At 40.1% G+C, this 144179-nt stretch overlaps 4 protein-coding genes across 11 annotated transcripts; 2 read left to right on the forward strand and 2 right to left on the reverse strand.

The window, feature by feature from the left end:
• Positions 1–60843: 60843 nt before the first annotated feature.
• Positions 60844–71240, reverse strand: lrrc8db (leucine rich repeat containing 8 VRAC subunit Db). Its single transcript, XM_034701764.1, has 2 exons — positions 70841–71240; positions 60844–67894 (listed from the first exon to the last, which is right to left on the reverse strand). The coding sequence occupies exon 2, from the start codon at positions 67890–67892 to the stop codon at positions 65337–65339; it is 2556 nt and encodes an 851-aa protein (XP_034557655.1). The 5' UTR covers positions 67893–67894; positions 70841–71240; the 3' UTR covers positions 60844–65336.
• A 4585-nt stretch (positions 71241–75825) lies between these two features.
• lrrc8c (leucine rich repeat containing 8 VRAC subunit C) lies at positions 75826–85567 on the reverse strand. 2 transcript variants are annotated; one of them, XM_034701465.1, is made up of 3 exons: positions 85388–85567; positions 80479–80621; positions 75826–78289 (listed from the first exon to the last, which is right to left on the reverse strand). In XM_034701465.1, exons 2-3 carry the CDS (start codon positions 80614–80616, stop codon positions 76046–76048), a joined length of 2382 nt encoding a protein of 793 aa, XP_034557356.1. In that variant the 5' UTR covers positions 80617–80621; positions 85388–85567; the 3' UTR covers positions 75826–76045. The 2 variants fall into 2 exon arrangements, with proteins under 2 accessions (XP_034557356.1, XP_034557364.1); XM_034701473.1 differs by lacking the exons at positions 80479–80621; positions 85388–85567 and adding an exon at positions 78444–78534.
• Positions 85568–90822: 5255 nt separating this feature from the next.
• On the forward strand, positions 90823–117568 carry LOC117805003 (kynurenine--oxoglutarate transaminase 3-like). Of its 5 annotated transcripts, none has more exons than XM_034673522.1 (14): positions 90823–90954; positions 102022–102112; positions 108088–108149; positions 108372–108516; positions 110584–110733; positions 110847–110933; positions 111056–111181; positions 111283–111403; positions 112766–112842; positions 112919–113008; positions 113100–113286; positions 116780–116853; positions 116966–117052; positions 117143–117568. In XM_034673522.1, exons 2-14 carry the CDS (start codon positions 102023–102025, stop codon positions 117197–117199), a joined length of 1353 nt encoding a protein of 450 aa, XP_034529413.1. In that variant the 5' UTR covers positions 90823–90954; position 102022; the 3' UTR covers positions 117200–117568. The 5 variants fall into 5 exon arrangements, with proteins under 5 accessions (XP_034529413.1, XP_034529421.1, XP_034529438.1 ...); XM_034673530.1 differs by having other exon boundaries at positions 90832–91003; XM_034673547.1 differs by lacking the exons at positions 90823–90954; positions 102022–102112 and adding an exon at positions 104449–104562.
• Positions 92671–96111, forward strand: LOC117804989. 3 transcript variants are annotated; one of them, XR_004629315.1, is made up of 2 exons: positions 92671–95356; positions 95969–96111. XR_004629315.1 is itself a non-coding variant. In XM_034673502.1 (2 exons), exon 2 carries the CDS (start codon positions 93413–93415, stop codon positions 94910–94912), a length of 1500 nt encoding a protein of 499 aa, XP_034529393.1. In that variant the 5' UTR covers positions 92671–92990; positions 93205–93412; the 3' UTR covers positions 94913–96029. The 3 variants fall into 3 exon arrangements, 1 of the variants encoding a protein (XP_034529393.1); XR_004629314.1 differs by having other exon boundaries at positions 92671–95754; positions 95969–96029; XM_034673502.1 differs by having other exon boundaries at positions 92671–92990; positions 93205–96029.
• Positions 117569–144179: the final 26611 nt, after the last annotated feature.

A 144179-nucleotide genomic window follows, 5' to 3' on the forward strand; every position in this document is an offset into this window, starting at 1 on the left:
GTGAAGCCGCAGTGCACTTTATCCAGATGGATGATTGACAGGCTGTTGTATTTCCTCAGAAGAGAGTGAACCAGTGAACCTGGTTAATAAAACATTAGAAGTGCCTGAGAGGCCCGGCTGAAACGAGGGGTGGGGGAGTTGGGGTCACTGGTGTTCAACCAGCATCACGGCCTCAGAGCGAGCGCGGGATCTCCCCATCCTCCAAAGCACATCACAGGGGGTCCATGTGGCCTCATTAAAATCAAGGAGATCACATGTAAGGACCAGAGGAAGAGGGCTAGTCCCAGCTCAAAGCGCCTGGACTCCCAGGGTATTACTCTTTGAGGAAGCGCCACTGGAGAACACAGGGATAAAGCCTCAAACCGTTAAAACAATGGACATTTAACACAGCCTTTGCACTCCCTCTTCTGCAGGACTCATTCAGCTAATGCTTCAAAGATAGCGCTGCTGCGGCTACGGAGCTACCCTGACTCGGATTGGAAGTGAGCCATGTCAAGTTCACCTGATTTGATTTCTTAGATAACCCTGTTGGATGGGTAGATAAAGGCTGGCAGCTAGCTGTGTTGTGTGGTGGTCTGAGCTCTCTTTGCTTTGGATCTCCTCCATACTCTGAGACACTGCAGGTTCTGTTAGATCTCCACTGTTTTCCACATAAACAAGCTTCTTTTTCAGTCCATTCATTACCGTGGAGAAAAACACAGCTAAACTGCATAATTGGGCCTTAGCAGAGCTTTATCTTTATTGAACTATTTATTTTTCATGATATCTCAATAATTTACATGGTTGATTGTGTAAAGAGTGGGGGAAGAGTGAGCTGTTAGGCACATTTTCTAAGTCATTGCGTTTGTTCAGCTGTCTGCCTCACTGTCGCATGTATTTCATCTTTTCCCTCCTTTATTTATTCTGGTCTTTGGACGCCTTCCTAGTCATGTATTAAAGCTTTGCAGCTTGGCTGCGACAGTGCGGCTGTCAGAGTGGGGGGTGTCGGCGTGCATCATCACTGCCTTTAATGGCTGGCATCAACTCTTGACAAGGCTACTTAAAGCGATGGGCTTAGCAAAATGAGGGGCCCGGCGAGCGGGCAGGCTGGTGCACCATGGGATAAATACAGCGCTTATTTTTGTTTTAGTCTTATACATTTGCAGTAAGCAGCAGCCTCCCTGTCGTAGGTTATACTTATAGCTGCCTCTCCTGGTTAAAGAAGCGGGTCAGAACCTACTATACAAGACAGTATTGTTAGTGAACATTTACCATGTTGAGATGTCATTAAAAAGCTACTGTCAGACTCTGGGGCACTCTCTGACCAGGTCTACAGCATGAAGAAAAGCCCCCATAATGAGTGGGTGGCACAGGAGGAAGAGGAGGAGGGGAAGGGGGTGATGGTTTGTTTATGGATACAGTCTGAGAAAGCGCTTGTTTTGGGGGGACAAGGGTTCACGGCGAGCAGAGGGTAATTACGCTCCATCCGGTGGCTTCGGGATGCTTCACAAAAACCTGACACAGGAGGGCAGGCATGCCAGGCGACTGAGAGGGAGAGAGGGAGGGGAGCACAGGAACAAACGATGGTGACAGTGATATTATGGTGCCTGCAAATACACATACACACACACATACACACATGCATAAACACATACCATCCGTGTAACTGGCATGTGCCCCGGGAAGGCAGGGATGCCAGCGCGAGAGGAAGCAGCAGAAAGTTAATTAGGGTTTGGATACACACTCTGAGGGCTCTCACACCTCACTCACCTCCAGCCTGCTTCCTTCCTGTCATTGTTCCCCGCAGTTCAGCTGGGGAGACCCGCACAACAAGATGGCCTCCAAATAGCTGCTTCCTTCGTGACAAGTTTACCTCAGTAGTGTTGGAACGAGTGTCGGAGAGGACTGTTTGTGTGTAGGCCTCAAACACACACACACACACACACACACAGTTCTAGTTGTGCATTTAAGGATTTTTTACTTTAAGAGCCTAAACACAGAGACTCCAGCTGTTTATTTACTCATTAGCCAATTATCACTCTCACAGCTAGAGTGAAAACTTTCCTGTGAGAACAGAAGTGCGGTTCATGCTTCATGTTGGGTGCACACTCACCCAGCTGACAGCAAAATAGGTGTGACACATAAGGCAAGAGGAGTGCAGCGTTATGTCAGGTGACAATATGACATATTGGACTGTAAACTAACAGTGAGATGCATAACTCAGTGTACTAAATTTACCATATTTATTTAGAATTGGTATTGTGTTCATAGTGTGAGTGTGGGCTGGAGTATAGAGTTGCTGTCTGCAATCCTTTCCTACAAAATAACCCTACAGTGAGGGTTCCTCTCGCCGTACTGGCCATGAAGTGATCCCTTTTCAAAGGAAATACTGCTCCAGGATTGTATTTTATTTTGCATTACTACCTTCTGAAACTGAAGCCAAATTTGCAAAGCTAATTTGAGGCTTGAGCACTTTCAGTCTGTCAAATGAAGTGGTTGTCTTCATACAGGTGGAGTGTTTTTAAGAAGTAGACTGAAGAAAATGTCATAGAAGGGCCTTAAACCTGCATCCTTTGTCATGACCTGCAGCGACGACTTGAACAAACATTTGTTCATAAGTCCAACAACAAAGAACTTTATGTCTCACATGAGTTAACTTTTTAGCAAACAGTTTCCAGTCAACTTTCAGATCTTGACAGCTAGATGGAAGCAGGCAGCAATCATGAGTGTTGAGTAATAAAACCTACAGTATGTTGAGGTGCAAAAACTGCATTTCCTTTATTATCCCCTTTAGGCTGGTAAGCCAAGGATTCCATATTGAGTTCTATGTTTAAAAAAAAAAGGTTTGGGTATGTAGCTCATTTATTTATTGTTATCATCTGTAGAGGGCATGATTTTTCTTCAATAAAACATCCCTTAAGATATTGCAAAAGGTAAATCAGTTGTTAACTTTGCATGATAAGGGGCAGGACTCAGCTGAAAATGACTTTTACAAGTTTAACAACTCAGTTGCTTCCCATTGAACTTGTCTCATTGTCTCAATTCATGGAGTTTAACAGGTGCTAAGACACCGTTTTGGTTGATATATTGTAACGTGATTAACTCCAGTGTTAACAGTTCTACGTTGAATATAACCATTAAAGCTTAACAATGCCAAAGTTGCCAGGAGCAAAGTACATACAATGTTTTGCAGTCAACAGAATGCAAAATGTTAAAATACAAAAACCTATATTGTATATTGATTTACAAAATAATAATACTTATAATCCAGGCAGTGTAATTTTTCCATCTGAAACTCTTTGCTGTTTTGAATTTGTTGGGTATTTAGGATTTTGGTGTTGGTTGTCTCTGGTCAGTCCTTGTGTGACTACTGCACCTTTACAGATAGTTTTCAGTGTTGGTCCCACCTCTATGAGAAAATAACCTCATCTCAACTTTGTTTGTCTCTACTTTCTCTGATAGTTTTGAAAGATGGGTGAGTTCTTGATATCATAGCAGACACAGATGGTGAGTGGAGCCTCTCTAACTCAGACCCCAAAGGAATAACCGTGTGTGTGTGTGTGTGTGTGTGTGTGTGTGTGTGTGTGTGTGTGTGTGTGTGTGTGTGTGTGTGTGTGTGTGTGTGTGTGTGTGTGTGTGTGTGTTTGTGTGTGTAAATTACAGTGCAGAGATTGTTGGCATGCATGTGTTTCTTGACAATGTAGTGTTGAAATATGGCACATTGAAGCATTTTCATGCATTGTGCAACATCGATTTTATTTTTGCACGGTCATTCAGCCAAAAAGAACCCATGAGAGGCAATTAATTGATGTACACAGTTTTGCATTGCCACAGGCTTTCATGTTGGATGACGGGCAGGTTAAATATGTCTTTAGTTTGGTTAAGCATAATTCTATAAAGTGATATATAAGGTCTTATTTTCTGCAGAGAAGAGATGTGCTGTTTATGCTCTTTTACCTCCCAACCCAAGCACAGAGTAATTATTGACAGAATTCCGGTGCTGAGGTGTTGACATTTGCAGACCATCTGTTTTCTCTGATAATTTCCCTAATTGGAAAACTCTATATTTCAAACGTCTGCAGTGCACCATAATGTAAGATAAGAATTTATTTAAAATGATTCCTTTACAAATTAAATTCAGTTTTATTATTTTGAGATAGTTTTGATATGATAGAGATAGATTAAATATGATATGTCTGCCGGTTACAGATTCTGAAAAACTGGTATGTTATCATGTGTTCTTGTGTTTGCACTGATTGAGGAACACACAGGCTGGCTCTTTGGCAGATGTACAGCACATCATGTATAATATATGTGTGCTCTTTCAGTTATGCACAAAAGCCAGATGTTCTCTCTTCGAGCAGGTCCCAGCGCCGTAAACATGCATGGAACACGGGAACGTAAACCAAACAACAACAGACAAGTGTTTTCTGTTACCAACAGTCACCGTTTTGGAACAAATAATAAAAGGACTTTTTGGGACTCTCAACAGCAGGACGCCTAAAAGTTGTGTTTTTCCAGAGAAAGGGTGTTTTTTTCAGCTCTTACAGTTTTTCCAATGTGTCTTTTTTCCATATCAAGTTGATGAGGGAGTTATTTTTCGTTGTATTGGATGTGTGGTTTCCAGGAGTCTCTTGGAGTGTAGTTTTGGCAGGGTGTCAGGGAGCTCTCTCAGGGCAAAACAAACAGCTGTGGCATATGGGTAGGATGGTACAGCACGGCTCCACGTCTGAGCCACATAGAAGAGGGGATGGGGGACTTGTGGGAACCTAACCTGCCTGTGTTTAATGACCTGGTCAGTCACATTCTTGCAAATGCTAGCAGCGGTAGCAGCAGCCCCGCTCGGCATTCATTAGGAGCAGGGGCCAGAGCCATGCCCCCGCGATGAAAGCCCGGTGTCAGGCGTGAGCTCTGATGCCACGACGAGGGAGCAAAGGGGGGGAAGAGGAGGACGAGGAGGAGGAGGGGTGGATGCTCTGCGAAGACCCACCCCTGGGTATCCATCACACACAGCCATCACTCGGGAGCAGAGTAGACCTGATAAATAAATCAACTTAGAGGCCCAGTGAGGTTTCAGGGCCTATTCCTCTTTATGAGTACAGCAGGGTGAGAGATGGAGAGAGAGGGGGAGGGAAAAAAAAACTTTGACTTCTTCACGCCTTGGTCCCAGTAGGCATGAGGACCAAAGACACCAACTCTGTGATTCTTTCAAAAATTAAATATATTCACTTATCTGAAAGGCCCAGGCTCAAGATCCTCATCTTTTTCTTTAACATCCAAGATAAAAGTGTGAGGACTTTCCCATTGGCTTTCAATCGGCAGCTCTTTGAAGACTCACACTTAATGATTTGAAGGTCTTTTAGAACTTACTTTGGGACAACAATTTCAGAACTGCCCCCTTTTATGTGGAGATGAGTAGAAAAGGCCTGTATGAAAACATCAGGGAGCTTCAAATTACCCCAACTTTAGAAAGAACATTGGTTGTTAGGGCTTAATTGAACATGACTGACTTTCCTCCAGCAGACCCTCTTGATTTTGAATCCACTCCCACAAGTTTTATTTGTGCCCTTATTTATTTATTACAGACAAAAGTAAAAGACATGTCTTTAATTTTGTCAAGTTCTTTGGCAGCAACTTTACAGAGTGAGACATTAGGGCTACAGCTTCAACATGCTTTACATGAGGTTGTCACAGGTCTTAAATGATAGACCTGACCCTAAATGGCAGAGATATACACTCCAAGATGAAATTTGATCTGATGATTAAAATATGCATGTGCCCTGTTTTGCCTGAGATATTACACACAGAGTATTTGTTAACAAATTCAATCTAACCTGATAATTTTTTAGGAGGAGGAGGAAGACCTGCAACCCGAGACAGGTCCATGTAATTAATGTGATCTTTGAAGTCGACGTAATATTAGCGTCTCAGCACTCGTTAGCCTGTATGTTTTGTTTTGATGGGATGATAGTAGCCAGCTGTCTGCACTAAAATGAGGAATGTGGTGCAGTTTCTGGATTCTGAATTGATTGTTTAAGAAACTGAGTCTACTCTGAAAAAGAGCAGGCTAATGAGCAGCCTGTGCACACTTCTACAACTCCTCTTTGTCCATAACTAATGGGTACAACTTCACAAGATGATCCACGTTCCTAATCTCATACCCAAATGTGTAATATAGAATAACTGTAGCCTGTAGTTACCACAGGCTATTTACTTTCTTGTTTATTCTCATAAGATTATGACTTTAATTCATCATATTATGACTTCCTTATCCAAAACTCAGTTTCTTTTCATCCTTAATGTGGCCCTAATCCTTAGTCATATACACAAATTCACATGAGAAATGATGAATGAATGTGTCTTACCTTTCTTGCCTATCTCAGTGTGCATGTGTCAGGCAGCCAGATTGCTCAGTCTCAAAACTGGCCTAAAACTAACCTTTTCACCAGTTTTACGTTTTTACAAACAGCTCTTTGTAGATCCTGATAAGTGCTGACCTTTTCTTTCACTGTATGTGGGACTATAACAACTCGGCTCTTTGGATCCTGAGTTATATGAGGTACAAACTATGGCACCACTCACTTCACCACCTGGCTGTCAGAGCTGTGCCACATTGAGGTGGTCATATTAGGATAAGTCTTCATTAATTTAAAAAAGAAAAGAGAATAAATTATAACATTTTTTATTTCAAATTCTAGGACAAAGTAGTGTTCATTGCGAGTGTTTTATGACATCAATTTGAAGATGACCCTTTCCTAGAGGCCTGAGAACAGTCAAGCTACCTTTATTGCATTACAGTAGTCCAATCCATCACTTTGTGGAGGTGAAGGAGCACTGGAATGTTTCAACATGAGTTTTTCCTCTTCAAACAGGTGCCTGTGTTTTATCTACAGTAGTTCATATTAGATGCTTGTGTTGTGGATTTGAAAATTTGTCCCCACAAAGACACCCGAAGAAACAAAACTAAACAAAGGCTGTGTTTGGGGGAGAGAGGGGGGAGGAGAGGAGACAAAAGCACAATCCAAATTCCCTGTGCTCTCTGTCTCAGTTAGAAACTTAATGGTTGTGTTTACCTTCTCCCCCTGAATGTTTTCTCTCAAGGCCCTCCTTTAACATACTGTATTTGACTCTAGGAAACATTTCATTCAATCTTATTTTCCTATCACTTCCTCATTCTGTTTGTTCTCGGCGGCTGTTAAGTTTGCTTCACTTTGGCAAGTGCTACATAGCCTGAATGGGAGATGTGTCTTAAGGCACATTTCTGCCTGACAGAGGCTGCTGCTGCATGAGAGGGGTGACAGCGTCGGCGGGAAATCTTTTCTTCCTTTGTGGCTCAGATAAGTAAGCATGCACAACACCCCTGTGATTAAAATCTCCTTCTGATATTTCTATCAAGATTTCTATTAGGAGACAGACAGTGGGGGGAAAGCGGCTGCCAAAATAGCACCCACACACACACACACACACACACACACACACACACATACACACACACACATGAGACAAGTGTATACATCCTGAGAATGGAATACTGTTCAAAACGAGCAGAGCATTTAAAATATTTAAGCCAAACTCTGTGGCATTTTTTTCCTGTGTTTATTGTTTGTTGATTGCGAGCAGCAGGATACATTTCCAAACCCGGAGCAGAACACCTCGTGCAAAAGCGTGGACCGTCACTCATGCAGAACAGGGAATAATCTGACATATGAGGAGCGATCCCTGCCATGCACTTGCTGACAGTGCTGCATTTTACCCCTGTCTGCAGCACTTCACGGGCAGAGAGCAACAATCACCTGTCATCTCCAAAAGCATCTGGTAATTGTGTTTCCGCCACACAATTATGTACGGCAACAGACAAACAGCAGCCCGCTTTAGTTCTGCTTCTTCACCGTTTCATATTTTCGCTCATGTCTGAGACAAAAGAGTCATTTACATTTCCTTGGGCGAGTGCTCTCTGCCCTCCTCCCTCACATATTATCTCTCTATCCCTCTCTCTCTCTCTCTCTCTCTCTCCTTCTCTCGGTAACAAAAGCTTATTTAACCCAAGGTTAGATTACAACAGTGAGGTGATTGCCTGGCCCTCCTCCAGCTCCCCATTATCAAGGGGGCAGCACCTAATCTGGAGGAGCAGCTCTTCATTAATGTATTATTAACAAGCCTGTTACAGTGTAATGCAGGAAAAGGCTCTCCTCTGGGGATAGTCCTAATGGGGAGGGCAAGAGTGCGCCTGGTGAAGCAGATTACAATGAAAGGCCAACGAATCAGGCCTGAGAGGGGACTGATGAGGGCGGCCCCTCGTCATCCTCCACAATGGATCACAAAGAGTCATCTTACCAATTAGCTTAATTGCTTATTTGGAATGTTAAAGACGACAGGGTTTAATTGAAAGACGCTCTCGAACCCCCACAGCGACCGAGTTGTAAACAATCTCACATGCAGCACGTGGGGATGCATCAAAGACGATGAACGTTAGCTTGTTTATTCGGCTCATAATGATGATGTATAACAGGAAGGCGTTATGCAAGTTAATACATTCACAGCATATGGGTATGACATTAAACTTAATGCTGTAGTAATGATATTTTTTATTTGCAACAAATTTGAGTCTTACACATATTTTTCTTAAAAATGTCACAAGTCATAAAACACACGTTTTTGGTGTTTAGTTTTTAAGCCATGCTACTTGCTTGTAACAAAACATAGAAAAGAAAAGGAACATTACACATATATTAAAAGTGTATTTAAAATTTGCATTTAAAGTGAGTTAAAATAAGCTAAGATAGGAAGGTAGTGGCAAATATAAAAGTCTTAGTCTTTGATTTAAAAGAGGTGAGAGTTGGAGTGTACAGCTTTCAGGGTGTTTGTTCCAGATATGTGGTGCATAATGACTAAACGCTGCTTCACCATGTTTCGTTCTGACTCTAGGGACCGAAAGCAGACCAGTAACTGATGACTTCAGAGGTCCAGATGGTTCATACAGTAGCAGCAGATCAGCAATGTATTATCTATCTATCTATCTATCTATCTATCTATCTATCTATCTATCTATCTATCTATCTATCTATCTATCTATCTATCTATCTATCTATCTATCTATCTATCTATCTATTTCAGTTTAAACAACTGTCTCTGCAGATACTTTTGAGTCTGACACATTGTGTTTGTACAAAGTGATCATATATACTTTTAAAACTACGGTTAAAAAGGATAAATCTGGTGCTGCTTCATATTTTTCTTGAAGTCAGAATTCTCTTAAGAGCTGGAATAACTGTTCAGTGAATCAATGTGGCCATTGATAGTTAATAGTTCATAGTTTCAGCCACTCTGAGGCATTAATAACAGTTGTCTTAGTATTCTGCGATTTAATTCAAAGTCTTGGACTTATTGATGTTGGCCAGACTAAAGCAAATATCTTTAGACTTCACCTTGAACCTGAGTTATTTCAAAGGCATGTTTTACAATGCCTACTGGTGACTACTTCTGAAACACTCTAACTATCCATAACTATTCTTGGGAAGTAGTAAAATGGGACCTCAGTCAAAAAATCAAAACTGAAACTGTCTTTCAAAATAAAATTAAAAAACCCTCTAAAGCACGCATTCCAAGAGCATCTGTATGGGATTAATACAAAGACCCTTACTCTCTCTTGTATTAATTCTAACTATTCATAAAATAACTCATCAATTTAAACCCACCTCTTCTCGATGGCCCTGAATTTAAGCTGAGCTGGACTCTAGTTCCCGGACGGTGACATTCCTCCACTTTCTTCTTGTTCTTGCCCTTCATCAATAAAGTGAATAGGTTTTCTGCACGACAGGGTCTCGTCATAGGAACCAGGGGTGGAGGGGAGCTCTCTGAACTCTTATCCAACAAAGATATATTTGAGATATTAGTAAACATGATACCTTTGCTGCGCTCTGCATGCTTAGGTTCTCTCTGGGTACTCCAGCTTCCTCCCACAATCCAAAGACATGTTTGCCAGATTATTTTGTAACTCTGAATTGCCCGTAGATGTAAGTGTGTGAGTGAATGGTAGTTTGTCTCTACATGTTAGCCCTGTGATAGACCGGCGACCTGTCCAGAGTGTGTTCTGCCTCTCGACCACAGACTGTATAAAATATGGACGTAGTATCCGTGACGTCACCCATCTGTTCCTGAGCGCTGTTTGGAAGCAAATCGGCGGCGGCAGCCATATTGGAAATGCGGAACTCAACCAGGCAGAGTGTGATGTAAAGAGGCGGGGTTTGAGCCTCCTCGCCAACAGCTATGTGTTCCCGACCAGGAGTCAAGTCAGCCATGTCCTTATTTGGGCAAAAACTCGTAATCTTAATATCTTCTGAACCGTTGCGTTAGAAAAAAATCCCCCCCCCCCCTACAGTGTGTGCCGATAGAGAAATTGGCTACGTAGAGCCAAGCCATTTTTTGAACCAGGCTGTAAACATGTTTATTTCTGCTGCAAAGATCGTCTTTTTTTAATTGGTGTGTATGTGGTTTCAAGTGTTTCTGCAGCCAGCCTCAAGCGGACGCTAGATGAATTGCAGTTTATAACACTTTTGCATGGGCTTCATAGTTTGAGACCGGAGGTTGCCGCTTGCTCTCGACGGAATAAGTGGTAAAGATGATGGAGATTTGTTAACCTCGATATGCATGAAAACGTGAGCTCAACTGTCTTTTGATACCTGCATGTGATGAGACATTACCACAACAGTACATTCCTCAAATTCCCCCTGTGCCGAAGGTAACGCTTCATCATGATGGACTTGCTCCCATCTTTGCTGTGTCATTATCTGTTTTTAGTGAAAACTCTCTTCTCACGACTCTGTTGACACTGATGTTTATTCCTTGAAAATGTATGTTGCTGTAAGGAACTGAAATGCAACATGCCTTAGCGAATCTCAGAAATTTTGGTTCTCGATATCCAAACCCGCCTCCAGGCAGAAAAATCTAGTTTGTCTTAGCTTTGATAAGGGTTTATTCTGGCTTCTGAAATCAGGAACTGATGTTTACATGCACAAACACAAAAAGGAGATATTCATGATACTGATCAAGACCAGGACACTGAAGTCTATGTAAATGCACTCATTCAGTATTTGAGTATCATTATGTATGTGAGGGCTCTTTGTCTGTTCTTGTTTTGAAAACTGCCTGCCTTGCTTGTTCAGCCCTTTGGTCATCAGAAGTTGTTTCTGAATGCGCTTTATGAATGAATTTGACTTTTCGTCTACATTTTTGAGAAGAAGGGAAATTCAAGTGCCAAACCGTATCAGGATGATGCATTCTGTTTTATAACTGATTATAAATGTAAGCTTGAGGCTTGGTGCCATGTTTGGACCCTAAAAATTGTTTTTTTGGTGAGAGAAATTTTGACAGAAAGAGAAAGGCTTTTTTTTTTTACTGTCTATTTGTAGTTCACTTAGTTGTATCATTAAACACAACATTTTCCCACAAATTCTGAATATCTAATGCTAAAATTATTGTTTTTTCAAAAACACAAATTACTTCATGTGACACAACAGCCCTTATATCATTGGATTATAATCATTTTCTCTAATAAACATTGATTAAAAGCCTACGTGGGAAGATAACAGGAGTATCAGGCACTCACAGGACCCGTCTCCTCCTTCTGATTATTCTGAGGAATAATGATCAATCCAGCTTTATTTGAAGCAGGGTTTCCACTACAACCCTCAGTCTGGGCTAAATCTGCTTTATTCTAATCACGTGACGTCTACCGAAGCCTCGCTTACCGCGGCCCCAGATTCCTCCTGCCTATAAGCACATGTTCCTCCCACCACTCTTCACACTCCCTCTCTCCTGTCTAATTGACTTCATGCCTGTTCATGAAAGGGATCTTGGTTTCCACCTGCTCTGCCTCTATTCACAGTGTAACACCAAATTCTCCAGTGCTCTCACTCTATTAACAGAGATCATACCCAAGTTCAGCTCCCTGCTATTATTGCAGGAGATGCTAAAATCTCATTTTCAACTCAATTTAACCTGGTCTACCTCGAGGGGATGGAAAAGTCCTCCCTTTGGCTTAATTACAAATATTCAGCACTGCAAGTCAAGAAAATCTTTTCAGATGAACATTTAGATTATTGCTTGTCATGTAAACAACAAGCATTTGCTATTTCTAAGCATCTATGTCGTCACCAGACACATTTTAATACCAGAAAATGAACTGGAGACGTATGCATGCAGCTTGATGCAGTAATTGGTGCTTGTGTTGTACATAGAAGCTATTTTTTAAACTTCCTTTTAAAGGTTCCTTTATTTGATCCCGTCTTTTAGGTGCCTCAATTATAGTTAATAATTCAGTGATCTTTATGCTGATAGTTCATGTGACCTACATAGCAGGTTTTTTAATGAAGTAGTCTCTTGTTTCATATTCCACCAGCTCCCACTGAGACAGGCGATTGCTTGCTCAAATCTCAGGCGTCACCCTGACACCCCAAAATGTAAACTCCCCTAATGAAACGTCTCGGGGGTAAATTGTCTGCACCAATCAGATGAGATCGTCACATAGAATACTTTAACACCAAAATACACACACTCAAAAAGATTTAAATAAATAAAACAACTGTAACACATTAGTATAACCATTTTTTTGTATTTGTAACAGACAAATATTTGCAACTTGGCTCATTTAGTGATGTAGGTCTGTTACTGTGATATAATTTGGGGTAAACGCTTGTGGGAGATAAAATATAATTTTCAAAAGTGTGGAATTCAATTTTAAAAACCTTAGTCTTGGTGTCTTCGACATCCTGGTACACAATGTTGAGTTTTATGTGCCATCTTATATAGATCTGTATCATGCCTTCGATGATCAATGAAAATCAAGTGATACCATTTGCCGGATTTGCAATCTGTGTTGCATGATGTTCTAAGAAATACATTACATTACATTGATAACATCCTTTAAATCAACTTTGAACGATCTGATATTTGTGTCCTTTTCTCAAGTACTGTAGATATGTGAAGATTGCATTTCCATTTTATCATTAACTTAAGGTTATTTTCATACACCACAGTGCTATTGCTAATATGTACTAGTATGGGTAGAAACGTGTTGGCTATCTATGTTTTAAGACATAAATCTTGCATGCCTTTAAAATGGCTGGTAAAGATTCTAAGGTGCTTCATCTGTTGTGTTCACATGCAGCATCGCGAGATCGAGGCTTCCTTCTAACAAGAGTAAGAGGTGACGTTTCTGTGGCATCCTTGAGGAGGCTGTCTGTGGCTGTTGCTTTGAGCTCCCCTCGAGCAGATACACAGATCCTTAGCAGAAACAGTCTGGCTCAGTGTTTAATGGTACACCAATACCAGGTTCAGTGTGATACAGAGGCTCCTGTCTGCGCTCCTTCCTCCCAGCTATTGAGCACTGTTACCGGGCCATCTGTGACTAAGTGCTGTGCAGTTACCCCACTTTTGAAGCATTACCCCCCAGCACATCTATGATCTTAATGAAGCCACAAGCTTTTTACTGTCAATCAATAATTGAACAGCCACTGAAGGAGCTCTTTCCACAGCTATTTGAAGGGGCACAAAGGTGGCTGAGTTTACCAAGCAAGTTAAAATGCACACCAGAAAGCTTTGCCAGGTTGAATACAGCTGCTCAGGGGATGCTGACGCAACTCTACCCATGCTTTATTCTGCAGGCTGTGAGGTTTTTTTTCTTCCTTCCCCTGCATGGGTATGGAGCCTTCTGTACCTAATCTGTTTAGAGCAGCATAAGACATACAAACACGTAGTAAATGGTCTCAGCCGTTTCTATCCGATCCTCATTTTCACCTCATTCGCACCTATAGGGTCACATCTGACTACTATTAACAACAGGTCATAGCCCAGCATTGCACTCCTTGAGCAGCAACACCTTCAAGAAACTGTGAAGTCACATTGTGAAGTCTGTAGCATACCGTAATGCCTATTAACAACTCTCAGGGATTGACGCTAACCATGAGTTCAGTCTGGCTCTATAGCTTTGTATTGTATATTGTGGTTACATGGTTTGTGTGTTAAAGCACTAAAAGGAATGCACAGCTTTTTATTTGCATAATCCTGGAAGATCTGACGTATTTCCATTCCCTCTAATGAAAAACGGACACTGTGACATCACTGTTTAATGTCTCAGACAGACGCGAGGTAGCTTTTGTTTGGCATCTGCTAACATGTAAAGATGCCCTTCTGTCTGGGTTTTGATGTTTATGTTTATCACATAATCTAAGATCATATAAATGATGAAAACAATACAAAGAATTTAAAACAAAAAGCACATAAAAAATCATAGTTTCATAAAGCTTTGTAAAAGGAGGTTATGGTGCCTAACTCTCCAAAGCTGTGACTGGTAACATGTTGAGCTGTATGTCTTGCTGGAAAGAACCAAGATGAGTTCATTTTCAGAGGCACATTTGTTTGACATGTCAATTATTACTATGAAGATAGCTAAATGATGAAAAACTGTCACCCTCGCTTGGCAGCACCAGAGTTAGCAGTCAGTTACAGGAATTATTGATATTTTTATCATTGTAGCCTCGACACTGACTGATTTCGAAAATGGAGATAAAGTTAAATGTGTCTGGTTAACTCAACAAAGCCTGAAATGCATAACCAGCACAGACAAGAAAACTTTAAATTGGAAGGAGGACCAAAGGTTAATGGTGCTAGCTCTGCTAATGTTAGCCAAACTCAGCTAATCAATGTTAAAGCTGGGGTTGGTAATCAGATTTAGATACACTTTTTGTTATACTGGTTAAAATGATCTTTATGTCTTGATGGCAATCAAGAGCTCTGAGGGAGGAGGGGAGGGGTTAGACCAGGGGTGTCAAACATGCGGCCCGCGGGCCAAAACCGGCCCGCCAGAGGTTCCAATGCGGCCCGCGGAATAACTTTGCAAAATGAAAGGGTGACATAGAAGACATTAAGACTGCAGTTTTTCAATAAAAGTAACTGCGATTTCAGATTTGTCCTCTAGGGGTCGCATTAAATTATATTGTTGACGGAGCGCACCTGAAAGGCGCTTTTTTTCCTGGGACTTTTTTCTTAAAGTGAGGAAATAGATTAGGCTACTTGCTGTTTGCATAATCTGGTTGAGTTTCATAAAGACTTTTTAGAGCACTATAAGATGATCCACTAAATAGTCAACTTTACCTCCTTCATTATTATAATCTATCTTTTCTTTTGCAGTAAATATTACATTCGGTGTCCGGTGAACGGGTAACCTGTGTGTTTGGTGTGTTCGCAGCAGGTTTCAGGGCTTTAAGAGTAAAATATTCGGCCCACTGTGAGACTCATCATGGCAGAAAATACAAGAGTTTTTGTAGAAAGATAGTTCATCATGAACATTTTGCACTAAAACAAAGGGAAAATTTAGAGTTGCCATTATTTATAGGTTGTTATGTTGTGACTTTACTGGTCCGGCCCACTTTAGATCAACTCGGGCTGTATGTGGCCCCTGAACTGAAATGAGTTTGACACCCCTGGGTTAGACGGAGTCATGAGGACATGCTATATTCAAATTCATGCTAGTTTTCCGAGGCCCCAGCTTTAAGTTGTGTAAGCTTTAACAGGAAAGTCAGTTTGGAATTTGATTCAAGGTTAAAATATGTTTATATTAGGGATGTACATTTTAAGTATTTTACGTGATCGATTTTTTGGAAATGTTAACGATCAATTATCGATTAATCAATAAAATACAAAAAAACATTCTTACGTCAAAAACAAGGACAAATACATTTTTTCCCCCTAAATTATATTTTCCACAGGAACAAAATGCATACTGACGGTATTGAATACGGGTACTTGTTTAAAGCTGATTATCAACGATCAGGCTCATAAAATTATTCTCTGTGGACATAGTCTGATAATGTGAAGGCTCATAATATTAACAGAAAAGTACTTCAGACTCACAGTGTCCAGTTTTCTGTCTACTCCTTCTTATTGAGAAAAACAAACATGTGTGTTCGGTCAGGTGTCAGCCGGGAGCGCAACCAGGTCAGAATCAGTCCGGCTGCAGAAAAGCAGATTAATGCTCATATTTTCATAATAAGTTTGGAGTAAACCACTGACAGCAGTAATAATACCTGCAAGATAATGGATCATCTACACATGTGTGTTTCAGCTGTGTATTTCATTGCCAGCTAAAACCTCCTGACAGGAACATTCACTGATCGTTTTTTGACACTTCCTACAGTGTATTGAGCTTCGTGGGCCCCTGTACAAATCAGAAAGCAAGCTACTTCCTCAGTTTTGCTGGTTTTGGCTCTGAAGTGACTGATCTGCTTTGAAATGCTGCAGGAAGTTAATTTGAGTTTGAGTCACCTCTTCATTACTGAAATGAGCTGTGAATTCAGCTTCTTGTGAAACTCCCAGCATCAGTCGGCAGTAACAGTGTTCTGGTTGCTTTTAGCCGGGAGGTTAAGCAGCTGAGAGCAGAGTTTTTCTTCCTCTGGTATTCCCCACAGGCGGCGAGGGAATACTAGAGGAAGTATGTCCCTTGGTTCTCTTAGCCCTCTTTATCCTGAGACTTCCACAGAATAGACCTTAAACCACTTTAGCTCTGCTTTATGGTATCATCATTGAGTCACTTGTGACATGTAGATGCAAGGGGTGTTAGAGATCTACAGACTCATCCATTATTTATGAATTGTGTCGCATGGATATAAATGCTGCTTTCTCATTGTGGGGTACTTGGCCTTTCGAACCCCACTCACAAACTGCGGCATCTATTCACAGACAGTGATGCTGAGCTTTTCATTCCACCGCTGCTCGTGTGGAGAGTATTGCACTCGCCAGGGAAGGTTGTCTAGACCGGACTGGCTCTAATTACCCAATGTGCATGTTTTTTAAGTGCATTCCCTTTTCTTTTTTGCATTATTTTATGAAGATTTTAAGAGAGTAAGCAAACAACTTCAAGATCCGCCTGAGGCCGACCCTGAGAAATGAAAAAGATCATGTCCTGCATTCTCCTGGGAACCACAAATCCGTCTCCACACTAACTTGCCCTTAATTAGATGGACTGTGCGTAATGGGAAAACATTAGTATTGTTATGAGGGGAAGGGGAGTTTGACTGACAAGGTCTTGCTCTTAACTTTTGTTGAATTAAAAGAGGATAGCTACCGGAGGTTTGGTATATTGAAAGGGCCATTTGCATATTTGCAGCTATATTAAAAGGGATTAGCTCCAGCCAGTGAAGCACAACAAACAGAGGAAGGAGGACAGCATGGTTTAATATCACAAATGACACTCAGGGAGTTACCCTCTAGCTCCAAGCCTGATTACAGCTTCTTAATTAGGACAGCTTCTCAACTCTCACACATTTCTTTCCCTCTCTGCTCTGCCATGTACGGCAGGAGTTTAGTCCCAGATTCAATATTTACCCTGCACTCCTCTACTTGTACCGGGGAGTTTTTACCGAGGATAGAGGGGTGAGTCGGGGGTAATATTAATCATGAAATCTGCTCCTCGTATGCAGGTGCAAACCAATTAGCAGGCTGGCATTTAAAGGACTTTAATTAATATTTCGTCACAGATGAAATCAGATATCAATTATGTTTAAATGCCTTTCACACCAGTCTTCAAATATTGGGGTCCTTGGTGTTGCATTATTGGCAGCTGTGCTTCAGCAGGTTGGAGATTTAGCTTCCAGTGTTGACACCTCACATTTACACACGTGTGCTGTGTGCACACTGGGACACAGTTACTATGATGTTACATGCTGGCTTTACTATGTGAATGTGCAGAAGATTAACAATATTATCAGGGTTTTGTTTCAACAGCACATCTCTCATGCTTGTCACTGGGCATTTAGGGTTCCTTCTACTCAAAGCAGATTACAAATATTTAAGCAATCAGTCTTTGGTTATAAAGCACCAATTTATATATAAAAAAAACATTTTCTCAAGACACTTCACAAAGAAAGCAGGTCTCAAGCATAATAATATCATGTTATTTTTAAGTTCTCTCGTAATGTCTTGTATTCCTCTCATGACATGTGACTCTGTTTACCTTTGGAAAAATATTAAATTAGTATCTTTTGATATTGATATCAGATATAATGCCATTTTAATGATTCCAGATGACAAGTAACTGATCACAAACAATTCAAAGGTCCTGTGACGAGATTAGCTGGTTATATAACAGCATTAAATTAATGCTGATGGTGTCTTATAACCTTTAAAAGGAAGTCCACCAGGTGGTGTTTCATTGTGAGTACATTAAATGTCTAATGGGGCGTTGACACCAAACACAAACGCAGATAGACGCAAGTAGAGGTCTGGTGGCGCAAACCGCAAGATACGCACGAATGACGCAAATTCATTCACAGAGTTGAAATATCTGAACTCCAGCGAATCTATCGCACAACCATAGCCAATTAGCGTGCAGATCACCCGGTGACGTGAGGTGTGACGTATGGACCAGGGGAGATTAATTCATCTGGACACACTGATTATATCTGTGCAGCTTCCCCAAACTCTGTGACACTACCTACTTTTTATGGGATCAGGAATAGACAGGAGCTCACTGTGTGGACAGAGAGTTAGGAGGAGTATCTAGTGAGTTGTGAAACACTTTGGGTCCGATCTACTAAAGGTTTGCATGTATAAAAACACGTGCAAACTTGAAAGCGCACGCAAAGCTGATGTACTAACCGGGTTCACCGAGAATTGCGTCTTTCAAATGAGCAAAATAGCACTCGCTATCCATTTAGCGTGTTTACCTTCATGAATATGCAGAATACATGTAGATCATCAGAACGCGCAAAATACTGGAAGAACGAGATGCAAATGTAATCATATAGCACACGCAATGTGATTTATCCAACCTGAAACACATTGCGGTCGGTGTTTTTGCGTCTATATTTAGCACGTTTGAAAGGCAGGTGCAAACTGACACAGCGTTACGCACACTTGGCTGCGGTCACTGTAAAGCTCATCATAACTTTACAACATGCCCACAACAGCTGGGCTTACAAGCATTACTACATTTTTTAGTTAATCAAACCAAGAGAACAAAAATATCATAATAATAAAACAACACAAATTCAAAGCAGTTCAGCACCACGGATAGCGACCGCATCATTCTGACACCCACTTTAACTTTTTCAACTAATGAGAGCACAGTAGGTCACTGTATCAACAACTATAAAGTTTAGTAAAATTGGCACAGCGGCCCACATCTTCACATACAAACAAAAAATCAATATGAAGTACTCGGCCTACTCACCACTGTTGGAGCCTTAAGCTCCGCGGGCATGTCCACGATGCGCTGTATGTCCATTTTCTTTGCTCTGTCATTCTCAATAGATAACATGACATGTCCACTCAGTCTATTCTGTCCCATCGTGCTCATCAAGGGGTTTTTAGTTAGTTTTAACTCAGAGAATGAGCGCTCACTAAGCCGCCAGGCAGCTTGGTGTAACTCCTCATCTCGTGCTTGCAGCAGTGTGTTGGGGTGAATTGCCTCAAACATGTTCACAGTTCCATTTAGGCCGGTGAATCTTTGGGACAGTTGCTGGATGATGATATCAGGCATTAAAAACTTTCACTCGAAAGTTGCTCTCTGCGTCAGCGAGGCGACTGTCTTCATCCAAGTGACGCCTAACTTTTCTGGCCCTGGTTGTTTCACAACTGCGATTGACTTCCCAGTTAAGTAGCTAGAGCAAGACTGGCTGATTTAGCCTCATCAAATTGCTCTCTAAACTCCATCAAAACACTGATTGCGTTTTGGAGTAGAGTAGATGGGTTTATTTCATTGACAGATCTTCTGTTTTTTCTCACAGCATTCACATTTTCACAGATGGCCTCCTAAATCACGTTTCTAACGCTGAGATGTCTCTGCTGGAGTTCACCGATGTGTTTATTTCCCTCCTCCACAAAGACCTCCAACTCCATGGCCTCAAACTTCATTTATCGCGTAAGACCACTCTGTTCTCTCAAACTCTCCATGGTGACAGCAGATAGCACACGCAAAATCCTCATTAAAGGGCGGTCCGCACCACTTTTACACTTGCTATCATTTGCTCACGCAGTCATAGTAGATCACCCGCAACACGCCCAGAAATAACACGTGCAAAATTGTTATCTGCACACGCAAATTAGCGCTCGTTATTTGGGATCTTAGTAGATCAGGCCCTTTGTCATTTGAATCCAGCTACGGGTTGTAGTAGGGAGTTTGCTCTGCCCCTTTAGCACTACAGGCTTCCCTATTCAATGTCCGCAAACTCAACCTTGTTTGATAACAACTCACTAGTGTGGCATCAGAACCCCCCCTCCCTCTCTCGAAAATTTGCGTCTTGGGCACTTGTGTACACACAATTTTGACGCCCAAATCGAGCGTGTCATTCGCGCGAATAAAGCAAGTCTACACAAAACATTCTTGCGTTTGTATTCGCACGAATAGCGTGATTGTTCACCTCTGGTGTGAACACGACATTAAGCAGCTATCGGGGGTCGGTGTCACACTGTCAAAACAACCTTTGATTACATTTTCCACTGAAAATGTAAGTAAGTGAGATGTTAGACTCTTAAAAGATAGCAGGGTGAGATCCTGCTCTAAGGAAGCCCTCTCGCAAAGAGATGCACTGTTCCAATTTGACCACAGGGGGCGCCAAATCATCACAGACATACAGTTCCTCACAGGAGCTTTAATATCTACTGAATGACCCAGATAATTACTGACAACCTCTTATTTCTACAGATTAGCATTAACGCTAAAAGGTAGACATATCTTATTGATGATGCATTCAGTGATCAAATATTTAAAAATAACCTTTGTTCCTCAGTTTATTCATTGATTTGATCCATGCTATAGTTAGTTAGTTAAAAGTACTTAAATGCATCTGTGTGCATCTTACAATTCTAAACTTTTTTTTTTTTTTTTTTTTTTTTTTTTTAAAAAAAAAACTTTAATAAAACAGATACATTTAAGATTTTATAGTTTAAAACTTCACATGGAAAAAACTGTGCTGTAATCTGCATGTAAAATGCAATGCATGATTCTGAAACCAAAGTAGTTTGAATGATCTTTAACTGGACCATCAAGAACAGAAATCTGGAAGCACTGTATAACTATTTCTCCATTATTATTAAAGCATTGATATACACATTAAATACACAACATGACGCTGTTGAAAGAACCACTCAGCATAATGGCGATTGGATCTTCAATTTTGACACACTTAAAGCTTCTGTGACCTTCTTTAAGCTGCCTATTAAAAAGACTGAAATTAATACAGATGCTTTAATATAAACGAAAAAAGCAAACAAGACCACCATCATAAAGACTGACTGTGAATGTTTATGTAGACTGTTGGCAGGAGGTATAGGTGCTACAGTAGTTGTAGTGATCACCTACCAACTTTATTTTTACATTTCCATGGCAGAGCCTCGGTACATGGAGGGCACGCTTTACCAGCAGCTCCAAATCAGCGCCCAGTGTTGCCTTTATTTGCAATCTATTGTTAGCTAAACATAATGCCGATTACTAAATACTTAATATATATACTTAATATATATAATAGTTTGAAAACTTCATCTAAAATATATGTCAAACATTAATATTAAATATTGTGTCATCCTCCCTTTCTGTCGAGGTTCAGATTTATGAAATCACACAGGGGCTGCTGACCTGCAAAGATTCAACTTGAACCACTTTTTTTCAACTACCACAGAGACTGTGGGGGTCAAAGGTCAACTGTCACAGAAGCCACAGAGGATCCTCCAGGGTGCAGATCCTTGAGACTTTTCCCCTGAACCAAGACACTATGGCCGGGTTTCACAGGTCTGCCCTGCAGCCGCCCTGGGGCCTGAATACATCTGTGTGTTTATTGGCTGCTGCGGTTCCACTGTAGCCACAAAACCCCCAACATTTCCCCAGTCAATGCTATACACTTGATGTTAATGTTTAAGTGGGTTCACTGATATTCCTTCATATTGTATACCGTGTATTCAAACTCATACCACAGGCTGTCCCTGCTACCACAGATGGGAGGTTACAAAGTCTGACTTTACCTGAGTGTTTATGAAATGGACGATTCAGTCCATTTAGTCCTGGCGTTCTCACATACTTATCTTTACTGTTCTATTTAATACAGACTAATTTAACTTGAATGCAAAAATGGGGATTTATTATTTTTATTTTTCAAACATTGGTGGCCTCCTTCTTAGCATCAAGACCATTTTCAACCTACTTATATGGGAAAGTAAAACAGTGTTGTTGCACACTCATTTTTTTAACAAAGAACAATTTTGGCACGAGCAGAGCAAACAGCAAAGAATACAGTTTTTTTTAACCATATATCACCGGTTTAATAGCTATTAAACTGACATTATTGCAAATCAATTCATTATAATTTTTTGCCCATCTAAACTAGTCCCAATGTTTTCATTCTGAAGCCAAATATCCTTAGACTTGCTTTTATTACTTTATCTGCTTCCCTCCTGTTCATGGTTGGTGAATGCTTTAAATTCTGTGAATTATTACATGAACAAGCAAATCCAAGTTACAACTTCAACAACACAGAGTAGATTAGACATGTTTCAGTTAAACTGCCATCTGAAATTTAAGATCTCTAGACTTTTCCTTCAGAGAGTATCAGGGCCGGGTGAACAATAGACAATGAAAGGACGAGGATGATTTTCATTATGTAGTTAGAATAAAGTTGAAATTCTGTTAAAACATCACTGAAAACAGCTTGAGCCGAAATGCAGAAGTGTGACTTCAACACTTAGCAAACATTGACTTAATTCTCAAAATTAAATATCAGCTTTTTATCTTTTTATTTCAACTATATTTTCTACATTCCAACTGTTTTTTATCTCAAAATGCTTAATGAAAAAAATATCCTCCTTTCATTATTTTTTCTCATTCCTGGCCCTAATTCTCTTCTGTATTTTTAAGACATTTTAAGACCTTGGAAGTATTTATTTAAGACTTTTGTTGGATCCATGGAAACCCTGAAACACAGAACAGGGTTCCTTGGTATGTCCAGTAGTGCATGTAATAAACAACAGACGTTCCTTAATGAAAACAAAATGAAAACACATAGCAATACACTGAACTCAAAATCTTACCAAGTGAAATTATCTCAACTTTAGTCTAAATGTCTTATCCCACTTTATTTAAGATACATTTACTTAACAAGTAAAATTTGAGCAAGATAGAGGGACTTGTTTTAAGACAATGCATCTTAAATATCTTGTTCAGTCGAACAATCTTGAAATGATCTTGTTTTGAGTTGTAATTTAGAAGAAACAAGGTTTATTTTACATTTCATACATTTTTCAAGCTGAGATCTTATTTGTACAAGATGGATAATCTTGATTTAAGACAAACCCTTTACTTGATTTAAGTAAATGCATTTTATTGGAGAATCTATCAGAAAACAGCTCCATTGATAAAAGAAAGAAAGAAAGAAAGAAAGAAAGAAAGAAAGAAAGAAAGAAAGAAAAGTTGTCTTTTAAAGGGTGGGTTACAGTTTTCAGGCACTGTTTCTTCTAAATCAGATAAAATTATACATCCTCAAACTACATGCACACAATGAAACACCTACTTTAAAACACTTTAACTTTACTTTAAACAACATGACTGAATATTATTATATCCAGCTCACTATAAGAAGACATTATATCTCAAAATGCTCAAATTAAACTTTGTCATCTCATTTCAAATACAACATGGTCTTAAACCTAGAGAAGTGCTGCTATAATACAACTCAAATTAAGGTAAATATATCTCAAATGAAGAAGTTGACATGAAATTTATTAGTGCAAAAATATTTTTTTGAGTGAAAAAATACTAATTGTTATCATTCCTGTCTTATACTGAGACACTAAGCTTTAAAATACTGATATAAAATATTGCTTAAAGTAATTTTTCCCTGCTAATTTTAAGATCACAGATTTCTAAATATTACGTCTTATTTTAAGAAATCTTACCAAGCAAATTTTCACTTGTTCTATTGGCTGATTTTTTTTGCTTATTTCAAGGTAAAAGTACCTTGAAATCGTTTTTTTTTTTTGTTTTTAGAGGGGCATTTTTTCCACTGTAGAAAAGAAAGGAGACATTTGATAACTTCAAATAGGCATCTAGTGAGTGTGATGCCTGTAACAGACATGGAGAACTTGTAGGGACACAGATAAAAGTGAACCAGCCAACATGGCAGAAAGCATCACAGTGAATTAAGAGTAGTAAGACATTACCCATCCAATCTTCTTCACATTGGAACACAGTTAAAGTTCATTACTCTCAGTATTAATTTATTTTTATTTTATAAGTTGGAATGATCAAAGTTAGAAAGCCTCCCAAATGTGTCCCGTGGTTTCGTTAGCTTAGCATAGAAGCAGGTGAGAGATTGAGTTCTGCTGAGGGATACTTTTAATAAGTCAGTACATTTCATACCTGTTTTGTCTTACTCATTCTTCAATTAAGGAAGTCAAATCAGTACTACTTAAACTAGCATCTTTAAGCATAAATATCTGTAGGAGTACTTGAGCAAAGAGTGTGTGCACATAGGCTGCCTCTGCTCGCTGCTCAGATGTCTGTTGACTCCAAAACTTTATTGAGACAACAGGTCCACACTGCTGTGATGTCAGGATGCATATACCTCAAGGTGTAATAAGACATTATACATTATACAGTACAGTAAAAGGCGGCACACGCAAAGATAAATGAGTTTTTCTCATTAGCATGTCATTCAGTGTTCGTAAAGCCTGTAGTCAGCACTGATTGGGAATCCACTCAGCCAGAACTAAACTGTGTTTGCTCTACCCACAGTGGAAAAAAAAAAATCATATTAGCAAAAATAAATGTTGGTGGGTTGTTAGAGAGGCTGATTATGTGTGTCTCATGCAAATTGGCGGTAATGAGTCAAGAGACTGCACTCGTTCACATACATTAAAACAGCGATCATTAGGAAATTAGGGGCCAGATTAATCCTGTTAATGACACACTGGTGCTCATGGGAAAAAAGACGGCCCCAGATGTCGTGATGCGGTGCCGTGATGAAGCATCAACTGTGTACAACGGTTCCTGCTCATCTCTCTCTTTCTTTCTCTCTCTCTCTTTCTCTGTAACGTAGTGCTGCTCCTGCACAGCGCCGCCACTTGAAATGCAAACGAGGGGGGGGGGGGGGGGGGGGGGCTGCAGCCGACTGCTAATGAGAGCAGATCCCAGTGATAAGGAGCGAGAAGGAGAAAAGGAGGAAGAAAGAAGAGGGGGGAGAAGGGAAAGTGAATAAATTAAAAAAAGGAGCGATCTGAACTGAGGATAAGACGCAGCAGCAGGAACTCTGATGTCCCCAATTAGGAGGGATGTCACCCCCTGTCTGGGCCGCAGTAATAAAGCCCTCACTCTGTATTCGGAATCACATGGCTCCAACACTGTTAACATTCTAATATCTTGGGCGTGCGTGGTCACATTAATTACTTGGCCATTTGGATGGCTCCTGAATCTCCTTAATGTTTGCTTCCAAATGGAAATCTGAGCTCGGGCTTAGGAGTGCTACATTAGAAAATAATAAGTAATATTTACTCAAGCAGCACGCAGTCATGGGTGCTCCGCAACTGGTTCCATTTCTCCTATTGACTGTTTGGATATACTGTTCTCCTATACAAAGACAATTATTCTGTGAATTTTAACAAGGATGTGATCCCTGGAAATGGTGTCTTTTTCTCCAGCTTGTCGGACCTCTTGCACGTAAAGCCCGCTGTTTGAGAAAGGCCCAGCCACATTTAGATTTAATTACAGGTGTTTGAAATCTATGCAAATCTCCCCCAATCTATTCCTATCAGGCGAGCCCAATAATTGAAGGGAATCTTCCCAAACATTTCCTGCTACCATTAAAATTCATGGTCACCTTGAAAGGCACGTCTGCAGCTGAGAATCCCATCAGTCTGCACTTCTCCTTCTCCCTTTCTGAGAAACAAACACTCTTCTTCTTCTTCAGTTGCTACGATATATATCCTACCAGACAAGGAATTGTGCAGGAACGAACATTCTTCAGACTCCAAATGGTCAACTTTCATCTTGCGGAAGCAGCTGTATTGTTTTCAAAGTGTAGTGAACCCTAAAGAGAAAGGGTAAAGCCATTTTGGTGTGTGTATACAGCAGAAATGTGTTCTTTGGGGTGGCAATATAAGAGGAGCCCTGGATAAAGGAGAAAAAGATTACAATTTTCCCCCCATGTTGAGGTGGCAGAGCTGCCAGCGAGAGGCTGAGAGGAGCAGCCAATGTAATGGTTGTATTACTGCACTCGGCGATGCATTATTAATGCAAACGTGATCAAGGCAGGTGGACAAGCCCAGGAGAGATAGCGCGGCTTAATGAACAGCCCCCTCTCTCTCGGCAGAACAAGGCCTGGCAGCTGTTAGTGTTGCACTGTGAGGTGTGAGCTGCTGTACCTTTGTGGTTAAGGTAGCCCCCTATTTAATTAAGAAATAATCTGCAGCCGCTCCTAATTGACTCTGTTCATAGACCGGTGCACGTGTCAGCGCCGAGGTCATGCCCACCTGCGCTTTAACATGGAGACCTAAATGGAAGTTTTGTGCCATTCATCATTATGTTATTTATTATTTTTCTTATGACATTTTCAGCAGATCTAATGGGGCATGGCTGGACTGAGTTAATCATTGGAATCTTTGCAGGTTTAAATCCACAGCTCTAACAAAATAAAAGCATCTCAGAGGAAACAGATCTGAATCCTTGGATACTTTAGAAGGGCCAAAGTAACAAAGTGTAAATTAGAACATGCCAATTTAATAACATTAAACTAATGTAAGAGATCCAAATATTTCTATAACATTTGAAACACACATTTTTAACTGCTCAGAGGTCTCCGATTTAAAAACTATTTTCCATCAAGTGTGTTTACACTCCCAAAGGAATACTACCTTTCTAAGATACACATCCATTATCACAACAGTGAAAGACTACCTGTATAAGTATGCTGTGAAAAGCAGCCACTAATCCTGCCAAGGTACTGTTGCACTCTGTAAGAGCTCCATGTATGCGGCACATATGATTATTTAGAGGCTGTTAAATTGACACATAATACAGATGGCTCATAGGAATGTTGCTGATGCGTGCTGTGAGGATTGCTTTTATCAAGGATAACATCAATTTGACTTTGAATTTTCATTAAATTTTTGGAGCGCGCACATGGGCCTGTCAAGCCATTGCCTCAACAATTACATGTTTTTAAGTCACATACTGCCCCCTAGTGTGAGTGTGAGGTATTACATGTGTAAATCTGAACCTGCCTGCCAGCCTTAGTCCCTCTGGGAAAGTCTGCTGTACTTAGAGAGGCATTGTAGCAAAAATGCAGTGCATAAGTTTTAGAAAATGCATGATTATCCAAAAGTGTTTTGAATAGAGTGCATACGTTTCTGAACAATGGCACAAAAGGAAAGCGTTTTCATATCCAAACCAGCTGGGATAGCTTGACAGCTCCACTGATTTGGGACAATTTGTTTTTCCGAAATTTGCCTTTCCTGCAGTTGAACTTGACCAAAGTTAGACTTTGTCTAAATTAAGGTGAAGCAAGACCGAATCTAGGCTTGGACTATAAGAACTCAATAACAGTCATTTTGAGTACTTTAATAATCTTGGGGATGAGTGGAACCCCAACATTGTGCTCTGTTTACCATCATGTACTCTTGATAGATGCACATTTGTGTGTACAGTTCCAGCTTGATGTATTCCCCTACACTGAAATCCCTAAGGTTATAACAGCTCCCGGCAGGTGAAACCCCCCACCCCTTGCTGGGGACCCCATGCTGTTTAGCAGGGACCACAGTCTGCAAAGGGGCCTACAGGGCCCTGCAGTCACGGAGCGAAGACTTGGGGGTGTATGTGCGCTCATTCTGAGCTTTAATGAGCATCTTATTTCCGGTAGTATCTTAAGTCTGGAGGGAAAACAGCAATAATGAAGAAGTAAAAACCACGTGTCACATTTGCTCAGGTATCATCCATTTGTATAGACAAAGACACAGCTCATATAAGCAGACATATTCTCATTGATTTAGCCATGTTCAGCTCTTCAGACAGGTACGACCAGGGTTAATAGAATACTTATGGATGTAGTGTGTCGGGGGCTGAGGGAAAGATTGGGGTGGAGGTGGGATTTGGGGTTTTGTTTCCGCCCGCCGCCTCAATGAAGCCCTTGCTAACCGACAGAGCGCATCCCTTCGTCAGGCTGGATTAAGAGCATGTCAGGCTAGACGGAGCAGATAGCTGGGTTTATATATCACACAAGACGGACACACCACGGCGTCGTCCGCACATACATCCTGCCCTTTTACGAAGGATTTTGTCCTGGAACGGCTATTTATGACTCCAGATATGGACAGACACATGGGGAAATTATTCCAGGATTATATAGATGATGCTCGAAAGCCATCAGTGTTATGAATTTGAATGAGATGATAATATTTTTGGATGTGGTGGGGCATTATTTTATGGAGGAGGGGATAGAGCAGTAATATGTTACACCTGTTAACTCTGACATGCAGGATTTTGAATCTAAAGTGATTTGAATTGTTTAAAGTGGTCGGTACTGGAAATGCAACACATGTGCTCCGATCTGAAACAGGCAGAAGAAACAATGTGGAGCCTCCACTCTCTCGATTTATCATGAGCAGTGAAGGTTCAGGCTCTCAGTATTTACAACTTGTTTAAATTTGATCAGCTCAGAACTCATCCCAAACCAAGGTAAATCTTATCAAGGCGTTCCTGTAATACCACTGCGAGCCAAGGGTACAATTGTATCTCAGAACGACGTGTCATTATATCTCAGCCGAGCAAAAATAAACATTTGGATACCGTGAAGCCAAGAATTGATTGTGGCTTTGGGGAGGGTAACATTGTAGCCCGTGTAGCTTTGCCTGAGGCTGAAGCTTACCAGTGCTTTTATACATAGTTTATTCCTACCTGTTCTCTCTCCATGTCTTGGACCTGTATGATAGTATCTGCTTCAATTCCCCAGTCTGAGCAATCTGTTTGAATCCACAAGGTTGTGAATAAAACAAACCTGCTCTCCTGCTCAGCTTAGTGTATAATGCAGGACCTAGCCATTGGTCATGAATTGACAAAGTCCACATAGAGCTATATCCCACACCCTTACCTGCTGGAAATAGCCATACATATATATATAAATATACTGCTATCAAGCAATGAGGTGGGAGGAATTGCATGACGGCATCGAGAATTCTTGCTAAGTGCAGGAAAGACCTTCGGTGAAGACGAGCAGAAAATAGGACATTATGTTCGGAGGGAGTGGACTCCGGAGTTCACCCCCCTGAAGACAATGGTTCAAGGTGCAGAGTGGACACCGGACAGGAGTGCAGGGTGAGGCGAGGCTCGCTAACAAAGCAGCCACAGCCACCAGCCTGGTCTCAGGGAAGCACTAATCCTGAATATTTCATGGCTCCTCCAAGCACAAAAAGACTACAAAACTGACCCGGCTCATTTGGAGCCGTGTGCTCGCTGAAGGTCAGGACCCGAAAACAGAGAGGCAGGGGCAAAGAGGCCAAACATCAAACATATATCTGACTCTTAATAATATCACTCTTGTTGTTTTGTGTAGTTTTTTATCTTTTGGCGTAGATTATAAGCTTAGAACATCAAGTACACGCATTATTTTTGAACAGCACCTCACTGGAGACTCCCATCCTCTCCAGAGCAGAGACAATTGGATCATTAGATTGATGTATTTTTCTTCTAGTTTTAAAATGCATAAAGTTGCTCTTTATTACAGAAAGCCTTGACGAGGTGGGTGTAAAATTCACATTCACTCACTTCTCCTAACAACACAAAAGAGAAACAATGGGGTGGTTTATACCCTGCAGACCCTAAAGGGAGGCGTTTAGCTCTGTGTGACTTTGTGTGCAAAGCAACCCAAACTCCCTGTGCTGGCGCATGGCAGAGAACAACAGCAAGAACTCAAGGGCTGTCTCCGACAAAAGGGAGCAGGAGAGCGGTGTCTGAAACCCTCGTGTACCTCTTCTCCTATTCCCTCCCTAATCAATATCAAAAGCAACAAAAACGCAGGCGCGAGGAAGACACAAAAACACACGCAAAAGCAAACAAATGCCTGTTCAGTGGGGGGAGAGAATTAGAGCACGGCGCCGTCTCCTCATCTTACCTGTCATTATCTGCTTTAGCTCTTAATGAGTGCTCCTCTACACTTGGTCACATCACATTTGTTTTATACAAGTCCCTTTGAACAGCTGAGAGATATTGAGCCTCCTTTGATCATGGAATCCGTCTGAATTTCAAATCAGATATGAACCTCCTCCTCCTCCCCCCCGATATCTGGAGCTAGGTCGTCTCCACATTTTCAGTCACTATTTTGTTTGTTTATACATCAGGCGAGGAAAAAAAAGGAGGGTGAAATAAAAAAGAAATCAGATATAGAGAAAGTGAAGATGTGGGAGCGTCACAAAGGGAGCATGCGGGTTGTATAAATTTTATTCATCAATGTTTATGAATTTAGAAATAGAATAATAAAAGAGTGAAAAAGAAAGAAACATTGCCACAAGATGCAGTGGCGTGGCTGCTATTTTTTTTTTTTGGGGTATATTTTATATTTTTGAAGTCAGCCTTCTTCTAATGATGACCCTTGGCATGCTGTGGCACCTGGGACCTCCCCTAGCATGAGGGGAGGCTGATGAAAATTAGCCCATTCACATTTCAAACAGAATTTGGCCTGGCCCCTGATCACAGTGTCGGGGCCCCCCTTGCAGTCGTGCAGAGTGAACACGCACCACCAGAAAAGATCTCCACCCGGCCGGAGCCTCTCCCCTGGCGATCATTGCGGGAACACATGGTGACATGACTGTGGGACGCGAGGGGTCTGGATGTACTCCGGCTGTTATTCCCTGTTAAAAGATTTAAGCCATTGGGGTATGATAGGTCCCTTTGATGTTGGCTAAGCATAGAGCGAGGGAACAAGGGAGAAAGAGAAGGAGAAAGGGGGAGAGGTGGGGCGAGGTGTAGTGGAGACGGTAGCGTGGATGCCGGGTGAAGGCTTGTTACTAGAAGGGAATCATCTTTGTGGAGCCACAGCAGAGGAGGGAGGAGAAGCGTTGAACCTCTGCTCCGGCGCAGCCACGCCAACAAAGGGAAGATAAAAGACAGAGGTTGAAGCCGGGGCCAAGGCCCGCTGTGAAGACAAGATTACTGCCAGCGCTAAGTTTTGGCACCTCTACCACTCCAGCAACTTTTACCTTCCTAATTGCCCCAATTTGAAACGTATTTAGAGAGGCGAGTAGGGGTAGCAAGCTCACCGCCACGGTGCATTAATGTTTGTTACTGACGGAGAAGAACAATTACACGTGCACATTTGTGAGGATAAAAAAAAAGGATCAGATTCGATGTCAGGTGTCAAGTCACTGTTTCATTATCATACAGCACAGATGATCTTGTGATAAAATAATAACACATTTAAGTAAGCCTATAAAAGTTGCATAATGGAATGTTAAATGTTTTGGTCAAAAACAAATGAGTTCATGTTTAGGAAAGCTTGGTTGCATTTATAAAAGATTCACAAGGGGTTAAGCATGCTAAATACCTGGATAGTAATGTCAAAAATAATGAATACAAAAAGGCAGATTATGCTGTATACAGTTACTATGTAAATACATTGCTCAGCTGTGTTGAATACTTGATTCTGATTGGTCAAAACCTCATAACAACAGTGAATTATACTCAACAGCTAATGCACTGCTCGGGACAACCTTATCACGCAAGTCACATCAAATCAAACAGAGGAAAGGAGTCTGGCACATTTCACCTCTGCCTGTTGACACTGTGGCAAAAAGTTCATTTCTGTCTCCGGCTCGTCTTGAAAGTGGGGAAATAATGACAGTTAGTGGGCACAGATGTGAGAGCAGCCTGAGGAGCTACTGGACCCCAACCATCTCTGATAGAGAAAAGTGGACCAACTTCCTGTCCTGTAATCCAGACCATGAGAGCAGAGCTGGAGATCTCTAAGCTGCTGATCTCTACGAAGTAACCTAAACCATAAGAGGTAGTGATAACAGCAACAATGTCAAAAGTTGCTGCCCCACTTATGTTAAAAGGTGTATCAACAGCAAAGCCTGTTCACTTTGCAACATGGTCTTGCTCACCCTGTCGGTATTCTTATCTGCATAAAGGCCCGCTCACCAGACTTACTTACTTATCACCTGGTTGAGTTAAATACTTGATTCTGATTGGTTAAAACCCCCTCGGCAACAGTTATTAACTCTGAATAGCAAAGGTGACGTGAGAGACAACCTGATCACACACGTCACACATATCAAATCAGAAAACTTCTAGTGTACTGTTTATGATTTCACCTCTTACTGTTGACACTGTGACAACAACATTACTTTCTGATATCATCCATAGACAACGTGAAGCATATTATAATACTACTCTCAATTTATTTGGAGAGCACAGAACTTTAGATTAGTGGTTAATGGCTGACCAATCACCTGCAGAAAACAGAGGATGAGAAAAGGGAAAACAGTGAAGAAATTAGAAAGAGATGTTGAAACAAAGGTGTCAAAGTCATGTCACCAAACTGAAGGAAACAGACATCAAGCGACCACGAAGCGAAACATGGTATGAGCTTTGGTCTTGTATCACAGGACTTCCACCAGATCGTGTCTGGTCCATCTCCAATCCGCTGTGGTCCGGCTCCATGCTTTCTCCTCCGTCAACGCCCACCAGTTGCGTTTTCAGAACACAGCACACAGTAGGACCGCCGGACAGCTGGAGTCATGTGACCGAGGTATTCCCACGGTAATTACTGGATCAAGGATTCTCCTCCTCCTCTCCTCATCTATGTTATCTTTCTGGTCCTCTGAAAACCTCTTACTTGTTGACTCTAGGCCTGGCTTTGCTAATCATGAGGGTTTGTTGTTGTAGTTAAGTGAAGAGTGTTTTATTTTGAAAATTTACTGGATGTTTTAATTTTGTTTTGGTGCCTGACTTCCTGTCCCGCTCCAGCTGCTACGTGCATACTGATGCGTCGTGCTCCGGCATCTGGCATCAGAGACACAGCCGGAACACAACAGAGCGGATCCAGTGGGAGTTAACACATTGAATAGATCTATCAGATCCGGTGCCGTGACGGATCAGAGACGGGCTGGACATGGATCTGGCAGAATTTGGCCGTTGCAGGACCGGTTGCACCCGATAGGTCGCATATGACCCTGCAGCTTCATGTCTAGGTCTTGTCTCACCCTGTCAGGATTCTATTTTGCATAACCACTAGCTAACTACACATTACCCCTTACATGAAGTTGAAGATGGCTTGTGAAATTGTAAATACTCCCTGATCTTTGACCTGCCATGCTCACCATACTTTCCATTGTTACCTTAAGGTTGACAAGCTTGTTGAAGGACTCTCCATGGCTCAACAGGTGTGGTCTCAATAGTTTCTATATCCACATAACATGATCCACAAACACTGCAGCCAATGAGAGGAAAACCTATTTGCTAATGTTAAGGCATCTTCAGGTTTGGTTAGCATATCATGATACAACAAATGGAAAAAATAGAGCACAGGTTTCCTGTAGGTAAAAGCTGGAGTTGTATGGAACGGGAAATAACCAGCCTGGACTGTAGGAGGTTTCAAAAGATGCCCACCAACACCTACGTTGAGTTATCATATTTATAGATTGCATCATGTTTTTTTAGGGTCAGCTACCTGTTGAAGCTATTCTTGTCTGGGCTAGCTGTTTCCTCAAAGTCCAGCCGTAACTCCAGGTAGGTTTACCACCGTCTGGCTCTGTGTTTTTGTCTTTACTCTATCACTTTTATGCCAAACCGTTCCACTGAGTCAGTTACAAAAGAGTTAAAAAGAGAGGCACATGAATCCAAACTTTTAAATGATCCTAATTCATATTTTTTATCGTTCTTTGTTGAATTATTTTTTCATAAACTGGAGAGAAAAGTGTGTTATTGTGGAGGTCATAAGGGGGTGGTCATTTCCCTTCAGCTCCATCGTTGCTGTGCTAATGTGATGAGAGTTAATCAAAGATGAAGTGTTGATGCTTTGATCTACCAAATACACTAATAGTGAGGCAATTATCTGAGTTCTGACATTAATGGGAGCACCAAACTTTTACCCTCTAATGAGCGCATAATTATCTGCACTAACACTTAGTCCTTTGTGTGTGGGTGTGTGTGTGTGTTTGTGTGTATGCCTGTCTCTGTGTATACGGGTGTGTTGCATCCCCCTTCATGGTACAGCACTAGGGAGACAGATGGAAGACAGTCTCAGCAAAGGGAATACTAAAGATCTGAAAGCGTTTTAGAAACAATTAAAATCTTTGATGGTTTAATCTGTTCACATCAAAAGCAACAATCGCTCTGTTTGATTTTCTTTTGATGACACAGTTTAAAACTGATGCAGCAAACACTCATGTCAAGCACAGACTGACAAATGCTATACGTTACTCTACAATCACGGGACATTGCTCTCCATATTGTTCAACTGACATCAAATGGCTGCCTGCAAATGCATGAATCCCACATTTGTAACCTGAGAAGTGTGAAAGCAAAGAGATAAGTGCTGAAAATAGCGCTGAACAACATTAGCAATTAAGACTGAAGTGTTTTCTTTGCCCTAATCTTTTAGTTAAATGTTTGGCTCCCGGGGAATCGTTAAAGTACCGTTAGTGTGTATAACATCAGAGGACAAATGCTTATCTAACTGCCCATGAAGCGTTTTCCTGACCTATTTCAATGCTGTCTTTGTGCATGTTCATTAGGCAGTTAATCACAGGAGGGAGTACTTCATAGGCAGGAGGGGATTAGTTGAGTCAGAGAGGCTTTTTGACATTCTGATAGTGTTACCGCGGGTCACTCCTCCTTACTTTTCCTCCTTAAAAAAACAACCTCTCCATCTCGGGTTCTGTGATTCTATATGGAGCAAATTCATTCACCTTTAACAAACAGAAACCCTTCAAACATTAGCGCTGCCTCCAGACCTGGCATTAATGTGTCTGTGGCCTAATACCATTTTTAGTGTTGAGGAGAACAAACCTACATTAATTAAAATGCAATAAGCAACATTTATTGGAATTTGAGCAGTGTTCATTCTGTCAACAAAATGTATGATGACAAATTCATCAAATACCATTTTTCTGTGATGAAGATGAGCATGGACAGGCAAAAAAGAAATCACTCATTGTAAAAACTCCAATGAACATGCGTCTTTTTTTTTGTTCACAAGACTAGACAGACCTTAAATGTTGGTGATGGACTATTGGACATTTAAAATTCATGAAATGTTCCTTTAATGGCATCAAATCTGTCCCTCAAAAAACAAGCATGCAGTCCTGTAACAGGCTCAATTAGCTGAGCTATCCTGTGTTAATTTTGTCACCTATTTGCATTAGGTGTGTCACAGGTACAAGTTCCCACCTCCTTCATGCATTCATCTCATTTTTATGATGGTTTTTTTTCCCCAATGCATGTTGGGAACAAAGCAATAACCAGCTACCGGGTGCAGTGCTATAATACTTGACATTTGCATTTATTTATTTTTGTAGCTGTTAACTTTAATAGCTCCATGTCAATGCCTATCCTAGTTTAGTGATATGTTGGAGAGCATATTTAGTATAGTTCCATAGTGTTGATCCATTCTAAATCATCAAAGATAATGATGCAGATCAGAGTTTGATGAACTGAATGTGTCTCCAGCATGCCTGTCCCCACATGCTGATATGGACCATCACCTAAGTGCAGTACAGTTAATTACAAACACACTTGCAGTCTTTGTGCTTTTATTAGACGTCCAATTATATAAATATAGCAATAGTGGCCACAGAGAGATTATTTTTTGGGACTTGGAGGAAGTATATTTCACTATGCTACAACTTACACAAGTGCAATGCACTGTCCTTACATTAGTAGAGCAGCAAGAACAGCACAGCAGCATTGCACTGAGGAACAGTCAAGGGATAGATTATCCAACTCAGGTAAGGAGTCCGGATATTACACAAGTAAAAGTCTTACTAGGTTGAAATCTTCTTGGATTAGTGTAAGCAAGTACAAAACTAATTATTTTCAAGTTCTTTATTATATATAGTGAAAATTGAATTTGCAGAGTTATAATTCTAAGTCCTCAATATTTATATTTCTTATTACATTAATGACATATTTTGCACTCCAAACTCTTCACTGTATGAACCTGAACTCAATGCCCCCTTGCTATCAATCAGAATTTTAACTTACCAAACATCTTGGGCTGAGTGGTTGAGCCACATTAGTTGATAACACTACCATTAGCTTGCTAACAGTAACATAATAAACAGATTAAGTGAGCTAATTTACTTTGCCGTCTCACTTACTTTTCTGGGTTCATCCTGGACAGATGTCTGTCAAAGTTTGAGCTTGTCTCGCCCTCGATAGTCCTTTTAAATATTTCACATGTTGCTCTGTTCTCACTTTAAATTAGTAGAAAATCTTTGAAATCTTTTATGTACATCCTGGCAGGAACTGCTGCTGAATAAGACAGCTTGTGGATGTGCATGTAGATAAACACACTTGCCAGCACTTGCTTTAAACATGATAAATTATCAGGGCTTTATTTAAAGAATCTAATCAAAAATCAGTCTTTTTCAATAATAAGTATGAGGATTCCTCCAAATCTTCAAAGTCCTAATGCAGTCAATGCTAGAGACTGAGGACAGTCATCAGTGCTTGAGTTCAAGTCAAGTTTGAAATGCATGAAAATCAGGACTCAAGTTCATATGACATATACATTGTCAATGTTATTTTTTCCATATAACATAGTTTGACCCACATTTTATAATGATGTTAAGGTAACCAATTTATGATATGATCTGTGGTAAAACTTTGTTTTGTTTTTGTGTGAAAATAACCAGCAGCATCCAGCTATGCTTTCAGAGTAGCTCCTAAAACACCATTGTTTCCATCATGGCTCTATTGCTTTTATCAATTTATTCCAACACTAAAAATGTTTTTCACAGCTATTGTTTGGAGAATTTACTTTTATAAAACATACATTTTCTTTTTAATTTACACATCCTTTAGAGGGAGTTTCTTCACATGCCTGCAGGCGTGTGTGTAATGACCTCAGACTACAGAGATTTGAACCGGTGCGATGCGTGAGGTATGTTTACATTTGTCTAAAAGCGGTGTAAATTGAATTCTGTTGTATGTTCCCGACAGTGACTACAAGTGTAAAGTGGCGTGTACAGAGTTGTACATACCACTCCTCTGGGGCCCAACCCTCCCTCATTGTTCCATCAAGGCTCAGGATGATGGCTCTGAGAGCAGGAGGAAAATAATCAATAACTCACATGGCATCCTGCATCTGGGACGATTCCACTGTAAATTAACTTGACAATGGGGATGAAAAAGGAGAGAAAGCTCCTCTGGATATCTGTTTGTCTCCTCTCTTCCTCAGAAGCGGTGGGGAAAGAAGTACCAAACGGGGAGCAATTGAATGCAAAGTGCTCGTTTTCTCACCGACTTTTCTGCAAGCGCAGCCTACCCCCCGACCCCTTGAGGCGAGACCAGCAGAAACCCGCTTCAGATCAGAAGGTGACATATCAAAAACCGTGTCACAAAAAAGGCAGTAATGGTTGCCAAAGATGTGGCAGCAGTTCTAGTTTTCTACTGGGCTTTTTCTATCGCTCCCCTGTCTATTGGGGTTGTATGGTATCAGAGGGAAACGCACTCTCAGGCCTGCCATGTAGGAGCGGGATTTGATCTTGACGGCTTTGTGACAGTTTGGGATGAGGGATAGCGGTTAGTGCTGAACAAGAGACTTGGAGCTGATCAATGGGACTTTTCAGACAGGCCTATGTGCAGAGAAGTTATGGGATGGTACCTCTGTGTCGCTCCAAAGCTCCCCTTCCACTTTCTCACTTGTTAATAACAGCTCATCTCTTTTTCTTTGTCTTCGAAAGCACAAGATGGAATCTTACACATGAAGCACCTGAAACTGACCTGCAGTCCGCTAACAGTGTTTGATAAACAAGCAATTAAATCTAAAGGAAAGTTAGGTGGAGGGTGAAAAATAGGGCTTAATGAGTCTTATTTTTAGGGCTGTGAACAATTAACTTTCTAAGTCACGTCTAATCACTGGATTTCAATAATTAATCATGAATCATTGCTCTGAATGCTGGAAATTCCATTATTTCACATTTCAAAATAGATTTAAAGTGCATAATAACCCCATACTAGACTCCAAATTGTTTATGTTAGTAATATATCCAGAAAAACATTGTTACACTGAAAATGAATGCAAATGTATTGACCATAGACTGCTGTCTGCAAAGAAATGTATTCACAAAACTGGAAAGACACTAACAGACCCAGTACCAACCATTGGCTAAATCAGATGTTGTCAACACTCCCATTAGAAAAAAATAACATACATCCAGAAACCAAAAGAACACGTTTTTGAAAAAAATTTGGAAACACTTCATTGATTATGTTAAAAAACAATCCAACACTGCAGTCCCAAAATCCCTGTAGAAATGCAGATTCTTTCATTTTGTCTTAATATATGCCAACTGACCTTGATTGTATTTCTTTCAAATTGAATAGCCTAGTTTGATTTAGAGAAGCTCTGTTCATTCTAATTTTTTTTATTATTATTTTTCTTTCATTTTTCTTTAGTTGTTATTGTGTTGTTTGTCCATTTGTTAAACCTTGAGATACAGCCATGCAGCTGTGAAAGTGGAAAATGATTTATGATAAAGCTGTATTTTGTGGTTAGAAACTTCACTAAAAACACTATGGCAAAAAAAATGTGAATAATTTCTTACCAGTGTCTTGATTTGGGAAACAATAAGTGCAATGATGTCTTCCACCATGTTGACTGGTCTGCAGTCAGATGCCACCTTTTTAACAAGCACTGTAGTTTGCTTTATCGGTTTACTTTCACCCACACATCTGTGGTGATCTGCATACTCTAAAATAGTTCTCTGCCAGCTTTTGTGATGCAGTTGCCCACTGACATCAGTCTGATTAGCTGCACCTGAATGCTTGGCTCGTAGGTGGTATTACTTTGATGATATTTTAATTCTGTTTAAATAAAAAGGGCACATCACCTTTGAGCAGTCACCTGAGCCTTATGGAAGGTTTTTAAAAGTGAAAAATGTAATCCAAAAGCACAGTGGTGTTGTTATTTTCCATCACAGCAGCAGCAGCAGGAAGCAGGAAGACACTGCAGGGGTTTAACTATGGTGTGCTGAAAGGGACATAACAGCACACAATATAAAAAAAGGTAGATTTGAGTGTTAACGTACTTGAAAAGGACCAACAGGGAGGTAAAGCTTTCTTTGGACTAATTCATCATAGCATGTTTCCTGTATGGAGCATTTTTGCTACTAGCTTCAACAGCTAGACCATCTGTTGCATTAAATCTGACAGAGGTTGACATCTTGCTGTAAGGTCATGTAAGCATCCGATATAAATATGTACAGGTATTTCTTTTAACCTTGTACCCCAAAAGCTCTCAATTGGAACATACAGGATTTTGGCCTGGGATGTAGATCATCCGTAAAGTCAGTGAAGCTAACAAGCTAAATATTAACATAAGCTGTTACTGCTATAGAGGGACGCAGGCACTTATATTGGCATTTGTATAGTCTCTTTAAGGTAAGAAATGTCATTTTTTTGCATTAGTTCTCTACAACAGGGTCAGAGGTTTGATCTAAAATATGGCACTGTGAAAGGTTCTTTCTACTTGTTCAAAGAGTCCAATCAAAGAGCTGCAGACCGGGCTACACATGAATGAATGAAGACACCCAGCTACTGTGCCATGATGGCAGGTCCCAGAGGTGCATGGTCACCAAAAGAGGAAAGACGTTATGGATCAAATGCCAACAAGCATGTGAAATCAAAGGCAAAGACATACAGCGAGGCACCTTTTACCATTTAGAGGCAGCTGTAGAGAAAGTGCAGCTTTCATTATGGATGTAATGGAGAGCCGGCCAAGGTCAGAAAGCAATCATCATTCTGACACCTCACCCAGCAGGCAGCTCTGCTCCTCAGAGCCCAGCCAGTGCTACAAGAGCTGTCTTACACATAACAACAACAAGCAATGGAGGCCAAAGGCAATGTCACAGGCCACCCCTCCATCGATAGCAGTGCAAAGGACCTGTAAGAGCGCTTTCTCGTAGCAGAAAATAGGGCCTGTCAGCGTGCAAAATTCTGGGGCTTCATGTCAGGGAGCGTAGTCCAGAGAGTGATCCTGGGTGTGGATGTGTGTTGACTTGACATATCTCTAAACTGGGTGGACAAGTCAAGAATAACCGGCTCTTTTGTAAGAGCTAACCACAGCTCAGCATATGGCAAGGTCCACAGTGGCTTAAAGTAAAGACAGGAGGCAGAAGAGTGTGCGGCTCATCCCAGGCATGAGCTGCCATCCCCGTAGAGGAGCCCTGTAATTAGCAAGGCTAATGAAGAATACTGAGACTAATGTCCCCGCTGACCTCTGAGCCCTCTTGGCAGGGTGAGAGGGTGGCCTTCAACTGAGCAGAACATGATACCATGCTATAGCCATTAACCCTGACCCAGCACTCCCCTCAGGCTTACATCTGGTGCAGGACTGGACCGGTACCAAATCTCAGTGGGCAGTAAGACTGAATACCTGGGTCCACGGGTAATGAATTGTCTGATAGGTCCTATTATCTCTCATCTACCTTGGTTCACTAACTGTAAATTCAACCCTTTAGGAGACAGTGTGTTATTACCGGAGTTGTGCCGCAATTGACTTTAAAATGCAATTCAAAAATGCATCTGAAGCATCCTCAAGAGTCCTCGTTTAGAGTCTGCACACTGTAGATATTCCATCATTATAAACACTGTTGTTGTCTGTTTTGCTCAGCATGGTTCCTCACACTGTGATTACATAGCGCAGGAAGACACCTGTCACATGGAGCTGTTACTAACTGTTACTAGCTGTCAGGGCCTCCTACTGATTGGTTGCTGCTCATATGAATGCGTAGAAACAAAGAAGACAAACCTAATCTTGAAGTGTGAAAATGTATGTTTGTGTACACCAGAATCCCAATTTCAGAAACAAAACATTACAGCATGAGGAGGCTAAAGGCCTACTCAGTCTGGAGAGTGATTTAGAACCATTTTGGAGGTTTGCTGAGCCCAATAAATTTCAATTGAAGAGTTTGTGGGTTACGTTTTATTTATTTTTTTGGTTGGGGGTGAGTGTAATGGAGATGAGAGGCAGGGAGCCTGAGGTGCAGCATGAAATGATGGTTCCTGCATCAACATTAAATACATAGTGGTGACACTTTTGAATGCTACAAAGCAACATGATTGTCAGCAGTCACCATTATAAGCAGCAGTCCCACTGATTTGTGTCCAGCTTTACATGTGAAAGAAGGAAAATACACATCAAACAACACAAAATAATGGACATCCCTGAAGAAAGGTAGCCTTCAGCACATCTGGTCATTATCACAATTCATCTAACCATCTGTCAAAAAGATGTAAAATTATATTTAAAATTTAAAAAGGCATTGTAATGTTCCCTCATGAAAGGACCACAGCAGCCATCCTGACAGTGTGGTTCAGCTGGTTGTTTCACCATCGTCCCCAAGCCTGAAGCAACTCAGCATCTTACTTCTTGATTCCACTACGAGCATGTGTTGTGTTCAGTCTATGCTCTGTCCGACAGTGAGTGTCAAACTAATTCACCTAAACTCGTGACGCCCACCTTTGCAGGTCACTTGTTATCTTATATCTTGTTATCTACTATTGGTTTATTTTCTAAACAGTGTTTCACAGTTTTCTTTATATGGATGATTTTATATAATGAGGGAGACAGTTGTTAAAAAGTGGTGTTGCCAATTCAGTTCGTATCATGCTGTGAGCAGCAAGTCAGAAGGTCACCATTCAGATACCCCTTTTCGACCGAGGCAGTTTCAGGGCTGGTTTGGAGCTGGCGCTCAATTGAGAAGCGTTTTTTTTTCGTGACTGTAAGTGAACCGACACCCCGGAAAACCAGTTCCAGAGCGGCTCCAACTCTTTGCTGGTCTAGAACAGCGAACCACTTACGTCAGGGGTGAGGGGCAGGGTTGCCGTGATCAAAACCGCAAACCAAACATGTTTCCACCTTTGTCCTGCAGCGAAAAAATAAAAGAGACTAATGGATTCCAAGGCAAAGCAGTGGTGGAGCTGCCGTTGTCCGCCATGGTTGATGTTGTGAGGGAAAGTTTGCACTAGTGTTGCTGGGAAAAGCGGTCATGTAAATCTGACGTCATGACGTGCCTCTTCCACAGGCTCTAGCGGGCGGAAAAACAAACGGGTGCCGTGCTGGTTCGCAAGTTCAACCAGCTTCTGTTTTTATGCCCCTAGGCTGTGGAACTCTTTGCCTCTGGACATGAGAACAGCGAGCTCTCTGGGTGTTTTTAAAAGTAAACTTAAGACTTACCTTTTTAATCTAGCTTTTAATGTGGAGTAATTTATTTTAGCCCTGGACTGCATTATCAGTATCATTATTATTATTTTTTTTATTATTATTTTATTATTTTATTATCATTCTTATTATTTTTATAATTATTATCTAAACCATTGTTTTAACATGTATTTATTTATCTTATTTATTTATTGTGTTCACCTGATCTCGTTAACTCTACTTTATTTTTAACTTTTATTTCCACTCTTACTTATTTTATTAATTTTACTGTGTTGATTTTCTTTTCTTTTTTAAGCATTTCTTATTTTTTCATGCCTTCTATAATTCTACCATTGCTGTTGTTTTCTCACTGTCTGTTACTCTGTGAAGCACTTTGGGCTACATGTTTGAAAGGTGCTATATAAATAAAGTTGAGTTGAGTTGAGTTGAGCTTCGAACCAGCGCAAGCACCAGCCCGGAAATATAACCCCAGTTTGCGTTGGTGGAAACGAGGTAACAGTGAATGGAAGTACGTTTTTAACTGTCTGCAGATCCACAAACAAGCAGATGTGGATCTCATCAAACCCTCTAACTGGACCTTTTTTTGGATAGGTTTCTAATTTGACCTTTAAGATTGTAAATTTGTGACTTCCCAACAAGATGTATTGACCTCATTTTAACCATTTAGTCCAAATTATAATGTATCCGACGCATAAATAACTAATAAGTGAAGTTGACGTGTTCACCTAGTATTGTAATCAGAGGTTTCATGTTTACAGAGGAACCTTTATATGTTTGTCTAAATAAATATATTTTTATAGGGGCGCCGTAAGCCTAGCAGTCTAAGCACGCGGCCCATTTATAGAGGCTATAGAATTTGTTGCAGATGTTGCAGGTTCAATTCCAGCCTCGACCATTTACTGCATGTCCTCCCCCACTCTTTACCCCCCACATTTCATGTCTCTCTTCAGCTATCCTAACACATAAAGGCAAAAATGCCCAAAAATATTTTTAAAAATAAATACATTAAAAAACATTTTAGGAATGTATGTTGCATGTGGGAGGTATTCTTTAAAGTACAATATCAACTTTTATGAGATGTTGACACTGCAGCTACAACCATATTTTGACATTTGTCTGTTATAGTTTGGAAACATGTCCAGACATGTACAGTATACGTCATGGTTACACTTTCATATTCCCAGTGAGCACTAGCTGAGATTTCAACACTGAAAATTGGTCGAAAACAGGGTGAAGTCAGGCCAGAATGTCCAAGACTTAATTTACAACACTGTCCACTGGAGTACGATTAGGACATCACTACGTAATGAAACACAATTTGATCTGACAATTGTGATTATTTGTTTGTTTGTTTTAGGGGGGAGATGAGGCCGTACATTATTATCATGATGGTATTTCCTCAGTATAAGCTTTTAGCCAATGTTTAAATCTTGTCTATGCACAGACTGAATTTCAATGCATCTTATCTTCCATACAAAAATAATAACTGCAATGCATCATGGGCTGTGTAATGTTAACAAGAAGGTTCAGAGACATTGTAAAGGAAGCAGTTTTGAACATTCCCCATGAAAAGACAGCCCAAGTGCTGATACTTGAGCTGCAGAAGCTGTTTGATGTAATTGATAACTGATGGACATGGATGTCTGAATGAGCTTGGTTGAAGACATTGGGGAATTACCAGCTGCAGTGCGTCCACTTGCATGATTGAACCCTAATGCCATGTTTGACTTTTTTCATTGGTGATTTTTTCGCAAATCATTGTAATGCAAATATTTTGACTGCAGTACAAGACACAACCTGAAAATCACTGTTAAGGTGTTTGTGAGATGAATCTTGTGACAGAAGCAGATTTGGTCTTAACATAGTATAGCAACGTTTAGTAACTGTTTATTTGTAGTTGGTTAAATTTGAACCATTTTCTCAGAGCTCTTTTTAACGATTTTTCAACAGAAACATGCTCCCTGGGTTTTTATATCACAGAGAGCCGAACTAATGGCCTACTGGCAGAGGTCTGTGCTCTCTCTGTGCCCCTCTGGTTTTATTATGTGTCAGACAAGAAGCCTCTCCAAATTAGTTTAAAAGGAAAGCATTCAATGAGATTAAATGTCTGTTAGAAGCAGAGTTTTCTTGCAACATCATATAATCTTGATGAAATATCCAAAGCTGTCACACAAACTGTGGATCATATCTTCGCTGTGGGATCTTACACTCAGTGCTAAGGTGTGGAAGAAAAAATAATGCAGGGGAAACCACAGTGAAGCAGAAACATACACCACGCTGCATGTGTAAAAAGAATCAAACGACACTGTCTTTGTATGTATGTCTGTTTGATTAGCTCAGGTTCAGGAGGAAAAGGACAGATAAATATTGTATAAATGAATTTATTGTGTAATGTGAGCAATCAAATTAATTAAGGGGGTCCACAGCTGTTGGAGGCGAATAAGGCCATGAATTTTTCAGTGCTACCACTTCTCCCGAAGATTTTACAATAAATATTTCTGGAGGTCTTGGATGAATTTTTCATGGCTGAGTGGGGGAGATGAAAGGCGAAACGAGGGATCCAGGGGACGGGAGCTCTCTGCTGCTGACACACCACAGAGAGGTGCATCGGCTCCAATCTTTATCAATGAAACCCAACCGGCACTATTGCTTTAATTACCCGGCTTTGTCAAGCACTCCACTATCAATAAAGAAAGGCTGGGCCGCTCGGTCGGCTACAGGGGGAGGAGGAAAGGGAGACAGAGGGGGGCGATATCATGAGTTCCCATTGTTTTCATCCCCTCCCTCTTTAAGAGAGGAAATGATGTAACCATGATCGAACAGAGAACAAGTCTAGACCCCCTTGTCATACCCCTGCAACACAGCTACAACCTGGATGTTGTTTGGGAGATCTGAGATTTGCTCTCGGTCATTCAAACCCCAGCAGCATGATGGTGTCAGATTCAGCCGCAGCACCTTTAATTCAAGGCTGTATCATTTATTTATCTATGATATCCTTGTAGAGGACAAATCAATGAAGCATCGATGAATAAAAATCAGGACTGGGAACCACATGTACGCTTCCCCCTGATTTGGTATTCAGAGAGCATCATGAGGTAACTAATTCAGTGGAGACATCTGTTTGCTGGGCAATGCAGCGGCAGTATCCCACATGGAACTGCATCCATAAACAGCATCCTGTCTTTTTCACCCAGTACTAAAATACACAGAGCAGAGGTGGTGCAGTTTATGTGAAGGACTATTTTTGCTCAGGTTTAACACCACTGATGCCAGGATCCAAATAACTACTGAGGTCCTGAACATCTGTGCTGAATCAAAAACCTGACAGTCTTGTTTGAAGAGGAGAGTAATCATTTAAAACATGCCTAGATTGGCATATAGAACTGACTTGTGTGGCCAAAAGTATTCTGCGTGTGTTGGCTTTTTTCAAATTATGGCCTTGGTAACTTTATCCCAGTGAGTGGAAATGTTAAAGCTGAAACTGTTGAACTTTAACCACTTGGGGGCAGCAGAAACAAACCAGACACACATTATCAACATGTTATCATCTAATCAAGTTCTCATGGCCTGTCAGGTCATGTTAGCAACCAGTAGCCTCTTGTTTGTGCAAATCAAACAGAGCAGCTTTGGTATTTATTGGATAGGATTGTCCATCTTTTACTCTCCTTCTAGCTCTTCTCTGATTGTGTCTGTTTCGGTGGCGGTTGGTGCATTTTCCTCCAGGAGGCACTATACCAAAATCCAAAGCAAACCTATTTCATATAAAGTGTAACAAACTATTTTACACCAGTGTACTGAATTAAAGAATCTAAAATGCATTTATCTGTATTTACTAAGCTAAACGAATGTAGCATTTTCCATGTGGACCATACTGTATTCATGTTTTTTAGCTTTTTCTGAAGCTTTGTTTTTCATTTCATTGTGCAATAACTTTTACTGTGCAACAATATTATACTGTAAGGTATAATAATACACAAGTTGCTTCTGCACCGAGAACTACACTGAATGCACTCTCCTGATCTGTTTATTTTCTCTTATCTATTTCCTTTTGTAAGGATAACAGATGAATGTGTGTGCAAATGAATGCATGTGAAAATGTGATGAATCTGTTCTGTTCCAGGGAAGCACAACAATTGTCTTTGTATAAAAGTAGAATAGAAAACCTTAATTGTCATTACACATTGTACAACAGTTTGCAGAAGGCCCTCTGTGTAACTTTTACCTTGACAATGCCCTTGCAGCCCAGTTTCCATGAAACGACATCAGCGTACGATTTACTTGCAACAGGAAATATATAACAGGTTAACTAATGCCAACCTTATTACGTGTGCTATTAGAATTAGGATATTCATGAAGAAACAGTGTTGACATTTGTACCTGGAATGTGATAGTGTTGTGAACTTAGTAAGATGTAACTTTCATTTGTACTCTTTTTAAATGCACCCTCTTCTTTGTACTCATATAGTGAAAACAGAAGGATTCAGTTTTCTCACAATTATGGTTGATATGGAAAAATCTGAAGTGAATTGAAACATATATTATTTCACAATTATTCCCAAAGTTCAAACTCTTTTCCTAATCCTATACAAATTGTTTTTAGTTGCCCACAAAACACTGTAGACCAGAGTGTGGATGCTAACTCAGGAGTCTTGTTTACCCGTCTGGTACATTCTTTTTCTTTTTTTTTTTTTTTTAAACAATGTCTTAATTGACTTCTCCATATACATTGTGCATTATACAGACATCAATATTACATGATCATGTTGTACAATACAAAATTCATTTTTGGTTATTTTCTCCCAAACAAACAAAACTCCCCTTCCCACCCACAGTTATCTCCCTCTCAAAGTCTGTTAAGTACACAAGACAGAATCTCTATTACATTTAAATTTCATTTATTTATTTATTGAGTTGGGACAATGCACATTAATCAACATTAATGCATTGAGCATCACTGTAAATGTGCTGGACTTCCCCCGACCAGGAGGAAAAGAACCAGAGGAGCGAGACCTTGGTCCCGCTGCGCCCGAGCAGAGTACATGGGCAATGTGGTTGCGAAACATCCCAGCTTGTCCACGCAGCCTAACCTGCGGTGACATGAGTGGCTCTTTTCCAAAAGAGTCACCCCTGAAAGACTTCTTGAAAAATCCCTGAAATTCTAAGTAGAGTTACTGGTATTGAAAGTCATTGCTTTAGCCAATTGTTGAGTTTTAACGCCAAATGATTGCAAAGCTCAAAACACATCCATCAGCGAGCAGCCCCTGAACATCCGTGGAAGATTGCAGGGGTGTAATATCTGCGCCTACATTCAAAGGTACCTTGAATAGAGTAAAATATACATCCACATATACAAAAAATTTGGTTACACCAGTTCTCAGTGTCCTCATCCTTTTTCTGGGATCTACCACAAGTCCATATAAGTTCATTCTGGGTTTTCAGCCTGTAAAAACCCTCCTATATCTCCACTCTTCATATAATCATTAAATGGTTTCCAGATTCCTTCATAAACTGCTCATTTGTGTTTTGAAGGTCTAAGTTATTCTCTCCATTGACATACATTGTGCCATATTTCTAATCCAAGCACCAATTGTAGGTGTATCAGTTTTCTTCCAGTTAAAGGCCAATGTTTGTTTTGCTTGCAGTATAGCAAAATCAATAAACTTGCATTGCTTGGTTCTCAAATGAAGACCAGTCGGATACATGTGTAACAAGATCATCTTGGAGTCTACTGGAATGTTTACTGGCAAAATAGTACTGACTTTATGGATCATCTCTCTCTAGATGTTCCTACTTCGTCACACTCCCAAATACAATCTATTAAAGTTCCATGAGCATCATTACATTTAAAGCAACTGTCCGGTATATTGCTATTATATTTATTCAGGTTGACAGGGGTTACATAAGTCTGCATCAACCCATTATATTAAAGTAATTTTAAGTTTGTGTTTGTCTAGTATATTCTTTGCCCACCATCCACCTCAGACATCTGGTTGCAAAATCAGACAAGCATAATATTGCAACAATATGATGGGAGATCAGTTCAGTGGTATACAAACAAAGTTTATAAGAAACAGTGTTTATTCTTGAACAAAAAGCCAGGTCATTATAGATATTTTTTTAAGTTTTGGTACCAGCTGAGCACCATTAAGAGTTGTTGTACTGAACAATTTATCATATTAAAATGTATGGCTTACGCTAACAATCAATGCCAATGCATGTCTTTGGCTAACCTTAATCAAAGGGTCTATGAAGGACCATGTTTATCCTCTCCACTTTCCTCTATCTGCAGATATTATGAAAGGAGAATACTTTAAACTCATTTTCATCTGGAGTAATCCAGGGTTTTGCAAGGTTGTCCAATACCAAGATTTGTTCTGGGAAGAAGTTGACTTGCCTGCACAGAGCAGTGACCTTAACCCAATCCCTCCTGCCAGATATTTCAGTGCAATGTCAATACGTTAATCTGTGTTGTACTATCAGGATGTTTCCTGATCTAATAATAGAAAGGGAAGCAGGCTTACTCTAACAGGCGGCTCCACTCAGCACTTAGCAGGACCGATTGTTTAATTCTGTTATATTCTCACCAATCAATGCCTTCACTTCAAAGCCATGGGAAACGCTTGCATCCAAAGTGGATTGATCAGTTCTAATACAAGTCATTAACATACAAGTTGTTAACAAGTGAGGCCTCTGTACTGTATCTAGGAATCAAGAGAGTCATCGATAGAGCCAATTTAAGACTTTTAATGTCTTAAAACCTTGAGTACACACTCCTCCACTCCAGAACGGGATCAACCGCTGTTAAACCTTTTCTTTCATTGGTTCACTCCGAGTGGTTTCCCGCCTGTCTCTCTCTCTCTCTGTCTCTCTCACTGTGTCCTTTGCTTACTCACTCAACCTTAGCCACTTAGCTAGCAGTCTGTACTACGGCGTGAGACCACTGGTTCACTTTACTGATAATAAATTTATAAGCCAAACTGAGGGGAAAGTATTAAACAACCTTGTGAATAGCCGGGGTTCACTTTAGCCGAGGCGGCGTATCCTTTTCATCAACAAAAATAACTCTTCAAAGGCAGTAAAAGCATGCTTAGAAAGTTAAAGGCCATTTTAGCAGACGCGGCTGGAGAAGGGAGGGGTGAAACAGAAACAATCCAGCGTCTGATAGCCCACAACTCCCCCCATCATCCCCCCCCTTCTTCTCCTTTCCCTCCCTACTATCCCCAACCCCTGGCCACAACACAGCACTACCAACACAGCACACATCCCACCCTTAAAAAAAAGCTAAATCAAGGCTTTGAAAAACATACAGTGTCTTTAATAATTCAAGCTTTGGTGGGTTTGAATAGCCTCTTTAGCGTAGAAATATACAGTCTCCTGATATAAGATCAGTCCCTCAGGGGGCTCCCTCCACATCTTCCTGCAATGTGCCCTCTCTTTACTACACTATGGGCTGATGCATCTACCTGCCTGATTATATTAGGTAGAAAAATGGTGCTTGTACAGGATTGTATCGGGTGAACCAGCAGTTTCAGAAATATATATTTTTAATGGGTGTACATTTAAAAAAAGAAAAGTGCTCTGAAGTTGTACAACACCCTGTGAATCGATGAATCAAGTGCAAAGTTTTGCAGTAAAGCAATTATTGCAGTTGACTAGCATCTTTACTGGGGTTGTGGACTAACACAGGATTGTAAATATTTAACCACTTTTGCACCCAATGCACATTCATATTTCATCAGGTTTCTTGCAGTTTATTCTCAAAGCAAAGTGTTGCACTGCATAATTATTTCAGTTTAGCAGTTTTTTTCCCAACCTATTACTTTCATAAACACAGGAATTTGAGTTATAGCTCCTCAGAGGGCTAATTTAAGAAAAGCATGCATTAATTAATAGAACCTAGATGGATAGGAAGAAATCCCTAAGTAAGTAAGCTGTTGGCAGATATCAAGGATGATTTTCGCCTTCAAAGGAAATGGAGATGGATTTGAGAGGATGCAGCGGTTGAATCAATACTGTTGACTCTTGAGGTTGGCAGGTGTGGTTGGAGCGTACCTCTCTGTAGCAGCATTTCCATCATTCAGGCAGAAAAGCTCAATGCAGCCAAACTGGTAATCTACTCCCAACTTTCCAAGGCCCTTTAGTTGTCATTGGAATAGTTTAATCATAGTTAATTTCCGATTCAGCTCTTTAAAAAATGGCAGCTCTGATGAATTATTCACACAGGCCTTTCTTTGCCTTTTCTTCAAGCACTTCAGTGCATTGTACATCGCAGTGTGTGACTTTAAACCTTTTGTTGTATGCTTCCATTTGTGTGTATGTCCATTCTCACATCCAATGTGTGAAATAATGAAATAAATATCGAACTCCTAAATATTTTAGTGCATTCTAGGAGTAAAGTGGAAGTGTTTTTCTGACAGACCTTGCCCCCCCTACAACCCCCCCTGTTCTCTATCTCTTCACAAATGCATTGTGTGCACTGGCCGGCCCAATCCATCACTCGCCGTCTGGCGGGAGAAAAAGCACTTTCCCAGGTTGGGTGTTTTTTAGTTCTGCCAGCACTGCTGTTTCCGCGGGCACCCGTGAGACCTCGCTGATGGACACTCTGGTCATCACTGGCAGGGAGCTTTGGGACTCTCTTCAACTCCCCCCTAACCCCTCCTCCTATCTCCACCTCAGCCTGTTCCACTCACCTCGTGTTTTCATCGGCACCTTCCTTTGTCCCAGCAGTGTTGTGCACTCCTTTTTGACAATGATGACTGCTGTACCTGCATGAATTCTCCCTTGCAAAGTGGCTCGGCCTTCAGAGACCAACCAGACTCTGTCATAGAGGGGCATTAAGAGACAAATAGAGCTTCAGAGTCTGGTAACAGTGAAGGACAATTGAAGGAAACACAGATTTCAGACAACAGAGGCCATGGATTTGATCACATGAAAATTTAAGCCATAAAGCCAATAATTTTCATTAAAAAACAAATCTTTAAACATCTGCATGATGTGCACAGGCCTTTGAATGAACTCCAGTGTAAACCCAGGGGTGGCTTCATTACACTGCTCTTTATGACCCCTGATACAAAGATCAAGTCCACATGAGTAGGTGATTTGGGACCCTGGATGGGTCAAGCAATTTAAGAGTGTCATCTTCTCCAAGTACTTTTTTAGCATCACCATGTTGGTTTCCTAGAGTCAAAGGGGACCATGTTTTTGTCAACACTAAGTGAGAGAGCAAGAAAAATGAATGAGGCATCTTAAAATAAGCAGTCATCTCATCACCGTAGCCTGCCATCTCCTTTGCTGGTATACTTCAGCTACAATCATGACTCTAATGCACAGGCCTCCACAGATAGATACACACCGAACAAGCTAACAAGCTAGGCATATTTAACAGATAAACAACACCATCAATCTTTGCTCACCAAAAAATCTGAAGTGCAGACTTCTCAGAATACCTTAGTTTAATAAACTGCACAACAAGCTTTAATGTGTGTTGGGTATTTGCAAGATCATCTCAAAAAGACATGAAAAATACAAGCAAGGCCAAAGGTTGAGTTCAGCTGATGAATTTCTGGCATTGGGAAATGAATTAAGTGCAACAACTGCAGTTCCTTGAGCGTCCACTTGAGGCTGTCTCCAAAAGCCAAGGAAGCCCTATTAAGCTCCATGCTTAACTGTCCTTTTTTTTTTACAGCAAAATAAAACATGTTTACAGCCTTGTACAAAAAAATAGCTTCAGGTATGTAGATTATGCATTTACCCATATACACTGTAGGGCATTGATTATTTTTTATCTTGCATCAGTTAATATAATAAATATCAAGGGTTACAGTTAACATACATTTGCATAATTAAGAGCACAGCTGGGATAATGGACATGGGCATGTTGTAGCTGTTAGGCAGGAGGCTAATAGCCCACCTCAGCTGCACCTCTTTGCCTGTTTGTGGGTCTAATGAAGGTTAGGCTGAGTCAGCATGTCCATTTGGCGCCCAGCAATGAAGAGGTTTAAAACAACGCTCAAGAAACCAATGGGTGGTGCCAGAGACTACCTCCATGTTCTGGAGAGCGGTGTTACCCATCAGAGAGATGCATTAATGTCAGCTGTAATATCATTTAAACTGAGAGGTTTCTGCTCGGCAGAGGCCTAACCTGCCCGTTTAAGGTAATCCACTTTTTTCGGAAGTGAGTTAACAGATGCTAGTTTGTGCATCAAGACAAGATGCAAAGACCCGAGACAAAGCATCAGTAGTTGACGAGTTTAGTGGTGGATTACAGCTGCTGTCATGAAAGGGTTCTCAATGGTGCAGCTAGGAAGAGACAAAGTATTACTCACAGTGGCTCCCATTCAGCTCCATTTTGCATCACAACATAGCAAAGCACAGAAGAAGAGGGGTTTCTCACATGTATGTGCTCAGAACAATTATGTAGAGATAAATCTATTCAAATTGAAGTCTGCTCCAGTTTTACTCCGACAAACTGAGATTTGATTTCTAAAATGCTCGCTGTCTCTTCTACACAAAGAAGCCAGCGGGGAGAGGGTGCAATCGCTGGAGAGAAGTGGGCTGGAAGGCAAATCTAGGTGATGCGTATGTTCTTAGAGTGCCCCTGGGTCTTCCATGGGTAGGTAGGATCTGACAAAAGAGATCTGTACAACAAAAAAATCCTCCACTCTGCTTGAGCATGGGATATTAAGCCCAGATAAAGATTCTCTCTTAAACATACTCTCTTCTCTCTTTTCATCCCTCTTTTATTCCCCTCCCTCTGCAGTGGCAGAAGAAATTACCCATTGTAGCATTAGATAAACCCAAACAGCCCTCTCCGTAAGACCTCCAGTTCCTCGTGCAGTCCCAGCTTGGCGTCCCTCGGGTGTTTGTTCAAAAGGAAAACTCTGCGCTGCCTCCGGGGGATGTTTAACTCATTGCAATGGCAAGTATTTAGAGAAAACTCAACAAGTTTGAGGCTGTCAAAGCTCCAATCCAACTGTCAGGCAGAATTATGTCTCCAAGGCGTCTGATGTGAGGTAATGACCAATTGCATCATTTTGACAAACCCACCATCGATGAGAACTAGGGCAGACGGGGAATGCTTTCTGCACAAGTGTTTCATTAGAATTTGAAACACTGCTGCTAAGTGCATTAAATGATGCTGATTAACTAAGATTATAGCTGCAGCACGGATGTGATTTCTGTTATGATTCAGAGCATAAACTGAGGCAGAGCAAACTGTTTTTTTTATGGGTGGCTGATGAATAATTGAGATTCAGCAGAGGGTACATCAATAAAGTGGTAATGAGGCATATTTGTGTGAAATGTCTAATTCTCAAACTCTGTCACCCGTCAAGCAGCATAAAACATCTGGTGCTATAATGAAGCCGACTGTAGGTTAATTTTGTCATTACTGAATCGCACTGGCAAACATATGTTTTAATATAATCTGCTTATAGTGTTTGGGCCCTCTCTTCTCCAGCTACAGATTAGGTTTTACTTTTTATAATATCTCTATTTTCTATCCCTAATTTCCTGTCTAAGCAAATAAATGAACCTGAATGAAACAACACCTTTACATGAAATTTAAAAACCAAATCTGAATGCCAAAAATGTGAATGATACAACAGTTATAGTGCAAATAATGACAGCTTGTGTTTTACAATTATCATTATTTTAAAGAAAACAGTCATTCTAGTCACCCTCAGTATCCTGGATGCAATGGATTACTTCCTGTTTTTGGTTGGGCTATGTTTCGTCTAATGTCATGTAATTATTTCTTTCAAATATAAAATACATCTGGAAGCTTTACCGATCCGCAGCTCTCTTACTCGTGGTGAGATGTTGAAAAAAATGAGGAAACACACTTTACTCTAAATACACAAAGCACTCCAGGTCCTCTGTGCTGCTGTCTCTTCAGTATTTCTTCCAAAACTGAGGCTTTGGTGCCCTCTATCTTTCAGTCAGGGTGGCAACTAATGAAAGACCCACTGTTAAGTCCTAACTGTTTCTTGTCATTTACATTCATTTGGAGTAATTAGAAGACTCATTTTGGCATTTCATATCACAAATAGCCAGAAATGAATTATGTACATGAGGATTAAAACAGGGACTATTCTGCAGTCAGGGTCCACCTGATGCTGATATTGTAAGTGTTGCTGAATAATTCAGTTTGAGAAATTCAAAAGAGCAACGCATCACTCCGATTTTTTATTTACCACAGTGTCTACAGGTCACTTTCCTTTGGAATAAAACTGTTCCTTTGTTCTGCCTTTTTCTAACACAGTTGTGGCATGTTGTGTCCACCCGGAGTACTGTTGACCTTCTGCGAGGCAGCTACCTGGTTAAAGAAGTCCATTTTCAAGGCTGTTCTTGCCCAAATCAAAACTCCATTATAGATTTTACCTCCAGGGGAACCTAGGGCTCACAAGGTCCTTGGCAATTTTACCTGAGGAAGAAGCTAAAAGGATTTGAATCTCTGAGGATGGGTGAAGAGAGGGAGGGTGTGAGGACCAGAGAGAGGGTGGGAGACGCACCTCAGGACCCGAGCCCCTAATCTTTCTCTTGCCAAGCAGGGAGCAAAGCAGAGCAAAAAATGGAGATTCAGATATGGTTCAGTGGCACTGAACCCGAAACATCAGGGCCTGCAGAAGTGGTGGAGGAGAGAGAAGAGAAACCTTGAAACAGAAGAGCTGAGAGATTGTTATGGAAGGATTGCCAGGGGAGCTAGTTTCAGCTCCCAGAAACAAGAGCTTCCAATGCGTTTAACATATATGAAAGAACAACAGCTCTCTCTCCTCACACCATCCGTAACTATTTGTACTAACAAGACAGATGGAGGCCAAAGATGCAGACAGATCACATCAGGACATCTGTCACTTCATGGCAACAGCCTCCTTAATAAGTGACAAGGCTTCCTCACCCGTGGGCACAGGACAGGGTGGGGTGGGGTTAGTGTCTCGGAGCAGCCGTCAAAGTCATGTGGTGCCCTTTTTTTAAACAACTTGTCCCAATTACAGCCAATCACATGCGATCTGTGCCCTTGATTATCATCTTGGGCAGCAGACATCAAAGCGACCGTCTATGGGCGCTGACACAAGGCTATGCAGTAATTAGTGGACTTCTCCGACGAGTGTTTCATCACCAAATGTTTTCAAAATACCCAATGTCTTCATTTGCAAGCAAGGGTAGGAGGAGGGGGGGGTTCACGTCGGGAGAGAATGATGCCCTACAGAAATAATTAAAACATAATTACAGCTCATCAGCTGTGCAAGTGCTCACAAAGTGCTGTCGCTGAAGATCTGCCGCTTTCCTTGAGGGCATCAGAGGAGTAACAGGCCACATACGGATAAGAAAATTCCCAGCACAGACACACTTACACCAAATAAATGTCTCATCACCAGAAACACAAGGAAGACTATACAATGGCCACAAAAGAACAGATTCAAATGAATGTTTCCTCAGTGTAGCATTGATAGTTATTGTTGCTTATTATCCTTCACAAACACCCTCATTTATTAAAAATATGTTGTCTGCCAAGGACGAAGCAGGCAGCACACATCGAACCACAAACCCAGAATGCACAGCAGGTCGTTAAAGCAATAACTTGTCTCCTCGGCTGATGTGTCAAACTGCATGCTCTGTAAAAACAAGAGATGCACAGATTGAGGAGCCAGTCAACCTTTTTAAACTGACATCATGTTAGCTCTGTCCCCAGGATGCAGCACGGCCTCATGACCATTGGTTCTCTGATGACCACTGGGTACACATTTGGCTGGCAGTGCAGTCCTGTGAGGGGAAAAGTGCACGCTAAGTGTTTGTGACGAGTGCTAAGGCCATCGCTTGATTCCAAGGAAGTAATGAAGGCTGGACTGTAGGCGGTGTGTTTTCTGCGTCCACCTGATGGCGGACTTCTAACAACCCCAGTGTCAGGCCGGCTTAAGGTCAGGCATCCTCTCTCTGCTGCTCAGCCGGAGCTATCACGACATGTGTTTGTTCCTCCCAGCCCTGAGCCAGGGAGCCAAATGGCACAATCGTCACAATCAAGTCTGCTCTGATGATGTGTGCTCTGTGTGTAATGCAGAGTGGGTTTGTTTTGATCTGTGAATCCTGGGCTGAACATACTGTGGGCATAAAGCAGCGAGGGTAAAATAGACTGACCACAAGTAGTGAAATACAATCACGATGATAACCAACTTCATTTAGAGAGCACCTTTCAAAACCCAAGTTACAGTGTTTCACAAGGGCTGCTACATAAACATGCAGGTCTTAAATCATGAGCACAGCAGTGTTTAAGAAATGACTAATATATCAAAAGACCTTCAAAAGAACTCAAAAGGACATCAGATTCTCTAAAAATAAAATTTGATAAAATAGAATTAAGATTCAGTTAAAATCAGGAATAGTTCTCCGACTAAAGTATGCCTTACAAAAGGATTTAAAGAGATCACTGACTCAGCTGACCTCCGCTCCTCGAGCAGATCTTTCCACAGTTTCAGTTTTCAGTCTGGTGTTTGGAACACACACGCAGACGACCTCTGCCTGAGGATCTCAATGCATGTGTCAGCTCGTACAGTACTAACCCGTCTGAAATGTAGCCAGAAGAAAGGTCATTGAGAGCCTTGAAAGTGATCGATAAAGTCTTAAAATAATTTCTCAAAGATACAAGGAGCTAGTGTAATGAGCATAGACTGCATAATACAATAAAAGTCACAAGCAGGGTTGCCAGGTCTGTGTGACACAAGCAGCAAATAACCTCTGCCACGCGATATATACTGCCTTTAAAGAACAATAGTATTGCTATCATTGTCCAACAGATTGCAATATTTACAAAATAACATGGCATCTCATTGCTGGTATGCAGACCTTAAATGATCAGTAAATCAGCACTGAGAGCAGCTTTCTCTGCACAGTTGTTTAATCCTAAATTGCTCAAGTTATTAAATGGCTATATAGTACAGCACATGTAACTAATCCCTGTGATTATTTGTCTTTCCTTTTCCTCTTCCTCCCTGCTGGACAACAAAAAAGAAATGTTTTTTTGGATGGATTCTTATTTTGCTTTTACTTGACATCAATAATGGGTTCACTTAACCAGCAGATTAAAAAAATCTTTATGTGACATCACCTATAAAGTAGCCTAATTATGAGGGAAAACTGCAGGCCTGGCAACCCTGGTCACAAGTGCACAGATTGTGAAGCCAAAACATGTAGAGCTCCCCCTACTGACTGACTGCAGTATAGGTTATAAACCTTCCTCTGTCATGTTAAAAGTGGAACATGTCAAACTATAACATTAAACATTATAGATTTTTGTTATCATTATACTTTATGTCCAAGTGTTCACATTTCTGAGGAGTTTCAAAAAGATTATTGATAAACAGCTCTGTTGACAAATGAGGGCTATTGCAGTGTTCTGTGCTGGATAAGCAGCGTAGAGGAGGAACAGCAACAAAAAACTTGGTTAGGTCAAGGGTCTTGGGGTTCCACCAGCCAGGTCACTTCTGTGCACAGCTTGGCTGCACTAGTGCAATATGTCAGCACCCATAAAGGCAGAATTTTGACTTTACATTTCACACTGGTGGAAGCATCAAGGCAGTGATCATCTGAGATACAGTCAATGTGGCTGCAATAGGACTGATGTGATCATACTTTTTGCTTGTGGTTAATGCCTGATAGCTGAGTTCTGTCCTGTCTGGAGTCGATCAACAGATTTCTGGAATAGACAAACTGGAAGGCTGTCATAGTAATCGATATCCGATCAAATCAAAATAGTTAAAATAGAACATATTTAGAAAAAAATCCAAGATGATACAAACATGACTGTGCAAGCTTTGATGTGTGCTGCTCCAAAGTGAATTCACTATCCAACCAGACACACAGTCTTTGCAGCAGATTTGATTTGATCTAAAAGCAGACCACCAGATGGCAGTGTTTGTTTTGTCATCTCTGGTCTAATGAAATGATCTCTGTTTTGCTTGTGTTCGACTGCAGAACATTTCTGTAAATCCTGCTTGTAGTTTAAAAAAAGACAGCTTTGTATAGAACAAGTACAACTGTGCGTCATCTGCATAAGGAATCAGTTTACAGGGAATCGTACATAACATGTAAAATAGGTCACTGGAATAAAAACAATCTTCAGGCTTAAAGAAGAAGAGTCTTTGGCACTTGAATGCAGTTTGAAAGAGATATAAGAGCATTTTTGGGCTTAATGAATTAGACTTATTTGCTACAGATGTTTGTAACAGCTCGTCAGTGGAGTTAGCTCACCAAACATCCATAACATAAATCCAAACAAAGTTAAAGCTAAGATAACTGAAGCGGCTATGAATGAGAATGAAGAGACTTAGTGTGCTCCGAACCGTGATGTGTTATTACACAATTACACAGAAGTCAAGATGCATTTAACTATTCATTAAATTAAAGATTGAGAGTGGATTGTGATAAAATATGAACAAAGGGATGTGACTGCAAACAGAAAATATCCAAGCCCTGCTCACTTTATTTTTCTCAATCCCTCCTCTCAACTGAACAGGTGAATTATGTGAAACCACAGACAGGTGAAAACTACCAGAAGTGATAGTTCACCCATAAAGAGTGCAACATGACAAATAATAATCAACACAGGTGTTATGGTACCTACATTGATATCATATAATGAAGCCCTTTGTCATAAATGAATTCAAAACTACCAAGGGAATTATAGCCCAGACATGTAAAAATCCATAACAGGAAGGTTCGAGACGTTTTCTGTGATGAAACAAAATAAAAACTAAAACATAAAACTCACTTTAAAAGACACATTTTCAGCTTTTTTTACGTTGAACTATGGTGTAATATGTCTGGCTGGTCTTGTGTCTGAAGTTCTCAGCCTCATGCTCAATGGAATTGCAGAATGGAGACGAATTTATCTATTATCAATACAAAGTAGCAAAACTCAGTATTTTGTTCCAGTTTGAGCAGTGTATAATTAGAAGCAAGAAAAAAAACAACTCACAAATTTAAAGGAATATTTCAGTTTTTTTGAAGTGGGGCTGTATGAGTTCTAAATCACTAGTAATTGTAGGGGCCACAACAGATGCTGCTCAGCTCGGCCCCTGCAATGAGAAACTGCAGGGAGAAGTGTTTCTGCAGACCGTGTCATTTCTGCCACGTGATTTAGCAAATTTTGAAAGATTCCAACCAGAGCACTCACTTCTGTTTAGTTGTGCGCTCCACTTGGATTTTTTTCAGCACTTTAATTTGCCGCCAGCAAGTTTGTTCGTTTTTGCACTATTTACATCCGCAACACAGACATGCTCTTCAGCCTGCAGCGCATTGATTACAAGGGATTTATAACTCACACAACCACACTTCAAAAAAAACTGAAATATCACTTTAGTATGTACTATCAATGTACTACCACTAGAGGGCAGCACTGTCCAAGAAATGTGTCCAGTTTTACATGAGGGCCTTTCCTCTTGAAGCTATAGATTTTACACAGACTTGACTTGTTTTTTCAGCCTAAACCAACAAAACACTGGTGAAGGTAGTTGCCCAGTTCATGACCTCAGTGATACATCGGCTCTCACTGCTCATCTGTACCCATCTTTTTATCTTGCTTGGGTGTTAGGGGACATTATGTGCCATGTGGTAGATTATGTTTAGGATTTTGCCCATTTTCTGAAATGTCACTCTCCATTCTCTTTCACGGTTTCCTACTCTACTCACTCTGATCTCCTCTAAATAAAGGCAGATAAGCATGAAAATATAACTTTAAAAAAAAAGAAAACAAAATAGTAAATTAACTGTATTTATATACAGCTTTTCTAGTCCACTCAAAACACTTTTAAGCCTCTGTCACATCCACATTCACATGCTGATGACAGAGAATGATAAACTAAGTAACCATCAGTGTTTACTAATCCAATTCAAACACATGAATACTGCTGGCTTTGGCATTGGGAGCAATTTGGGGTTCAATGTCTCACCCCAAAAAACCCTTTAATGTGTGGACTGAGGGAGCTGGGATCAAACCACCAACTCTACTACTGAGCCACAGCTGCCCCAAAGATAAATATAGACAGCTAAAACAATGCTGTGACTTCATTGTCATTGTCTACTGACATTAGAAAACAAGCTTTGAATGTAGTGCATGGTAATTATCCACTCATTTAGGAACTGTAAAATCTTAAAGTTAAACTACTTAGAGGACTTTTTTTTTGGGAATATTAAGGGTTTTGATTTGTTCTGGTGCCTGATTACACACTTTCAATAAACAGCTAATCATATGCTCAGTGACAGTCTGCAGAAAGTAATGTATTTATGATGTTTGTTTTTGCTAAGAGTGAATTTGAATTCATGGGGTTTGAAACTGACAGGGGTTAACCCTACAATTACAAATACTAATCAAGAAGTGTTTTCTGGAGCAAAAACAGCTCTGCATTGCAGTTTTGGCTTGATTACACTTTAATAACAGCATTAATAAAAGTGTCACATTGTGGGAGTTCCTTTATTTTTTAGCACGTTTGAAAACTGGACTGGCAAAGTGCTGTGCAGTGAGGAAAACAGATACTGAGGTAATAAATACATACAATGGGCGCACAAATTACATGGTAAATATACATTTGACAACATTCAAATATGAAAGAACATAAAAAAAAAAACATCTTTGTGCGTTGGCTGTACACAAGAAATGACACAAACTGATTTCTAATCTTTGTGGAAAAAAATGATGGCATGGTTCAGATTTTTCAAGCAATAGAAAAAAGGAGCAGATAGGAACCTTCATCAGTTTGCTGTTCACATGAAAATGTTTTACAGGTAAACTGAAACTGGAATGCAAAAGGTGAATGTGAACACAAGGCTATACATACAGTTGTTTATTATGTTGATGCAGTATTTTTCAGCTGATACTGCAGTAATACGTGTAAAAGAGTCTTACATGACCTCAGATCCAGACGTAAATCTGACATGCTGCTTACTGTAATTCATTCATTTAATGTTTTTCTCTGGAGTTTTCAACCACTTTTATTGAACATGTGTAAGGTTTCTACCCTCATCCCAATATAATGGACAGGAATGCAGTATTAATTATGGTGCTCTCAATTTAAAAAAAAAAACCTTTCCAGCAGCAATGTCCTCACCCCTCTGGATGACCGGCACTCTGACTGTAAACAGATTTCACCGAGAATATTTGGCTGATCAAATATAGGTGTAATAAAAATGGCAGGTTTACACACTCTGAGGAGAAAAGTCTATAGATATTCTTAAAATACCAGATTTCATTGTGTTGAGCACCACACATTATTATTATTATTTATTTGCATTCTTTTAACTCCAAAAAGTAGGCCCATAAAAACCTATCCCCATGGCTAGACCTCGAAGCTCATTTCAACAATTTGAGTGAACTTTCCCTTTAAATCAAAGTCACTTAAGGGTACCTACTTCTAATGTAAAGGGAATCTAACAAATCTCAGGTTTTAAAAATGTTTTTGTTTCAAGTGAATATAAATTTATCTTCCTTCACAATAAGTGTTTGTGCATACAAAAGGTAGAAATATGTGAGCCATTAAGCTGCTACCGTGCATCTACATGAACTGAAACACGGGAGAAAAAACGTTAAAGTCTGTGGTTGATACAGGACAAAAAAAAAACATTAGAAAGTGTCTGACATGATGGGCCACCATATGCTGCCAGTACAGCTTCAGTGAAGTTGATTCAAACAGCAGCCCTTTTACTCCTGACCTCAGGGTGGTTAGCTCAAATGCTGTTATAATGTCCTGCAAGCTACGAGCTAACTACGAGCAGTACAACATAAACTTACAAACTAGAGAGTGGCTTCAGAATAACATACTGTTTGATGCAGTAACCAAATACCTCAAGAAAGGCTTGGATTGTGAGCTTACATTGTGTTTGCCAGGAACTGGTTGAATGCTAGCATTAGCAGTCTCGAATTGAAGCTAATCAGTTATCAAAACTGTGTCAAAACTTAAAGCTCCTGTGAGGAACTCTCTGTTTCAACTGTGACACTCCCTGTGGGCAACACACTACCTCTTACATCTTTCCTGATTTCATCCCATAGATGTATAAGTTCTTGTGTTCTGACTAGGGATGTACACAATTAGTCGATTATCAATTAATTGATTGTTAAGAAATTACTTCACGCATTTTTGTTTTCAATTTTCCATCACATGGAACAAACATCATGTGGTCTCATATTACATTCAGCTATCAGGGAGGTTTTTTAAGTTTAAAGCATGTTTGGATGTAAATCAGCTGTCAGCAGAGACGCTCAGCTGGCAGCTGGCAGCTGGCGGCTGTGCGTCAGGTCTCCATGAGCGCTTTATAATCAGGATCAATGCGCAACTGCTGCCAACAACGACACTGACACAAAGGTTGACAACTTTAAACAGGACATTTCAACCTTTGGATACAAAGCCAACAGACTGGTGCGAATTGCTAGTACACTATGTCTTCAGACCAGCAACATCAGAGCCGTCTGAGCTTTTCTGCAGCTGGACTGATTCTGACCCGGTTGAGCTCCCAGCTGGCACCTGATCGAATACACGTGCTAATTTTTCTCAATAAGAACGAGTAGGCAGAAAACTGGACGCTGTGAGTCTGAAGTTCTTTTCTGTTAGTATTATGAGGCTTCACATTATAAGACTATGTCAACGGAGAATATGTATATGAGCCTGATCATTGATAATCAGTGTTAAACATGCTACCCGTATTCAATACCGTCAGTTATATACATTTTGTTGCTGTATTCAATATAATCTAGGGGGAAAAAATGTATTGAGCATTGTTTTTGACATAAGAATAATTATGTTTTTTTTTATTGATTAATCAATAATTGATTGTTAACATTTCCAAAAATCGATCACGTAAAATACTTAAAATGTACATCCGTAGTTCTGACAAAAAAATCTTCATGCAGTCTTTTAGTGAGGAAAAAGTACGAAAAAAGGCTTTCTTCAGCGTGGAGTAAATCTAGTCATCTACCACCTACCTCCTCGCATTGGCTACAGGCTTTAAAAATCACAATACAAATATTGTCTTGTTGAGGATGGCCATGTTGGTTTTTCGAAGTCACAAAAAGGAAGCACTGTTAAAGCTGGGGTTGGTAATCAGATTTAGATACACTTTTTGTCATACTGGTTAAAATGATCTTTATGTCCTGATGCCAATCATTACATGATGTGTTCCTAAAAAAGAGTGAAAAAAAGCTGATATCTACAGCCGGAGTAAACCTGGGAAAACACCAACCAATCACTGATTTTTGGCTCCCCAAATTTTAAACCAATCAAATCCCGTCCAGCCGTTCTGCCCTCCTCCTGCGCGTACATTTCCCCGGCGTGCACTCCTCCGAGTCCCCGTCTCCTGCCTCTACTTCCCCTGACTCTATTTACTGCCCCTCTCGCTCGTCCTTGGGCCTGTCCCCTCTGACCTGATGAGGTGCTTTGCTCAGGACTGTAGTCCAGATCAGAGTCTAAAAAGCTCTCACCAACAAGCAGAATAATTAATGACGTTCAGTAAGTCCTACAGAAAATATATATTTATTGTAGCGTCCGTCCGGACGCTGTAGTGATGACGAGCCGATTCGTGAACACGTTGATCTTTAATAACCGGTCACTGTCGGCCGTGATCACGCCAACCAACAAAGCAACAATCAAAGTTTGAATGAATGAAAAACTTCTCCTCTGCTCTCTCCCACTCGCACACTCTACACCTCTCCTGATGCCTTCACTGACCGTCAACACTGTAGGAATTAAGAACATCTACACTGAACACGTTTAACAAACAGTAGAGCTGTTACAGTATTATATATGTGTTATAACTTTTCTCCTGATATCGTGTCACCGGTACAACTGGATAATGCTAGCATGATAGTTGTGAGTACTAACAGCAGCCATGTTTGTTTGTGTTTTTAACTTTCACTATGATAATGTTTTGGTGAGGACCGGTTTTGAATCAGTCACGATCATATGGTCGAGAATCAGAGGCGCTCGTGCATGTGAGCGGGGGGGGCGTCGTTTTGGAGGAGCTCCGAGGGAGGAAGGGAGGGGTTAGATGGATTCATGAGGAAATGCTACATTCAAATTCATGCTGGTTTTCCGAGACTACCAACCCCAGCTTTAATCTAAATTAATGTTTTTTTTTCATACATAATCAGAAACTCCTTATGGACTCACATAACCAAGTATCCCTCTGGATTGTCAGAATAAATTGTCCCGTCTGTAAACATTTTGGGGGGCACTTATAACTTTTACTCCAAAACATTTGAAAGACAAAAATGCTTTGGGCTCCTCTACATATCAAGACGATAAACTGTGTTTGTGTAGTTCTACGTGCAGTTTGTCTAAGTGGTGTTGCCGTACCTGTACGTCACACATCTCCATGGTTGACAAATACAGAGTAAACACCACTCAGATCAGGCGATGCGTTTAGTGATCGTAATGATGGCTACGGCAGAAAAGGATTACAACTCTCCACTGAGCACCCATGACCTTATTTTCAGCCCATATTTGAGGTTTTTAAAATGAGGAATAATTTGTATCTTTTCAAATGCATTGAGGCTTACCACCTTGATCACTATAATAGAATAAAATGGCCACCATGTGAATATGTACCAAATGAACCACTCCTGACAACTTCTCTGTTAGCATTGGTGGCATCAGTCACAAGTGGACCCAAATTATAACAGCAAACACGGCGTAACAGAGCTCGTACATTACCTCATAGTGGGATTCAAGCATTCAGGCTTTTCCTTTAATTTATACGGTGTACGTGAATTGTATATAGACATGACACAAGCCATGAGTACTTCTAAAGTTCTCCTAACACTCCTCCAGCTGTACCACCACTGCTTTGTTCTTTTAACACATTGCTTAAACGTCATAAATACCGTACACTAGAGTACAACCTCAACTGTCATTCTCTGTACCGAAAGTGTTTGCTGGACATTTGATTCAATGTAGGATGTGACTATCGCCCATCACTAAGACACTTACACCCATTTGGAAAAGAAACACTAGCTTCCTGATTGATGCTCTCTTTGATCTCTATGGGGAGCGAGTCAAAGAGGTGGTCCTCCACGATCAGGCAGCTCCTGCGCAAGAGACCGCACTGACCGAGCTGAGCGGGAAGACGATCCAGGCAGTTGCCCTTCAGTTCCAGATGCGTGAGCTGCGAGAGTTGGCCAATTTTCTCTGGAATGGAGGAGATACAGTTGTGGCTGAGACATAAGGTCCTTAGTTTGTTGCACTTGAACAGTTGCTTGGGAACTACCTCAACTTTGTTGGCGTTGATGGCAAAATGTTGGAGGTTCTGGAGAAAGCCAACCTCCAGAGGTATAACAGAGATAGAGTTGTGGCTGACATCGAGGTACCTCAACTTGAGGAGGGTGAACAATGATGAGGGTAGAGACTCCAGTTTGTTGTGTGAGAGATAAAGGGACTCGAGGTTTTTGACATGGCTAATAGACAATGGTATGGTGATGATCTTATTATGCCACAGTTTGAGGCACGTCAGTCTCTTGAGGTGCTGAAAGCTGATGATCTCCTCTATGGTGCGGATGTTGTTGGACTTCAGGTCCAGTTCTTGAAGGTTGGTCAGACTGAAGATGGCGTGGGGGATACGCTCCAGCTCACAGTTAAGGAGCTCCAGCTCAGCAAGATTCATGATTTTCTTCAGACTGTTAAGCACTAAGAGCTTTGTACCATCATTATGGATGACCAGCTTGATCAGATGTGGAGACAGATCGGTTATGTTTGTCGGGATCTTTGTGAGGTTGCTCTTGAGATGAAGAATCTTTAAGTGCCTGAGGTCTCTCAAAGATTCAAGACCGATCATTTTGTTGTTTTCAGAGTTCAGGTTACCAACCAGGTACAGTTCCCTTAAACTTTTCAGCAAGTATACCCAGCTAGGAATCTCACCAACATCTGTGAATTTGACATGAAGGCACCGGAGGTAATCACGAAGAAAGATAAAAGCTGTCTGTTCAACTTTGGCAGGACAGTGATAGATGTGTAGCTCGTGGAGGTTTATCATTTGTGAGATTTTGGCTGTTATCCTGGCCTCTGGGATTAACTCTAGTTTGAGGATTTCCAAATCTGTGAGATCAAACACAGCGTCTGGCACTCCGGAGAGCATGAAGAGATGGAGCTCCAGCTTGTCTTGAGGATTGCGCGTCACATGCTGCCTCAACTTCTCAAAGGTCCACTCGTGGTTCAGGCTGATCTCTCGAAGTTTGTTCTCACTCACCTCGGAGAGGAAGACACCAAAACGCTTTGAATAGAGCTGGTCGTACTGGTCCACCATGTGTAGGAGGAACGCAAAGTCGTTTTTGACGTCTGGTATATCACTAAAGCTGCTCTCCTCTCTGACTTTTTCAAAGGAATACTCTTTGAGGGGTCGCCGAAAAAGCCAGAACAGCGTGTAAATACAGATAACACCATAAACACATATAAGAGCAATGTAACTAACGAGGAGTTTCTTCAGCATGAACGCCATGTTGTGAGTACACTGGAATCTTTTGTATCCAGTCAAATGCTTGATTTCAGGCTCACACACATGATCAAAATCTATAGAGGCAACAAAAGTCATGGTGTAGCAGAGGATCAGGATGAATTTGACGGTTTTGATGAATGTCTGGATGGCATACAGCCTGTAGATCAAGTCACTGTCTTCCACGTGAGCACGGAACTTGCGCACCTTTTCGAAAAGGGCTTTCGCTTGCTCGCCATCTTTCTTGTCCAGGATGGTCATTGAGGGAATTTCACTGACAAGCTTTTCAGCAGAAAATGTGACCCCAGATTTTGTCAGTATGGGGGCGGACTGGTTAGGACTCCCCTCCTCGCTGCTTGTGGACAGATGCTTCAGGAGGGAGGAGGCACCGGCCAGTCTTTGTTTGTTCTCCTCCGAGTCCTCACATGCAGTCTCAGAAAGAGCTTTGGTTGTCCAAGGCGACTCGAAACACTTTCCCAGTATGGAAACAAAATGTTCAATTTTGGAGCTGGTCTTTGGGTACTTAAACCAGAAGTTGCTGCTGACCATTAATACAATGGTGTGGATCAGAGCAAGGTATGGGAAATACTTGGAATACCAAGGAAGGGCAACATGGTAGCACATCTGGTTCACAAACACATACTGTTGAAAATCAAGCTTGGTCCTGACACCCGTGGGCTGAGGCTCCCCTAAAGTAGCAGGCGGTGTGAAGTGACTCTTAGGGGTGATGATATCAGGAGGCTTCTTAGCCATTAAAGGGGCAGCTTGCTCTCCGATGGCACTTTCTTTGTTCCATAAACTATCGACTGTCTCTGGTGGCTGGGGAGCCAGAAAGTTCCCGGTGTCCTCTGTAGTTTGTTCCAGAATAGGAAGACAAACCACCTGGTCCTTGGTTAACTGCATCGTTCCAGAAAATATGGCCAACATCAACATGACGATGCCCAGATAATCCATGAAGACGTCCCACCATGGTTTCAGTATACGATATGTTGGCTGGATGTCGTTCAGAGAGGCTACTTCTGTGAGGGTGAACATCCCTGCAACAGAGAACACGAGTTAACATGATGATTGCTGATGTCCTTATTAGAAACACTCGATTCAATACGTTGTTTTTATTTGAAGTGTTTTCACTGGGGTGTCCTCCTAAGTTTAACTTCTGCTGGATGCCCTGTTTCCTTTTATTCTATTCTATTAACATTGGTAGTGCTAATTCATGAAGCTGAAATGAGCGCGGCTGGTTTGAGGGAGATAGAGCGATAGAGCGATCCAAAATGTCAGGTGTAATTCCCATGGGAATTAACAGGAATAAACCAGGAATTTACTAAATTGAAGGTCGGCTCTTAATGGGGAACTTAAATATAGTTGGGGAAAATATATTTTAGCATAATCCTGACTAAAACAACCAGATTTCATGCAAGTACAGTTGAATGTCTATGCTATTCCTCAATCACATGCACATAGCACACTGCTTAGTGCAGGGCTATTTAGACCACGCCCCCCTACATGCACTTTTTATTTGCATGTTGAATGGGACTTTCTTTGGAGGGAGAGAGGCTCTTCCCATTTAACATTTCGAATGAGACTTTGTTGGTATTGCATTTTTGTTGATTTTTGAATGGGTCGGGTTGGGGGGATGAGTAATATTTAACTCAACATTCATGTTTTTGTTCTTCAATGAAAGAATTGATTGTTCAATAAAATATTTAACACTTGATAAAGTTCTACTTACAAATAAATCTGTTTTAATTTAATTATTTTGGATGGATATCTGCTTATAACAAAACAAATATTTATGCTTGGATATGATACCTTTCCATTAAATTCCCCTCAATTCCCATAAATTCCCATAATTTCCAATTTGGGATATTTCCAAAATTCCCCAGATTTACCTGAAATTTTCCACTCCTTTACAACCCTAGGTGAGAGTGCTTGTTCTGTCAGGATGCTAATTACAGACTACTTGTTGTTGTTAACGTTGTATAATCTTTCCAGTAACATTAAAAAGTGAAAACCTAGATCGATAGCAGACCAAGCAATAAACTGTCTCAAGTCTTATTTTAGCATAAAGCTTACGGTACGTGGTTTGTTAGGATATTTATATTGAACAGATCTAGTGAAGACAGAGAACATCCAATGTTATGCAATACCATGGGATAGTCAAATTCTAGCTTGCTGTTAGCACACACATTGAGTTGTTTCCAATAAATCTTTGATACTTTGATACCTTTCAACACCACAGGCTTTAAAATAACTCACTCTGTGAGGTCCTTTTAGCATCTAATATGGACACACATGATGTTTGTGTCCATTGCAGACAGTAGAGCTTCAGAAAATGACAGTTAGAAAGAAAATTTAAATATATTAGATTGTGCCTGTATTGCACACTCTCTGCAGATATACACACGCCACACACCACACACTGCCTCTGGGTCAAGAATGATAGATCAGAGGAAGTGTGGTTCATAAATAGCATAATTAATCATTGTTTGTGGCTGTGGTATCCAAATACTGTTTGATTTTTTCTAGTGTTGTATTGAGGTTAAAATTCTGGTCTCTCCAAAATTAGCTATCCTGATGTCCATAGCGGGCCCAGAAAGACTTTTCTTTCTCTCTTCTTTCTTTCTTTCTTTCTAAATACAGCTGCATTACATTCACTTGTCTTTCCACAGGCAGATTTATGCACTGAGAAACAAGCTTCTGGACAAAGGATCCATTTGTATGCGTCTGTAACTCTCTAATTCGGGGTAAATAGAACTGCTACTTTTATGTTAGAAATTCTGTTATCAACACGGTTGCTTAGCTGTGACCAGCAGTGGGTAATTTAGTTTTGCAGAATGCAAGCTCATTACACTAACTGCTGCTTGTTGCAGGACAACACCTCACCCTTTGCTTAGCTCTTTTACAGGATTATGACAGCAGTACATGTCCTGTTGTTGCATGTCCTGTCCACTTTAACATGTTTCATGCCAGTGGCGAATAAGCCCATAAATTACAAACTTATGGCAGGTTTGTATTCATAAATGATTTTTACAAGCTCCAAAGAAGTCCATGTTCAGGCTTCTTAAACATCAGAGTTTATGTCTGGTAACACTTCTGTTTACACCCTTTAGTGGCTTTGAGAACTAGGACAATACACAGACTGTGTCCTCCAATTTGAAACAAGGCCACATTTCCCAGTCACATCAGGGAGAGACTGAGAGGACAGCCTTATCAGATTGTTATGGATTTAGTGAGAGCACTGCTATGGAAGTAGGACACTGCACACAAGTTGTCTGAAGAGCCTGTGCATGTCACGTGCAACTCAAATTATGCAAACATAAATGTAGTTTATCTAAAATGCAACATTGCCATTGCTTTTCTATCCAGTATAGTTTAATGTGCATATTTACCCTCTACAGCATGCTCCCAGTGAGGTATGGATACATTTTATAATGATGTGCCCAGGGGGGAAATCATTACCACTCCACATTCAAACTACTGGCCCTGTGAAGCTCTGACATGTTGACTGTTTTTGTTGTCTATTTTGGTCTACATCCTAGAAAAATCAATGTAATGCAATGTCAGGCTTCCCAATGTTTGATGTGGTTTGTTGGATACAAGATAGTCTGTTCAAAAACCAGGTTAAAAAGTATCTATTCCACCGCTGTGACAGTATTCTATTGTTCATATCGACAGCATGAAGGTCACTATTCTCAGTAAGGCTGCAGAGCAGGCTGAGACCGGCTACAGCAGCAAGCCGCATCCATGGACACAAATAACGAGGTGGACCTGATGTCCGTGAAGCCTTTAAACGCAGCACTTACATTCATTGAAAGAAACCCACGGCTTATTCAGAGAACATTGAATCACCAGTTTCACTGCTAATGCTATTTAGTCACAATGCTACAGAGCCTGCTAACACTGTAGGGCCAGGGCGCAGCGTTATATTGTAGACCTTAGATAAGACTAGCTGAGGAGCGGCACCCTGACGCACAGATACGCACCTTCAGGAGTCCAGGTCCAGTTATGGTGATGCCAGCAGTACCGAGCAACGCCTCTTATCAATAGCCATGTTTCCCTGCGGTGATGAAGCCGTCCATTCTTCGCTTCACTTCCAACGTGGGCCTGCTGGCCAGGCTGTAAACAGCTTATCTAACTACCCCCACTCCGCTTCAGATGGTCGGGTCCTCTGGCTGGCGACACAGCCGGCACGCAGCACCAGCTGTTCCAAGCGTCCTCGGTTTGATGATCTATTCTCACGCTCACCGAGCTCGGTCCTCTAAACGACCCATACTGACCACTAATGTGAAAGAGATCAGCTGTAACATGTGAAATAAATGTGTCTGCTGTTTATTTCACACCAGGAGCCGATATGATGAACATCACAGCGCTTTGAAAACATTGAGTGAATTCACAGTTGAGAGGAGATGACCCACTGATGTTTAGGGACCATCTCAAAAGTGCAAGAGCTGACATTTCGCGTAAAATCAAGAACTTGCTGTTCTCTCCAAATAATAACATGAAAAAAAAAAAGAACCAAACAATAATCTTTTTGAACTATACATTTGGGAGGGAGGAGAGCTTTTTCATCATTTTTAAAATCACCAGCTCATTCTTAGCTTTATTTCTTTCTTTTTTTTTTTTTTTTTTTTTAGCATATCAACCCTCCCTTTATGTTAGTTTCTCAGGATCAGCAATGATGTGAATATTTAATTATCCAAAAGTGTCAGTGCCAAAAAAATCCCAATACATAAATCTCATTTTTAACTCAATCACTAACTTTTTGAATCAAAATTTAGTGCAGTGGTGTTCTTTCATTCTAACAGATCATGGTTCAATGATGAGAACTCACTCTTTCTCATGTGTGTGTTCGTGATTGGGGTGCAATATGTCACACAGTTGCAAAGAAACAATTAGTATTTGACACTTCTGACCTCTTTGAGCCTCCACTTTAACTGCTGGGTCAAACTGACACACAAACAGTGTCTATGTAGTATAAACATGCAGGAGGGGTTACAAATGTGTTAAAGGCACTATGAGGAGTTTTTCACCAGCTGAGAAACAGACTGAAACCAACACTGATGCCTCTTTATGACCTTCAAAAGCAAACAAAACCATAAACAACAACACTGATACCTTCTCTATTGTCATTTTTAATGCCTTAAACCACTCAGAGGGGGTTTAGGTGTCAGACCACCTGACTGACATTTGGCTTTAGAAACACCCTTTTTCGGCTGTTTTCAGGTATAATAATCACATTGAGTGATAAATCTGGCTGTTAAAAGACAACAGGGTGAGGTTTTTGTTGAAAACACTACTTTTGCATGTACAGAACAAGAGATAAGAGGTATCACTTTGTCCACAATGGGGTCGCAAAATTGATATAAATCAAAAGTTCCTCACAGCAGCTTTGCATGAACCATTTTAATTTTATATGTTGATTAAGCTAATTAAGCCAAGCAGAATAAGTGTCATACCGAAAAAATACTTTTAAGAATTTACTATTTATTTTTGTACTTTTAAATGGGTAAATCTGACCCGGAACATAACAGGAGGGTTAAACTTATTTAGGGTTTTTCAAAACCCTGTTTAAGAGTGTACATGCCTCAAAATAGTCACAGTCTGAGCTTAGTTGTGCGTTTTTCTAATATTTGTTCTTCATATGTTACTGTATAATTATTACTAGTTTTATTTCATCTAAATTTTGGGGGTTTGTTTTGTTTTTTAGTTTGTTTGACTTTTGGAGGGGGGTCCTTCTCCTCTGTTGATTGGACAGCTGAGGAAAGAGGACGCAGGGAGCAAAAAGTTGGGGAAGTCATGCAGCATAGGGTCATGACCAGGAGTCGATCAGCTACCACTGTGACAAGAACCACAGGCTTTGTACATGAGGTGCACCTCAACTGCTCAAACCAGCACCGCCTCATTTTTTATTATAAGTCACGTTATTCTATGTTAGTCCTTGTATGCAGAAACATATACATTCATACAAACACACACACACAGAAGTATCTTCCCATAAAGTTTACTATTTATAAATGACCCAAAAAATATGAAAATAAATATAAAAATAATGATTCTGATGTTGCAGATACAATCTTTTAAATTGTGGAACACATGATGCAAAATGTCAACAAGACTCTCTCAATTTTCTCCAAGACTCCTCAACTAAATTTTTCAGTCGGTGCCTTATATGCATATTAATAGACTGATCTTCTTTGCCTTCTTAATCCTCACCAGACAGCAGATGATATCTAATCCAACAACACAATTGAAAACATGCAATATCCACATTTTTCTTTCAGTTATCAGGTAATATCTTTATTGATGTTTTATTTATTTCCCTAAAATTGTTTTAACTTTATCTCTATGACCGTCAATCTTACATCTGATCACACAAACCTCAGCATTTATCGAAATCTGTACATTCTTTATCAAATATATTTTATTGCTGTTAGAACTTCTGTCCTTTTTATACAAGAAATTATATTTAAAGATAAATCAGTGTTCATTGGTCAACAACAAAAAATACTGTTTATAAAAATACATTTTTTGTAATAGGCTGCATTCTGCCTTTTGTGCACATTTTAAAAGCCTTCAGAAAAACACCAGTATTACATAGTCATTTCACTTTAATGCACTTCAGATTCATGTTTCTATTTACAGAATTTTTCTGGCCAAAGTATTTCATACAACTAAATTTGATATATGCTTTGTGTTTTTGCATTGTCCCTGCTGCGGTCCTTAAGATCTAACAGTCTCTTTAGAAAAATAAAGAGCTCTATAAGGGCAACGTAAAAAGTACATCATTATTAAGGCTACAAGCTTTAATCTAATTGAGGTCTTCAGGTTAGATTTACATTCAGTGCTAAAATTACTCTAAGTTATGATAATATAAAATGTGCTTTAAGCACAGATTAAGTAAGACTTGGAAAAAGGCCAGTTTGATCTCTGATTGAGAAGTACATGAGAATCCTTATGAGTCGTGTTTGTATGTACAATACAAAGCTAAAGCCAGACCTTTAGCTTAGCTTAGCTTAGCTTAGCTCAGCTTAATAAATCAAAACAGGTCTTGTTCAGTCAGTCCAGCATTTGTCTAGCACCCTAGTGTATGGTAATAAAAGTAATTAAGAACTACTCTAATTAGCCGAAATAACCAGTCCATATCTGTCTAACTTTGTCTGTATTGTGTACAGGTGAAAGCTCCTGTGAGGAGTTTTTAGCTAGCAATCTCAAAGAAACAGGCTGAAATTAATATTGATGCCTTTATATGAACTAAAAAAGCAAACAGGACCATCAGCAACAGACTGACTATTTCTAAGTTGTTTTTAAGCTGGCCTGAAACTGCTGCCGTAGGTGTCAGAAACATCATGCTCATGAACCACCTTTTTAAAATGTTCATGCTCTAGTTTCATTGTGAACTGCACATTAGACAATACCAAGAAGGTTTACTGTTTCGGGTCAGATATGGTGTTTTGCAAATGTACACGACGGTGTCATCAATAAGATGAATCATAATGTTTTGTCCACAAGGGGCGCCAACTTGATACAAACCAGAAGCACCTCTTGCTGTAAACAACAAGTTATGAATAGTTTATGATTTAGCTTCAGAGGGGCTTGTAGATATTTTGACCCTTTGATTGGAACAAGACTTTTTGTTTCTGCTAGCTTTTGTCTTGATGCTATGCTAAGCTACTGGCCCACTGTCTGTGGCTTCATATTTCAGTAAATATTTGAGAGTTTTACTGTAGTTGTATATTATTGTTTTGTTTTTTTTGTCTAAGTTTTAGCAACTAAGCCAAATATACTATTCCTTAAATATTTAGGGTGTGACCAAAATGCTGAACTTTTCCATTAAAGGTGACATATCACGCTTTTTTCATCAATATATATTGATCTAAGAGGTCCCCAAAACATGTCTTTAAAGTTTATGCTCAAAAAAACACTTTGAAATCAGATTTTGGCATGCCTGAAAAGCCCTCTTCTTCAGCCCTTGTCAGAACAGTCTGTTTTCTCTCTGACCATGCCCCCTCAGGAAGTGGATGTGCCCTCGGCTCTCCAGCACGTTGATCTAATGTTAAAATGTTGGTTGAATATACACGGCTGCTCACAGACCCGCGTTACTTCAACCCTCTGAATCTGATCCAGAATCTGATCCTGACGGAGAGGCGCCTGCAGCAGGACCTTTCTGAAGGATTGGTCACAGATTTAGTGTTTCTTGTTGTTTTATTTGTCAGTATGTCGACGTGTGTCTTGGTACACAGCTACAGCTACAGCTATGAACATGTAGCTATGTGGCTATGCTAATTAGCACTAGCACTTATCCATGATAAATAAAAATCATCCACTAGATCTTCAAATCTGCAGACGTGGGGAGTAAAACCGACCTCTGCCAGAAAGGCAGCGGGACCTTTTCTGAAGGATTGGTCACAGGTTCTGTGTTACTTGTTTTATTTGTCAGTATGTAGACGTGTGTCTTGGTACACAGCTACAGCTACGACATGTAGCTATGTAGCTATGCTAACTAACGCTAGCACTTATCCATGATAAATAAAAATCATCCACTAGATCTTCAAATCTGCAGACGTGGGGAGTAAAACCGACCTCTGTGTTTATTAAGACAGCCTACAACTAGCATGCCTCCCTCCTAAGCTCCTTGTTAGCACACGTGTGCAGGTAATGAAAAACGGAGGGGGGATTCAGTATTATTTTATACAGTCTATGGGCTGAACAAGCTCTGAGCTCTGACTCCGTGACAGACCGGATATTGTTGTGACGTAACAAAAACACGGAAGTCTGAAACGGCTCGTTTCACACACATTTACAGAAAGGTGTAGAAATCAAAACAGGGGCAGAATGGATTTTTTTCATTCTCGAGGGGTTTGTAGACATGCCAGGGAAACATATTTCAGGTAGAGAACCATTAAAAAGTCGATTTTGCATGATATGTCACCTTTAAAGAAGTATTTCTGGTTGGCTGATATGGAATGTAAATTATTCAGAACCAAACAAGCCTCCAAGCTGCAGCTTGAATCAATGTGACAATACATGAGTAAATAATTTTATCTTCCATCAAGGAAACTTAAAAAAATAAAACTTAACATTCTTAGCAGTAGTGTAATACTTAGGTATAGTAATGGCTTGATACAAAACAAATGCTCTGAGTTGGTAGGCAAAACAAACAGCAGAGACTTTGGCCTCCTTAAGACATCTCACTCAGCCTTCATCTGGTCCCTGACATCTGAAGGCAAAGTCTCAAACAGAGCCTCTTCCACGATAAGGCCACTACGTTTTAAAGCACGACAGCAACCTAGCTCCTGAGGCAGGACCTCAAAGTGGTTGCCTTTGAGATCCAGGTACGTCAGCAGAGCTAGGTAGGAAATTTTTGGTGAGAGGATGGACAGCGAGTTTTTGCCAAGCTTCAGTGTTTTCAGCTTTTTGCAAAAGAAGAGCTCATCTGGGAGATTTTCAATTTTGTTACAGGTGACAGAGAAATACAGTAGACTCTGCAGGACTCCGATTTCAGGAGGGATGAACCGGATGTCATTGTTGGACAGGTCCAAGTAGCGCAGCTTGTTGCACAAGAACAGGTGCGAAGGCAGTATCTCGATCTTGTTGTGGCTGAAGTAGAGGCGCTCTAGGCCCCCTAGCTTCTTTATGTGCTCTGGGATGTACATGATACCGTTGTACCACAGTTTGAGGCATGTCAGTTTACGAAGGTGCTGGAAGCTGATGATCTCCTCTATTGAGCGGAGGTTGTTTTCTTTCAGGTCAAGCTCTTGCAGATTTGTCAGGCTGAAGATCGCATGTGGGATGCGTTCCAGATCACAGCGCACCAACTCCAGCTCGATCAGATTGGACATCTTTTTCAGGTTGTTGAGCATGACCAGCTTGGTGCCATCGTTGTGCAAGTACAGCCGCTGCAGATGGCTGGAAACATCCACTATGGACTGGAGTATCTTGGTCAAATTACTTTTAAGGGAGAGAGTTTTCAAACACTTCATCTCCCGCAGTGACTCTAAGACTATATTCTTGGAGGCGTCAGGACTTAGTGATCCAGTGAGATAGAGCTCCTCTAGATTGCGCAGGCCATACATCCAGTGAGGAAGTTCCCTGTTATCATCAAACTTCACACGGAGCACTTTCAGGTTCTCTTTCAAGAAGGAGGTAGCTGTTGTGTGCAGTTTTAAAGAGCACTGGTAAAGAGAGAGCTCCTGGAGGTCCTCCAGCTGGGACACAGAGGCAGGGATGGTGATGTTGTTGATGATCTCCAGCTTGAGCGACTGCAGCTCGGTCAGCTCAAAGACAGTGTCGGGTAACCCAGGGAGCATAAACAGCTGAAGCTCCAGTCGGTTGTTGGCGTTAGTCTGGAGTCTCTGACGCAGCTTCTCTGCAGTCCACTCGTGGTTTAGGTTGAGCTGTTTCAGTTTGTTCTCACTGACTTCAGACAGAAAAACTGCAAACCGTTTTGAGTACAGCGGGTCGTACTGATCAATCATGTGTAGCATGAACGCAAAGTCATTCTTGACATCCGGGATGTCATTAATCCCTGTTTCCTGCCGCACATACTCAAAGGAGTATTCTTTCAGTGAGCGGTAAAACAGCCAGTAAGAGGTGTACAGGCTTGTTAATCCATACACAGCCACCAAACACAAGTAACAGTAAGAAAGCTTTGAAAACAGGTGAGCCATGGTGTGATTACATTCAAAGTCTTTGTAGCCTGTCATATCCTGGATCTCAACTTCACAAGGAACTCTGTTCTTCACTTGATTCACCAGAGAACTATTATAGGCAATGATCAGGAGGAATTTAATCACCTTGAACACCGTCTGACGAACATACATCAGATAGAGAATGTCCCCCTCCTCAACGTGCAAACGGAACTTCTTCACCTTTTCAAAAAGAGCTTTGGCTTGTTCACCCTCTTTCTTATCCAGAACACTCGCTGATGGTTTCTCAACTACGATCTTTTCTGGGATAGACTTCAGGGACTGTGTCTTCTCAAGGATTCCCTCTCCAGGGGAAACAACTATGTTGGACCGTGCAGTGGCGCTCTTTTTATGGTCCTTCTCCTCAGGATTCTCTCCAGACACCTCAGACAAAGCCCGTGTGGTCCAGGGAGAGTCAAAGCATTTGCCAAGCATGGAGATAAAATGCTCGATTTTTGAGCTTGAGCCAGGAAATTTGAACCAGAAGTTGCTACACACCATGAAAACCAGCGTGTGTATGAGAACTAAATAGGGAAAGTACTTGGCATACCAATGTAGAGCCTTCTCATAGCACATCTGATTGATGAAGCTGTACTGCTGAAGATCCAGATCAGTTTTTAGACCCGTCATTTCTCTTGGGACTGCTGAAATATTGGATTGCAGTTGTAACTTCACCCCCACTTCACTTGTGTTCTCTGAGGCCGATGGTATTCTCTGAGGAAGGCATATGATTTTATCTTGCATCACCTAAAAAGAGAGAAAAGAAAGATAGCAAGAAAAGAGGGATTAGTTACATTACCTCAGGAGGCATTTCCACATTTAGAGACAATGTATGTGTTCAAATGTTACGACAGTTATGGTGAACCAGATCTCTGCTACCACAGCCCACTTTAATACCCACATAAACCCAGTTTGAAGAAAGCCTCTCAGTCATTCACTTGAATGAGACCACTCAGTTTTTTTCAGCACGGGCGGCAAACCAAAGACGTCTCACACACTGCAGGTCTTAAGTAATCAAGACGGTTTCATTCACCATCTTGTGACATATCAAGCGTCAAATGAAGAGCATCTGAAGTTTTGCTCAAAATGTCACTATCATGGTGAATTAAATTGTCTGGAATATTGGAGCCCTGGGTGTAAATATCCCACCTTGTACTGGTAACATAAGAGCAATAAGGACTTCTACACACTACAGTTGTCTTCCTTTTCTGCAACCATTAGGTCCCCCTGCTGGCCAAATGAAAGAATGCAGGCGAACTGGCTTTAATTTTCAGACCCGGGGACTACCCCCACTTTCTTTAACAGTCTGTGTTTTTATTCCAGCATTTATTTTTTTGCTGAAGAGTGAGACTCATATCAATCAATCAATAAAGCTTTGTTTATATTGCACCATTCTTAGAAATCAAATGCAACCCAAAGTGCTTTATAGCGATTGAAAACCAGAAAGAAGCAGAAATTTAAAAAAAGACATTAAAAAACAAAATTAAAATTTTAAAATACAGACTAATGCACACTGACAACAATGTTTAATTAAAATAAGTTAAAGCATCAAATTAATATTAAGAATATAAATAGTTAAAATAAATAAATAAAAAAAAGGGTAAGGATAAGAGTTAAAAATATCAATCAAACTGAGTAGATAAATGAACAAAAATAAAATAAAATAGTTAAAATTACTAAAATAATAAAACAACATTAACATCAATATGTTTTGTTTTTTATCTGACTATCTGTATTCACACTCTGTACACAAGGATTAACAGGGAACCTTTTTGGGACATGACTTCTTTGAGTAACCAGATGTAACAAGCTAAAATCAACTCTTAGAACATTGGCCAATAGTTAACAATATTTACGTCTTGAGTAGAAACACAGCTGCTCTGCTGGAATGCTTTCTAACAGGAAATGTGCACTTTAATTCAGTGACTGCAGGCCTGGAGTTAGGACATTTTGTGAACACTGCTAGGTGGCCTGGTACTCTTATAATGCTTATTATAATGTGGCATGATCAGGGACTATTATAGAAGAAATCAAACTCAGTTTGTGAGTAGTTGATATAATATGATTACTAAAGTAAAGGCAATGCAGTTGAGCTGCAGCACATCACAGATTAAAATGCAAAGTCAGGTGTGATGAGGTCTCGGAGGAGCTGATCTGCAGGATTCTACAAACGCACCATCTCTCTGCTTTCCTCCCTCAAACTCTAAATGTAGGGATCATATTATGAGGCAAAGCAGCTGTTACCCAAAAGGGCATGTTGATAGTGTCCTGGATTGGAAAGTAAACTTGGCTACATAATTAATTACTCACTCAATTCACAAAGTGCTAGATCACATCCAAACATTGTTTTAGTGTGAGTTGGAAACAATAGCTGCTCCAGCTCAGATGAATACCATTTTGACAGATTTTCTCGGAGTGTTTTGGTATCATTTTCAGGGTTTACACTACAGAACATTGCAGTGGCCAAAACACATTCCTGCTCCAGAGAGGGAGGGAGAAAAAAGTGTGGGATTTTGTTTACTAAAAGGGGCTGGGCGGGTAAATGTTTCCACTGGTAACCTCCTGATGGGCTGAATGCTTCCTTTGCTGCATACAGTCCAGGTTGTAAACGCAGGGAATTAGTGGTTCTGAGCTGCTGCCAATGCAAGAGGCAGAGCAGTAATGCTGCACCAGAGAGCCTACAGGCTTGCTCTTGTAAATTAAATTACTCTAAATTGAATGGTAACAAATAGTACAACTCCTTTTACCTCAAACATATGTTCCAGTACAAGCTTATGATACATTAGTGGGCATTAGCTACATTTATACTTCACTTTTAATGAGACAGTTACAGTTGAAAAGTGGAAACAAGTCGCACAAGCCATTACGAACCCTCATAGAACACATTAGCTTGTTCCATTTTAGTAGAGACATCATGTTGATGAATTGCTACTGACCTGAAGAGTGCATCCAAAAACACCGATCATCAGCATGATCACAGACAGATAGTCGGTAAACACATCCCACCACGGCTTCAGGACTCTGAACGCTGGCTGCTGTTCAGAGAACTGACGGAATTCCATCACAGGAATCATGACGCCTGTCAAAAGAAAGGAAAATTATTCCATATTGAGTTCAGTCGATACAAAGGGGGAACAGTTTGGCTATAGAAGGGTGAAACAATGATGTGATTTAATTAATTATAATGGTATTCTCTTTTAGAAACACTCAGTGCTGTCCTTTATGTCCCTCCTAAAGAGTTACTGTAAAAACTTTGAACAATCATCGAACAGTGGAGTTCCTTGTATGCATACACCTTCTTGGCACTTGGCCCAGTTCTAAATGTGTCTCTACAGCTGACTTTGTTATAAGTATTTACAGTTGTAATCTGATGCGTTTTTCACCTTTATTAATTACTCAGCTGAGACACATGTAGGCTTTCTGTGCCACTGTATTCAGCTTTACCAGCTTTAACAACAGAGAAATGAAAAGGCCAAGTGAAGCCATTTAGAGGATCAGAAAGTATTAACATGAAACTGATGGTTGACTTGACCAATTACAGAAACTTTTTCTCATTTAGGTCTGGTTGGATCTAGCTGTGTAGATAGCCTTAAAGAGCTTTTCCAGCTTCTTGGTTTACTTTAAACCGTGTTGTTTGAAACTGATAAAGTAGTGTTGAAGTTAGAGCTGATACAGGTTGGACATTTGGCTATTAGACAATCACCCTTCTAGTTTTTCTACATGTGAAAGCCAAGAGCATGTAGACCAAGCGACAAACTAGTGTCAAGCACAGTGTCAAGTTTCATTACCCAGAATGCCACTTGGTTCCATAGACTACCAACTATTCAATCGTCCTGGTTTTGTTTTTGAAATGTCATAGCTGAAAATAATGGTAAAAAAAACCCAAAAGGAAACAAAATACAAAACTAATGACATTTCAAGTTGTTAATTTTCTTTGTGTTTGGCGCTATTTATTAAAAGCTAGCATGAGCTAGCTAGCACTGAAGTAAGATGGTAGACAACATAAACATGCCAGCGAGAAATGAGTGGGTTAGCATGGTCTTGTATCTCTTTTCACTCTCCAGAGGCGGTACTTTTTTTACCTTGTTCTTTTGGATATAATTTAAACAGACACTTAAGTAAATAGTAAATGTTTCCACAAACAGAGGAGTCTTTTTGAACTGATGCTTCACATTTCAATTGTAATCATTTGAGAGTCATTACGTCGGGTCTGAATGAATGACTCTTTCTGGAGCAACTTCAAAGTCAAAGTGATAAACATGATGGTAAACTGGCTTCATAATGAACATTTTCACTGAATCAAACCAGACCTCTGCTCTTTTGTTGTTTACATCCAGCATTTCTTCAATCTATTAATCTCTTCAAAGACTGTCAGGAACCTGTCTTTGTGAACAGCAGCAGGATAAAATACAGTGCAGCAGAATCCCTGATGCTTCTCTGTGCTCACAGTCTGTGTGGTCACCTTCTTTAAAGTGCTTACTACTACAGCTGCAAGCGTCCTATTTCCAATATGTGTCTGGCACTATGTGAGCTGCAGTGTCATTCAAAAAGGAAAGGCCTGGTTGATTAACATGCTGTGTGAGCATTGGTGATTTCTGAAGTAAAATATGTCAGCATGAAATATATTAAGAACGATCCAATCACAATAAACTATGAGTTAATGGGATGCTAAAAAACATAAACTGCTGTCAAGTTTAATCATTTGAGAAATACAACACATGTGCAAGTGAATTGAATGCTCCACAAATTGCAAAACATAGTTTACATTGTTTTGTCTTCTAACCTGGCTTTCTTACATATCATACTGCTGCATTAGATACTTGTTTCTGATTGGTCAAAACCATGTAACAACACTAATTAAATCTAAATATTAAGAGCAACGCAACGCTGTGCAGACTATGCACATATCTACCCCATGTGCATATAAATTCATGTTACTGAACAGTTTTCACTTTGACTTCTGGTGCACAATGCTAGCTAGCACACAAGCACAAACCCAGGAGATGCACTCAATGTTTATTCTACGCAGTGCTGGATGTAGCAAATGCCAGGATCACATCATCAAGTCAATCCACAGCAAGGAGTCTGTTGTATTTGTTAAGTTCATGATTTCACCTCTCCCTGTTGATAATTTGGCAGAAATGTTAGTGTCCAAAAGAATCATTGTCCTGTCAACAACACAGACAAGAAGACACGAGGAGGAAAACCGCACACCAGCATGGGATGTTAGAGCTGAGGGAAAGAGATGCCAACCAAATTGAAAAATACAGGCATCAAGCAACCACAAACCACAACAAGGCTTTGTGAGTGTTACAGGGCCGGGCGAGCGAGCGAGGGGAAGATGCCGACAGAAAAGCTACAGGGAACAGGACCTTATACGGGCAATGATGTATAATGATGATAACAATAAAGTAGGCTAATGTGACTTTAACATGGATGAGAATGTTAAGTTTTTTTGTTGTTTTTTATTTTTTGATTGGTGAGGGGAAAAACGATGACAAACAAGCGGCATTCAAGTCAAACAGGAGCAACAAAACAAAATAAATAAATAAAAGAAGCACAGCAGTGAGGCAGATAAACTATATGGATCAGTTTATGGTAATTAATTATTGTTGTGAGATTGATGCTCATTTTTAAAACTGCCTAAAGAAATCACTTTCAAGTTAATAAATCATCTTTAAATGAATACTCGGTGTCGGACTGTTACTATCTTTAGATAGTAGCTGGGTAATAAGCAGGTATAGTGAGCTGGTTGTTAAAACCTTCAGGGTGGAAAAGACAAAACCTCAGCTACATGTTACAATGTTAATGTTACAACCTGCTCACTGTACATGTGAGAATCCATATTTCCACAGAGAGAGCTACTGTCGTTTCCTGTTTACATCTCACTTTCGGCCACCGAAGATTTTCGGCCGAAAGTGGCCTAAAAGTGCATTTCTTGGTTTTTGGCTGAAATACCTTTATCACCGAAACAACACTGCCGAAACAGAATGTTGTGATGACACAAGCAAAAACCGTGGCCAGTAGACGCTTCTGGATAAGGGCCAACATGTCTGCATCCGTTCTTCCTTTAATTGCAGCACTAAAGCGTCTTCTCAGCAAAGAGGTTGAGACGGACCACGGATGGAAAACAATGAAAAGTTCACTCTTAGAGTCTGTCAGAACACATTTCACTGAGATCTATTCGGATCCTCTGCACTTCAACGCGACTGTAGAACCTGCTTGCCTTGATTTTACTGAGATTAACACAGTCAGAGCCATAATTGCAATGGTAATAATAATTGGCATAATGATTTATTTCAGTGTTTGGGTTTTCGGCCTTGGTTTCCTCATTTTCGGTTTTCGGTTTCGGACAAGAATTTTCATTTCGGTGCATCCCTAGTGATTATTTCTATTCAACTTAAAGGTATTGTGAATAGTTTGCCAAAAAGCATGGGGCATTTACAGTTTATATTTTTGATGGTTTTGCTAAGTTTTGAAAATCTAAATGGATTCCTCCACCTTAGTCATGTTCAGGGAGGATTTTGAGTGTAGTTGCTTATTAAGAGATCAGGGGACATTGACATGAAAGCCAAACCAGAACCATTTTTCTCACTTCACTCTAGTTGCATCTAGATATGCAGATAGTGCAAACCTTTGCGATACCCATCTTTTGTAAAGGGCTTGATTTGAGTTTGTCTATTGTGCAACTTTATACAACTCCTCAACATTTAAGACCATACAATGTGGGCTCTTCAGCAGCAAATAAAGTACTTTCACTGGAAATCCCTTCACAATTTTATAGGGCCAAGGTTTAAAAAAAGCAGGGATTGGCCTTTTAAAAAAAAAAATAAGAACAGCTTAAGAAACACAACATCATATTTCAAAGGAGCATATTTCAAACTTTCACATTTAAAGATCTGAAAACACACTGGGTCCTCCTTTCCCTACATCTTATATCAGACCCTTTCTGAATACTCAGTGCTCATGTCATGTCAAGCCCCACACCTCCAGTTTGTAAAGCTGACGTACTTAGTAAAAGTTTGAGTCACAGAAAACTCCTGATAGCATCATCAGAAGTGAAACATGGAGTGTGAGCCAATAGGTCAGAGTGAATTTCAGGAGAAGTTTAACAAAGAATATCCCCTCTCATATCTGTGTGCCCTTTACAGTTTTATTAAGATTAGGTTCATGAGAAAAGAAGAGGCACAGAGTAAAGGGTGTGCATAAGCATTTGGGTGTGTAAGCTACAGCCTGGAGTTTGGATGAGGAAAACAGGAGTTTTCCTCCAGGATGAGTCAGCCATTGAAGGGAGCTGACCAGGCCATATCCTTGTCCCTTCCTGACAGGAAATGTGTCTGAATCCCAGATATCCAAAAACAGACATGTTTGGAACACACCCAGCCTCCGGCAGACTGAAGTCCTGTCTCTTTAGCGACATGGAAAAATACTACCCGCATTGCAGAAAGGAGAAAGATGTTCATAATGAGGCTGACTTTTACTACTCTTAATAATGAAGCGGCAGCTCCTGAAAAGTGCCGATACATGCAGAGAAGCTGTGATTCACCAGCACAATTCAATAATACATCATCCGAGTTTATTTTAAGTTTCCAGTTTGGATATTAAGGAACTGTCTGGGAACTCTGCCAGGACTTAAGAGTTGTACGCTTTAAGTGTCACATACGGAAACGAATGCGTATCTCAAGTAGTGTTAGTGTTAGTGTTAGTGTTAGTCCAGAATATAGCAGGTAAACTAACATCATCTCAGAGAGAACTAGTTTTAAGACACGCCGCCATCAACACCAGGCTCCGTCGTACCAACATGCTTTCTATTCTGTCTACATAACAACAGCGTCAGAGTGTTACCTGTCTTTGGATGAGAGCTGGGCTTGAGGATGTGATGTGATGTGCTTTCATGCGATGAGGTTCAGGATCATGATGCGCGCAGCTCCTCGTCCTCCCTGTCCGCTAACCTTCCCCGATCCTTCTCAGGCAGACCATGCAGGCGTGCAGCCGACTGTCAGCAGCCTTCAGGGGCGGAGACTTGTGAGGAAACCCAGGCTGAGACTTCACTGTTTGTGAGGTGTGTTGTTTATGAGACAGCTGAGGAAGGGGGGAGGCCAAAAACTGCAGCTATCCTTTTCGTGATACTCCCAGAAACAACAACAACAACAACAACAACAGTGGTGCATAAAGTAAAGCATGCAGGTAGTAAACAGGGGAAGGAAGCAGTGGCGGAGCCAGTCAGTTTTGACCTGGGTGGCCAAACTGAGGCACTGACTGTTGAGGGTTGGCCAGGCATGGAAAACATTAGGGCACAATATTTGACACCCCGTCAAACATACGTCCCGCGGGCCAAAACCGGCCCGCCAGAGCTTCCAATCCGGCCCGCAGATGACTTCCCAAAGTGAAAAAAATGACAGAGAAGACATTATTTCAATAAAAGTAACTGATATTTCAGATTTGTCCTCTGGGGGTTGCATACAATATTTGCAGTTTGCATAATCCAGTGGAGATTTTTAGACTTTTTAGCACACTTCCAGATCCAATCAACACAAAAGTTTTCGTATATGTAAACATTTAACAGCAGGAGCGGTGGATCCACCTTTTTCGAAAAAAGGAGCCTCATATCACGCTCATGCTTACCATACATGTGCATATGTCATAGCTGCGCCCCGTCACTTCTAACACTAGCACTACACCCCTGCATACAACACTGTCCAGGAAGCAAACTGTTCATGCTGCAGGGGGGTCCACAATTGTCAGCTTTACCTTCTTTATTATTATAATTTATCTGTTCTTTTAATGTAAACATTACACTGTGTGTGTCAGGTGAATGGGTAACCTGTGTGTTTGGTGTGTTCACAGCAGGTTTCAGGGCTTAAAGAATATCATATTTGGCCCACTATGAGACTCATCATGGCAAAAAATACAACAGATGTTTTTGTTCAAAGATAGTTTGTGTAATGTGAACATTTACAGAATGTACTTTTACTTTTTTGCACTAAAACAAAGGGAAAAATTTGGAGTTTTCTTCTCTTTAGGTTATTATGTTATGATTTTACAGGTTCGGCCCACTTGAGATCAAATTGGGCTGTATGTGGCCCCTGAACTGAAATGAGTTTGACACCCCTGCATTAGGGCTTACCTCAAGCCTAGGAGGGTTACTTCCAATAATCACATCTACTTTAACTCTTTTTATAAAAAAAATAAAAAACGTTACATTTTTGTAGATTTTTAACATCAACATTAAAAATGTAACTTGACAGTGTCAACATTTAAATCTGCTGAACTGAACTCTTTAAGGACTCAAAATGAAGATGATTGTCTAAAGTCACAGCATCAACAAAAACAATATTCAAATCCACAGAAACTACTGTCTCTGCAGCTTGCTGAAACACAACAACACAATAGCTGAATTCAATATAAGTAAGGCCTCTGACATGGTAAATAGCCAATCATGTTTAAGAATTTCAGGGTGGCCACTGGGGTGGCCAACAAGTTTTCATGGCCATCCCCTGGCTCCGCCACTGGAAGGAAGGGCTTTCTTTAAGTTGAAAATACAAAGCTTTGAGCAACTGCAAATTTTAAATACTGATTTTCAATAAAACTGTTTCAAAACATGTATTTCAAGTAGGCTACTCGAGTAAAGGTTGTCCCGGTGAATGTACCTTTTAAGAATCAAACTCTGCATCACTTGTACAGTTTACACTTTAGAAACTGAAATAATGTGCACTTTATGTAGTATGCTGTCTATCTTAGCTCATGCTTTTTCAGTTTCGCAGTATGAATACTGTCTTTGAGCTTGCTTTACGTTTTTATTTAACTTTCTAACGTATCAAGGGAAGCTCTGTATGTTTACACCTTCTGTGCACTTGACCCAATTCTTAAAATGGGGTTGGTTGTAGATTGCATTGATGTTACTCTCCACCCTCGATTCCGGTAGTTGTTTTGCTGGTAATAGTCTTAGTTTTCAAGTAGGCCTGTTATTGAAAAGTTTAAAAAAAGAGAAGTTTAGTGTTCAATCCCTGCTAGGGTCTGTGAGGAGTCCCCCCCCCCATGCATGCATTGGTTCTCTCTGAGTGCTCCAGCTTCCTCCCTCAGTCCAAAGACATGCTTGTTATGTTAACCCACTGGCTCACAGACTTTTCCTTTACGACACTCTGTGGTGGAAGAAAATGTTTTCAAGCCCCCTGTACCCCTCACCATACATGTTGACACATTAACATACATTCATATACACTCAGACATACTATCAGACACATCCTTTGCTGACAAACTCTTCTGTGTTTTGAGTTTCTTTAAAACATTATCTTCAACATATACAGGACTGCAGCTGAGACATCAAGCTGACATAATCCCCAACAAGCCACTTCTAAAAAGGAAGCAATTAGAAGTGACACTGCAACTCCCAAATACTTAGAGTGCGGGTGGCTCTCTGTTGGTGTGGGGGAAGCTGAGGGTCGGATATGACTTCACATTTCTCTTGTCTTTGTTTTGATTGTCGTGATGTTCATCGTCAGCCTGACATTAAACTGTAAGTCCTTTCACAAAGTGTGCCAGGCTTTGCTAGTGATGTGAAACTGTGTTGTTTTTTATCTCGCCTTGCCGCACTTGGTTAACCGGTGACTCTAAATTGCCCGTAGGTGTGAATGTGAGTGTGTCTGGTTGTCTGTTTTCTATATGTTAGCCCTGTGATTGATTGGGGACCCGTTTACACCTCTCACCAGTGACAGCTGGGTGAGAGGTGTGGCTCTCCCACACCCTGCGACCCTGAATGGGATAAATAATGAACAGATGAAAGAGATATAAGACTACATGAAGTGACAGCAGGATGCTGAGGGTATGTAAAACCATCATTAAAACCATTAAAATTACAACTGAAACCATCACAAGGCATCAGAAGTGAAAAGGAAAAGGTCTAATATACTGGATCATTAATATAATTTAGTAGTTTGATGGCCTCAATTATGAAAGAACTTTTCCTCCTGTTGGATTTTGCCCTTGGTTATCTGTCTCTCCTGCCTGAGGGCAGCATGTATTAACATTTTAACACAAGCCAACAAAACTCATTTAAATTGCAAAGTAAATATGTGCCTTCACAAACACTGATGAACATAGAAATTGGCATCATATTGTCATGTTTAATTTGTTTAATGTATGCTGTTGTGAAATATGCAGTGGTGTCAACGTGTGTTTGTCTGAAATGTGATAAAGAAGCAGCAGACATTGTAAGTAGTAAGGTGAATTACAGGTCATAAGCTCATTAGAATTATCTGCTGAATATATGTTATATCTAATCTTTCCTTCAATGAAGCCAGAAGTGAAGCAAATATCCCCCTGAAACGTTGTATATGCCTAGGAATGACCGGCTATGTTATGTGCTCTACTATTTTCTACTATCTCCTCTGTCCTCTACAGGAAGGCTTTCAGTCTGCTTCATGTTTTTACAGCTGTTTAGGACTATCTCACTATGACTCAATAACACAAAAACTGAACAAACACAACTGACATTGGAGATTTTCTTTCACTGCTACTCATCAGGAGCAGCAGGACATGTTTAATGCATCACATTAGTATAAGAAGATAAACTGTCTTATACTCTTCCTTTCCTCAGGTCCATCAGAGCACGTCTTCAAGTGCACCTGTAACAGAACAGATGCTGGCCCAAACTATTTAATTTTTTACACATTTTATATTATATTTTAGAGCCTTTTAACTTTTTGCACTGAATTAGGATTGCAATATATATACAAATGTTACAATGACAATAAAGATATTCTGTTCTATCCTCCAGATCTTCTTTTTTGAGATAGTGTACCTCTAAGTGAACCAATCTGCAGCCTCAACCCAGCTTACAGGCAAGAAATAAACATATAAACCTTAATTTTAATGTAATTGCTATGTGCTAGTTTATTGTGAACTGACACTGACAAAAACAGATTTAACTGTGAGTAATAAAGTGTTAAGTGTTTCTATCTACATTGGAATATTTGTTCAAATGTGGCGAAAAACTGTTAATCTTTAAAATGTTATAAAGGATGCTTGAAAAAAAACTTTTAACCGCTGTTACTTAATTATACTCATCATGCTAAACCATATATTCATAAACAGGTGTCCATACACATCATATTCATATTTTGTACTTTTGAGTTCTATTGATGTAATAACTGTATTTATATTAATTGTTAATTTTGTATATTCTTATGTTATTTCATTTTTTAGTATCAGCTATTGTCTTTATATGTGTCAATTAAGTATTTTTAAATTCATTTTTAAAATTATATTTGGAACATTATTTGGGTGGAGGCTTCAAATAAGCTCTCTGAGTTTTCTGCCTCTTCCTGCACAGTATATTATTTATCTTTGTTCTTTTTTGTGTATTTTTAATTTAATTGTGCAAATAAATAAACATAAACATATCTATCTATCTTTCTAGCTGGGGAAGCAGTATAAAACACAAGGATGCGAGGCGACTGGACAAACTAGTGAAAAGAGCTGGCACTGTGATTGGAACTGGGTTGGACTCACTGGGGGGTGTAGTGGAGAGATGCACACAGAAGAAGATAGAGGTCATTCTAAATGACACAGATCATCCACTTCACAACTTCTTTGTGGACCAGAGAAACAGTAGCAGTGGACGGCTCATCTCTCTGCGTTGCAGGACTGAGAGATACAGGAAATCATTCATCCCTGCAGACATTATAGGCTTCATAATGCTCTAGTCACTGGGAGATGAGCTGACAGACACCTGAATTACTTGTTTTATGTGATTTTTATCATTTTATCTGCCAGACACCTGAATTTCCCCTTTCGGGGATTTAATAAAGTACATCCTACTCTATTCTATTCTTCTCTCTCTATTCTAATAAAAGGGAGCTTTTGGTTTTCTAACATGTCTTTTATCCATATACCAGTAAAGTAATTGTTAACTGTGAGTAATTAAGTGTTTCTATTCAATTAAATTCAAATTTGCTTTAATGGCATGAACAAAGAGATGTTATTGCCAATGCACATAAATTCATACAATACATTATATATATTCACAACACACTACACTCACCATATATACATTAATCACACACCATATTGATTTTGTTTCTATCTATCTATCTATCTATCTATCTATCTATCTATCTATCTATCTATCTATCTATCTACATTTCTTCCTCTCGTTATTTATCTTTTCATTTTTGTATTTTTCTTAATTTAAACCACATTGACCTCATTGGTTCCATTTACGACTCAAGTTTATTGTCCGTCGCCTGTGAGATGATAGCGTTTATTTTTCCCGACGACAGTGAATGCAGCACCTGTGACGTCGTCAGTCTAAGCTCCTCCCCCGGACGCTGTACCGTTAGCTGGAGTCTGACCCGGACTTTGACGATCCAGTATTTATAATACAGTCTATGCTTGGAGTACAGTAAGGACAAGTAAGTAGCGCTGCGGACCCGCTGCTGGCTTATCTCCTAATACTACATGGTACGTGTTGTTAAAGACTGACTGTGTCAAGGTTAGAGGTCCATTCAGCAGCCATTGCTAGCATCATATTGCTCCCGGTGGCTAACAGTGGTGTTGTGTCCAGTCTTTAACTTCAGCACATGGTTTACTGACAACATTCAGACTTCCCAAGGTACTGGAGAAAAACAAACATCTACCAGAGGTCAATGAAACAGCACCTGACCGTGTTGTCCACGAGTTTAATGCTTAGGCTGTTAGGTATGGCACAGTTTGAATCAGGGGTTCCCTGGTTTCCACCTGCAGCAGGTTGTTTCTGCAGGACTCTGTGTTGTATTCATGTTCAGTACACGGGCGCCATCTGGTGAGCAACATCAGACAGTGGAGGGCACAAAGCCCTTCTTTGTTTCCAGAAGCCCCTATGTGACCTCTGTAGGAGTGTGTGTGTTTCAGTGGGTCTATAGCAGTGGCGTCCAAACTTTTTTCAAAGAGGGCCACTTTTGATGTTGTCAGAATGCCTCAGGGCCAGCGGCTCCTACCGAGACTTAGGAATCATAAAAGTTATATATGAAATCTCCATTTGATAACAATCAATAATTTTTTTTCTCAATAAATCAGTAACTAGGTAGTCCTCAGTTCTCCACAAGCCACATATACAGTAGCAAACTTTATCTCCTGGAGGAAAATGGTCAGGCAGTGTGAGAAAAATATTGTATCATTATTTTTCTATGGCAAGATCACGATCTTGATTTCATCACACTTCTTTTTCATGTTGTTTTTAAGACTTTTCTGACCAGCAGACAACATTTTAAGAACTAAATAACTATTTTCCTGAGTTCTGTTTTAAGTTTAGTTTTATGCACCAAATTTTGCCTTTTCTGCACAATTTCATAATTTTGATCTTGTCTTGTGTCCTCTTGTGTGTCTTCTGAACTTTTAGTGTTCATCAAGAACATTTTCACATCGTGATAAAAACAATAATTTGAAAACCTGTCAGCTTTAAGAGTTCTTGTGTTTCTTCTTTATTGCTGTCTTGCAGAATTCTCAGAGCTTTGCCTTTATAAAAGTAGTCCATATGAAGCTTTTTGAGATGTTTCTGGATTGACTTTAGTTTTGTGTGTGCGCTTGAAAGAAACTACAAATGTACAGATGATTCAGAATGGGATTCATTTCTATAAATAACACATTTTAATATGGAAGCTTGGGGCCATAAATAAATGGACCTTGGGCCGCGATTGGCCCCTGGGCTGTACTTTGGACATGCCTGGTCTATAGCTTCACACACCTTCCACAGTTTTATCTTTGTGCGGCCTTAATCAATCACTTGGTAACTTAGATTTAGAAAGGTGCTAAATAAAAGTAATCAATATTATTATTTATTTTTTATTATTACTAATATTACTATTATTATTATTATTATTATTATTATTATTATTATTATTATTATTATTACTATTACTATTATTAGCATCATTAACATCATGATTATTATTATCATTATCATGATTATTATTATTATTATTATTATTATTATTATTATTAATATTAGCATCATGATTATTATTATCATTATCATGATTATTATTATTATTATTATTATTATTATTAATATTAGCATCATTAACATCATGATTATTATTATCATTATCATGATTATTATTATTATTATTATTATTGTGCTGTCTCTAAAGTTAGTAAGTTATAAGTTAAATAGGTTAGATAAAAGTAGATTAAAAAGCTTAGAAGTAAGCAAGCTATTCTGAGTTGGGTTTTGAAAACAGCGTCAGAGTGAGCGCTCTGCGTTCTTGTTTAGTTTTCCGAAATAGCTACAGAGTGAGCGCTCTCACCGCTCTGCCCTCTGTCGGCCTATCTTTGCAGTTTCTCCGTCTTCTTGACAGCTACGTCAACCGTTAGATCACAAACAGCCAAGACGGACAGAGTCGAGTTTATGCCAGTTTATGCTGATGCTAATGTGTTTATCATACGCTTCTGCCTTGGATATTATTTGTCTGTAAGTAAAATGTGTCCATAAGCACATAACACATGCAGCTTTTAGAGAATGTCATGTTTGAAGTATGTGTTGTCTTATTAAGCAGTCAAACTGTTCTATGTAGTATATTGCAGTTTCTGTTGGTAAAAACTACACGCAGTTCAGTAAATGTGTGATATATTAATATGTCAGTGTTTGTATACTGATGTGTTTCATTTTCTCTGTAATGTTTCAGTTTTACAAAAAACAAGATATTGTCCCAACAGTCAAGACTCAAGTAAAGACAGGAAAAGCAAGCCCTGTGTGTTTATTTGAAGACTTTGGACTTTTTCATCTTTTGTTAGCTAGCTGTCTAGCTTTGCACAAGACCACGCACTGCAAGGGCAGTATAGTAAAAAGACAATTGTACGGCGGGCTCAAGCACTAGAAAACATTCAGCAGACATGAGTCTACGCTCAGGAAATATGTATCAAGCTACCATGCAGCAAGATGAAGCTAATGGCAACGATGCTAACAGAGAACAGACGCTTCCTCATTCATTTGATGTTAAGTCACAGTTATCTAAGGCATCCATTAGACTCTCTCAACGATCATCATCAACAACCTCTTCAGCCACTAAAGCCTATGCTAAGGCGCAAGCTGCCCGAGCACAACTAGTTTACGCTGAAAGAGAAGCTAGCATGATGAAGCAGAGAGCAGAGTTGGAAGCAAATCTCCATCTACTCCAATGCGAAAGAGCTGTTGCTGCAGCTGAAGCTGAAGCTACAGCCTATGAGGAAGCTGAGCTGCAAAGTGGGGAGCTCAGTCAACAACCCTGTGTTGAAGACAAACCCATCAGTACTGTACAACGCGCTTGTGAGTACGTTCAGCAGCATTTTCCAGATCCACCCTGCACATCCACACAGAGTGCTGTAGCCGAAAGAAGTGACAGCGGGGAGCAAGGTGAATGCTCATCTTCAGTCACCTCTAAGTGTACAGAGATTTGTGACCAGGCTAACAGTCCACGCTCATGTTCCAAAATCTGTTTAGTGAAAGCATATCCTGCAGGGAACAAAGAGAAGGCGGTTAAAATGTATGCTGTGCTTGACGAACAGAGTAACAAGTCCCTTGCTAAGACAGAGTTCTTTAACCTCTTCAACGTAAAAGCCAGCCCCACCCCATACACCCTGACAACATGTTCTGGGAAAATGGAAACTTCAGGAAGGAGAGCTGTTAATTTCTGCATCGAGTCCATGGATGGGAGACTCCAGCTTCCCTTATCCCCCATGATAGAGTGTGACATGGTGCCGGATGACAGGATGGAAATTCCCTCTCCAGAGATCACACACCATCATCCCCACCTGCTCCCAGTCGCTGACAAGATTCAACCCATAGACCAAGATGCTCCGATCCTTCTACTTTTGGGGAGAGACATCCCCAGGATGCATAAAGTGCGTGAGCAAATCAACGGGCCCCATGATGTGCCTTACGCTCAGCGGCTAGACCTCGGCTGGGTCGTTGTTGGAGAAGTGGGCTTGGAAACGGTTCACAAACCATCAGAGGTCAGTGTCTACAAAACTAACGTGCTGAACAACGGTCGTAGATCGTTTCTAAAACCATGTCCAAACAGTATCCATGTGAAGGATGACTATGGGGGCATGACACAACATCGTGGTTCCACCTTCCCCACTCGTGAGAAGAACACAAGACCCACCCTTAGTACAGACAATATGGGGTGCTTGGTGTTTGACATGTCTAAGGATGAAAACAAACCAGCATTATCCATAGATGACAAAACCTCCCTGGCCACCATGGATTCAAAAGTCCACCAAAATAAAGGGAACAGTTGGTTGGCTCCTTTACCCTTTTGCTATCTGAGAAGACGGCTTCCGAGCAACAGGGAGCAAGCTTTAAAACGTCTCCGCTCACTACAGAGGACTCTGAAAAAAAAAAGATGGAGATGAAAGATCCCTACATAAAGTTCATGCAGAAGATGTTGGACCGTGATCAAGCCGAGCCTGCACCACCTTTCACCAGAGACAAAATTCTAATCATTCGTTCCGTTCGGCACACAGCCTTTATGGAGGAGTTCAAATGTCTTAAAGAAGGCAGACAGACATTCATGAAGCGTCACGCATCTAAGAAGCTAAATCCAGCTGTGGATAAAGATGGACTGTTGCATGTTGAAAGTCGTCTTTCCTCTGCTGACACGTTCTGGAGGAGATTGAAAGGAAAGTACCTGTCTACTCTACAGAGCTGCAGGAAGTGGATGACAGAGAAGCCAACTGTGAAGGATGGGTTAGCCAAGTTGTTTCTGAGGCTGGTGTCAGAGATCGTAGTCCTTCTCTCAGAGGATCAACAATAAGACTCATGTTGATGTTATTGCTGGTGGACGTCCCCCTTTAAATGTGATTGTTTCTGTATTGAGATTTACTTGTGGTGATATAATGTTATTATATCAAGCGGGGAGTGTGCTGTCTCTAAAGTTAGTAAGTTATAAGTTAAATAGGTTAGATAAAAGTAGATTAAAAAGCTTAGAAGTAAGCAAGCTATTCTGAGTTGGGTTTTGAAAACAGCGTCAGAGTGAGCGCTCTGCGTTCTTGTTTAGTTTTCCGAAATAGCTACAGAGTGAGCGCTCTCACCGCTCTGCCCTCTGTCGGCCTATCTTTGCAGTTTCTCCGTCTTCTTGACAGCTACGTCAACCGTTAGATCACAAACAGCCAAGACGGACAGAGTCGAGTTTATGCCAGTTTATGCTGATGCTAATGTGTTTATCATACGCTTCTGCCTTGGATATTATTTGTCTGTAAGTAAAATGTGTCCATAAGCACATAACACATGCAGCTTTTAGAGAATGTCATGTTTGAAGTATGTGTTGTCTTATTAAGCAGTCAAACTGTTCTATGTAGTATATTGCAGTTTCTGTTGGTAAAAACTACACGCAGTTCAGTAAATGTGTGATATATTAATATGTCAGTGTTTGTATACTGATGTGTTTCATTTTCTCTGTAATGTTTCAGTTTTACAAAAAACAAGATATTGTCCCAACAGTCAAGACTCAAGTAAAGACAGGAAAAGCAAGCCCTGTGTGTTTATTTGAAGACTTTGGACTTTTTCATCTTTTGTTAGCTAGCTGTCTAGCTTTGCACAAGACCACGCACTGCAAGGGCAGTATAATTATTATTATTACTAATATTATTTAGAAATGTGCTAAAAAGAAGTCATTATTATTATCATTATTAGGGCCCGAGCACCGATGGTGGCGAAGGCCCTATTGTAACCCTAAGGGTTTCATATTATAGGAGATTGCAGTTTTGGACCCCTGAACGTTAATGAAAGTGCGAGTATTTTTGCACACTCATCGGGCCTGGTGAAAATTGCAAGTTATTATAGGTCTCGTAAAAAAAAAAGTCTGTAGCGCCCCCTAGAGGTAAAAATAACACCCTACGCATCAAGTTTTTTGAGCTACATGCATGAAAAATCGTACACATATTTATGGCATCAGGACGCACAAAAAAGTCAGCGGCACCCATATTCAAAACTCAACAGGAAGAGCGCCACCTAGCTTTGAACATGAAAAAATGGGCCAATATGGGTCTGTGCAAGGGTGCATACTTTTGCTAATTTCTCCTAGAGCTTTTCTCTGATTCAGTCCAAACTAGGCACATTCTATAGGAAACCCATTGACGATTAATACAAAGTAAAGGCATTTAGTTTAGACGAAAGTTGTGGGCGTGTCGGACTTTGGGGCGGGGCATAAAAAAACCCGACGGAAAATGGATTTTTGTGACTTTAAAATGCACGTAATTTCACCTCATCCAACACACTCATCAGTCCTGGGAAAAATTGCGACATTTTATGGGTTTCGCAAAAAAAGTCGAAAAAATGTGCTCACCAGCGCCCCCTACAGTTTTCAAAAACCCCTCCCCATAGGGGTTATTTTGAGCTACATGCTTGAAAAATTGTACGCATATTCATGGCATCAGGACGCACAAAAAAGCCTCTTGCACCCATATCCCAAACTCAACAGGAAGAGCGCCACCTAGTTTTGAACATGAAAAACTGGGTCACAAAATAAGGGTGCATACTTTCGTTATCTTCTCCAAAGGCATTTCTCCGATCCATTCCAAACCAAGGGCAACCTATAGTAGACACCAAAAATTTGATCAGAATGATCACAGCTTTGAATGTGAAGAATGACGCCTAAATAAGGGTGCATACTTTTGAGAGCTCCTCCTAGAGTTTTTCTCCGATTCAGTCCAAACAAGGCATATTCTATAGCCGACATATTGACGATTAAATTAGTGTTTAAGGAATTCTGTTCTGACCAAAATTGTGGGCGTGGCATGTGTTGAGGCGGGGCATCAAATGCACATACAGCTTTTAATGTGAATAATGTACATGTGCATGTACATTGTGGTTCATTGTTCCCCCACACACTGAAACACTTTTGAATCAACCTTCAGAGCCTGGTTCTGAAATTACTCTTAACAAAAAAAAAGACCTAATGGTAGTGTTATGCTTTATTCATGTAGGTTAAGGATTTTAAATTCATACCTATCTGACAACAGTATAATAATTAACTTGACTGTATGAAGACTCATGACACACATTTGTAAATTAGGAAAAACTTATACTTTTTCTCTGTAATAAAAGAGACACTTTAAAAATCCACATTTGTTTGTTTAGTTGTTGTTTTTTTATTTAATTGTTTGTTGTATTTGTTTGATTAGTGGGGGAAACCGGAGTTACCCGGGGGAAACCCACTAAGACAGAAAAGGGTGAAGAGGGTGAAGATGGGGGTGAGGAAATGGGGGAGGAAGGTTAGTTAGGGGTCAGAGGGATGGGGTTGAGGAGTTGTTGTAGGCTCTTTCTTCTTCTTCTTCTTCCAGGACTTTGGCTTCCTCAATCCAATAAAATGTCGAAACCTTTTCCAGGATGAAGGTTTGACTTGAGGCGCTATCTCAGTGACTCCAGTCAAATCTTGGGGCTCTTCCTGGGGGGTGAGGGTTGTTGCACTTGATTCAGAAGTCTCAGCACTGGTGATCTCTGAGTCCTCAGGCCCCTCCTGGATTTGGATGGCTGGTCCCTCAGTGATAGACGACTCCTGCTTGGGGATCTGCTCCTCTGAGTCCTCAGCCTCCTCTTGGACTTTGACAGCTTCAGTAATCTCTCTATCTTCTTCCTCCTTCTCACTCATACTCTTAATCAGGTCTTCCTTCTCAGCTGTCAGGTTCATCTGGTCTTGTCGGTCGTCCATTGCCTTGTGGCTCTTGTGTTCTTTTTGGAGAAGCATATATTTCTGTTTTTCTAGCTGAAGCTCAGCGTCAAACTTCTCCTTGGTGGTTTTTTGTTCCTCTTTCAGCTCCTCATGTTCTTTCAGAAGTTGTTTGTGAGATTTGAGCTGAATTCTCAACTCCTCTATCTCTCTCATGTGATCTTTCTCCTTGTCCAGGGTGTTTTGCAGGGAGATGTTGGTTTCTGCCATTTTTCTATGGTGGGCGTTCAGTTCCACTTGTAAGTTCTTGATGAATTGCTGGTCTCCCACCATCCTGTCTGCATTTGCCTGGACTTCCCTCTCCAGCTCACTATTAAGTATCTCAGCCTGATGTCTGAAAGTGGCGACCTCTGTTTGATACCTCTCACTGAACTCTTGGTTTGAGACTCTAAGGGTGCCCTGAACCTCTTGGATGAGCTTGTTTTTGAACTCCTCCTGGATGTTTTTGAGCGTGTTCTTCAGCACCGGGTTCTCTTGGGAAGGACATTCCTGGGGGCTGAGTTTCTGTTTCAGCTCATCCACCTCCTCCAAGAGTTTCTCCTGCTTCTTGATGGCCTCTTCCTTCTGGATGTTGATCTCTTTCATTGTTTTTTTGAGGGTATCCCGTTCAGCCGTTAGGTTGACGATAACTTGCTGGCCTTGGATATCAGCGTCAAAAGCTTCCAGCTTCCCCTTGGTGATGATATAGTCCTTCATCAGCTCCAGATACTCCTCTTGAAGTAGCTTTTTGGGCATTCTCTTGATGGACTCAATCAACTCAGCGTCTAGGACAGGAGTTTCATCACCAGTGGAATTACACGGCTCCTCTTGGTCCCCTTGGTCCTGTGGATTTCGTGCAGTGAACTCCTTTTCATTCTTCAACTCTTGCGTGAGTATGGGTCTCTTGTTCTTCTTTTTGGGAGAGATTTCCCGCTCTGCATTCAAGACTTCATCATGTTTTTTTAAGTCCAGATGAAGTGTTGAAACATCGATGGGTTCCTCCTGATGTCTTGGTTTGCGTTTAGCAGCCTTGGTGGTTTTCTGCGATTGTTTCGGCATTTTGATCGTTTGGTTGAGTGTGGACGTCTCACTAATCTCACCTACAACAGATTCAAAATGATCAGACTGAGGAAAAGCTGCTGGTTTATATAGTGCCCTTTGTGACATCAGAGTACATCATTGTCTTTACAATGCGTACTCATTCCATTCCGTTTGCCTCTGACTCACTTCAAGAATTACATGGGTTTTTTTTGTTGTTTTTTGAAAAATGTCATAGAACAAAAAAAAAAAGCAAAATATGTCAAATTCAAACAATAACAACATAACACATGAGAACTGTATAAAATGTGGTATCAAACCTCACACATATAATATGCAAAGTGCATAGAGTGCAAGAGTGAGAATCAAGGACTGGGAGGGAAAAATGAATGAAGTCAAATAAAGTTAACTTCATTATAAAACACATTTTAAAAACAGCAACAGCTGACCAAGGTGCTGGCTCAGTGGATTCAAACCTGAGGATGTGGCGCCCCCTTATGGTTAGTTGTTACTCATCGGGCCTGGTGAAAATTGCAAGTTATTATAGGTCTTGTAAAAAAAAAATTCTGTAGCGCCCCCTAGAGGTAAAAATAACACCCTATGCATCGAGTTTTTTGAGCTACATGCTTGAAAAATTGTACGCATATTCATGGCGTCAGGACGCACATAAAAGCCACTTGCATCCATATCCCAAACTCAACAGGAAGAGCGCCACCTAGCTTTGAACATGAAAAACGGGGTCACAAAATAAGGGTGCATACTTTCGTTATCTTCTCCAAAGGCATTTCTCCGATCCTTTCCAAACCAAGGGCAACCTATAGTAGACACCTTGAAGAGAAAAAATTATCAGAACAAATTTTGATCAGACAAAAATTGTGGGCGTGGCATGTGTTGAGGCGGGGCATCAAACGCACATAGAGCTTTGAATGTGAAGAATGACGCCTAAATAAGGGTGCATACTTTTGAGAGCTCCTCCTAGAGTTTTTCTCCGATTCAGTCCAAACAAGACACATTCTATAGCCGACATATTGACGATTAAATTAGTGTTAAAGGAATTCTGTTCTGACCAAAATTGTGGGCATGGCATGTGTTGAGGCGGGGCATCAAATGCACATACAGCTTTTAATGTGAATAATATGTATTTTACATTCTATTGACCAGGACAGTAAAAACAAACTTCCAAACACTAACATCAAACCGCCGAAACACTTCTCCAAATAACTTTGCATTCAAATTAAAGCAAAAGTCTCTGCATAAACCAAATAAATGTTTTTTTTAAGACTTTCAAATGCAAAATTCTCCAAAAAGCATCAGGCAGTGGCCAGAACAGGCGATGCTGACTATCAGGCAGTGCATCAAAATACATACAGATTTCAATGTGAAAATGTAAAAATGATAAAAGCAATTCTGTTCAGACTAAAATTGTGGGCGTGGCACACTGTCAAGTTTGGAGGTTTTCTTGGCAATCTGCCAAAAACTTGGAACATTTGCACCACCTAAGGCTGCATATGCTCTCAGATCTTGCTTTCGCATCATGTGATGGCAAATATCAGGCAGCGGTTTACATGTGGCGGCGGCTCGCGTAGGCAGTGGCTGCAGGTGTGCGAGGGCCCGTTCATCGCAGCTTGCGGCTTTAATTATTATTATTATTATTATTACTATCATGATCATTATTATTAATATTATTATTTAGAAATGTGCTCAATAGAAGTCATTATGATTATCATTATTATTATCATTATTATTATCATTATTATTATTATTATTATTATTATTATTATTACTATCATTATTATTAATATTATTATTTAGAAATGTGCTCAATAAAAGTCATTATTATTATCATTGTTATTATCATTATTATTATTATTATTATTATTATTACATTATTATTATTAGTAGTATCATTATTAGAATCATTATTAGAATCATTATTAGAATCATTATTAGAATCATTATTATAACCATTATTATTATTATTATTATTATTATTACTATCATGATCATTATTATTAATATTATTATTTAGAAATGTGCTCAATAGAAGTCATTATTATTATCATTGTTATTATCATTATTATTATTATTATTATTATTATTATTATTATCATTATTAGTAGTAGTAGTATCATTGTTAGAATCATTATTATAACCATTATTATTATTATTATTATTATTACTATCATGATCATTATTATTAATATTATTATTTAGAAATGTGCTATATAGAAGTCATTATTATTATTACCATTATCATTTGTGTAATTCAGCTACAACATGGGAGAAGAACAGTTAGAGAATGTGTAGAAAACAATAAACCAGACAAACCCTAATCATTTGGAAGCTTGAATTTTCAATTTTAGTCAATTTCCTTCATAAATAATTGATCAGTTATTAGTATTTTTTCAATTTGAATCGTACCTTGGGGCGCTGATTGCCTAGTGGCCCTTTAGTCACTGGTTTGATTCCCAGCCACTGCATTTACTGTGTTTCCCCCCACTCACTACCCTCTATATTCCCTGTAGTTAATAGTTTAACTGATTAACTATTAAAACTAACTTCTCATGTTTCAACGGCTGACTCAATGCATCAGCCGTTTATCAGTACACACTTTGTCCTCTGTCTACTGTTATTCTAAAATACTGTATGTTCTATAGAGATAAGTGATGTTGGGAAATATCAGTTACTTACACTTCAAACGTGCATGATGGAGTCTATCACTGAGCGCCTCCCAGCGTGACTTTTATATTAAACCATTTCTTTTTGTCTTCTGTGCAGCATGAACACGGCAAGACAAGTCCTGAGCTGCTCCAAGTTCGCGTGTCATTTATCCAACATAAACTGCAGACGAAGGTTTTTCACTTCACAAGTAAGTCCACTTTCTTTGAAAAGCTTTGAGTCTAACATCTCATCATATATGGCTGCTTAAATAGCAGAACCTGCAGTGGATTAGGACATGTCTTTTTTTAGGTGCAGCACTTGTGTGGAGAGGTGGGCTGTGTATGAGTTAAAGTATGCTGACCTTAAAAGTTCAATGGTCCTCATTCACTAATAAATGCGTAGAAATGTTCTTACTCTGTGAATAAAATAAGTGCATACGCAAAATCACCGTCGGATTCATGACACGTGTGTACCAGACGATTTTGTTCTCACCCCTTTGCGTATATTATTGAATCAGAATCATTCTAAATTGACAGGCGCGTGCCCGCAACCTGCAATCAGCTTACTACCACGCCCCAATTCATCCATATAAGGACATCTGTTCAGTGTAACAAGACAATAGGGGTAGAGGTGATTGTTGCTGCAGTTGAGGCGAGAAAACCAACATGTTTCAGAAGTGTGTCAGCAGGAGGAGTCACCATGACATGTAAAGATGAAGCCTGGCTTTCTTACTGAGGCTGTTAAGGCTGTGTCTCCTGAGGTTCGCACCGTGGCTCAGGTTAAGAAAAAAAGGTTTGATATTTAAGTGGACGCAAAAAAAAAAAAGACTAGCAGAATAGAAAAGAAGGATGGAAACTGGAGGAGGACAAGGACCACCTGAGGGGTATACTACGAAGCGAGTTCAGCATATCCCAGATATCTTCTCCTGACCCGGCTTCACTGAACCTGACAAAGGAGATCGCGCTAAACTGTCACACGAAGCTGGTTATCAACATGATGAGTCAATCCAGACTTACCCTGAGCGCGTTCACATGAACGGGGCGGAGAAGGCAACATGTAACCAATCACAGACAGGGACAGTCTGCCGCCAGCACATCCACGTGAATTTCAAACACATCACTGATATTAGAAAAATATGAAGAAGTTAAACACATAATCCAGATTAACTTCAACACAGCTGTGTTTGAAACATGAAGGAAGAACTGAGAGATCAGACAAAAACTGTTTGAATGCACAAATGACGTCTTATTTCTCATCTTAGTGCAGATCTGACTATAATAACTCTGTTTATTCCCTGACAGGGATCTCTCTCTCTGATTTCATCTTGTCTCATGTGTGTAAGTTTTAGACGTAATGTTTCAGCTGCAGTCTTGACGGTATCAAACTGAGCGCTGTGGTTAAGGGACTAATAAAAATGATAACATGATTCAACCTGCTCCGGAGCAGGTTAGGAGTTCAGCATGAGTAACTGAAAATCCAGAGTTAACCCTGAAGTTACCTCGATAACCGCAAATCCGGCTTCGTAGTGTACCCCTCTGATGTGACAGCTCAGGATTAAAGAAAGCCTGCGATTATTGGAGACACCTCAATATCAGGAAAATGTACCGGAAATGAGGGATAAAGTGATGTTACTCAACCGTCGCCTAATGGTCATTCATTTAATTTAATGAACACAGCACACCAGAGTTATCTTGAACACTTTTGTCAGGGGCGTAGAGTAACTTTCCACCAGCTGTGTCCAAACACATCCAACAAGCCTTCAGCAGCCCAAATGTGTGCTCTACTACGGCACGCGTGTGAGCAAACTCAGAACAGCACAAGTCCACAATTACCCGTTTACAAGACACTGCTCGAGAGAGAGCTCAACACAGCCCTGTTTTAAAGCCAGTGGCTCCTCCCACTGGGTGTCACTAAATTTCAGAAACTGTTCAAAACATTTCTATTCAACATTTAAACAAACAATAAGCAACCAACAATACAAATCTCAACAACAATATATATATATATCACATTTATTGGTGGTCATTTAATAAACCCTAAACCTCGTTTTTAGGACATAAAATATGGAAGCATATATGTACCAAAATTAAATGTAATTAAATTAAAGGGTTTTTATTGACGTGCTCTCAATTACCTCATCTGACACCTACCCTCTCACAGCGATTTCAGGCTTTAAAATAACAAAACAGAAATGATCAATACCTTTTCTAATAATTTTGTTTGCTTTTCTAGGTCATAAAGAGGCATCACTGTTCAATCCAGTCCATTTCATGACCACTCAAAAACTCCTCACAGGAGCTTTAATTGCAAATGTAATTTTCTTTTTCATTTTAATTGTGTAACATAATTAGCATTGTTGAAGATGAAAATTAAAATGCAAATAGGATTATTGAATATTCATTTTATTTATGAGTCAAAAAATGCGTACATATTTAGAAAATTTAAAAAGCATTTCTGTCAATGCAATTTCATTTTCAAATTAGCTTTTTCATTTTAATTTTGGCACATATCTGCTTCCATAATAAAACTCCCCAGCATGCAGTCATTCCATTTCCGCACCCACGTGGCACTTTTCCCCCGCCATAGGCCTCTTTTGAACACACGGAAACTACGCTCTGTTCTATGGTTTCAGTGGGTTTCACGCACGTCCCCTAGCCGGTAAGCGGAGGTCAGTGTTCTGCAGTGCATGAGTGTGTGCTTGGTAAAGGTGTAGGTCTTCAGGTGTGCACCCCTGTCGATGCAACGTAACGGAGAGGGACAGCAGAATACTGGAGCTGCGGTGAGAAAGGGGAAACTGACGGGGAGGAGAAGTTTGGTGTGTGTATGTCTGTGTTTTGGTGTGTCCCTGCGTGCCCTGCCCGTAGTCAGTCACATAGAGACTTAAGATAAATGTAACATGAATATGCTCATCAACAAGCCGTCCGTTTCTTAGATCAGGGGTTCCCAAAGAGGGGGTCGGGTCGGGAAAACCGTGCGCTAATTCATGGCACTGTTGTTGGGAGTGATCGACACTTTTTTTAATGTGTACATTGTCATCATATTTTAAATTATAAAACTAAGTATTTCATTTTAGATTTAATATTCTCAGTATGATAAGGGTGAAAATGTGTCAATTTCATGGTTATTTAATACAATCACTGTTTTTATTATATAATTCTATTAAATGCTTTTTTCTTTTACTGAAAGTAGTTTAAATACGTCATGCATTTAGTTCAAAGAGTATGTGTTTACATTTTCTGAGAAAGTTGGTCGTCATCATTTGTGCGTACGCATGGTCTGAGGAAGTTCTATTTCTGTTCGTAGTGTAAGAATAAATTCAATGGGCCTCATTCACTAACAGTGCATAGGCATGAACATGTGAGTGATTCTATAATTAGGGGTACATTTCAAGTCCAGGGGTGTTTTGTCAATTTTACCAAATGTTATTGGTCATTATTTTAAAAAATGACCATTTTAATATTGGATGATATTTCTCTTTCATTTAATGCAAAAAGTTAACAGGTTCCATGATTTATTTTGCAAAAATCGCAGATTATTTATTGGAATTTAAATTTTTGTGCTGTCAATTTACTGAATGTCAAGTTTGCTCTTAAAACTTAACAATAGAATACATGTATTTATATATTATTTCAGCATTAATCGTTCAAAATAATCATTTAAACATGATACAGCTGTTTTTAAATCTATTTAAAATATTAATATACATGAAATTATTCACTTCATGTGTTTCCGAGAAATCATTGTCAACTGTGTTACCCAGTGATAAAAGCCCTATAAATCAGCAATGGTTTGCTCCAAAGTCATATGACTCACATTGCGGGAGGGCACATCCTTTTTGGTGGGAACCTTGAAGACAGTGTGGTCAGTTTCAACTCCTCCTTGTCAATATTTCATCAAAATGATTGTCTACACATGGAGTGGATTATTGTTCAACTGTGTTATTAACATTTTCCTGTGTACTTACTTTAGGTGTTTTAATGACAACAATGTAAAGAAAGCACACAGAAATATGAGTTGATCATGGTCATGTGGTGACATCTTCAATGTCCAAAAATGGAGGAAATGTCAACTGTGTTACCCATCAAAAAATAAAAGATAATTATATATTATATTATATATACATATATATTATGTATTGAAAATAAAATCAATCAAAAAAAAATTTTGTTGCAAAGAAAGGTTTCTCTCTTCTTTTCCTAATGTGTCCTGTCAACTGTGTTATTTTGTTGTGAACTGTGTTATATCCCACAGAATATCAATTGTCAGCTCAAAAATCTTATTTTCAAAGCAATTAGACAAACAGCAACATAACCATGGATTAATAGACCAAGACGTTGCACACAAATGTGTAGTACTTCATTCATGTCTCATTCATGTCTTCTACGACCCAACTTTGGTCCGTAACACAGTTGACAAAATAATGAACCTGGTGTTTATTTTGATTTGAATATTTAAGAAATCATTAGAGCTCAAGCTTGCCAATTAATGGATTTAGCACAATGTAGGGGTATACTGTGGAAACAAATAGAATATTAAGCCAAAAAGCATACTGATTTTTTCACTTTTTGGTTGGTCTGAAATGTACCCCTAATTATAGAATCACTCATGTGCTTAAACCATGCGTACGAATGTTTGAAGCACAAATCTGGGATTCATCAATATATTCTTACTTGAATTTATTCTTACACTAAGAACAGAAATAGAACTTCCTCAGACCATGCGTACACTCAAATGATGATGACCGACTTTCTCAGAAAATGTAAACACATACTCTTTGAACTAAATGCATGACATATTTAAACTACTTTCAGTAAAAGAAAAAACCCTTTAATAGAATTATATAATGAAAACAGTGAATTGACTAAATTTATATAACCATGAAATTGAAGCCTTTTCACACTTATACTTAGAATACAAATCTTAGATTAAATACTTAGTTTACAACTAAAAATATGATGACAATGTAAACATAAAAAAAAGTGTCCATCACTCCTAACAAATGTGCCATGAATTAGCGCACTGTTGTCCTGACCATGTTGGTGAGCATATTTTTTGTTATATTTATCTTAAGTCTCTATCCTGTTTATGCTGAAATGTTTAGGTGAGCGGGGATATGGCCTTAAAATGTGGCTTATGACTCAATTTGCGAATCCTGAAACCCCCACAAGAGGTGCGCTATAACAGCATCCATGCCCACATGCGTGCCGTAGTAGAGCGCACATTTGGGCTGCTGAAGGCTCGTTGAATGTGTTTGGACACAGCTGGTGGAAAGTTACTCTACGCCCCTGAGAAAAGTGTTCAAGATAACTCTGGTGTGCTGTGTTCATTAAATTAAATGAATTACCATTAGGTGACAGTTGAATATCATCACTTTATCCCTCATTTCAGGAACATATTCCTGACATCGCGGTGTCTCCAATAATCTCAGGCATTCTTTAATCCTGAGCTGTCACATCAAGTGGTCCTTGTCCTCCTCCAGTTTCATTCCTTCTTTTCTGTTCTGCTAGTCTTTTTTTTTGCGTCCACTTTATTATCAAACCATTTTTTCTTAACCTGAGCCACGGTGCGAACCTCAGGAGACACAGCCTTAACAGCCTCAGTAAGAAAGCCAGGCTTCATCATTATATGTCATGGTGACTCCTCCTGCTGACACACTTCTGAAACATGTTGGTTTTCTTGCCTCAACTGCAGCAACAATCACTTCTACCCTCTCTTGTCTTGATGCACCAAACAGATGTCCTTATATGGATGAATTGGGGCGTGGTAGTATGCTGATTGCAGGTTGCGGGCACGCGCCTGTTGATTTAGAATGATTCTGATTCACTAATATACGCACAGTGGTGAGAACAAACTTGGCTGGTACGCACGTGTCACGAATCCGACGGTGATTTTGCGTACCCACTTGTTTAATTTGCAGAGTAAGAACATTTCTACGCATTTATTAGTGAATGAGGACCATTGTGTTTACGCTGCTGTGTTGGCAGTGTTGTGTTCAGGAATTCCTGGAAATTCTGAACTGCAATAGTCACAGCAATACAACACAAGTACTTCTACGTGTATGGAAAGCACTTTGACACAAGATAGTTTGTAAATAGTTGATAAAGCAAAAAGGTGACAAACATCAAAGATTTAGACGATGTTACATGGTATGTAATGCACTAGTTTTTTCTCTGTGTGTTTTAGCATATCATGATGTCACGGCACACTCACTCCAAAAGAATTGCAGGACTGGATAAGAACGTCTGGTAAGTGAGAGAGAAAGTTGTTAACTTTTCAGCAGTGTATACAATATTTTTCTATTAAAAAGTATAAATTAATAACAACTAGGAAAATCCCCCTGGGGCTGTGCTTTGAACATTTTGTCTTAATATTATTAGGGTGTAACATTTGAGTGTTTTTCTCCTTGGTTCTGATTTGTCATGATCTCTTGGGTTTGTCACTGATGTTTTGCTTCATTGTTCATTCAGGGTGGCGTTTACTTCACTAGCAGCAGACCCATCCATTGTTAACCTGGGCCAAGGCTTCCCAGACATCCCCCCACCTTCTTATGTCAAGGAAGCACTAGCAAAGGCTGCATCTGTGGACAGGATGAACCAGTACACTAGAGGCTTTGTAAGACTAACAATGGTCCACTAGTACAACAAGCAAGCAGTATTCAAAACTTGGTGTTTAACTTTTCTTATTATTCCATTACAAGAAAAGCATTGCCATTGGACTGGGAAGATAATTTAATATATGTTTTACCTTCAAGGACTCTGTTACACTGCATGGCTATAGATGTTGCTTATTTTACATGTTTATTTAAAAAGGACAAAGCACATTCATGAACACAGAGGCCACAGAACAGGAGTTAAATGTCCCAGAATGAATAAGGAAGTTGATTTACATCTGTAATCCCTGGATGGGTTACAAAACAGGAACACTACAATTGACAACATACCGAAACAAACATATGAAGCACAAGTAGAAAAAATGTAATACATTGTGCAGCATATCAAGTTAGAGGGAAACAGTTCTTGTTAGCCATAACCTAAGCTTGAGCTGGATTTTAAATGTGGAGCATGTGGAAAACCCCCTAGTGTACAGGGAGGGGTCAGGATTTTTAAAATATTCAACTGGTTCCTAGTTATTTATTTTTGAGGTTGATAAAACAGCCAAAGAGAGACAGGAAATATGGGGAGTAGCGAGTAGGGGAGGACATGCAGTGAATGGTCGAGGCTGGAATCGAAGCTGTGACCTCTGCGACAAGGAATATAGCCTCTGTATGTGGGACGCTTAGACCACTAGGCCACCAGCGCCCCAACTAGTTGTTGATTTGTAATACGCTCCGTCCTGTAGTCCATCTGAAAGCTGTTAGCTAGCTGCCTTTGAATAACAAAAGAAAAAAACATTGAACAAGGTGCCAGTAAAATTGTTGTTGTGCTGTGAGAACCAAAAGTGAAGCAAACTGATGAAAGTTCTTCAGCCATCAGAGTTCTGAGAGGAATTCCCCTGAAAAAAAGTTGAGGTCAAGTTCAGTCTTTTCAAGGTAAAACTTCACAGTTTGTTCAAACCAAGCGGCAACAATGCGGAAGTGTTATAAACTGCAGTTCATCGTGGATCCGCTTGAAACCACATCCACACCAATTCAAAAAAGCTGATCCTTACAGCAGAAATAATTTTCCAATGAGGTACAGCTGACTTGATTGACAGGCGGGAACCAAGCGGCAACCTCCGGTCTAAAATATGAGTCAATGCGGAAGTGTTCAAAGCTGCAGTTCATCGAGGATCCGCTTGAGGCTGGCTCCGGAAGTACCGGAAGTCACATACACATGAATGGGGAAAAGACGATCTTTACAGCATTAATAAACATGTTTACAGCCTGGTACAAAAGACGAGTGTAGTCTGAATAGCTAATTTCTCGATGTCCTCTCACTGTGAGGGGGGTGAATTTTTTTCTAATCCGGCAATTTCGAAGATATTGAGATTACCAGTCTTCCAATGAGAGGCACAGCTGCCTGTGGGAACACTGCAGCTGTTGGCTAGGAGGCTCAAAGCCCGCCTCTTTACGTCACACTGGCTCAACAGAAGCAATATGGCTGCCGCAGCCGATTGGTCTCAAAACGGCTCTTCAGAAACAGATGGGTGACGTCACGGATACGACGTCCATATTTTTTACAGTCGATGGCGGGAACACTGTAGCTGTTGGCTAGGAGGCTCAAAGCCCCGCCTCTTTACATCACAATCGCTCGACAGCAGCAATATAGCTCCCTCCAACGATTTGCCTCAGAACAGGCTTCAGAAACTGATGGGTGACGTCACGGATACTGCGTCCATCATTTATACAGTCTATGGTTCAAACATAGCCCCTCACCGGCTCCTCTATTAGTATTACTATTTGACACCAGCTGTAAGCTGTCTTAAAGATTTAGTTAAACTGTTCTCCAGTTTGTCTTTGGTACTATTTGATCAAATGTCAAAGTCACATTTTTAAAATATTAGTTGCCTTAATGCTGATATATTGGTACATAAATTATGCTCAACTTCCAGCTTAAATTTTCAGTCTTTCACAAAGATTTGGTTCATAAATACTGACCTAAGAGAAATCTCTGCAATAAGAATAGTTAAGTACAGTATGTAGAGCAACATCAAGAAATCAGCTGTTTCATTTTTACAAGTTCTCTCTTATTTATTTTAAAGGGTCATCCAACTTTGGTAAAGGCTCTTTCCCAGGTTTATGGGAAGGTCTGTGGGCGCCAAATTGACCCCTTAAAAGAGATCCTGGTCACAGTGGGAGGTTATGGTTCCTTGTTCAGCACCATGCAAGGTCTAGTGGAAGAGGGAGACGAGGTAAGGATATTTTCTGCTCTTATTGCAGAGGTGCACAGTAACAGTCACAGTACATTCATAAAAATGCTCCTTGTATTGAAAGGATATTCATTGTGTGATGTTTCCCTCTCTAGGTCATCATAATTGAGCCTTTCTTTGACTGCTATGTCCCTATGGTGCGGATGGCAGGGGCCAAGCCTGTGTTGATACCATTACGCCTTGTAAGTTTAAATGAATGCTTGTAGTTCATGTTTGACGGATACAGTGTTTACTCAACCTTCTGCAGGAGGATGTAAGCAGGTCATAGGAGCCATTTAACAAACTTTCTTCTGCAATATTTCAGAAGCCTGGAAAGAAGCAGACAATCACAAGTGCTGACTGGTACCTGGACCCAGATGAGCTTTCTAGTAAATTCAACTCTAAAACAAAAGCTATCCTCATCAACACCCCAAACAATCCTATAGGGAAGGTACGTTTGAATCACAGGAATAATCATTCTTATTAAACACATGCTCATTTGACATGACAGAAAAACAAGAGCTCTCAGTGGATCCTGTCCTCTTCCTGCAGATCTTCACCAGAGATGAGCTGCAGATGATCGCTGACCTCTGTATCAAACACGACACTCTGTGTTTCAGTGACGAGGTCTATGAATGGCTTGTCTACAGGGGACACCAACACATCAAAATCGGTTTGTTTTTTACCTCCACATACTTGTTTGATTGAAGAGAAATATGAGGGAATCAGTGGTCATGTGTGACGGCCCTGTAGTTTCTCAGACATGATAGAACAGTCTAAAGCAGGGGTTTCCCAAAGAGTGGGTCGGGACCCCGTGGGGGGTCGTGAGATGTCCTCCAGATTTTTTAGATTTCTTTTTAAGTTATGTCTAAAAAAATAGTACATTTTACCCATTGTAGTAAAAAATATGGAGAAAAACAGTAGCTAAAATTGAAATAAAACTTTGAAAGTAGAAACTGTAATGAGTTTTCTGCCTTTCTTTTTGCCAGATGACTCCTCTAAGTTTAGGGTTAGTGAACAGTTAATTATCAAAAGCATCAGTAGCAGCAGGTTAATTCATAACGTCACAGGAAACACAGACATATGCTCATTTAGGTAGGCTAATTTTCTACAGACCAGCTAAATGAAGCCCCATAAAATCCCTTTGGTTCACCCTGGTCTAAAGCATACAACAATATACGGTCTAGGATCAGTTACACCAGACAGTGTCGCAGCTAAATGTAGTTATGAGTCCATGTTCAAAAGTCCAGCCACAGGGCCTGTTGGCAAGCTCCTTCTTCTTGCAAACCTACTGGTCAGTGGTCACATGCTAATTAGCTGCTAATATGGCCAGTTACAATAAACACCCAAAGGTAATGGATGGCTTCTTAACTGCAAGTTAGCAAATCAATGTGCTCATTCAGTTCAATAACAAAACAGCAAATCAATGCAGTCTGTTAAGCAGCAGTGCTTTTGCATCGGACTTCATCTCTTATTAATGATATCAAAATGTGATAGCTCCTTGTGCTGACCTGACAGATACATTAATCTTGTGTCTTGTGGCTTTAAATTAAACGTTAAAGAGTAAATAAAAAAAAGGATTACTGTCTAGTCCTCAATATAAGGTCAGACTAAAAAAAACATGCTTCTGTAAAGAAGCAGGTTAAATGTGATACAAACAGCAGATAGATGGAACCCATCATTATTAATAAATGATCTTAAAGTTAAAATAAAACACTGAAATATAAAAGTATAAATGTAAACTATCAAGACAGCATTTCAATTGAATTTCTGTAAATATAAATTAAACCACACACATTATGAGCATTCAGATTTGACGCAGACTCACAGACTCCCCATGTAAGAGGGTTGGCCTCATTTCAAGCTACTGCCTGGTGATTCTCCCAAATTTGCAAATGAACATGTGGATGTATCATCTTTCCTCTATGCCCCTGTCTTCTGTAAAAATGTGCAGTGATTTGTTTTTAGAGTTACTGGACAGAAAATGTAAAACATCCTGTTTTAATTCTTCCCCTTAATGTAAATCCCTCTACAGCCACTCTCCCTGGAATGTGGGACAGGACTATCACAATCGGCAGTGCAGGGAAAACATTTAGTGTTACTGGATGGAAGGTAAGAAATCTGGATTTAGATCACACTTTCTTATATTAGATATTTAGCTCATGTATTAATCAGTTGTGTCCTCTAGCTTGGTTGGTCTGTAGGGCCTGAGCACCTGATAAAGCATCTTCAGACCGTCATGCAGAATACTCTGTACACCTGCCCAACACCTCTACAGGCAAGTTTGGATAACTTCTGTGTCTGTTGAAGTTCAACAAATAAGAAAAGTCTGTTTTTGGTCTGAATGGATTAGCTGTGTTTCTCTTCAGGAGGCTGTGGCACAAGGTTTGCTCCTGAACTTCGAGCTGATGGGTCAGCCTGAGTGTTACTTCTCCTCACTTGCAGAGGAACTTGAGAGTAAGAGGGACCGCATGGCGACCATCATTCAAGAAGCTGGTATGACTCCCGTGATCCCTGAGGGAGGCTACTTCCTGCTGGTGGATGTGACATCTCTCAGTGAGTTACTGAACGTTTAAACATCTTAAGTGGTCACATAAGCACCTTGAGACATGAAGACAAGTTCAGCTCGGTAGTAGCTTCCTTGTTGATGTTTGGTGCTACTTAAAATTGAATTAATACCTTCTTGAAGTTGTCGTTATGACAGGAGACTCACCAGATATGTCAAACATAGTGGAGCAGGGTGTGCAAGAGAAGTCTCTCATTCATATGTATATATGCTCCTTAAAGGCCCTGTGAGGAGTTTTGAACTGGCTGAGAAACAGACTGAAAATGATACTGATGCCTCTTTATGGCCTTCAATAGCAAACAGGACCATCAGCGGCAACACTGACACCTTCTCTGTTGTCATTTTAATGCCTGAAACCGCCCTGAGGGGGTAGGTGTCAGACCAGATGATGGACATCTCGTTCAGAAACAGCCTTTATTTGACTGTTTTCGTGGAAAATAATCACATTGCCTGATAAAGTTGACTGTTAAAAGACAACAGGATGAGGCTTTTGTTGAAAACACTACTTTTGCATGTATAGGACAAGAGATAAGAGGTGTCGCTTTGTCCACAAGGGGGCGCCAGAATCTACACAAGCTAAAAGTTCCTCACAGCAGCTTTAACACCCTGATGTTTTAATTTGGGAGTTAAAGACGGCATCTTCTCTGTGTTTTTAGTGCTGTGACAAATTAGCTGACATAAAAATAGTTTGAAATTATTTAAACCTGTGAGTAATGATAAAAATTCAAAACTTAAAACTCTAGTTTTGCTAAAAGTATTGACTGCGCCGTAGTAAAATAGAAAAACATATTTTTAATACAATAAATCAATCAGTCAGACTTTATTTATTAAGCGCTTTTCATACAAGGACATAGTAACATAAAGTGCTGTACATAAAAACAACCTAAAATAGAATACATTTAAAAAAATAAAGATATATAATTATGTGAATAAAAATAAAAAGACTCCCTCCTTCCTAATCCCAACCCCAGCCCCGACTCCAAACCCAGCCCACAATCCTCAGGTTAAGAACACAATATGTGCAACAATAATAATAATAACAATGCAAATAAAATAGATAAATAAATAAAAAGAAGTTGCTGAACAAACCCAGGAAACACTCTCATGATATCTTAATGAGGAAACACTGGAGGTAAAATAAGATGTTAAAACTTAACACAGGAAATTAAAATCACCAAAATAAAACACATTTCTAAGATAATAAAACACTAAAATATGAAACCAGTAAAAGAAAATAAGATTCTATACTTAAAATAAATAAATAAAATAAAAAAACGGATTAAAATTTGAACTACATAATAAATAAATAAATAAATAAATAAATAAATAAATAAAGTAAGGTGAAATAAAAATGTTATAAGAATAAAACTCAGTAAAAAGTTAGACTAGGGGCGCTGGTGGCCTAACGGTCTACAGTCATGGCCAAAAGTTTTGAGAATGACACAAATATTACATTTTCACAAAGTCTGCTGCTTCAGGGTTTTTAGGTGTTTTTGTCAGATGTTTCTATGGTATAATGAAATACAATCAAAGTATCAAAAGCTTTTATTGAGAATTACACAGAATTCATGCAATAAGTCAATATTTGCAGTGTTGACCCTTCTTTTTCAAGTCCTCTGCAATTCTCCCTGGCATGCTGTCAATCAACTTCTGGACCAAATCCTGACTGATGACAGTCCATTCTTGCATAATCAATGCTTGGAGTTTGTCAGAATTTGTGGGTTTTTGATTGTCCACCCGCCTCTTGAGGGTTGACCACAAGTTCTCAATGGGATTAAGATCTGGGGAGTTTCCTTGCCAAGGGCCCAAAATCTTAATGTTTTGTTCCCCGAGCCATTTTGTTCTGACTTTTGCTTTATGGCAAGGTGCTCCATCATGCTGGAAAAGGCATTCTTCATCACCAAACTGCCCTTGGATGGTTGGGAGAAGTTGCTCTCGGAGGACGTTCTGGTACCATTCTTTATTCATGGCTGTGTTTTTAGGCAAGATTGTGAGAGAGCCCACTCCCTTGACCGAAAAGCAACCCCACACATGAATGGTCTCAGGATGCTTCACTGTTGGCAAGAGACAGGACTGATGGTAGCGCTCACCTCGTCTTCTCCGAACAAGCCTTCCTCCAGATGCCCCAAACAACCGGAAAGGGGATTCATCAGAGAAAATGACTTTACCCCAGTCCTCAGCAGTCCAGTCCCTGTACCTTCTGCAGAATATCAGTCTGTCCCTGATGTTTTTACTGGAGAGAAGTGGCTTCTTTGCTGCCCTCCTTGACACCAGGCCTTCCTCCAAAAGTCTTCGCCTCACTGTGCGTGCAGATGCACTCACACCTGCCTGCTGCCATTCCTGAGCAAGCTCTGCACTGGTGGTGGCCCGATCCCGCAGCTGTAACACCTTCAGGAGAGACGGTCCTGGCGCTTGCTGGACTTTCTTGGGCGCCCTGGAGCCTGTTTGGCAACAATTGAACCGCTCTCCTTAAAGTTCTTGATAATTGGATAGACGGTTGACTGAGGTGCAATCTTACTTGCTGCTATAAACTTCCCTGTTAGGCCCTTTTTGTGCAATGCAATGATGGCTGCACGTGTTTCCTTGCAGGTAACCATGGCTAACAGATGAGGAACAATGGTGTCATGCACCATCTTCCTTTTAAAGTGTCCAGTCACTCAATCATGACAGATTGATCGCCAGCCTTGTCCTCATCAACACCCACACCTGTGTTAATGTGTGTGACACCTGTGTGTCATTGAAATGATGTTAGCTGGTCCTTTTGTGACAGGGCTGAAATGCAGTGGAAATGTGTTTTTGGTGATAAAGTTCATTTTCAAGGCAAAGAGGGACTTTGCAATTAATTGCAGTTGAGCTGATCACTTTTCATAACATTCTGGAGTATATGCAAATTGCCATTATAAAAACTGAAACAGCAGACTTTGTGAAAATGAATAGTTGTGTCATTCTCAAAACTTTTGGCCATGACTGTAAACACCCCACATATAGAGGCTATAGTCCTCATCGCAGAGGTTGTCGGTTCAAGTCCTGTCTGCGACCATTTCCTGCATGTCTTCCCCCACTCCACTCTCCACAGTTCCTGTCTCTCTACAGCTGTCCTATAAATAAAGGCTAATATGCCTGAAAATATAACAAAAAAAAAAAAAAAGACTAAAAAGGTAGGTCTTGAGTTTGCTTTTAAAAATACAATACATTACAAGTTTTATAACAAAGTCCTTGTTATGTGAGAGAGAACATTCAGTACTTACTTACGGCCTCACTCTTTTTAGTGGAAAAGCTGCTCACAGTATCCTCTTACCTGGATCAACTTGAGCCATGAATAACAATGAGAACTGAATCATCTTGAGGCCATAAATTAGAGAAGATTATGAGTTCTACAATCTGAAACATCATGAATCAAACATGCAGCTGGATTAGCGGGAACACATTCTGTTGGATTCCAGCCCTACGTGTGAGTGATCTTCACTGCTCTGTTCATTGTAGATCAGGACCTGTCACATATGGATGATGATGATGCCTATGACTACAAGTTTGTGAAATGGATGATCAAAGAAAAGGTAACATAATGAACTGCATCAACTAGATACTTCTCATGTAGCTGTACTCACATTGCAAGCACTGTTTATTTGTCTTTATTGCTGTTCTTGATAATCATGTCCTCATACATAGAAACTTGCAGCCATTCCAGTCACAGCGTTTGTTGGAGATGAGTCCAAGAAGCACTTTGAGAAATATATCCGCCTCTGTTTCATTAAGGTAAATACAAAATGACCTGTTCCAAACAAAAACAGAGCACATCCAGTATGCACCTATGAAGACTGACTCCAGTGGTCTTTCTCTTTACAGCAAGAAACTACTCTTGATGCTGCGGAGGAAATCTTCAAAAACTGGCACAAGATTTAATGGATCATGGTGTAAGAAGACATCAACACAACAACAGGGAGAATCAACGACTGGTTGGCTTGAAAATGAATGAAAAGCTTGTTGTTTCAATCAATCAATCTTCATTTGTAATGCGTCTAATCACAGCAAATGTTATCCCAAGGCGCTTTACAAACAGCAGATTTAGACTGTACTCTGTTATAGAGTTTGACGCATCATTGTAAAATAACTCAATTTCTTTTCTGTTTTAAGCTGAAGAATCTTGAAGTCACCAGGACTGAAATAATTTGTTCTAGTATAGCTGAGATAACATTATTGTCCTTGATCTAACCCCTCATTCATTCCTGATGCTGTGCTGTAGAGGTTGATTACACAATGTTTCTTCACTGAGCACTCGGTCCTTCCTTTCATCATAAGTACAGTTGTGCTCATAAGTTTACATACCCTGGCAGAATTTGTGATTTTTTTTGGCCATTTTTCAGAGAATATGAATGATAAGAGAAAACTTTTTTTTTCACTCATGGTTAGTGGTTAGTTGAAGCATTTTTTTTATCAAACAACTGTGTTTACTCTTTTTATATCATAAAGACAACAGAAACTACCCAAGAAATCATACATTCTGCCAGGGTATGTAAACTTATGAGCACAACTGTACCTTGTGTTTAACTCAAAAATATACACATGGAAGGCTCATCATAGTCTAATCAATTCACACACACCCAAAGCGTTTTAGACTGGAATTGGGGCTTGAACGACTAATGTTAGAGCCATATGTGTGTCAATATTATGTGTGGACTGTTTGTGTGTTTGATGCACTTGTGTGGACACTAGGTGGCGGGTGTGTCAAACCAGGTGTAAGAAAGCATATAGGGAAGAAGACCCAATCAGTGGCAGGTGAGCTGCCTACCGGGTAGCAAACAGTTTTTGACCGTCTCGATCGTCTCGAACGTCTCGTTCCGTCTTGTTCCGTCATTGTCATCGTATTGTCTACAATGGACGTAAGCCTGTAATTCTACAAGTTCGATTAGATGCAAGTGTGGATTGATCGGCTGTGCGTGTATTGTGTGTCTAATAAACCCGTTGATGTCAATGCACGAGCGGACTCCATTCATTCATCCTGACGAGGAGGACGCGTCAACTGAGTCCCGGTAAAGCAGCCCCTCAGTGGCTTATAGGTGTTTGTTTCGTTTGGCGAAAGCAAGCCACTACAACTAATATCTTGACATGCAGATAGTCCTCATAACTTCCTGAGCACTGTCATTTCTGTAGGGAGAAAAGGTTTGCAACCACTGAACTGTGAAATTTCATTACTTTACAACAAATCTGTGAATCCCACACTGGTCATGGGATCAACTGCTTGAGAAAATAACACAATGTAGTGTTCAGTTTGTAAAAAGTTGGACAGTATTTCCTGTGTTGACTTTGTTAGTTATAATTTTTGCCTTATTTCAATAATGTGAAGCCTTCATTGTGAACAAAACCAGAAATGCTGCTGTTATTTGATGTGTCAACAAAGATGATATTTTTTTCATTAAAAATCAATGTATTGACTCAACTTGTAACTTGCAAAAACAATTCTGTTGTTTTTCTAACACTTCCTTTTTCATTTTTCCACTAAGTACAACAAACTCATGATACTTCTTTGTAAACCAATGCCAATTCAGTCCCTCCAGGATTTCGCAGGATTTTTTTGTGATTGTTGCGGCTCAAAAAGCCTGATTTTGCGGCAGCTTTTTGAAAAAATTGCGGTGAAAGTTGCGTTGTTTTTTTTTTTGCTTTTTTCCCCCAATAACATCTCAGGGGCAAGCAAATACGCTAAATTACGGTTGTTTTTAGAAAACATTCTTGATGTGGCCACTGTGACTGTATTTTGATTCTCTTGATTCACAGAAAAATGCCATGAAAGGGCTGTATTTCACATTTACGACGGTCCCTGAATGCACCTCGTAGTGGCGGGCACTTGACAGGCAGTTCACGGCACTCTGAAATTAATCTGCATCTTTGATGACAAGGAGTTGATCCAAACTTACTAAATGTGTCTGATGTTTCACCAAACTAGAATTAATCATGCTGTAGACGCAGAGCTTTTTACGGTAATGGCGGCAACAATGTCAAACATCAAATATTAGTACCTTAAATAGTAAACAGACGCCCCGTGGATGTGTCTGTGTCACTAAAGGCTGATTTATACTTCTGCGTCGCCCTACGCAGCAGGGGCTGACGCGGACATGAGCCCCTCATACTTCGTCGGTGTGTCTGTGTCGCGCAGCAATTCTCCGCCGAAACGCCTGAGGGCAGTGCGGTCTCTCTGATAGCCGGTCGCCTGCTTCCGGTCCCGCTACGATCTCTGTTTACTTTTCCACATCGATTCAGAGCGTGTTATGTTAATCTACAGCTGATACATGTTGCTGTTTATCATACAGACATGATTACATGAAGAATAGAGAGGAGGAGATGAAATACACGGCCGATGTGTGGCCGATGTCCGGGACCCCGGAAGTGCTGTGAATGCGGGAAAGACAAAGCCGTCGAGCGGACCAATCACAGAGCTTGCGGTCCGCGTCGGCTCTATGCGAAGTTACATTTTGGAGGAGGTGCACGTCAGCTACGTGCGTAGGCCTCTGCGTAGGTACGGGAGCTACGCGGACCTACGCCGTAGGTTACACCGTCGATTCGACGCAGAAGTATAAATCAGCCTTTACACACACCAGGGGTGCATCTCAAAGCTCTAAACGTCCTTCCTTGCGTCTCTTCCTCGCGTCTCTTCCTCGCGTCTCTTCCTCGCGTCTCTTCCTCGCGTCTTAGTCCCGCCCACCAGAGATGCGAGGAAATGAAACCAGAGGAGAGAGGAGGGCTGTTTCCGAAATCGCCTACTATACTAGCAGTACGTACTGATATGTCCAAAATTCAGTATGTAGTAAGTAGTATGTGAACAAGAGCAAAATCTGCAGTATGCCAAAACTCCCCGGATGTCTACTGATTTGGGAAAATATCTCGGTGTACATCGGACCAGTCTGCCTCGCGTACTGTTTCCCATAATGCACAGCGCTCGTTCTGCTTTTTCTTTTTCCTCATTTTTTGACGGGAGGAAATCCGTTTTTTGGGTGCTGTGAAAGTTATCAAATTACATATAAACCACTTCCTAACTTTTTAAATCACAAATGGATGCTAAATAAGCATTTTATTTATCGGCTTCGCCGTTGTTTACTTCCGCTTTCCGAAACCGGAAATCCAGCGAAGTCTGGCTCAGCATGCTGCATGACAGATCGGACAGAACAGTCATACTACATACTAAATTCAAACGTAGTATGTAGTAGGCAATACCTACTGCCTACTACATTAGTAAGTAGTATGTAGCAGGCCGTTTCGGAAACAGCCGAGATTTGTATTTAGAGAAATGAGACGTCCCCTCCTCCGGAGCGTCACGTGAAGCGACGTCGGTTTGTGATGACGGCTTTAACAGCTGTTTGTGTCTGCACACATGTTCACTGAAATAACTCTGATAAATAGAAACAGTAACAGAGCTCTGTCTCTGTGTTTACATGTTTAACACACACTTGCATATGAAGAGAATCAGCTCTCTGTTTATTCTGTCCTAAAGCATCACGGATCGATTCACCGGTAAAATGCCTCATTATTAAATTATTTATTACTTCAAGGGAAAATAGAAACCATGCAACTCTTTTCAAACCCTGTGCTCATTAATGATCAGCCTCGTATGAAACTTTATTAACCTGACTGGAAATATAACAAGTGTTTTTACTAACAGACAAACTTTACTGTCAGACTTCCCTTCATGAAGAAAACGAGAAGAAATGGGGAAACTAACAGGAGAAATAACTGATCATTGATATATATTCTATCAATGATGTTAGACTCTATTACTCTATTTCATTAGACAGTGAATCTGACAAAAACAATCAGATATAACATAATCCATCCTCTGTTATATTGAATTTATGATTTTGCGATCAGTATTTTGTTTTTAAAATTCACATCAAACACTTTTCAATCTCAGCTCATCAAATACAGACTGTTTAGAAACCGACGGATGTTTATGATCTGTTTCAGGGCACCCTTAATGACTGTTTTAAGGTCCGTCTTTGCTATGTTATTAAACTCAGCTGATGTTAAGTTTCGGTTAAGTCCGAGCCGCTGCAGCGTCCAATCGGTGAGTGATATTCGATAAGGGGGCGTGTCTGTCAGAGAAAAGACTTCCGCAAAGTCTGCTCTCGTGTTTCCTCGATTATCCCTCCTCGGATCAGTCTCCTCGCTCCTCGCTCCTCTCTCCTCCAGCAGCGTTTAGAGCTTTGGGACGCAAGTTAAAATGGCGCGTCAGTAAGTACTTCCGGTTCGACCGAGGAGCGAGGAGACTGCAGTTTAGAGCTTTGAGATGCACCCCGGGGGTAAAATCATCAATGAAGATGAGACAGATGCATGGAGGAGGGAGAGCTGGTTCATAAAGCACACCTGCTGCAGGTAGGTGACCCAGCGAACACTGAGCCCCTCAATCTATAAATAATAACATTGTCATGGTCACTTTTCCCACCTGCTGTCCCCTCTCTTCACCCGTTCTCTGTGCATGTTTTGCTGTTCAAAAGTGCCGATCAAGGACTTACGTTTAAGGAAGTGAAATTGATGACAAAACTGATGACGTACAGGGGCTGAGATTGAGGTAATTGGTCAAATTTGCGGGAAAGTTGCGGTGATTGTATGAAATTGCAAGGCCGCGAAAAAATCGCGCTGATTGGTTGAATTTGCGTTGATAGTTGCGATCGCGAAATCGCAACTTCCTGGAGGGACTGCCAATTGGCAAAACTAGGGAGTTCAAACACACAAACATACAATGGAGGATTTAAAGCTGCTGTTCGTAGTTGTGATATAAACATCAGTTCAGAGAGAGATTTCGAATGTCAACACTACCCCTCCCCTCTCTGCTGTCATAACCCCGCCCACGAAAGATGGCTGTACACGTTTTATGAGGAATTAGTGGCTTCCCAGCCAATCAGGGCGACAGCGGATCGGGGAGTAGTTCTGATTGGTCCATGGTAAAGGGAAAGAAGGGAATGATAACATTGTTTGATACAAAAGCATTGGAAAACACAGAGATTTCACCATAATCTCAAATTACTTCACTTACAGATGAGTACTAATGAGTATTATGACCTTTTCTCCAAACCCAGCAGAAAAAAAATACACTTTTTTTACACAATTCCTACCAACAGCAGCTTTAATGCTAGAGCAGAAATAATCATAAGTAATCAAATTTCCAATCAGGGCTTTACAAGTGGTGGTTATTGGGCTGTTTTCAAGCAGTGCACAAAAGTCTTTATTGTGTGAATGAGTACCATAGTAAAACCATAATTCAAAGTTGTCTTGCTTGCCATTTAAAAATTGCTATAAACTGCGCAACTGGGTCATCTATCTCATAGTCGATAAACAGAGGTGAAACTAATACGATTTAATGACTTCACTTGTCCCAATTTCGTATCCAACACATATTTAGGGCTCTGAAACTGATACCTGGAAAAAACAACTCATTAATGGTATTAATTTCACCTGTGATCAAGAAGCTTAGACATCTCTTATAATACCTATAGTATAAATATAATGGAAGATAAGCTTATCTGTGCTTTTATATTGGTGCCAGTTTTGGCAAAAAGACAAGTAATGGGTTCTTCATTTTTTCTACTGATACCCATTCATCCACAACAGCTCCAAATGAATTCAGTTTTTTTTTTGTACATATTGTTGAACAGTAATAGAACAGTAATCTTTATGCTAGTCAGCTTCCTGCTATTTAAAAGAAATGTAAATTAGTGTGTATGAGCAGTTTCAGTTAAGTATGCTGTTTTAGAGTACTCCAAAGACAGAAGTATTTGCTCCGTTCAGTGTCTGCTGGAGAGTTTTGGCAAATAGCCTTCTCTGGGGTTGAAGGTATTTTGAGAAAAGTAGTCAGTTGACTACTTTTTTAAATTTACCTTTTACCTTCTAAACCCATCATAATCATAATGATAATCAGAATAACTTTATTTATATAACACCTTTTAAAAATCAAGGTTTACAAAGTGCTTCACAAACGACAGGGCACATTAAAACAAACACAAAGAGTACTCTACAGCAGACAGAGTTTAAACAACATTAAAAACAGACATTAGGGAAACAAACACAAAAGACCCAAACAATGATTCAACACAGGCAACACAAGAACTTGACAATAAGAACTGAGACCAAAGGGACCAAGAAAGTAAGACAATTAAAAATATAAAAGGACAGAGAGAATTAAAAGGGTCTACAAGCAGTAAAAAGGAATAAAGCAATAAAAAAGAGGGGTAAAAGCAATACAGAGGTAAAATCATCATTTGAGGATATGCAGATAAAATCAGTAAAATAAATAAATCAAAATGAATAAAAGCTGTAAAAGTAGTAAATTAGACATTAGGAGAGTAAAACAATTAAAGGAAAATAATAATCATACTCAAGTGTAATTATTAACATCTATGAAAGCAGTATGCACAGCATGCCTGCTGTTATTTAAAGTAATGTATTACACCTGTGCTTCCTCTGCTGTGACTTCTACTTTCAGAAAGGTTTAGTTAAAACATTTTATAGTTTGTCATCAGATCTGTGCTCAACTTGTAAGTTATCCTTTACACCACTTGAGGGAGACAAAGTACAAGACTGTAAAAAAACTTAACAGTGCGCATAAACATAGTACTTTCTTAAATGTTTAGAAATATGTTTTAAGCAGAAATGCAAAAGAAAAACAAACACTTCAATTTGTTTAGTATAAGTTTGTTTTAAAATGTTACTACAAAGTTGCAATTTTCCTCCATCATACACTACAGAAAAACCCTATGAGGGTTTTTATGCCTGGAATACTACATGAGCTGCCTTGTAAAGGTACGACTGAACTTAAAAAAAAAAAATGTACGTATGTCCTGAATTTGTTGGGACCTAAAGTAATGATCGAGCCCAGAGAACAGTCAGGCTTTTAGCTGAAACTCTTCAAATTGGTGGAAATTCAGTTTAATTTAGTGATCCCAATATCTGCCATTTCACTAAGCCATCACCACTACCAGACAAGATACCTATGTAGCTAATCCCTCTACACTTAGACTATATTGCATATGTTATATATGTTATATCATTCTTCTGGAAACCTCCTGATCTTCAAAATGATGTGAAGAATTCAAAAACTGCAAATGTCTTTTCTTAAAATGTTTAATCATGCTGAAAAAGACTCAGATTAATCCTTGTTTCTGCATTCATCAATAACAGATTTGAAGAAACAGTGAGGACATGATTATACATGTACTGGGTAAAAATTAAAGCATAGTTGCACACGTCAGTTTATTTCCTTTTATGATTCCATGAAACAGTATAGTTGACACACACACACAGCACACAATCATAGTGTTTATTATTTGTATAAGGATCTGGGTTCTAAAACCATTTATTTGAATGATAAACACCATTTGTTTAGTCTGATTTCAAATGCAATGCTAGTCTGGAGAGCTGCTTTGGGACCAATCAGAACTGCCAAGTGATAATCATAATGACCATATGAATATAGATGATTTCTGAAGTCCACATTAACCACTAGAAACTAAACAGGAACAGGCAATATTTAGAGAGAATGATCCTTAAAATCCTTCACTACACAAAGAAGGTGACATTCCCGATGATCATTCCTCAGTGAGAGGAAAAGTTCTGTATTTTCAACATTGTAGATTAATACTGAAGACATCAAAACTATGAAATAATCTGGTTTTGCCATAATCTGTAGTCATCAGTAGTCAAATAGGGCTATCCATTGTGTACTAACCCTACCTCTGAACTACACAACTGATGGTCTCAAACACATTAAGAAGGCAAGTCATTCTACAAATGAACTCTTGACAAGGCTCATGTTAATTAGAAACCATTCCAGGAGACCACTTCATGAAGCAGACTGAGAGAATACCAAGAGTGTGCAAAGCTGTCATGAAGGAAAAAGGGAAAAAGGGGGCTACTTTACAGAATCTAAAATATAAAACAGATTCTGCTTTGTTTAACACTTTTTTTTTTCATTCAGTAATTCCATATATGTTCTTTCATAGTTTTGATGTCTTTGGTATTTATCTACAGTTTTTAAATTGATTAAAATAAATAAAAACTCTTGAATGAGAAGGTGTTTCCAAACTTTTGACTGGTAGTGTATTATCAGCTTGGCTTGTGACCCCTATTTCAAATATTATAACGGGACTTGCACATTTAGTGTTTAAATTCTGTAACCTTCAGTCCTGGTAAACTACTTCATTACTCATGATTCAACCTCATGATTTCTACATGGGTACCACAGGACATGTGATCACATTACATTTCAAGCTAGCTCTTAACATTCAATAACCATGAGTCCTTGGACACAGTTCAGGGGGAGAGCGAGGACTCAGTTACAGAAATGTGTATGAAAAGGTAGCTGATCTTTTGCCCAAGCAGACGGGTGTCAGTCCTTTCACTTGTTATGCACAAACCTGTAATCTAGTTTCCATGACATGTAATTATCCTACATGTATTCATGTGTTCACACAGTTGTCAGTGTGTATGTTAATAAAGAGGTCAGAAGGGGCAGACACCAGCTAATCTTTAAAACTCCCCTCACCCTCTCCTAAATCTACAAATCTTACATCTCCTTCTTCTTTTTATTTGAAAACAGGTCTAGCAGTTTTTACAGCCACAGATGTGTGCTTCTTTCCATGACAGTGTCGAGGAATAACTCACATGCTGTGTGTCAGAGAGTGAAGTTTCATGTGAGGGAACACTATGCACCATACATGTATAATCCTACATTACTTTAATGAACCATAGTGTAAAAACTGGTGCTGGGAACACAACAACTGCAGTCAAAATCTGAATAGGATTATTGTACTGGCTGCTGTTGACAGACATGTGTAGTGTGCAGTTACCAGATCCCATGTGGATTAAATGTCTGTCTGCATAATACCATCATAATTTATGTTAATTGTGATTATTGTGCCAATAATCTAATGTCACAATCCTGTTTGAAAGAGGATTTAGGTTATTGTTGCTCTGAAATGAGACCTGACGCTTTCTATGCAGCCTCTAGGGGGCGATGTTGATCATATGTTGTAGTGAAACATAGCTGAGCAACTTCCTGGCCTTCCTGCTGTCTAACCAAACTTTGCCAAACTGCTTTGTGTGATATGTTGGACACTGAGAGTGTAGATCGGGGTCCTGGACAGGGCTAGTGTTGTTTGAATGCAGAGCCCATGTGCTGATCAAGAGTCTGCTCGTATTGTACAAGTTCAAACTCAGTAAGGACTTGGTTTAATCATAGTTTACACATTCTTAAAAGTTTTAATACAAGGATTCATTTCCACTCTTCCTTAAAACCAAGGTTCTCACATGCGGATGAATAAAAAAACAGAGCTCAGAATACCAGCAGTGCAGTCTGAGATATTTGTACCCTATAAGTTATTATCAGAATTAGAATCACAAGTACTTTATTGATCCCGTGGAGGGAAAATCGGTCATTACAGAGCTCTTATAAACAGTATATAAGAAAGGGGAAATATTAAAGAAGAAGGAATAGAACAAGATATAAATACAAATAAAATAGAATGAAATAAAGATAAAATACATTAGAATAAAATAAAACAATATTAAAGTATACACAGAAGCGCTGAATAGTTAGTTAGCTATAAAAGCACTGGGAATTAAGTTATTATATACAAGGATGTTAAAGTGGCAGGGCTATTGCACAGTTATTGTACAGTTATTGCACAGGTTATTGTACAGTTATTGCACACAGTACAGGTTATTGTTCAGTGATCAGAGGGAGGAGTTGTACAGTCTGATTGCCACAGGCAGGAATGACTTCCTTTGACAATCTGTGGTGCATTTAGGGGGAATGAGTCTTGAACTGAATATGCTCAAGTATAATGCTTAATCAACACAACTGAGTCTTTAGTAAAAAAGACTCTTAAACTCCTAATTTCCCACTTCTTTCAAAACCTCTAAACTCCACCCTGCAGGCCCTCAGTTAAAAATAAATGTAAGTTTCTGGCCCAAGCAGAGACCAATCTTAGTACACTGTTATAGCCGCATGCTGATCGTAGCCCTCATAACACTTAAAGTTAAGTTTTTGAAAGTCGAGCCTGACAGATCTCTGATTTCTGTGACTAATATTAATACATGTGGAGAATAAATAAGTACAGATACGGTGACTTATACTGTAACATTAAGTGCACTGGTTTTTAACTTAAATATAAACCCAAAGATGTGTTAACCAGTTTTAGTGAGACCTCTGTCTACTAGCTGTGATGCTCTGCTTTACACGCTGTCAGGGTGTAAACATAACTTTTTATTCATCGGCCATTGGCTAGTGACCTCCAGAAATGTATATTTTTCACCGGCCAAATAAAAAAAACATGCCTTATTTGATTTAAAATAGTAACAGCCTCGTCAATTTTCCAGTTTTCTTTGACACGTCGTATAGTGACGTTACTCCGTTTAACTGTCTGTTCCTCTTCTTGATCGTCTCCTTCCTCTTTGTTTATCATTTTTGTTTGTGGTGGCTTCACGCCGGGAATGTGTCGCCACATCTCCCTGAAACGCTCTTTCCACCGTGCTTCTTCAATCAAAGGGAATGAAGAGAACTCCAGTAGCTGACGTCACGCCGTTCCTAACATACCAAATCACAACACAAGCACAGCACGCCGCGAGGGTCAAAATAGCCTGACAGTCGGCAGAAATGGACGAAAGTATGAAAACAAAACCTCACATGCAATACAATATTTTCCATCGACCACTGGCGGTTGTGTTTTTGTTTTACACGGCAAACAAATTTTTGACCCGCCATTGGTGCTCGGCGGGTGATAATTTTACGCCCTGCATGCAGTAGAGTTCTTAGAGTATTGTAAACTATGTCCAAGTCCGGTATGGGGCACAGTCTAATGAACAACGTTTTTTAATTCTCAAATTTGTATCTATTTTTCCTTTATTGACAGGACAGCTGAAGACAGACAGAAAATGTGGGGAGTAGAGAGTAGGGGAAGATATGCAGCAAATTGCCAAGGCGGGGAGCTGAAACAGCGACTGTTGCGACTAAGACTCCGTATATGGGGTGCACGCTTAAACCGCTAGGACAACGGCGCCCTCTGATGAACAAAGTATGTGATGACACCATTTCAAAGTCACCCAAAGCGTTGATTCATATTGGCAAATATTGGAAATAATGCCTATCACAATACCAATAAATCTAGAAAAAGGCCCGTATCTGCCCTGGAAATTCAACTAATCTATTTCTATGTTGGCTCTACAATTTGGCAAAGTGCCATTTTCATAAATCTGCCACAGTTAAATCGGTCTCTTTGTCCAAAAAATAGAAACAATAGTTTAAAGTATCATTCATAAATGTTGACTTGACAATTATTGCATGTCACAAGTAGAATTTAATTAACAGGCGGTAGTAAAGGTGGCTCAAGGGGATCAGATGGATCAAATCTACAAATCAGCAAACAACAATCATAGACACATTTTTACCAGATTAATTCTGTGGAATTGCACAATACTTCCATTGTTTCTGGGACATAAATATCTGTGAGAATTTGTGGGGTGTGCCACCACAACCCCAAATGATGTCCGCTCTCTCACAGGCCATATGGCAGTGTGTGCCCAGCTCTTATTGCCAGCCCCGGCTCTGTGCACACAGGCTAACAGCTTGGTGGACACATAATTAATTTGCTTAGGCGTCTGCCATTTATTTTCCAACCTACATTTTGTTAATTGGACAGTGGAGGTTAAAATCAAATGAGCTTCTCTGGGTATGTTAAGGCTACTAATTGCACTGAATTTACAAGATAGTGGTTGCTTGTGGGAATACAAAGTCAGGGTGAAATAGCAGAAGAATGTGAAAAAACGTCATCTGTTTTTTACTAATAGTTTCATTAGTTCTTGTGCTGGATTCTTCAGAGGATAGGTGACAATTAACTCTTGTAAATGATCATTGCTTGAACGAAATGATGAGAAAATAAAGCACAGACATATCTGGAGCCTTCTTCCTCAGATATACATGCATTACATGGGGTGTATTGCTTGCAATGTGTGTTTCTGTTGTCCTGTGTTGTTTACAGCATAATGGAACCTGACACCCCCCCCCCCCCAACCCACTTTCTCTGTTGCATCATTTTGCCCGTGCTGCTATTTAATCCACCAAGCAATAACTGTCTCCTGTTGGATCTGACTTGGAATATGAATTTAATCAAGTTAATGACGAGTAAATGCAAGTGTTATTAGGAGGCAAATATGCAGCATAAATCTGGATGATGCCTGGTTCTTTTTGTATTTTGTAAACATCAAAAGATGATGATGAAAGTTGTCTAAATGATCACACAGATAGAAAACTAATTAGAAATCTTGAATATAAAATAGGTCTCTCATTGTATTATGTTTTCATTTAAAACAGATCCTTCATACTGAATAATTAGAAATGGCAGTGCACTCAGATAGCAAATAATTAGCTGAAGGAGATAAGAAGCATTTAGGAATGTTACATAAAACAGTACTCAGTGTATGAGATGCTTTTTCTCGTCATAGAACTTAACTCCATTTCAACATTTTTTTCTCTCTGAGCAGTTTTGGGGAGTGAAATTATGGGTTTATGAGTGCTGAAGCATGGAGACAGTGCATGAGGGGTTAATGACAATACAAATGATTGCACTCATTCAGGCTTTCAGGGGATGATCCAGCTAGCCAGTGCCTGCAGCAGCTGTGTAGAAGGGCTCGTATGGTGCCCCTCGAGCTGAGCAAATCGGGGCACGTTGTCCACGGCGGCAATCCCTGCTGTTGTTAATCACCTGCCTTCCACCCCCCCAATCTCACCCCCCCTCTTCTCTGCTTCTTTCCCTCTCTCTTTCCCCTGCACTGATTTGCAAGCGCAGATTAATCAGAGCATGGGGGCCTTGATGAAATTTTGCTGTTATTGTTCCCAATTTTAGCAACATCTTTTATTGTCTTCATCATTCATTTACAGGAGGGAGATGGGGGGGACTGTGTCAATTATGCAAATGATGTTGCACACTTTTGCAGATTACTTCATTTGGTTGCCATTGTTTGCGAGAATTTAATTATTAAATATTATTATGCTCATGTTTCCTTCAATTTTGTGAAGCTTTGTTTCAATTTGATCTCTCCTCCAGCTGCTCATCTCTCTGCTCTGAGCCAGAATCAAAGCAGTCTGGCACGCCAAGGCCAAACAAACTCCCCTCAATTTAATGATTTTGAAGTTGGTACCTCGCTCTCATCTGTGGGCTCAAAAGTATGATTGGAAAAAAGGCAGACCACATTCACTTTAATGACCAGGAATTGAATTCGAGTTTATTCAAAATTGACATTCAATTATGTAGCACCTAATGATATTTTAATCTCTTTTCTTTAATTCCCAGGAATTGGCTTTTCAAAGGCGTCGTCTGGCAGCAACACAGACGGCCTGAATAAAGAATACAGATTGCTATTAGATCCGAGTGACGATAGGGAAATTAAAGCTTTTATAGTTCACACACTCAAAGAAAAGGCAGTGTTCCCTCATTAGACATTTCAATCCCTGGTTTGTTGAAGCCATCGCTGCCATCTTTCCTCTGACATGATAAGTTGGAAATTTTAATATTGCAATTCTATCAACTCCCATTCAAAACTGCTTTATTGTTGGAAATCCATCATGTGTAGATGGGCTGATTAGGATTTGATCATGCTGATTGATCCTATAAGTTTTAGAATTTTCCATATCTCAGCTATTTAAGCTTGTTTGATGGTAGAATTTTAGGGGAAATGAAGATAAATCTGAACGGGGAAGGGAAACCAGACAAGTGGCATGGCCAAAGTGGTTAAAACTGACCAGCTGTCCATCAACTCTGCCATCCTCAGGGCCATGTGCACTACGTTTGGCAAGTAAAAGAAAATGAAGGTATTTTGATAATAGAATAATGGTCTCATACTATCACGTGATTGTTGTTATATGTGGCAGTTAATGGGTTGAGTGCTGGTTGGACAAAAGTAGAAACAAAAAAGAGAAAACCAAATGAATATTCCTGAGAAGTTTATAGATGAAGTTTTATTCCACTGATTGAGAAAGTCCCATATTTTTTTGGCAGACTAAAGAAAATGATCATTCGTTGTAGCCCCAGAATGCAACAACTTTAAAAACTGGAGACCAGGGTGGTCTTACAGATATTTGTAAAACTCTAAAGAACCAATTAGGAACAGGAAATCTATTTGATGAGTCCACAGAGCGAGGCATATTTAGTGTATGAGCATGCTTTAAGAGGTTCTCTTAATTAATGCAAGTTAGTCAATCAGACACAGCATTTAACCATTAAAAAAAAAATTGAATTGCAAAAATATGTTGGATTTAATCAATTTTAATTACATATAGGGTTTAAGTGATTTACAGATGATGTGATATTTGACAGTAGCTCCATATGTTGTTTCAGAAGCTGTTTTCTCATCTCTGCTCTGTGGTTTATCATTATCTGTTTACTTTTAACAAAACTAATATGCATGTTGAGACTGGTATTACAAGGTTAGACTATGAGGGTGCCTTATTTTAGATGGCTGATATGAAAATTCATTCATACTTTAAAACTTACAAGCCCTGTTCACTGCACCTGAACTTATTTATAAGGACATTTTACTAGCAAAGCTCTGTTTAGCAAATGGAAACATTCGTGAAGCATCAGTTATGAGTTAGCCTGGGGGTAGGATAGCTTGCTTCTTTGGCTAAAACAGTCTTCAGTTTTGTTAACCAGAGTCTTCTTACGAAATACTAATCTAAGAGCAACAATGAGGAGCTGCCAAGGCAAGGCAAGGCAAGGCAAGGCAAGGCAAGGCAAGGCAAGGCAAGGCAAGGCAAGGCAAGGCAAGGCAAGGCAAGGCAAGGCAAGGCAAGGCAAGGCAAGGCAAGGCACATTTATTTATAAAGCACCATTCATACAAAGAGCAATTCAAAGTGCTTAGCCCTGCAGACCAGTCGGAACCAATCATAAATCCATATAAAGGTGCTAACAGTACTCTCCTAAATGGACAGAGGTGTTTTAATATTTTCAAGTCATTAATAGATGAAGGTGTAACTTAATTTTAACTTAAGCCCACTAATGTAAATGAAGTAGTTTGAAATCTACAAGGCTCTCCTCTTACCACTTTCTGCTCTGCCTACGACATCCCATCTATTCTCGCCCTTTAGCCACAAGTCCTGTATCTGAAATCTTATTGGATTCCTGACACTGTTTATTCCATTAACATGTCTATCCTCACCACAGGTTACTGGTGAAATTTTACACCAACTGCACCGTTGACTGCACCAATTTAAAGGGATAGGATGGGGGTCATGAGACAGCCCCATATGAGGGGGAGCGGCTGGTTCAGAAGGGGTTGGGGGCTGGGCCTGAACATTATAACCTGAGGAGCACTTTCCCGCTGATTACTCATTGACGTTTTCCTGCCTTGTGGGATACTTCTATTTCTGACAGTTGCTCCCGCAGTGGGTGTGTTCAGCGGCATGTCCGGCGCCACTCGTCATGTCGGCCATGACTGTGGCTGGGAGGAACAGCTGTCTGTGTTAACGAGGCCATAGCCACACAGACCAGCGAGGCAGCAGTGCTCGAGCAGACCAGAGCACCACTCTGGCTCCATAAGGCCCCGGGATACGTAAACAATGACTTAATGAGAATGCGTGCCATTACTGTAATTAACACAGCTCATGTCAAGCACTGTCAGCTTTCAGGAGTTTCAGGAAGGTCTTGCATTACATTAAAAAGGCTGGCATGCAATGACCAGAGGCCTTCCCTACAACACTCATAACCCAGCCTATACAGAGCATGAACACACAATAAAACAGTCCATAAAAAGATAACTATCCACCATCTACAATTAAAACACCAAGTGTAAATGTCATTATACACAACATTTAACTTTTATGTTGTGGTCTTGTAACTCTTATTTGTTCTGTTCTTTCTAACAAACTCACAGATCTGTGAGTTTCTATGCAGCTAAGTCAAGGCAACAACAACAAGCGTGACTTGCAGATTTCCTTTTCAATGTAATTATTTCATTAGATTAGTGAGTGGCAAACATATCCACCTCCTATTTACAGAGAGAAGTTTGCATTTGATGTACTCTCCCGTGTTGACAAGCAGCTGGAATTCAGCTTCTTTTCTAGCATTTTGAATAACAGCCAAACAAACATGCAGTAAATAGCTACAACAGCAAGTTCACACACCTTTATGCATGTAACTATTTAGCAGTGTCCATGGTAAGAAAGTGGTTAAAAGTCCATAAGGTTGATGTAAGGGATTTAACCCAAAAATGTTATTCCTTGTGCAAAGTAATGTTGAACTAGTTGGACTTCACCGTTCTATGCTTATTTTAGTAGTAGACACTCGAAACCAGCATCCCATCTCAATCCAAATAGTCTGAACAAACTGGACCAGTTTTGACTCCATTCCTTGATTTGGGGGTTTTCACTGAGTGGGTTAAGGAGATATGTTTAAGTTAGTCAGCTAACAAACATCAATTGATGACAAAATCCATTGAGTGAACCAACAAGGTGATGCTAACTCTCACTAATTCAGGAGATTATCTCAGTTGCAAGAATTGTCATCACTTTCAAACAGCTATTTATTATGTTCTTTTTCATTTTTATTTCATTTTATAGTTTTCATTCATTATTTTTATCAGACAAGATGCTCCAGAACAGTAGTAGGTCAGCACCTCTCATGACCCAACCTACAACAACTCAAAAGGGTGGTCAATTTGAGGTCAATGACCCTCAAAGGTCTCCACTCTTCTGTTAGGAATTTGATTTCTGGTTATTACTTATGTATAATAATTTGAGCTATTATAAAACAGAATATTTGATAGCTAAACATGTTGTGGCCTCACCAGAATGCCCTTTGCTTGAGCTTGTTGTCCCCATTTTGAATGTCAGATCTGCTGTTATTTCTACAGTTTGTAATGAATAGAGGGCATAATCAGTAACCTGTGAAGATGAGCTCTTAAGTGTTCAAGTTTGAGGTTTGGTATGGAGCTAGTGGTGCTTGTAGTATCTCTGAATATACTGAGTACATGGGTAATCAGATTGAAGTGTAGTTTCAGAATTTTGGACAATGCTGTGATGCTCTTTGTCATGAATCATGCTCAAACTAATGCTAATGTGGTTAATCTCAACTGATTACAGCTGCTCTGTCTGAAAGGAGCCAAATACAAACTTTTTAGAAACACACCCCAATATTTTTTTTTTTAGCAAAACATATTAATGAGTTTTGTTTTGCTAAAAAAAAAAAAAACTTTTTACTTTCAGAGACTGATAAGACAGTGTTTTTTTTATTTTATGGAGATACAGTATGTGAATGTGAATGTGTTCTGTTTCTTAGCTGCTGCTATTGTCACTTTGTGCCATTATTTGGGCTTCTTGTGCATACAGCACACTCTGTTGGAACAGTGTTTTTGCAGGGAGGCAACATTATTAACAGTTAATCATGGAGTGAAGATGTCAGCGGGGGTGGCTGCAGTTTTCATAATGGCCTAATTTCGAGCAATCGCGCTCTAATTATCTGCATTTGAAATTTTGTGAATACTCTTTGTGAATATGCAGGAACTTTTAATGTAGAGTTTATAGTCCGGGGATGAGTTGTTGGGTTATGAGTTTGGAAAACACCACAGGGCATAACTGCACCATAAAGCTGTGACATAAGTGCAGCATAATTAAAAAGGTAAATTCTTCATAATAGAAGCCTGTTTCATGCAATTGCTACAATTAGCCATTTTGCAGTGGGTTTGAAATATTAATGAACACATATAACAATAAATATAAAAGTAAGCAATACATTTTTTACTAAAAATACTCTGAAATGACTTATGGTGTTGATTAAATAACTAGCAGGACTTAAATATAAAAGTACATAAGAGCTATTGAAGGACCTCAGTGCACATAATAACTGCAAACAATCATTGTAACAAGCCATGCTGAATATAAACCACTTGTGTCCACTGGTTTCTTTTTTGGGGGTTCTTCTTTTTTTACCCCAACATTGTTTTTATTGATTTTCAACAACTTTAGACATACATTTATAAACATTCATACACATATCTTCACATCTTAGTGCATAAATACAATACAGAACACACACGAAATCTCAGGTGCATTAAGAAAGGACATACAGAACAAAGCACATCGTATGTCCACACATATAAAAATAATAAAAACACATACATAAACATGTACACACATACACATAGATAAATAAAATAAAGGATAACAATGAATAAATACAAGTAAGTCATACAAAGTATAGTGTATAAAATAGAAAAAATAATTAAAAGTAAGGAAACAGTTCTTGAACTGTCAGTAGTTAGAGTTGGGTTGTGTTGAAGGTGATATATCTCAGTCTAGTATTGGAGCATCTAACATTAATGTGGGTATCTCAGAGGGCCATCTATTCATCCCCAGGTTCCTCCATCAGGTGTGTGATGTCTGTCTCCTCTAGATAGTTTACAAAGGGATCCCAGATGTTATTAAAGAGTGACCCCTTGCCTCTCTAAGTAATCTTTTCTAAAGGAAGTGTTGTTGACAATTCAGAAAGCCATTTACTTAAACTTTGTGTAACAACTTTTTTCCTCGATAGAGCAATTATTCTTTTGGCTGATACTATAGCCAGTTCCAGAAAAAACTGTTGACTCTTTCTGGGGATTGTTCTTCTTAGTTTTACTGTAATAATGATGAAAAATATCTTGTAGTAGGGCGGCTGTTGTCCTAGCGGTATGATTGCACGCTGCATGTACAGAGGCTATGGTCCTCGTAGTGGTAGCTAGTTTGATTTCTGACCATGACCATTTGTTGTGTGTCATCCAAGCAGCAACCTCCGGTCTCAAAATATGAAGCCCATGCGGTTAGTGTTATAAACTGCAATTCATTGAGCATCCACTTGAGGCTGGCTGCAGAGACACCGGAAACTACATACACACCAATTCAAAGAAGATGATCATTACAGCAGAAATAAACAAGTTTACAGCCTGGTTCAAAAAACGACTTGGCTCTACGTAGCTAATTTCTCTATCGGCACACACTGTACGGGGGGTGAATTTTTTTTCTAACGCCACAGTTCAGAAGATATTAAGATTACGAGTTTTTGCCCAAATAAGGACATGACTGACTTGACTGACAGGCAGGAACACATAGTTGTTGGCTAGGAGGCTCAAACTGCGCCTCTTTACCTCACACTTTGACTGGTTGAGTTCAGCATTTCCAATATGGCTGCCGCCGACAATTGGCTTTAAAACAGCGCTCAGGAACAGATGAGTGACGTCACGGATACTACGTCCATTATTTATACAGTCTATGGTGTCATCCCATACTCTCTACTCCCCGTGTTCCCTGTCTCTCTTCAGCTGTCCTATCTAATGAAGGAAAAAAAGAGGTTGTAGCTTTTTGGCCTTTATTTTACATGAATTGAAACATACGGAGCCCCTAAAGTGACATATGCAGAAATTTTTTTTTGGAAAGTATCTCGTGACAGTACAGCAGTTAGTTGAGCTTTATTTCAACCTTGGGCTGCCTTGTATCTTGTTACATTTAGATACGGACTGTTCAGTCTGCATTTACGAACTGTTTGTAATTTGTGAACCTCACTGCATTTGTGAATGGAATTTTTGAGACTGCAGGGCAATGTCTGTAACCAATCAGATGTCTCACTCCTATGCAGCCAATCATAGTGTAGATTCCAGGGTATGTGGTTGTGAAGCGATCCCTTTAGCCATGCCCGAGACCAGAGCGCACCGAGACCAGAGCGTACCGAGACCAGAGCGCACCGAGACCAGAGCGCACCGAGACCAGAGCGCACCGAGACCAAGACTAGTCGATATCATCCCGCATTTAGGCAGTTATTTAATGAGGACTATGTTTGATCCTTTGTTACAGTGGGTAGCCTATCTGCAAACGTTTTATCCTCAGCCCGTTACTGTATTATTGATCAGTCTGACGTTCGTTTACCTGCATATGAAAAGTGCTACAGTAGCTAAACTCCACAGTAGGCCCATTTTCAAAGGGTTAACCTTATCGTAGTCAATAATCCAACTCTATATCCCCAACAAATCCTTAAATGGCTCAACTTAGAACTGAAGACTGAACACAGTGCCATCACCACCATCAAAAATATCTTAATTCAGACACACTAACTCACACTTTTTATACACACCACACTCAGAGCAAGGAATTAAGCACTGTGTGCGTGAGGACGATGGATGACTCAGCACTCAAAGTGGTTGTATATCCTTGTGTCTTTTTAATTAGTGTTGAATTATTGAGGCTTACACAGCCAGTGTTTGCTTTAGGCTTTGGGGGTGATTGAGCCACAGAGGGGGGCCGGCCTCAATTTTCCACATTGATCTCCTCTTTGCAGAGCTCTGAATATCCTATTTTCACTCCACTTTTTCAGCTCTCAAACAACTGAAACATGAGTTTGTGTTGTCCCGTGCTTCTAGCCTTTTGTCTCTGACTCAAAATGAACATGGAATTTGTCCGTTTCACCAAACATAATTAGCTAATTAGGAAAAAGTAAAAACACTATTCAGCAGTTCCGTCACACCTAAAACCAATGTTTTCATCACTTTTTTATTGTCTTTGTAACAATGGCTTAAATTTGTGAAAGGGTGTAGATCCTATTTTGTACAATGGGACTACAGTGGACTCGCCTGTACTGCTCACGGCGCCTTTTCTTCTTCCTCTATCTCTCATTTGCTTTATCTCTGTCTCTCTCTCTCTCCCTTTTCCCCCATCACAGTCTTTCCTTCAGAGAAAAGAGGGCTACGCATTAATGAGTCAATGCGGAGCTGTATTATGTTTAATTAGGTAGTTTATATAATGAGGTGTTCATTTCTAATGGAGGGACATGCTGTGAGCAGCACATCTGCAAGAATAACTCAGGCAATCAGCGGCATGAGGACCCATGGAACTGCAAATGAGACTTACTTACTCAGAAATGAATTATGTCTCAGTGCCTTTCCCAAAGCCCATTAATTAAATCCACTGGCATCAAGGTCTTTTTCTTAATTTCATGTACCATTAGCATAATAAACATAATTTGAGTTAGCACAATGTGATCAGTTTAATGGATGCTATTTATTTTACTTTATTATTTAAAGCTCTGGTAATGGGGGGAGAAACATAAATATATCTCCACAGCTCCCTCTATGAAAAAACTCCCATCAGGCCCTGGCGTCAACACAGATGCTCGTTTCAGGAGGCCCATACATTTCGAGGGTGTAGAGTGGAAAGGTGGTGCATGGCTGTAATTTTGGGCAACTGGATACAGTATAAACTCAGACCAGATTTCACAGTCATTAAAAAGAAGCCTGAGGTCTTATATGTCACAATCTTCTCACTCATAATGTTTGGTGTTTGGAGGTGTGCAGCAGTACTGTGTGTTTCCCTCTTAAGTGAGGAGAGAATTAGGATTTGGAGGCATTAACACACACAGGGTATTTGAGGTGTAAGTGCAGTCCATAGCGGCACGAATCCGTGCACCTTCGTTAAAACAATACAAGGACTTAATGTATGGTAGTGAATTTGTTCTGACCTTAAAGCGATACCCTAGAGGTGAGATATGATTAGCGTTATTGTTGAGGACAGGTACATCATTATCTCAATGTACCTCGGCCATTGCCAAGCTCCACAGCTATGCTCCATCCTCTGACTCCAACGCAAGACATAATCTCTTCTCAGGAGCAGAAATGCACTTAATCATCTACTCAAGTTTCAGGGACTGCCCCCGAGTGCTCTCCGTCTAGTAGAACTAAGACAACTGCTCGGCTGAAATCTGCTGCAATGTTTTAAGTTCCCAAATTAATTGCCTAATGGATTAGGAGGTATGGAGTGTCCTACTTTACTCGGAGGGAGCAATAATTTAAATTGTGCCAGGTGAGGACAAGGAAAAGTTGTAGTTGTGGAGAATATATATTTTTCTTCAGACAGAATACATCTTTTATTGCCCCAAATACTGGGAAGCCTCCTCCCCCACCCTCATTGGCATGCAGGGGTTCATTAGAGAGTCTAGTGCCTGGAAAAAAGAGAATTACAAGCAATACTTTCTTGTTTCTTACATACATGGCCAGACACAAAGGTACTCAGACAAGCAGACATTGAAATTTACACTCTGTGGACGGTAAGAAGTGTCACATACGTGCGTGTTGAGATGCAAAGAAAGGATGGTATTGTAAAAGGAAGAGTCTTTAAAGTAGACTTTCATTTTAGGACAAAATAAGTGACCAATAGTCAGCCTGTTACTTTGGCATACCTCATCGTAATGGACATTAAAGTGGAGTGATTGAAGGAGAAAAGCTCCATGTGTCAAGTGTTGAGTGAAAAACACATGACACCAAAACCCATTAGTGTCCTCTGGAGAGACAATACCCAGAACTCTCCCTCCTTCTCCTCCTCCTCTTCGCTCCAGACTCAGGGTGCTCTTTATGACAAAAGACACTCTTTCTGCTACAGATAAAAGGCCTGCGATTAGCCCAGGGGTTGAGCCGTGCTCCATTCTACTTTCACTTTTTTTTTTGTAAAATGAGAACTTGAAATGATGTCAAAGTCTGGTGTAATGAAAGTGAGTGTTTTTTCTATAATACATCTCAGCAACTCTGGAAATCATCCAATTATCTTTTTGCTGAAAGAAAAATTTGTTTCAAATGCTCGTGCTCTGAGATAGTTTTCTCCATGTTTAGAGCACAAATTCAGATTGGCAGTTCTTTTAAAGTAAATGCAGCTTCACTTATCTTATTGCTGCTGGTAATCGCTGTGGGTTATTGGAATCTGTCTTTACTTCTGTCTAACTGTGTGTGACTTGTGTTAACTTGAAACAAAGTAGTATCCATTAACTTTGTTCCTCTAAGGCTAAATAAAAAGAAAACAAAGACTTAAATGAAGATATTAAAGTAAAACAAAGAAACAACCTGCTAACAAGAACCGGCCTACAAAAGAATAATCACACTTTAATTCAAGGGGAGGGATGCAGGACGTAAACAGGCAAATAGATAAGTATCATAGTGTCAACTGGAGATTCATTTATGTAGCTGGACAAGTCAGAACCTTCACCACCTGAGCTAAGCAAGTCTGTGTTGTTTGCAAGTGGTGAACTCCGGCCGCGAGAATTGAAGCCCATGCGGAAGTGTTAAAAACTGCAGTTTCTGGAGTGTCCGCTTCAGGCTGGCTGAAGTACAGGAAACCACATACACACCAATTCAAAAAAGACGATCTTTACAGCAGAAATAAACATGTTTACAGCCTGGTTCAAGAAACGAGTGTAGTCTGGAAAGCAAATTTTTTGATCAGCACACACAAAAAAATTAAGATTGAGAGTTTTTACATTATATGAGGCACAGCTGACTTGATTGACAGGCGGGAACACTGTAGCTGTTGGCTAGGAGGCTCAAAGCCCCGCCTCTTTATACCACAATTGCTCGACAGCAGCAATATGGCTGCCAGCAACGATTGACCTCAAAACAGCGCTTCAGAAACAGATGGGTGACGTCACGGATACTATGTCCATATTTTATACAGTCTATGGTTCAAGCATAGCACCTCTCCGTCCCCTTTAGAAATATTACTTTTTGTCACAAGCTTTAAGCTGTCTTATAGATTTAGTTAAACTGTTCTGTTCTCCAGTTTGTCTTTGGTACTAATTGATCACAAGTCAAAGTCACATTTTTAAAATATTAGTTGCCTTAATGCTCAGATATTGGGACATAAATTATGCTCAACTTTCAGCTTAAACTTTGATGCTGTCACAAAAATTTGCCTCTTTACGCCACACTAGCTTGGTTGACTTCGACATATCCAATGTGGCTCCAGCCAATGAATGTCTACAAAACAGGGCTTCTGAAACAGTTGGATAACATCATGGATACTATGGGCCCGATCTAATAAAGGTTTGCCTGTATAAAAACACGTGCAAACTTGATAGCGCGCATTCAAACATGTTCTCAGTTCCATTTAAGCTGGTGAGTCTTTGGGACAGTTGCTGGATGATGATATCAGGCATTGAAAACGTTCACCTGAAAGTTGCTCCCTGGGACAGTGAGGCGACTGTCTTCATCCAAGTGACGCCTAACTTTTCTAGAGCGAGAGTGGCAGACTAAGCCTCATCAAATCACTCTCTAAACTCCATCAAAACACTGATTGCATTTTGGAGTAGAGTAGATGCGTTTATTTAATCGGCAGATCTTCAGTTTTTTCTCACATCATTCACCTTTTCACAGATGGCCTCCCAAATCGTGTTTCTAACGCTGAGATGTCTCTGCTGGAGTTCACCGATGTGTTTATTTCCCTCCTCCACTAATACCTCCAATTCCATGTCTTCAAACTTCATTTATCGCTTAAGACCACTCTGTTCTCTCAAACTCTACATGGTGACAGCCGATAGCACACGCAAAATCCTCATTAAAATAGGGCGGTCCGCACCACTTTTGCACTCGTTATCATTTGCGCACGCAGTCTTAGTAGATCACCCGCAACACGCCCAGAAATAGCACGAGCAAAATTATTATTTGCACACGCAAATTAGCGCTCGTTATTTGGGATCTTAGTAGATCAGGCCCTATGTCCATTATTTATACAGTCTATGGTTGTTTGTCAGGAGTTGATCACCAGTGCAACTCTTTTGGGCTCTGAATTATCTGTGAAGAGGAGCAAAACGTTTTCAGTGTGGAGTTGAAAGGAGCTCTCAACTTACTTATTGCCACTTTAGTAATATTTTAGATATCATCCATTAGAATCAGCAGTTTTGATGTTGATTGTTGATTGAACGTATGATTGAACCGACTGCTAAACCTTGTCAGAGAGTTGAAATATCAGGTCAAAGATACCCCTGCTCGACCAACACAAACCTGGTTGTAGTCCCAGGCTGGTGCTCGTGCTGGTTCGGAGCTGGTTCAACTGGCAAACCAACTCGTCACCAGTTTGTTTTTTCACGCGCTCGAGCCCGTGGAAGAGCCACGTCATGACGTCACTTCTACGTGACCACTTTTCCCAATAGTGCTGGCACGAACTTTCCCTCACAGTAACAACGATGGCGGACAACGTAGAATGATTGCTGGTGTTGCTCCTGGCTTTTCGTAATCATATGAGGTCCTGAAGAGAACTCATCCAACTTTACCAACACTTCTGTGCTACTCATCAGGCTTTACATAGAGGGCAGCTTCCCACCTCGCCCCATGACGTAAGCGGTTCACGGTTCTAGACCAGCAAAGTGTTGGTGCTGCTCTGGAACCTATTTTCCCGGCTAGGAGCCGGCTCTCTCACAGTCCAAACACAAAAAACTGGTTCCCTATAGAGCACCAGCTCCGAACCGGCCCTGAAACTGCCTCGATGGAAAAGGGGTAAGGGAGAGTTCTGAAGATGGAAGGTTCAGATGTTTACTTTTAGAGCAATGATTGGTACTTTACGATTACAACCTCACTGAACGAGTGAAGAGGATTGCTTTATTTAACTCTGATAAGAGGAGGCAGTGATCATGTATTACATCAGGGTTTGGACTGAAATACAGGACAATATTTGTACAGTTATTCACAGCACATTTAAACAATATTGATATATTAAGTGTGTCATGATATAGCATGAAAATATTGTAATTTAGTAAAAAGCCATATCGCCCGGCCCTACCTCAAATATACCTCAGGTTGGCACACTTCACAGCACAACAGATTTTTGAAGCTGGGGCGTATGGTTAAGTTCTGCTCAATGACTCTTGTGTTCATGTTTGTTGTGTTTTCTCTCACCCTCCCTCCCCTTACTCTGCTAATCCAGTACAGAACGCTGCAGGAGCCCACATTTGTCCACAGATCCACCAGTCAGTCATCTTTTTATAATCGAACAACAAATTAAAATTAAACTTCTCCTAACAACACTTTGATGTTAATCAGCATGATAAGAACTTGCTGCTATGAAAGTGTGTTCCATCTGTTGTGATGGAGGAGGTTGGCTGTATGACTTACACTGCAGCTCATCACCAGAGGTTTGGTGGGAGGGGACGGACTGCTACATTTTATGGCTTCACCCAAGAACATGTTTTCTTATCGGTCTGTTCTTCTGTTGCCGATCATATGAATAATACAGGTCTTCATCCTCCCCTTTCAAAGCAGGCTGTGTCTGACCGGTTGGACCACTTCTCCTGTTCTGGACATCATGCTTTTTGACACCCTCTATTAAGAGCGTTTGACACAAAAAGGGCGTCTAAGGATCACTATGGGTGTTACGATCTTGCATTACTCCGGGAGTCCTGCTGGTCATTGAGTGGCGCCATGAGCTCATAGCTAATGACTGAAGATCAATGTCCAGAAACTTCTCTGTGGTTAGTTTCAGTGTTATGTTTACCACACAGAAGCTGATGCTGCTCCACTCACACGCTGCACCCCAAGGGAGAAAAATCAGGCTCTGGAAATACATTTTCTGGTCGTGGTTTTGGTTGCTTATTAAATCTTCAACTAAATGACGAACCCGTTAGACAATCAATCTGAGACAGATACGATTTTCTCCTTTAAAAGTGTGTTTTAAAACTAATGCCACAGCTTTTCAAGACTTTAAATTGACAGACTTCCACCATGAAGATGGCTTAATTTGAACATGTAATGCCGTGCTTTTTGAAAACTTAATTGAGATAAGCATCTCAAAGACAGCCAATAATTCAACCCAGGCGTCTTGTAATTGATTTGAATGGCAGTCTGACATCTGATCTCATAAATAGCTGGCTGTAACTTCACCAGACCTCATTTTAAAGCAGTAACTGTCTTCAAATTTGACAGTCCACACACATTTAACTGTTCCATATCAAGCTTTGATCATTTGTTTGTTTTTTAAAAGTTGAACCAAACTCCAGACTCGTATCAGTCTGGTATCATCCTGGATGACACATCAGTTCTTCATAATGTCAAGTGTATTTGGGACAATAGAACATTT

The sequence above is a fragment of the Notolabrus celidotus genome, chromosome 2 (assembly GCF_009762535.1).
Source record: "Notolabrus celidotus isolate fNotCel1 chromosome 2, fNotCel1.pri, whole genome shotgun sequence".
Lineage (NCBI taxonomy): Eukaryota > Metazoa > Chordata > Actinopteri > Labriformes > Labridae > Notolabrus > Notolabrus celidotus.

Bases quoted from the DNA above. Each gene is read 5' to 3' on its own strand.
- lrrc8db (XM_034701764.1), bottom strand. From the start codon at position 67,892: ATGTTCACCCTCACAGAAGTAGCCTCTCTGAACGACATCCAGCCAACA.
- lrrc8c (XM_034701465.1), bottom strand. From the start codon at position 80,616: ATGATTCCTGTGATGGAATTCCGTCAGTTCTCTGAACAGCAGCCAGCG. The intron at 78,290-80,478 runs GTCAGTAGCAAT...CTCTCTTTTTAG, and splicing joins TTTTTGGATGCACTCTTCAG to GTGATGCAAGATAAAATCAT.
- LOC117804989 (XM_034673502.1), top strand. From the start codon at position 93,413: ATGAGTCTACGCTCAGGAAATATGTATCAAGCTACCATGCAGCAAGAT.
- LOC117805003 (XM_034673522.1), top strand. From the start codon at position 102,023: ATGAACACGGCAAGACAAGTCCTGAGCTGCTCCAAGTTCGCGTGTCAT. The intron at 110,734-110,846 runs GTAAGGATATTT...TTCCCTCTCTAG, and splicing joins TAGTGGAAGAGGGAGACGAG to GTCATCATAATTGAGCCTTT. The intron at 111,182-111,282 runs GTACGTTTGAAT...CTCTTCCTGCAG, and splicing joins CAAACAATCCTATAGGGAAG to ATCTTCACCAGAGATGAGCT.